The sequence below is a fragment of the Macrotis lagotis genome, chromosome 3 (genome assembly GCF_037893015.1).
Source record: "Macrotis lagotis isolate mMagLag1 chromosome 3, bilby.v1.9.chrom.fasta, whole genome shotgun sequence".
Classification (NCBI taxonomy): domain Eukaryota; kingdom Metazoa; phylum Chordata; class Mammalia; order Peramelemorphia; family Peramelidae; genus Macrotis; species Macrotis lagotis.
In genome coordinates, this window is record NC_133660.1 from 241,024,946 (window position 1) to 241,144,755 (window position 119,810).

Sequence of the window (119,810 nt, forward strand, 5' to 3'; positions counted from 1 at the left end):
CAATAAGTTGTACTAGCATTTAAATATATATAATGCCAGGAAGTTAAACTGAACAGATAACACAATGCTAATGAAGTTGTAAAGTTTCCCCATCTCAAAATCTTCATTATTTGCTAATATGTGGAAGTTAGCCTATGCCAATGAAGGGACATCTGATGGTCAAGATGAATGCTGTGTTATAAGATCCTATTCTATTTACAAAGTTCTTTAAGATCAACATTTCTATCAATAATTTAGATGAAAACCGATGGCAGTTCTTATCATATCTGTAGATAACACAAAACTGAGAGGGATAGCTGACTACATTTAGGATATAAAATATCTAGTCAGGTTGGAACTATTTGATGTTAGCCAAATCAGGAAAAGTAAAGAAATTGGGCTATGAGATCAGGAAGACAGCAACTGTTGCCCTGATGATGGTCTTTAGAGAGAAGGCAAATGAACATGTAAAAAAAGGAAAAGGAGATACAATGGAAATACAATGGAGATACAATGGAAAAGGAAATGGAGATACAATTAACTAGAATGTCTTCATCAAAAACAACTTGTTTTTAGTCTACTCTCTTTTCTTGACAAGGTCATTGATCAGGAGTATACTGTAGATATAGCCTGAATAGATTTTAGCTAAGCATTTGATTAAGATTCTCATGCTATTCTTGAGGGAAAAGATGGAGAGATGTGGGCTATACAATAGTATAATTGGAATTTATAACTGTTTCAATGGATAGAACCAAAGAGCAGTAAATCATGATTCCATGTCAGTGTGATTCCAATGGAGTGCAAGCACCCTAGGAATCTGTGTTTGGCTCTAGGTTGTTTAAAATATTATCAATCAATAGGAACATAGATAGCAGGCTTTGCTATATGCAAAGGAGGGAAAGCTATCAAAATGAATGATAGAGTCAGGATACAAAAACATTTTGAAAGGTTAGAACATTGCCCACAATCTAATAAAATGAAAATACAACAGTATAAAGTTCTATACTGCATCAAAAAAAAGAAGTCAACTTTACAAATATAAGATGGGGGAGGTTCTGATTAAATAGTAGTCCAGCAAAAAATGGGGGGGGGGGATTTAGTGGACTGGAAGACAAGCCAAGTCAAGTGAACAAAGATTTATTAAGTACTTGGTACAAGGTAGGGACTGTGATAAGTGCTAGGGATACAAAGAAAGGCAAAAAACAAATAAACAAAAAGCAGACTCTTTACTTAGAGTTAACAGTCTAATGGAGGAAAGAATATGAAAATGACTGTTCAAACAAGATGTATACAAGATAAATTAGACATAACAGAAGGCAAACACTAGAATAAAGGGGAATCAGAAAAGGCTTCTTGGAAAAAAGTGATATTTTATTGGAAACATGAAAGGAAGCCAGGGAAGCAAAGGGGCAGAGATAAAGAGAGAATGAATTCCAGGCATGAGAGACAGCCAATGAAATTACAGAATTGGAAAATGGTGTGTAGCATTCCAGGACTAGAGAGGAGGCTAGTATCATTTGAATCATAGACTACATCCATGAGAACTAAACCATAAAACTGGAATGGTAGGAAGGAGTCAGGCTATGAAAGTTTTTGAAAATCAAATGGAATATTTTATAATTGATCCTGGAGGTAATAGGAAGCCCCTGAGGTTTACTGAATGAAAAGAAGGAACATGGTCAGAGCAGCAAACAATTTGATCAATTGACAACTGAGTGAAAGATGAAGTAAAAGTAGGGCAGGAAGTTGATGGACTATTTAGATAAATTTGAGGCAGGGAGACCAACCAAAATGTAATTGTAAATAGTCTAAGCATAAGATTATAAGGGCCTACCCCAGGGTGTTAGCAGTGTCAGAGGAGAGAAGGGAGTATATACAAGAAATATTACCAAAAAAAAATCTAAAGACCTTGCCAAGAGATTGGATATGGATGGTGCTTTGAGGAAGAGTGAGGAATCAAGTCCAACATCTAGGTTGTGAGCTTGTGTAAATGGGAAGATCGTGATCTGCTGACAGTAATAGGAAAGTAGGGAAGAGGGGAGATCTGAGGGAGATAAGATAATGAGCTCAATTTTAGACATACTGAATTTAAGATGTCTATGGGACCTCCATTTTCAAATGCCCAATAGATAATTGGAGTCATAAAATCAGAACTGAATTTAGAAGAGGAGAAGTAATTCTGAGAATCATCAGCAAATAAAGATGATAACTGAATCCATGTAAGTTGATGAGATAATCAAGTGAAATAGTAATAGAGGAAGAAGAAAGGAGAGCCCAGGACTCTTGGGAGGTATGACTTACTTAGTGTCTGAGACCTAAAAGAAAATTCAGTAAAAACGATTAGACTAAAAGTTCAATAGGAGTAAATAGTAAGATAAGCATAATATCCAGAAATAAGAAAGGTTAGTCTTCTTCTAACTCTGACCTGTTCAAATAACATCTGGAGTTTGGTTCTAGGCACCACATTTTAAAAAGAACATTAATAAGCTGAAAAATATGAAGATAAGGACAACTAGGATAGTGAAAAGCCAGACTACTCTGGTCTTTGTTTAAATGCCACAATTCTTTTTCTGGTTACAGATGGTATTCTCCATCACAGATCTGCTAAAACTGTCCCTGATTCAACAATCAACATATTCAACAATACCTCAAGACTGCAGCAGGAACAACTTTATTATCATTGTCACTTTCCATCATGTTGGGATACAACACTTTTGTTTCCTGATAATAAATATTTTTTTAAAAACTATTTAAATTGAAGTGAGACATTTAACAATAACATTGTGAGTTGATCAACTATGGTGAATTCAGCTCCTCTCAACAATTCAGAGATCAAGGACAACTCTGGGAGACCTGTTATGAATAATGTCATCCACATCAGAGGAAAAAACAAATAAACCACAGAATTTGAATGTAAACTCTATTCACTTTTTTAAAACTTCTCATATTTTTCCTTCCTATTTCATGGTTTTCTTTCTTTCCCTTAGTCCTAATTCCTCTTACATAAAATAACTAATACTTAAATATGTTAAATACAAATGTTAAAGTACAGCTTTTACCAGATTGTTCACCACCAAAGTAAGGATGGAGGGAAGGAATGGTGGTAGAAAAATGTGTAACTTAAGGCTTGCAAATGGAAAAATGTTGAAAAACTACTATAACATGAAATTGGAAAAATACAATAAAATATCAATGAAAATGTGTGAGAATATTTGTTCCCTTGTGTGGCCTGATACCTTATCAACTCAAGCATTTTTTCCTCTGCCACAGAAACTTGGAGATGGTCCTATGATTCAGATAAATTATAAAAATTATAAATTATAAAAATCTAACAATGTAACTCTTTTCTTTTCTTGCTCTATACTGGTACTCAGTGTGTGAGAGGTACTGGGATCAAAGGATTTACCAATGGGGAGAGCCTACTTTCCCCATTTTGCAGAGATGGAACCTGAGATTCAGAGATGGTAAGGGACTTACCCCAAGATCACACAGCTAGTATGTGGAAGAATTGAACTCAGGTTCCCTGATCTCAAATACAGTCTTTTTTACATTCCATCTAACCCCCATCCATACTCTTCAAAGTACTCTAGTATTCAGTATAGGAACCTCTGAGTAAATCCTAAAACACTGAGACCCCTTAGATCTTCATATTCACTAGGATTTATTTTCCGCCTTTCTATCCAAATAAGCTCTTTTCCAATCACTTTACCTTCATGCTTTGTACACTCAAAAGAGTTTCTCACCTCAGATGTACCATAAAGCCCAGCCCCTGCTGCTTCTTAGTGCCCCTGAACACCCTTAGCCCCATATACAACAATCAATTCCTCTTCCTTTCCAGATAGTGTAGGGGTGTGAGCGGGTGGGGGTGGTCTAATTTCCCTTCTCAGGCCTGGAACATTCCTGCATCTTGACAAAACATAACAACAATAACAATGATAGTAGCAATGATAATGCATTTTTAAAACAAGCATTTATCAAGTATCTACTGTGTTCTAAGCACAAATATGACTCATTTGATAGCCCTTTTATAGATTTTTAGGGTTTGCAAAGTGCTCTCCATATTATCTCATTTAATTCTTGCAACTGCTCTGTTTATTATTAGTCTATTTTACTAATTTTACATATTGATGAGACAAAAAGAGATTATTGATTTGCTCTGAGTTACCTAGTTAGTTAAGTGTCCAAGGCATGATTCCATCACAGGGCTTTTCAGTGAAGATTCAGTGTTCTATCCACTTTGCCCTATTTGATCAAAGTTCTAGAATCTCCCTACCCAAACAACATTCAAAAGGTGTAACAGTACACCCATCATTAATACCATTACTGAAGTGCTTTCTAGGGATAATGTTGCCCTTAGCTTGGGTGAATCTTTCAATTTAACATTTCCAGGAACATTGCAAATGGTATATAATAGGATTTACAACAGTAAGCAAATTCTAAATCTGATCTAAATCTGATTTAGCTTGACATTGAATGCTTAATTCGAAGTTTCTTTTCCTTTTTTGATTCAAGTTTTTATGTTAAAGACTCTAGGAAAATGGAAGAGTTTAACTAGTAAACCCAATATAGCATAGTAATCTAATCCAAGCAAGTTATCTTGCTTCACAGTTACTAGGTAATATTATCCTGCAATGTATGGAAAGAAAGTGTCCTCTGCTCTATTCTCATCACTAGAAACAAATTGGTAACAAAGGTAACAGACACAAGGTCTTCAATACTTCAAGGAACTGTGATTTTGTCAATATAGATTGTCTTTTATTTGGGGCTGTCTGCAATGGAGATTACCATCTGTATCCAGAGAAAGAACTGCAGAGTTTTAACAAAGACCAAGGACTATTACCTTTAATTTAGAAAAAAAAAAACCCCGATCTTATTGTCTGATCTTGCTATCTCTTATACTTTATGTTTCTTCCTTAAGGATATTTCTTTCTCATCACACTCAATTCGGATCAATGTATACCATGGAAACAGTGTAAAGACTGACAAATTGCCTTCTGTGGGAGGTGGGGGAAAGGAAGTAAGATTAGGGGAAAAACTGTAAAACTCAAAATAAATAAAATCTTTAATAAAAAAATATAGATTGTCTTTTCACCAATACAGATCACAATTTCTGCCTATACCTCAGGCCTTAAGAGGTGATTTAGATACACACACACACACACACACACACACACACACACACACTTAATCAAAAGCTCACCTTCTAAAGATGAGTCTTATTACACTAGCTGTTTATTTAGCTACTTGACTATGCCTGTTCTCAAATGACCGAAATATAATTCATTACTCTGCTTGTAGACTAAGTCTTTTAGCTTGGTAAGACTTGTCAAGGGGTACAGTGGATAGAACACTGGCCCTGGAGTCAGAAGGACCTAAGTTCAAATCTAGCCTGGGACAGTTAATTACCTAGCTGTGTGATCTTGGGCAAGTCACTTAACCCCACTGTCTTACAAAAAAGACTTGTCGAGAGTTTGGAAAACTCTCAAGAAAAACTGGCAAAACCCTCAAGAACATAGGATTATTTTATACTCTCATGCAAAATGGTAACAACAACAACAATACTTATTAGTGTTTATAAAAGGTGAACAACAGAATAGGAACCCTGGGCAATTCACTGAATCTTTGCCTCAGTTTCCTCATCTTTTAAAATCATCGTGAGACTAAAATGAGACATTTGTAATATATTTTGTATACCTTAAAGGATATATAAATACTAGCTATTAGTGTATTATTATTATTATTATTATTATTATCATGATATGATGAGATACTTAGTGGGAAAAAAAGGGGAAAAATACCAAGTGATGTGGATCTGAACTTAGTGAAAGATTTTGCTTATTCTTATTTTTAGGTTGCTCTGTTTGGGTAACTTGAAATTTAAGTCATAATTAATGATTTAATAAAACTTCTTAGTATTAGAATGCCACTAAATATTATTTCTCTATTCTAGGGAAGTAGAGACTTTATCACAGAACATAAAGTTTCTCTGGTAACTGCAATGAGACATTGAAGACTGATTATTTTCTCAAATTCACATAGTAGATGTTCTGTAAATGTTTCTTGATGATGACAAAGCTGCTTAACTACACTGGAGTTATAAATATATGAGTATTCCTGGGATGATGATTATATATCACGAAAGTCAATGCCTTGGCAAATAGAAAAGTCTATCACTAGGTAACATTTAACTGGCAGTCTCAAATTTTTCCACCAGAGGACACTTGACCCTGGAGAGAGGATATTTCTCTTCTAAGGCTCTGCTTCTCATCTCCCACTACTTACCACTAAGCAGCTTTTCTCCTTTTTCATCTTTTCTGAAATCCAGTCATTTTCTTTCCAATCTAATTTCCTTTGAAGGAATAAGATCTTTTCAAGGAAATCAGTTTTTTAAGAAGTCTAAGTTTGATTTTTATTTTTTTATGTTACAAATTGGACTTAAATTTAAAATAATTGACTTTTTGTTTCTAAAGTTCCAAAAGACTCTCTGGTGACTATTTAAAAATATTACTTGAATGGTAAAAAAGTAGAACAAGAACATATTGACTTTTTGAGAGGATGTGAGGTTAGGAAGTCCCCACAGACAACTATTATAATGATTAAAAGACTAAATCTATAAAAATAGTAACAGCCATGGGCTCTCTCTTCCTACTCCTTTCCATCCTCCACTCAGCTGCCAAATAGATTTTTATAAAGTGCATATTGCTCAGGGAACAAGTGAATCCCTCTCAGCTCTGGCATCAAGTTTAATTAATCTTCTCTTTGGCATTTAAAGCACTTCCAAACCTGGCCTTACTCCTCCTCCTCATGTACTATGGGGACCAGCCAGACTGGCCTCCTTAGTGTTTCTCAAAAATAATGTTTCACTTCATCCATGCCTGGAATGCATTCTCCCCCCCACATCTTTTTCCTCATAGAATTCCAGAGAATTCTCCCTTAGGACTGGGTCTGTTCATTTTTCTCAATACATATGCATTATTTAACTTGAAAAGATGACAAGCCAAGACTAAAGTGGAGGAAGGGTTGATGCATGTTTTTTTGTTCTCAGACAATTATATTTAATGCAACTTCTAAAGTTGAAATGTAACAAAGTATGGATCAATTCTCTGCTACTAATGCTAATTTTGGCCTAGCAATTAACACCAGGAAAACAGAGATTCTCCACCAGTCAACGGCATACTATCTATATGTGGAACCACTGGTTACAGCAAATAAGAGGAACTGTAAATTCTGTGGATAAGTTCACTTACCTTGGCAGTATGCTTTCAGGATGACCACAAAGATGATGAGGTTGATGAATTGCCTGCCAGAGCTAGTTCAATATTTGGGAGACTCCTGGATAATCTAGAGGCATCATGCCAGAAAATTGAACTTCTTCCATTTGAATTGGATTTAGGAAGAATCTGGAGATCACCTGGCAAGATAAAGCACCAGGCACTGAGATCCTTTCTCTAACTTTACTGCCAAATATTAAAACCTTATTACAAAGAGAGTAATTCCTAATTTACCTAAAAGACTATTTTGTGGAAAACTCAGACAAGGCAGGTAGGTACTCACATGGTATTCAGAAGAAGTGATACAAAGGTACTCAAAGTTTCTCTGAACTTTGAAATTACACTGGCAAGGATCATCCAGCATGGTGAGCCCACATCAAAGAAGGAAGCATATTCTGAAGAATTTTGGTAACTCATTCAAAAGAAATTTGAGAGATGGGGGTGGAGCCAAGATGGAGACAAGAGAGGATCCTCTCTTAGGTGCTCTCTCATAAAACTTATAAACTAAGGACTCTAACTAAATTTTCGAGAGACAGAACCCACAGAGGGACCCAGTGAAGCAGTTCTCCTACCAAGGTAACCTGGAAAAGAGCAGAAAGTCTCCGCTCCACGGGGTCAGGGCATGGCCCACCAGAGGGGTGGCCCACCAGAATGAAAGAACTTCAGCAGGGAGCTGGGAGCTGCGGCTCATAGCAGCTGGGGAGTTTCCTTTCCTACCCCCTGGGGAATACTGGCACACCTTGGGGTAAAAGGGGGGGGGAACCTCTGCTAAAGCGAGCATGTGAAGCCCAGCCCTCAGGGCACGTAGCCAAGGCAGTCCAGATCCAGGAAACAGAAGCAGCTGGAGCTGGTAAGTAGGAGCCCCCAGGGCATGAGCCCATTAAACCTAGGGAAGGGAGTGAAGAGAGACTGCTGAGCTCTGCCCCTGGAACAGGACTCTGGGGCTCTGACCACATTCAGATCCTGATTGCAGTAGAGGCCCCTCCATAGAACAGCAGCCCCCCCACCTCAGCTCCGTGGCAGAGGGGGGTGCTTATGGTCATTCACAGACCAAGAGGGAGGACAGAGCCTCACACACTGTGGGAGTGTCCCAAAAGCTCAGGAAGCACCCCCAAAACAGGCTTAGGCTGGGAAAATGAGCAAGCAGAGAAAGAAGAGGAGCACCATTGAGAAATATTTTGCCTGTGAGCCCAAGAAGGATCAAAACAGTCTGAAGATGAGGAAGCACAAGCTCCTGCATCTAAAGACTCCAAGAAAAACAGAAATTGGGCTCAGGCTATGACAGAACTCAAAAAAGACTTTGAAAATCAAATGAGGGAGTTAGAAGAAAAATTGGGAAAAGAAATGAGAGAGATGCAGGAAAAACATGAAAATGAAGTCAGCAGCTTAGTCAAGGAAATCCAAAAAGATGCTAAAGAAAATAGCATGCTAAAAAACAGCTTAGGTCAAATGGATAAAATAGTTCAAAAAGTTATTGAGGAGAAGAATGCATTAAAAAGCAGAATTGGCCAGATGGAAAAAGAGATAAGAAAGCTCTCTGAGGAAAACGATTCTTCAGACAAAGAATAGAACTCAGGGAGACTGCTGAATTTACAAGAAATCAGGACTCAATGATTTAAAACCAAAAGAATGAAAAATTAGAAGAAAATGTGAGCTATCTCATTGAAAAAACAACTGATATGAAAACAGATTTAAGAAAGATAATTTAAAAATTATTGGAATACCTGAAAGTCATGCTCAGGAAAAGAGCTTTGACATCATTTTCAAAGAACTACTACAGGAAAATTTCCCTGATATCCTAGAAGCAGAAGCTTCTCCGATCCCCCAGAGAAAGAGATCCCCAAAAAAAACCAACCCCAGGGAATATTATAGCCAAGTTCTAGAACTCCTAAGTCAAAGAAAAAATATTGCAAACAGCCAGAAGGACACAATTCAAATACCGTGGAGCTGCAATCAGGATCTCACAGGACTTAGCAGCAACTACATTAAAAGGCTTAGAATATAATATACCAGAAGGCAAAAGAGTTTAGAATGCAACCAAGAATCAACTACCCAGCAAGGCTGAATGTCCTCTTCCAGGGAAAAAGATGGACTTTCAATGAACCAGAGGAATTTCAAATGTTCCTGTTGGAATGGCCAAAGCTGAATAGAAGGTTTTATCTTCACATACAGGACTCAGGTGAAGCATAGAGATTGGAGAAGGGGAAAATATGAGGGACTTAATGATGATGAACTGCATGTATTCCTATATAGAAAAATGACAGATAATATTTATATGAACCCTCTCAATCAATAGAGCAGGTAGAAGGAGATTTTATATATGAAGCACAAGAGAAAGCTGAATTTGAAGATAAAATATGGTGTAAAAATGGAGTTAATAGAAAAAAGGGGAAACGTAATGGGAGAAAGAAAAAGGAGAGGGGGAATAGGTCAAGATATTTCATATAATAAGATTTTTCTTTATTACAATGAGCTATTGCAATGATATGGAAGGGGAGAGGCAAGGGGGAATGAGGGAACCTTTGCTCTCATCAGAGGTGGCTAGGAGAGGAAACAGCATATATACTCAATGGGGTATAGACATCTGGAGTAAGAAGGAGAGAGGGCAGGGGACAGGGGGAAGGGGTGGGGATGTGAATGATGGAGGAGAGGATGGACCATGAGGGGAGAGTGGTCAGATATAACACATTTTCTTTTTAGCTTCTTGCAAGAGGCTGGGATTGGATGGCCTGTCCGGGACCATAGAGCCAGGTGGATGCTGGGCCTAAGGGGTGGTATGGAGGCTCGGGGCCTCTTGGCCCCAGGGCCAGGGATCTTTCTGCTGCACCACTCAGCTACCCTATAGCAGTCAGTGAAAGGAGCGCGAAAATATAGTACATGATAGTGGAGAAATACAAAAGGAGGGAGGTGGCTAGGTGGTGTAGTGGATAAAGCACTGGCCTTGGAGTCAGGAGTACCTGTGTTCAAATCCAGTCTCAAGACACTTAATAATTACCTAGCTGTGTGGCCTTGGGCAAGCCACTTAACCCCATTTACCTTGCAAAAAACCTAAAAAAAAAAAAGAAATATGATAGGAGAGAGATGTGATCAGCAATGGCAACAGTGGAAAAATATGGAAGTAACTTTTGTGTTGTACTCATCATAAAGAATGTGATCTACCCACAACAGAGTTGGTGGTGTTGGAACACAGACTGAAGCACATTTTTTATTATTATTATTTTTTGGGGGGTACAGGGCAAATGGGGCTGGGTGGCCTGCCTGAGGCCACATAGCGGGGTGATCGTTGGGTGTCTGAGGCCAGATTTGGCCCTGGGTGCTCCTGGCTCAAGGGCCAGTGCTCTGTCTGCCACCTAGCCTCTCCTACTATTATTTTTACTATTTTTAGGTATTTTTTTTTTTTTGGTTTTTGCAGGGCAGTGGGGTTGGGGTGGCTTGCATGTCACACAGCTGGGTGATTGTTGGGTGTACAGGGCCGGATATGGGCTCGGGTGCTCCTGGCTCCAGGGCTGGTTACAATTATTACTATTATTTTTTTTAATTTAAATTTAAAATTTTTTCTCTCCCCTTTATTGCTCAAGTGAGTCTATATTTTTGGGGGGAGGGGGTTTACTTTTAAACAAGAATATTTTATTAATGTATAAAAAATTATATGTACAAAATGAGAATAAATATTAAATTATAAAAAAGATTAAAAAAAGAAATGTGAGAGATGTGGAGAGTTAGTGATATTTCCCTCTCAGATGATCATAGGAATGATTTGGGCCTGACCTGAGGAAGGGTCTTCCAACTTTATATTGATCAGCCACAGCTAGACACAATAGAAATTGACTGTGGACATCATAATGCCATTTTGATCCTCTCTGAGTTCAAAGGATAAACAATAACATTTGTATTTGTATTCTAACCTATTTCTTGGCCAATAGTAGACTTGTTCATGATTTGGGGTGAGAAGAGCTAAATTTGAAGTTAGAAGACTGAGTTTAAGTATTACCTCTGTAGTTTACCACTCATGGGACAAAAACCCTTTCTTTTTTGGTATTTTCAGGGCAAAGGGCAAAGTGACTAGCCCTAGGTCACACAGCTAAGTGTCTGAGGGTGGATTTGAACTCTGGTCTTTCTGACTCCAGATCCTGTGCTCTATTCACTGCACCACCTACCTGTCCCCACTCTCTCCCTTTCTTGAGGTTCTAGTTTGCTAATTTGATAAAAGATAATGGCTCAGAACACCTCTAAGAGTCTCCTAGCTTTAATTCCCATCAAGAGCCAAGATCCTTCCCAACTCAGACCATTACCTCTTAAAGGTAACCTCAGAAACCATTCAGTAATTCTAATCAAAAGAGGACATATCTGAAAGCCTCGGATGGGCATTGTTAGATACCACAGAGGAGACAGAGAGAGGTCACTCAATCAACTCATTAACTCTGGAATGATGATTGGACACCTTACTCCCCACAAATGGGGAAATAATCCCTCAGTAGTACAGAATTAAGGATGAAAGTACTAGACAGAAGGAGAGGTACAAAGATTAAGAGGTGTATATGCCCCGGAGTCAGGAGGACCTGAGTTCAAATTCGGTCTCAGACAGTTAATAATGACCTCGCTGTGTGGCCTTGGGCAGCCACTTAATCCCATTGCCTTGCAAAAAAAAAAAAACACCTAAAAAAAAAAGAGATGTATGTGGTCAGAAGAGGGATGATTGGGGCAGCTGGGTGGTTCAGTGAATAGAGCCCGGACCTTGCAGTCAATAGAACCCGACTTCAAATGCAGCTTCAGACATTTAATAATTACCTAGCTGCCTCACTTAACCCTATTGTCTCGCAAAAAATGAAAAACAAAAACCAAAAAAGCAAAAAGAGGCAGGATTTCTCCAGTCTGGTGGATTGTTGTTTAGGGTTTGATATTCAGAGTCTAATTTTTTTTTGTTTTTTAGTTTTTGCAAGGCGATGGGGTTAAGTGGCTTGCCCAAGGCCACGCAGCGAGGTCATTATTAAGTGTCTGAGGTCGAATTTGAACTCAGGTCCTCCTGACTCCAGGGCCGGTGCTGTCCACTGCGCCACCTGGCCTCCCCCCCAGGGTATAATTTCTTTGGTAAAGGATCCGGCCTGACGGTGTGGAATGGCCCTGAGCCCGATTTCCTCTGTGGGGGAGCTCCCGGTGCGGACAGTCGCTCCCTTTGAGCCCTTCGGCGTAGCCAGGCCGGGATTTGGCCACTGGCCTTGGGGCTCCCCGGGGGCGGGGGCCGCCTTTTTCTCTCTCTTTCGCCCTTCTTGGTATCAGCGGGGAACAGGACTAGAATCCGCAGGCTCTGGGGCGGTCGCGCCGCTGACCCCGAGGCCCGGCCGCCGGGCCCCCCACTCTGGACAGCAGCGCGCGGCTCCGGCCTCTCTGCCGCTCGCGCCCGCTGCGGCCGGGCCTGCCCCGAGGCCGCGCGCTGATTGGCTGGCCTGGGCCGGCCGGGCCTGGGAAAGGGAAGGCGGGCCCGGCCCCGGCGCGGGCGGCCCCTTCTCCTCCGGGCCCAGACGCCCGGAGCCCCGGGCCCGCTCCCCCGCCGCCCCGGGCCGGCCCTCGCGGGGCTGGGCGCGCTCAAGTCTCGCGAGAGCGCCGGCCGCCATCTTTCCATTGATCGCAGTCGTCCGGGGGCGGGGCTGGACGGCGGCGGCGGGGAGGGTGACGACGACGACGAGGACGGGGACGGCGGGGCGGCCGGGCTGGGTGTCTGCGCGCTGCCGGCCGGGGCTCGGGCCGAGGCCTCCGCGAGCGGCCGGGGGCAGGGCGGCGGGAGAATGCTCGGCCGCGCCGCTGCCTGCTGAGGCCCAGAACCGCCGCCCCTCGCGTCGCGTCGCCCGCGGGCCGAGCCGGAGCCATGGTCCCGGGCGAGGAGAACCAGCTCGTCCCGAAGGAGGTGAGCGGGAGCCGGGGCCTAGGCCGGGGGCCCCGCGTGGGGCTCGGGCCGCGGCCCGGGGCGGCCTGTGGGCTGGCGGGGGCGCCCGGAGAGGAGGCGGATGAGCCCGGGAGCGGGGCCGGGGCCGCTCGCCGGGGGAGACCGAGGGGGCCGGGCCCAGCCTGCGGGGGCCGGGCCGGGGCCGGCTGTGTAAGTGTCCTGGGAGACGAGCCCCGGGACCAGAGCGCGGCCCCGGGGCCCCGGGGCTCCGTGCCGCCGCCTCGCCCCGGCCTGGGCAAGCCTGGAGGCTCGGGCTGTCGTTGTGGGTGTGCGGGGAGCCGCGGGGACAGCCACAGGTACCGGGAGGAGCGGGGGGCTGCGTGTGTGTGGCGCGGAGTGCTGAGCCTAGGGAGCTCCCGCATGGCCGTGGGCAGTGCAGGACAGTGGAGCAGAGTTCTGAGCTCGTCCAGCTCTCTGTAGCTAGAGGCGGCTACACCGGGGTGTAGCAAATAGAGATCTCTGTTAATGAAAATCTATATGGCTACAGGTAGTTGCATGAATATACAGTATACACTTCTGTGTGTAGAAAGAGTTCTGTGTAGCTATAAGGTAACCTCATAAGTGGATAATGTAGACATCTGTATATCCGGATCTCTGTCTAGCTCTGGGCACCTACCTAAGTTTCCTGCATATAGAGATCCCTGTGTGTAGCTATAGGTATAGCTACACAAAGTAGAGATCTGTGTATATATTCAGATCTCTGTATAGTTACCGGTATCTGCATAAGTATGTAGTGTATAGATCTATATATGGAGATATCTTTAGCTATCAGTGCCTACGGAAGTATGTAGTATATAGATCTTGTGCTTATAGAAATCTCTTAACTATAGGTGCCTACAGATGTGTAGAACTATGTACATAGAGACAGCTATAGGTGCCTCCATAAGTATAGATATCTATACATACCCATGTATAGATATTTATAAATATTTACATATGAACACGTGTGTGTTTATATACATACAAGCGTGTATATACATAAATATATTTGTTGAATGAATCAAGAAAATTCTTTAAGCATTTACTCTGCAAAACTTCATAGAGTGCTAGAGAATACAGATAGACAAGGAAGCTAGTCCTTGCTCTCTAGGAAGTCACATTCATGTGGAAGCTGTAAATTAATTTTTTTTTAAGATAAATCTGCAGACACACACTGCTGGAATTTTTTGTTGTAATGGTGACTTAAATGATGTATTGGCTTTGTTGTACAATTTCTCTGAGTTTTTTTGAAAACATTAAAACTCCCCAAACTTCAACTCATTATATAGTCAAATGGCTGTGCTAAACTCTACCTATACAAGAGAAAAATTGCCAGTCTTTGCCTAGTGATGTTAGAGTTAGAGATAATTAGATTTTTAGTGATTGGTAATACCTATTTTCCTTAACATCCCACCACCCCCGTTGTGTTTTTTTTTCTTTTGCTTTTTGCCAGTCTGAGAGAATAGGAGTGTGCTCTGCAAAGGGAAAGCTCTTTAAGCAAAATACAGATTAAGTGGATTTGATAATCTGGTTTGGGTTAGTTTGATTTACATTTGCCCTTACACCTGTTATATAAATGGAGAGTGCTGCTTGAATCTTTGGGAATTTTTTTAAAAGGTTTTCTGACAGACAGTGCCTTTGATCCCTTTCCCCTTAGATCTTCTCTGCAGAATGCCCTAGTTTCTACCTTTGTAGTGACCACTCATTACATGTACACAGTTCTCACCAACTTGCCAGACTTTCTCTTCTGGCATTCACTACCAGATGAAACATAAAAGTTGCTACAGTGGTTACTTCTACTTCCTTATCTTCTCAAATCTCTCTGTAACTTCTATATCCTAGTCTTTTCTGGAATTAACTCCAGACTCGATGGCCAAGGCCACAAATCACCTCTAGCAATTGACACATCCCTAGACTTATGCTTATTACTTATTGTCCTTGAGTTCTCTTGGGGCTATTGATACTTATCCTTTCCCATACCCCACCCACAACTCTAGCCTACTAAAATTTTTGTGTTGCTTTCCTATCCTGGTTTTTTATTTATCTCTCCTTCAGTGCCTGGCCTGTGCTCCCTTAAATCTCACTACATTTGTGCTTTCAACTGTCATTTCTATAAAGGACTTCAAATTAAGGTTGCTAGGTAGCAGAGTGGTTTCTTCAATTTCTTTTTCTGAAATGGAATTAAGTATTTTACTTACTCTTCTGTTAATCAGGGCAGTTTGTATTTTTGTAAACATTCATCCATTTCACTCAGGTTATCAAATTTATTGGCATATAATTATGCAAAATATTTCCAAATTACCTCTTTAATTTTCTCCTCATTGGAGGTGTTAGGGAACAGAGTGGACAGACTACTGAGTCTTGAGTCAGGAAAATCTGAGTTCAATTCAGCCTCAGACACTTCCTAGCTGTGTGACCTTAGGCAAGTCAGTTATCTTCTTTCTGCCTCAGTTTTCTCATCCATAAAATGGGGATAATAATAACAGTGCCTTTTGCTCAGGGTTGTTTTGAGACTCACATAAGATAATAATCATAAACTGCTTAGTATAGTGCCTGTCACAAAATAAGGTCTATATGAATGTTAGCTGATATTATTTATTGCTATCATCATCATCATCATCATCATGATCTTTATTACTACTACTACTACTACTACTACTACTGGCCTATGGTTTCACTCTACTACTGGAACTACTACTTAATACTGACTATACCACTAATCCTGTACTTCTCCATTTACAGTCCCATGTTTTCCCATACAGCAGTGTCTGAAGTTGAACTTGTTTTGCACTCAAAAATGGAAGCTTCTCTTACCTTCAGGATTTCTTTTTAGTGTAACTACCATGCTTTCAGTTAGTCATTCAGCCTCCAAATCTTTTATTCATCTTCTCCCCAAATACCTGTGGTCAGTCACTAAATACAGTCTTCACAGTATTGATCTCATCCTCTTCACTATCACCACTGAAGTTCAGGCCCTTGTTTCCTAACTTTTCTCCTTCCCTTTAGTCTCCCTTTTATTCCTTTGCTAGGTTAATCTGCATAAAATAACAATTCCCTTGTTCAGGATTTCTTTTCCATTAGCTAGAGCAAACCTGCAAAAATGCAGTCAAGATCCTCCATACTCTGGTTTAGGTCCCAACCTATATATCATTTTATCTCCCCTTCCCAAAACCTTGTTGCAACCAAACTGGTTTCCTCATTATCTTTCCATCATACTTGTGCTGTTCAACATCTAGGTTTTGTTTCTTGTTTCCAACCCCCACTCCCACCCCCAGCCTTCTCTCTCTCTAACCATATTCTTTGAAAGTTCAGTTTAAATTCCCTTGTCTCCATTAAATTCAGACAGTCCCCCCTTTAGAACTCTTAAAACAATGTTTTTACAGTTAATTAGTTGATTAATCATATACTACTTTGTAAAATCTCTTGTTTTCTTGAGGTATTTGAATTTTGCGCTATTAAACTTTTCATGTGTTTGTCTTCTTGAACAATAATAGAGAGACAATAATCTTGTCTTCTGTAAATCTCATAGACCCAAACCAGGTCTCTGCACTTTGCAACACTGTTGATTCTTTTCCTTATATTACTCTTAAATTTGAGTAATTGTGCCTCCCACTCTTTTGAGAGACTGACTGGAACAATGTAAGTACTATGAAGATTGTGTCTGATACATTAGTTTTGCTGAGCTGCTTTTTATCTCGTGTTTCAAGGATGGCTGACTAATTGGGTATTGTTGGAAGGGATGTATTCACAGTTGAAGGTGATGATAAACACAGAAATTATCAATTACAATTAAATCAAGTTAAATATTCCCCCCCCCCATTCGTTGTGTCTGATGCCTTATTTAATGATGTTTTTGCAAGAAATGCATGTGATGGTTAAAGTTTTTTTGAATGCCCCCTCTGTTTGGACAACATGCCAATATGCCCCATCAGGATTTAACATAAATAAACAATTCATATCTTCAAGGGTCTGAGAATACAGACTGTATCCGAGGTGACCCAAAAGACTAAGTGCAGTATTAAACCCTTGAACCTTCAAGCTTCACTAAACCTTTTGTGACACCTGTGTAATTTTGAAGATACTTAGTACTGAATCAGGAAATGCTGAAGTAATGAAAAATTAAAAGTAATAACAAAATAAAAGGGATAAGAAAATCTTCCTGGAACTCATTTGGACTCATCTTTCCTTATTTGCATTTAAAAAAACCCATTGCTTCCATCAAAAGCTAATAATCCACCGAGAATTTCCTTAAAAGAACAAGCCAATTTTATTTTTGCTTGTTCATCTCCAACACTATTTTAAGGAAATTATCATTCCTGGCAAGGGACAAATGTAAAAATTGTACTTCTACATAAGGGCTTGTGAATACTACTTTTATGCTATTACTCAAGTTTGTTGGAGGGTTGTTTTTTGTGCTTCGTTAGTCCTTACACAAAATAATGGGTTTCTGATTTTTTACTGAGAGGATTTGTTCTGTCATTTCAGTCTTGTCTGACTCTTTGTACCCCATTTGGGGATTTTCTTGGCAAAGATAGTGGAGTGGTTTGCCATTTTCTTCAGTTCATTTTTACAGATGAAGAAACTGAGACAAGTTAAGTAACATACCCAGGGTCTCACAACTAATCTTTGAGGTTGAACTTGAACATCTGGTCTTCTGATTTAGCTACTACCCAGAGAGAAGAATATTATAGGACCTTGACCCTTTTTGATTAAGGAAGTGGCAACATTATGCTTATTTTTAGAATATGGTAATTATTTCCTGGAGAGGCAATTTGAGGTTAGGAAATGAATGTAGAATTTAGAGTTAAAAAGACTTGAATGCTAATCCTGATACTAGTTAAGTCTCTTACACTCTCTAAGCTTTAATTTCTTTATTTGTAAAATGAGAATGATATATTACCCACCTCACAGGGTTGTTTGTGAGGAAGCCTTTTGTTAGCTTTAAAGTTCTACACACATGTGAATCGCATATACAAATATGAGAAATATGTTCATGCTTTTAAAATTTTACCCATTTGTTTCTTTCCGCTTATTTTGCTTTGGTTTTGTGTTAGTATGAGGTTCTTAGCATTATTTTGCAAAAATAATATAGTAATTTCAAAATAAACTGTCTTGTTCTTACTTTTTTCATATGTCTAAGTCTTGTAAATTTTTTGAGTACAGCAATTAGTTCTATATGTGATCTCCCTAGTGTGATTGCAAAAGAGGGGTTTAGTGAATATTTGTCTTAGAATTCAACTTGACTGTCTATAATTAGCAAGTTTTAAGTTAATGGCTAAGAAGATACATTCTATAATAATTAGTTGAATTTTAGGACTATATTATTTCTGTCTTCTAATTTTTCAATGTTTTTTAATGAGGAATCTAAATGAGGAACACAACGTGTGTGTGTGTGTGTGTGTGTGTGTGTGTGTGTGTATACACTTTCCGACTTATTTTGTCTTTGTGACCTATTAAACCAATTTATAATTTCCTAGTTCCCAGGTACATTGTGAAAGTTACTCGTGTATATGTAGATACACCCCAGGTATTTATTTTTTTCATAACATTGTGTTTAAAAAGTATAAAATCTACTTTATTGTACTCCAGCCTAATATACAACCAGTGGTCTTTGCCTTGGCTACTTAGCACAGTTCAGTCTGCTGGTCAGACTTTCTGGGGGAATAAGTGCTTTTTTACTTTTCTACTTCCCCTTGTGCTGCTGTTTCACTATTCATTGATTAACATTTCTCCTGTCATACTAGTAGACTGATCCTATTGTTACCTTGTTTTTACTAAGGTTGCATTTTCACAGAACATATGAACAATGTTAGTTGGGTATGTCTGTGTTGAGAGAAATGTTATATGATTTTTAAAAGACAGATTTTAATATTGATTGTTTTTCCATTTATTATTATAATTGTATTTGGTTTGTTTTTAAAATCTTCATTTCTTAAGGAATATACCTAAACCACAATTACATTTGACAAATACAGTATAGATTTTGCTTTTATTTTCACTTTAACAATCCTTGTCTTAAATCAAATAGAAATTTTCTATATGACTAATACCATTACACTGACCTAAGCATTATTAATTAAAATAAAAGCAGAAAATTTGAAATTGGAAAAGTCAAACTAAAATTGACATTTTAAGCTTATTGCTACTTCTCAACCATCTCCAATCTCTTTCACTTGTATTCCAGACTCCATTTCCTGCCTGGAACTTAAATTTCTGCCCCTAGAACCCTGAATCATAGTTCATTAACATGCCATCAACCTCTTTCACTTTCCAACTCAATCTAGCCCTGAAGACCACAATCACTTTAACACTACCCTTCCTGGGAAAGGTGTGTCAATCACTTAGTTAATGACTCCAGTCACCTTTATGTTTGGTTTCTCTCTGCTGGTTACTAATCCCCATATTGTCTTCCCTTAGAATATAAACTCTTTCAGGGCAAGGACTGTCTTGCTTGCATTTGTGTCCCTATTATTCAGTCTTGTGTTTGACTTTTTGTGATCCCATGGACCTTATTGTTCATGAGGTTTTCTTGGCAAAGATATTGGAGTGTTTTACATTTCCTTCTCCATTTCATTTTACAAATGAGAGTGAAGTGACTTGTTCAGGGTCACAGCTAAGTATCTGAGACTGGATTAAGATGTGTCTTCCCAGGCCCAGCACTCTTATTCTATTTTGAACTACCTAAACTAGTCCTAGAATTTGTTTAAAGAGGCAAAGGAGGGGCAGCTGGGTGGTGCAATGGATGGAGCACCTGCCCTGGAGTCAGGAGGACCTGAGTTCAAATTTGACCTCAGACACTATGTCAGACACACTAGCTATGTGACTTTGGGCAAGTCACTTAACACCATTACCTTAAATAAATAAAAAAAAATTATTTAAAAAAAGGCAAAGGAGATCATCCTTTTAAGCCACAGGGTTAAATAGGTATTTATACTTAATACTGCTTTTTGTTGTAAATATTGGTCCTTCAGTCTTTGATATTTGTTTAGTAAAATATACAGTATTATATCAAAATAAATGTTGTGGGGGCGGCTAGGTGGCGAAATGGATAGAGCACTGGTCTTGGGAGTCAGGAGTATACCTGAGTTCAAATCCAACCTCAGACACTTGATAATTACCTAGCCGTGTGGCCTTGGGCACGCAACTCCATTGCCTTGAAAAATCTAAAGAGAGAGAGAGAGAGAAAGAGAGAGAGAGAGAGAAATATTGTGACTTTTAGTCAAAAGCAGTGGAGTCAGGACATATAAATGACATACCAGAAAGAGGGTTTGAAATTTTAGAAGTTTGGTTATCATTATTAAGTAAAGTTCTATCAATTTTTAATCTGAAGTTGATTGTGGATTTGTATTTTGCTCATTAAATACCTTTCTTGACCCAAATGACATTTTTATTCTTTTATGTAATTTCTCAAATTAGCTTTGAGAAACCATGCCATTAATTTCTGAATATTCTCATGCTCTCAAGCTCTCTGGGTAAAAGTCATTAGCTTTTGAGCATAAGTAAGTAACATTTCATTTTTACTCCTTCCCTTCTCCAGATTGTAATTCTTCAAGTTCAGCTTTATAATCTACTTTCTCAGCTTCAGAGCTTTTTACCAAGACTGCCCAGGGATTGTTTAGTGCTTTTGTCTTTGTTTTTCTTTTTCTAGCCAGAACTATTACTCATGTCTTTTAGTCTGATTATAGGCATGTAGTCATGTAGTATGCCAACCCCTATGATAGGAATTTCTGTCAGTTTGACAGCTTCCTCTTATCCATCATTTGAATAGCTCCGGAAAGCACCTTTCCTTTTAAGCCTTTCTCAATGAATTCAAAAGCAAAATAATCATTTGTGTACTTTTACTCCTCACTTCTTTATTTTCTGAACTTAGGTTATACAGCATTAACTTCAGAAGCCACTGTTTAAAAACTGGAGCTGTACATTTAAGTTATATATTTTTCTGTTTATGAAATTGTATGTAAAGAGGCACTTAGTTGGTCCTAGGGCACAGATATATTGTTGAGTTTCTTTTTTATTTGTTGAATGTCTACTCTTATCAGATACTATGATACATAGTTTTTAAATATTTTATATTTTTTGGGGGGTAATAACTCTTTGCTGATGAAAGGAAGTAAGTGAAATATTTCCAGATGCTAATAAGGACCTTTTTAGGAAAAGAAATGGAAACCATTATTTTAATTTTATCCTTTTTTATTTGTTTTATGAAAATGTTTATGATGCTTATAAGGTTTTTAAAACATGCTCTTTATAACAACTTTGCTGTGAAATAATGCAAACATTCTCACTTTTCTTATGATGAAAAGTGATTTGTCTGCAATCATGTAACTAAAGCCCACCTGAAAATTCAATAGAAAAAGAACAGGATTTGGAATCAGAAGTACTAAGCTCTGACTCTTATCAATAGTGTCACTTTAGACAAGTCATCTCCCTTGAGTCCTTTTGTAGGCTTTACATATAAGATGGTGAAATGATTTTCTTTGTTTCATAATCATGACTTTAAATTTATTTTTATTAAAGATATTATTTGAGTTTTACAATTTTCCCCCCAATCTTGCTTCCCTCCCCCCACTCCTAATAACATGACTTTAAAGGGCCATAGTGAACTTCTTACTATATTTGTCCTAACATAGATGACCCCAAATAAAGGTTGTGTTTTAGAGAAAACAAAATTTCTTTGCATTCAGAAAGCTAGGTAAAATACTATGTCAAAAGACTTTATTTACATAAATCAATTTTGGTAGGAAAGTGGGAAATATATTCAGACCAATATAGTATATTTAAATGCTACTGTTAAAATTTGTTTAAATAGATTGCATATTTATCTGAAAAAGGTGACATCTTAAGTATACTTCTTTGCAATTAGTTTTTTTAAGTGAGGAAGGTTACTTTTGTGATCACAATCAGTTGAACCCTAGAACCACTTTTTCCCTTTTGAATTATTTTTTTTAGGTTTTTTTTTTGTAAGGCAAATGGGGTTAAGGGGCTTGCCCAAGGCCACAGAGCTAGGTCATTATTAAGTGTCTGAGACCAGATTTGAACCCAGGTACTCCTGACTCCAGGGCCGGTGCTTTATCCACTACACCACCTAGCCGCCCCTTGAATTATTTTTTTTTAAATAACCTTTCTTTGGAAGATGGCCTATAACCTCAAAGAATGTTACCGTTTTTAATCTTTTTCTTTTAAAGAATGGGGAATAATTCTGAAGTTTTAGCTTGTATAAAAGAATTAAGGTACTAAGATTTCATTTATACGTATATATGTCTATATATACACACCTCAGCTGTTCATAGAAAATATTTTTTAGAATAATTTGTTCTGTTCTATATTTTTAACTTATGAAAAGCATGTATAAAATGTAGTTCTTACTCAACATCATTCCTTCTAAGAGAGAAAAAAAGATAGCTCTTTAAATACTTGAATTAATACTTCTTATTTTTTTTTTGCAAGGCATTGGGGTTAAGTGCCTTGCCCATGGTCACATAGCTAAATATTAAATGTCTGAGGTCAAATTTGAACTCAGGTCCTATGGACTCCAGGGACTGTCCTCTATCCACTGCATCATCCAGCTGCCCCTTGAATGTATTTCTTTCTTTTGTTTTTTTGGCAAGGAAAATGGAGTTAAGTGGCTTGCCCAAGTGTCTGAGGCTGAATTTGAACTCAGGTACTTCTGACTCCATGGCTTGTGCTCTATCCACTGCGCCACCTAACTGCCCTTTGGATAGTATTTTTTAAGGAAAACTTCATCTGCAGTCTTCTATCTCATCTTTAATGAAATGTACCAGAGCTGTTGATTGACTTTTAAGGTATCATGAAGTAGCAGAAATATTGTAATTCAGGGAATTTCTGCTTCTAAGACCCAGGCTAGCTTTCGGACAGTACTTAAATATGCTAAGTAGAGAAATTAAACTTTAAATTTTTACCATAAAATAAAATAATATTGGTTATAAAAATAGCATATATATATATATATATATATATAAACATACTTTCCAATTTATCTTTTATTTAAATAAAATAAATAATGGGCCAAGTAAATGTAACTTCAGTTAACAACACAGTTTAGTAGAACATCTGAGAACATGTAAACAAACCTTTCACTTGCTGAGTCATTACTTGTCAGCTAGGGCCTCCTCATAAGAAACCCTAACTGTAATCAGAAAGATAACCAAGTAACAAAGGCCAGTTACATTGTTTTAGATCCTAAAGATAGTCCAGAGACTTTTATGGTTAATTCAGTTTCCTGTTTACTAGGCTCAGTTTCAAGCTAGAGGTGGGAAGAATATAAAGATCACAGGTATAAACTGTTGAAAGTTTGTATCATATAAGTCATCTGTAAGGATGATATTCTTTTGTTTCATTTGATACTTAAAATCTGTATTTTTAGTAGGGGTAGAGTAAGGAAAAGGGATATTTTGCCATTTAAAGACTTTCTTAAACTTTTCATTATTTTTCTCTTATTTTCATTTATTTCAGGTATAGGAAGATGTCACCCAATATTCCATAGAAAAAACTATTCAGCAAGACTTTCTAGGAAGTAATTAGTTTCATGAGAATTGTTGTTTCTTGTACCTTGTTTTTGAAGAGAATGAGACAGGCTGGTGATGCCATCACGTGCAAGTGAATTGGATGGGGGGGGTATGTGGTGGTGGGGGAGGGTAGGACAACTGTGCAAAGTTATTTTCCACTCCTGGAGCCATCTCAGTCCAATGGCAGATATGGTTTTGGACAACTGGAGATGACCCTGGATATAGTGGGATACCTTTAAAAAGAGCTAAAGTCTTTCCCAGGTCACAGTTTTGTTGCCAGAGAAACTGGGGTGGGGAGACTCAGCTGTGGCACATTTTAGGCTGAAGAACTCACAACTGATTCAGGGAGGTAAGAAAGGCTTAAATTTTAATTTACTGGTTGCACAAAAAGTTCAAGCAAGATAGTGACTTTCAATAAAAGAGGGGTGGGAGAATTTGAAGAACCATGTTCTAAGGCCAACTTCCTAGCAAGACAAGTTGCAATTGTTGTAGGAGGATTTGCTAGTTTCTGGTGAAGAACTCACCACTCAGACCCCGGAGTTCAGTTGTAAAAGAAAACATAGATTTATTAAAAAGTCATTTCAACTCTAAAGAGAGAAAGAGAGATAGCTAAGAGTTTGAAGTAAGGGGTGGTAAGAGGGAGAATGTGAAACATTCTAGTTCCTCCTTAAAATATCCCCCTCTAGATCCATGGGAGGGCTGGTGTTTTAGGAGTGGTCCCTGTCTTGTTCTGGAGATATCCCCCTGTTTATTCTCTTGCTTTAATCAAGTATCTTAACTTGACCCATTGGTGAACTTATGGCCAGAGTCAAAGTGAAAGTCAAGTGAAGAAAAAGCTTACAAAATTTGATCCAATTACAATATTTCTTTATGCCCATAATTCCCTGCAACATATTTCCCTCCCCCCTGCAATTATGGGGATCCTGATTCATCTGGGGAATTAGCAGGAAGGTCAGCTGAAATTTCCCCATAGTGGGCTATCCTTCAAAGGCAGAGTTGAAGTTCAACTATGGAGTGAGCTGAAAGTTTAAGGAACCACTTTTGGAGATGTGGGTGGGGTTGGGTAGCTCTGAGGGCAGAATTGAGATAATTAAGGATATGTAGATGAGGGTTGGTAACACTAAGAGCTAATCCCTTCAGGCTAAGGTAGAGATCCATTGTCTTATTGGTTGGCTTGTCCTTTGCCCGGGAGGTACTTACTAAAAGTTCTTTGACCTCTCTGCTTGGATTATGGAGATACATGGTCTGTACTGGGGGTATAGATTAATCATTATAAAACATTTCTCTGTCCAATATTTTCCATACTTCAGTTTGACTTGAAACCATGTTCTTTCAGTGATTAAGGCTAGGTAAAGAGAAAGATGCACAGAATCCAAGGATGACCACTTTTATTTAGTCCCTCCCCAAAAAATTAATCTGGGAAGGCAAGACCTTCAAGGTTTCTCAGTGATTAAGGCAGGTAGGAAAAAATGAAGCAAATACCCTCCTGCACAATGTTGTTGATGTTTGTCCTTAATCCTCAACAAAGATCCTGACATTAGGGAGGTGATTTCATGACAATCACATGAATTGGATGGGGGGAACTGTGTTATGTCACCAGCCTCACTTTCTCCTCCTGGAGTCATCTGGGTCCAGTGACCAGATGAATCTAGAGAACTGGAGATGACCCTTGATAAGAGATAGTAAAGGTTGAGTGACTTGCCCAAAGTCACATAGCTAGTTTCTGACACACAGCTAGTATCAAGTTTCTGAGGTCAAATTTGAACTCAAGTCCTCCTTATACCAGAGCTTGTGTTGTATCCACTGCACTTGTAGCTCTACCACATAGTCTGTGTAACTGCCTTATGCCTCTTTTGCAACAACTACCACTAATACTATTGCTGATTATTAAAGGTTTAGAGATTAAAGACAGAAAATTTAAGGCTACCAAAAAGGTGAAGGAATTGACATGCTCTCTGGGAATTTAAAACTGTTCTGGACTTTATTATGGTGCAATATACAAATATATAACTCCTAGACAAGCAGTAATCATTTTAAGAATAGACTAGGAGAAGTTTGAGTGGTTGTGAGAGAGAGAAAAGGGCAGGTAGCCATGAGGCTTGACTTAGTCTGGCCCATGGTGCTCCACATGGCCTAAGAAAGAACTTGAGAAAAAACCCATCCCAACCAGAGTTGAAGGATAAAAAGAGAACCGAAGGCTCTGAGCTTTCTGATAAATACTTTTCTTTGGTAGGTTGGGCATGGGGTGGCCCTTGGGGAGTGCTCTTAATCTTGGGTCAATGGCAATCTTCCAATGGCAAGCTATGTACTGGTACTTCACCCCCAAGTTCAACATGTCATTTCCTGTCACACCAGCTTCTACAGCTAAGGTTAGGTGAAGAGGAGAATGGGGGACAAGGTACAAAACAACAGGGTCAAGGGGCTGCAGTATACAATCAACAATCAAGGTCAGTTTACATCTCAGGGGCAAACAGCCTTCCACAATTAACAAGATTTTTTTTGGCAAGGCAATGGGGTTAAGTGGCTTGCCCAAGGCCACACAGCTAGGTAATTATTGTCTGAGGGTAGATTTGAACTCAGATCCTCCTGACTCTAGGGCTGGTGCTCTATCCACTTCGCCACCCAGACACCCCAATTAACAAGATTTTAGCATCAGTAAAGCTACATTCATAATTCTCGACACCAGTATCACTATCACTAAATCATTCTGGGAAGGGAAAGTCCTCAGGATTTCTGACCAAAACAAGTTTGCTATTTACACCTGTTATTAATGTCTCATTATAAATATATTTTAAATAATCAGTAATATAGTTTTAAACTTCCAAAAGTTTTAAGTTTGATAAAAGTTATAGGGTACTCAGATTCCAAAACTCTAAGGTAATATAGTTATTGTTATTGTCATTATTATTGTTATTATCATCACCATCATCATCATTATTAGGCTTATCATTAAAACAAATTAGAGAATTTAATAAAGCCACTGCATAAATGCCTTTTAGAAACTTTTTCTTCATCTGTGTTTTCTTCTTCCCAAAAGAAATCAGCAAATATTCCTGATAACATATATATTATTATTTTATGTCTTTTTCTCCATAATAACATATAGATTCCCAAATTTGCTTCATATTCAATAAATCCCAATTGTTACAGAACTTCCAAATACCACTTTCCTTAACCTTAAAGGTTTTTCAATAAAGCTTATCAAGTTCCAAGATTTATTCAATCCATTCTTTTTTTAAAATTTTTTTTTGTTTTTGTGGGGTTTTTTTGCTAGGCAATGGGGTGTTAAGTGTCTTGCCCAAGGTCACATAGCTAGGTAAATATTAAGTATCTAAGGCTGAATTTGAATTCAGGTCCTCCTGACTCCAGGGCCAGTGCTTACCTAGTTGCCTCTCAACCCGTTTTCTTATGGTACTAGAAATAAACCTACATTTTCACTTTAACTTACATAGACATAATCTAGATAAATCTATAACAATTTAGGTTGTCTAATTACTCTCATTCCGTACAAAGATTTTGTCTGCATTTAACAATAATTGCCCTTTTAAAACCCTTAGAGTGATTCCCCCAAAATCCAGTTCAGAAATAGGTTAACTTGAAAAATAGAATGAGGATCAGAAATACAGTACTTTAGGCCATGTGGTCAGAGCAGAGCAATCCATTAAACATGATTTCCTTTTTAAAAAATTTTTTTCTTTTTCTGTCATGCACCCCACCCGTGATTGCTTTCCCTCTTAAGGCTAAGCACTTGAAATTTTCTATCCCTTCCCCCCTCCCTCAAGGGTGCTGGGGTGGGCACTCCTCCAGCTGAACTCAGTTCAGAGTTAACAAGATTAAGTCTTAATAAGATGGCAGACAGAATCAAACCACCTTGTGTTGCACCCCTCCTCCCCCAACCCAGGGAAAAGGCATGGGGCATTCCCCAGTAAACCCTAAGAATAAGAATTTTTGCCATCCATACCTCCTCAGTCTCCCAACTCTATAGCTTTTTCTCTTTAAGAGCCCCCCCCCCCCATCCTCCCATCTCCAGCTCCACATACCAGCACCACTAAAGATGGCAGAAATTCCTCCTTTCCCCTCACCTTCCAAAACTCCTCTGCTCAACTCCTAGTCCCCTTCTCAGTTTAAAACTTTAAGTTGAGTCCTCAGACCCAGAAAAACCCCAAGGCTAGGATTAACTCAGACAACTTGGAACACAGTTATTGACAAACAAGACAATTTATGCCTGTACACATTCCCTCTCCCTCCCCCTCCCCCTCTCCTTCCCCCTCCCTCCAGACTCAATGAATTTCCTTCTGGCTTCCAGTCACAAGGCTCCCTGGCCTCCCAAGTCTGCCAGCAACTTCCCCCATCCCATGGTGGGCTTTAAGTTTGGGGGAAATTCTTGGAGGGGAGTCCTGACTTCCCCTCCCCATTTCAGGTACCCTATTCCTCTAATCCTCTGGCTTTTCTTTCAAGATAGCTCTCCTGCCTTGGAGGATTTCTCAGCCAGTCTGGGCAGTTCTGACCACCCCTCAGTTCACCACTCCAAAGATTGTTCCTTTTCCACATTTCTTACCCCCAGACATTTTAATCCCTCAGGCTCTGAGTTTGGGCAGGTCTTCCTGCCCAGAATCTCGTGAGATATTTCTCCAGTAAAGAGCTCCAAGAAATGAGCTTGAAGTCAAGCCTTTTGCGAGCCTTTTTCCCTTGCATTCTTCGGGGAGAATATCAAAATGATTTACACTATAATATCCCAACCAAACACCCAAATTGTTATCAATGATTCATCATTATAAATACTTAGTCCAGAGTGATTAAAATGGCTTTTATTGATACATCTTTGCAAATATGACCACTTCTCTTAAGGAAAAGGGGCCCCTGCCCCCCCCCCCCCCAACATGGCAATGATGAGTCTTATATGCAGTTTGGAAAGCTTGTTCCTCCTGCCTCATGCCAAACATTGACCAGGGTCATAATTGCTACATTCACCTCCTTAGGTTTTCCCCTCACCTGTTCATTATACTAGTGAGCACAGGGAAGTGAACAGTAACCTCCTTAAATGGAAAGGAGGACACAGACTCTAGATTAACTGGGAGCTAGATGGGACAGACCTGATCTAATCTCAAATTTTGATCAGGTGGGGACCAATTAACATAGCTGCCCGTAGGCACCAATACCGGCAGACCCCCCAGTCTTTGTAATCTAAACTCACAAGCTCCTTTCACATTCTTGTGGAAACCAAACACCCTCACATTCCTCACACATTCATTCTAAGCCAGTCAGGGTCCCAACGTGACCAAGTAGATTTAGCCTGAACCTGTTGGCCACTCAAGTAGAATCAGAATGATTCGAGGTCTTTAAATCCTAAGAAATCTTAGCAGGCTTTTGGGCAGAACACTAACTTGAAGGGAAGGAAGAAAGGAGAGGAGAGGTGTGTAGCCTTCCTACCACACCCTCCCCCCCATTACTCACCAAAGTTATAAATGGACAATTAATTAAGTCATATCAAAGTAGAATTTCTTGACTCTAAAACAGGGCTTGGTTATAAGATAAGGATATCATTTCAAAACATTGTTAGTTGAATTGGCCTTAACTCTTCCTTTTCATTTGTGATGGCTCTGCAGTTAGATCATTGACCCCTGAAGGTGAAATCTCATTTATTTTTATGTCATCCAAATTATGTAGAGTAGTCCTGGGCAGCTACATGGCACAGTGCATAGAGCACTGGCTTTGGAGTCAGAAGTATAGGAGTTCAAATCCAGCCTCAGACACTTGACACATACTAGCTATGTGAGCTTCAGCAAGTCACTTTAACCCTGACTGCTTGCATCTAGGGTCTTCTCCAGTGGTCCTGATTCATATCTGGCCACTGGACTCAGATGGCTCTGGAGGAGAAAATGCGGCAGATGACACAACCCCCTCAAATCCAATTCATGTGCTTGTCATGGCATCTTCTCCTCTGATGTCTTGTTCTTGACCTTGAGAATAAAGGAAAAACACCATCAGAGTAGTACTATAGATTCCAAATATATTTTTAAAAAAGCCCATTTCTCTTACTCCAGTAAGCATATTTATATGTTACCCAGTTGAATGCTTTTATAATTTCATGAAAATCTTCAAAATTTAAACTATGTCCAGGTTTTTATTAATTAAGCATTTTTTGGTGTGATATTTTATTTTTCCCAATTTTATGTAAAAACAATTTTTAACGTTTGTTTTTAAAACCTTGAGTTCCAAATTCTCTCTCCCCAACCCCACCCCTTCATTGAGAAAGTTATTTGTACCATCATGCAAAATATATTTCCATATTAGTCCTGTTGTACAAGAAAAAGACAAAAATAGTTTTTAAAAGTATACTTGTAGCTATAATTGACACACATTAATTCTTTCTCTGGAGGGTGGATAAGCATTTTTCATCTTAAGCCCTTCAGAGTTATTTTGGATCATTGTATTGCTGGGAATAGCTAATTCATTCATAGTTGATTGATCCTGGTGTTACTCAGTTCACTTTGCATCAGTTCAAGTAGGTCTTTCCAAGTTTTTCTGAGAGCATCATTTCTTAGAGCATCCATCACAATCACATACCACAATTTATTTAGCCTTTCCTCAACTGATGGGCATCACCTCAGTTTCCAATTTGCCACCAGAAGAGAGCTGCTATAAATATTTTTGTATGTATAGGTTTTTTTCCTTTTCCTTGTTTTTTTAAGTCCTTCTTAGTATACAGATCTAGAAGTGATTTTGCTGGGTCAGAGGGTATTACAGCTCTTTGGTTTTATAGCCCTTTGGGCAAAGTTGCAAATGGCTCTTTAGAATGGTTGAATTATTTCACATCTTGGGGTTAAAAAAGGGCCTCAGATCATCTCATCTCAAGCATATATCTGAAGCATGAATCGCCTATAACACCCCTGAAAAGTAGTCATCCATCTGTTATTTGAAGACCTTCAGTGATGATGGCCATGACTATTGCAAAGGCACATCACTGCTTTTTGGAACAGCTCTGATAATTAGAAACTTTCTGCATGTTACTGTTTTTTTCAGATTAAATACCACTCATTCTTTGAACAGATCTTGAATCCTGTTTTTGAGAACTGAAAAAATTACTAATGTGTGACATAAAACAGGGCACTTTTTTTCAGTGATGCTATAGAAACATTATGGTAATTCTTATGCCCTCTCACCAAATCTTTCTTTACTACTTTCAGATCAATCAGTCATTCTAATCTGACTTCTGTAACTTTCAAGAACTTATCATATTCTACTGAGCAAGGTTCATATTCTTTAGCCTGGCATTCTTGATTCTGAACATCACTTAGTCACTCTAGTTAGGATTAGCATTAGGAGGTTCTTCACAGATGAAGGCCAGCTCCCTCATTTTATGGGTTTAAGAAGCTGAATCCTAGAAAGTGATGAAGCCTAGTTAATGACAAATCAGGACCAAAGCACATGTTTTGACTATCAAGTCAGTGTTTTTCCCACTGTACCACACTGCATTATCTACCACTACACTATTTGAACTTTTTGCTTAAGCCAGATTTGACAGCTGGTTATCCAAATTCTTTAATTTTTAAAAATTTGGGGTAATGAGCATTTTACATAAATGGTAATATAATACAGATTGAACATGTGATTGTCAGTATAGAAAACACTATGACACAATAAAATTTTTTTTTAGATTTTTTTTTTTTGCAAGGCAATGGGTTTAAGTGGCTTGCCCAAGGCCACACAGCAAAGTAATTATTAAGTGTCTGAGGCTGGATTTGAATCCAGGTACTCCTGACTCCAGGGTCAATGCTCTATCCACTTCGCCACCTAGCTGCCCCAACACAATGAAATTTTAATAGAATGTTTAATGACATACATATATTATTAGAGTACAGATTATTAGATGTATTTATTAAGCCCTTCACAAAAACTAAAATAATTTTGCTGGAGCAAGCTTAGAAAAGGGTAGATAGGTAAATCAGTTATTATTTAGCTTGCCCCTTATTCATACTACCTTGGAAGGTAGTACTCTTTTCAAGTTATAGTACTTAAAATGGATGAACCCTGCCAGTAAGATTGTGGTCATCCCTTTTCAGTAACCTGGAAGTCTAGGACACATTAGAAGGTTGAGGTGTGAAAGTTAGTGGTTCCCTCTTCTCCAAGAGGGTATGGTGTAGTTATTTTTTGACTCCTGATAACTTGTATTGGAAAGGGAGGGCTAGACACACTGAAAGGATCCAAAGCAGCCACATTTTTATTACCATATAAGGATTCTGTGGAAGAGGAGTATAATGATATTAATTTTGGAACAGGATAGATAGAGCAGACTTCAGTGGAGTACCTTGGGAGATTTAGAACATTCAGAGAATATTTTTTGGGGGGGAAGGTATAGGAAGTACCTTTTCCATTTGGAGGAGCCTCATTAGTTATTAAACTTTTTCTCCCACAAATATAACTGTTTACTTTGTTTATGAGAGGATGAGTTAGCAGAAACTTTGGAAAACAGATTGTACTGATGGCAAGGTCTTGGTGGTTGTGTCTCATAAGAGTGAACCCCCAAACTTCCAAGCATATACATTGTTCCCCAGTTGGTTTTGTTGAACTAATACTCATTCTCTGAAGTCAGCTCAGTTGTCATTGCCTCCTTCAACAAACTATAATTCCCAAAATATTTTTTGTTTTTGCACTGTGAGTGTTTTTAATTGGGGCTTCACAAACCATAGATTCTAGGAAGTTTATGACCTTGAATGGGGGGGGGGGTTATTTATTTATTTATTTTGTTTTTTAGGTTTTTGCAAGGCAATGGGGTTAAGTGGGTTTTGCCCAAGGCCACACAGCTAGGTAATTATTAAGTGTCTGAGGTCGGATTTGAACTCAGGTACTCCTGACTCCAGGGCCCGTACTCTATCCACTGTGCCACCCAGCCGCCCCCAAATTATTTATTTTTTTTATAACTTCTTACTGAAATTTGACCATTACTAATGAAGGCAGCAAATATTCGGAGAAGGGGTCCCTAGTTTTAATCAGACTGCTGAAGTGCAGCTCAACCTTGGGGAACAGGTTTTTTCCTGTGACTTGTACTGTCTGTAATACTTATTCAAAGGGAACTACAGTAATATAATTGCTGTTTATTTTTTGGTATTTTTATAACCTGTATTTAGGCTTTTGCTGCTCTTATTATTTTTTAAACTTATCTGTATTCTTGGATTTTACCATTCCACATTTCAAATGTTGCTAGAAGACATAAATTAAGATGCTCTATTTTGGTGTAATTTACCAAATCCTAATTTGTATTATAGTTATTTGTTCATGTAGTTTGCTTTTATCAAATTCTCTCTTCTCTCCTACCTCCCTACAGATCCATTTTTAAAAATATTTGAAAATAAGAGTCCCCTTGAAATTTTGAGATAATAGAGACCATTTTCCACCAGTAATCTCTTCTACCCTTTTTTGCTCAGAAACTTAAAATCTATCCTCTTCTTTCTTCTCTAGTTCAGGTGTTGATATCATCTATCCCTCCATTCTCTAATCTTATTCATATAAGATCAATCTTCCCCAATATATTTATTGTCCATGTGATCAAACCCTTTATTTCTCTAATTTTTAATTTCCTCATTTCTACTATTTTCCCCCTGGTGTCTACACTCATCCCCTCCATTCTGAAAAAAAGTCCTTACTTAGAATATTCACACCCTCAAAGTATCATCTTATACCTCTTCTTATCAGTTATTTTTTTATCAAAAAAAAAACCTATCAACACCTAGTGCCTCACTTTTATTCCTCAAACCTTTTCAGTCTGTCTTATGACCTAATTACTCAACTGAAACTGCCCTCTCCATAGTTATCCATGCTTTCTTAGTTGCCAAATTCGGTGTCCTTTTCTGAATCCTCATCTTCTCAACAATTTTGTAGCATTTGATACTTGACCACCTTCTTTATGACACTACCTCTGTTTTCAGAGCATTAATTGTCTTTTTTCTTAGTCTTCTTGTTCTTTAACTTTCTCATTCTCCTTTGCTGATTCATCTTCTGTCATATTCCCTAAGGGAGGGTGGACCTCAAGCTTTGTTTTGGGCCTAAGGTCACTCAACTAATAAGTCCCTGAGTTCAAACTTGACTTATCTCCCAACACTAGGGTTGGTACTCTATTGCCACCCACCTAGCTTATCTTCTCTCTTTTTCTGCACTCTTAAGGACCACATCAGCTCCCATGGATTTAATTATCTCTATACAGATGACTTCCAGATCTGTATTTTCCATTACTTGTTTCTCTTCTGAGTGCTGTTTGTACATCTCCGACTACCTTTTGGACAAACTGGTTGTTAGCTCTCAAAATCAACATATCCAAAACAGAACTCAAATTTTATTCTACCAACTAATTCCTACTTCCATTCTCTGTTTTTGTCAAGGATACTACCATCCTTCTGCTCACCCAGGTTTACAGCTTATCAGGAATACTCTTTGATTTCTCAGTCCTCCCCTCATCCCACAATTCAATCAGTTGCCAAGTTGTGCAGTTTCTACCTTTCTCTTGCCTCTCTATTTGTATGCCATCACTTTAGTTCAAGTCCTATCCCTTCTCTCCTGGAGTACTACAATAGCTTCCTGATTGCTTTCTCTGTCTTAGCTTTAGATTTTCTACTTTCGTATTCATCTTCACTTCAACAGTGTTGCTGAGAATTAGAGGGTTTGATCACAGGGACAATAAATATATTGGAGAAGATGAAAGGGGGATAGAACTGATCTTATACATAAAAGATACGTTGGTATTGAGGACTTCTTCATTGGAGAATGAATAAAAGATAGAATGATACTGATGTCAATCCCCTGACCTTGTCTCTCTGACTCAATAAATCCCACTAACTCCCAGTTGACTCTGAACAACTCCAAACTCCTCAGTCTAGCTTTGAAAGCCCTTAACAACTGGATCCTGACCTGTCTTTCTAACCTTTTTTTATTCTGGTCTTGGTGCTGTTCCTCATGAGACACTTTTCCCATCTCTTTATCTCCATGATCAGAATATCCTTTAGGGTGACCCTCCTTACTCCTAGATTACTTTTTTTTAAGGTTTTTGCAAGGCAAATGGGGTTAAGTGGCTTGCCCAAGGCCACACAGCTAGATAATTATTAAGTGTCTGAGGCTGGATTTGAACCCAGGTTCAAATCTTTATCCACTACACCACCTAGCCGCCCCTTCTAGATTACTTTCAAGGCTACTCAGGTACCACTTCCTACAGGAGATCATAATGCTTTTTTCCTTTCCCCCCTCCCTCCTATTAACCTTGTGTTAATTGTGTATTTTTTGTTTATTTACACATTATCTCAATAGAATGTGAGTTCCTTGAGGTCTAGGGCACTGGTTTTTATTTATTTTGATCTTTGTATCCCTGACTCTTAGCAAAGTGTCTTCTTGTCAAGTAATAGTCGATTGTATTTAGTAGATTTTTATGAAAAATTTTTTGTGTATTAGATGCTGAGAATGTAAAGATGAACAATGATGAGAACTCTTTCATTAGTAAAATTGTGATTGAATAGAGGTAATTGAACAGATTTGTTTTTCTTATTTGTATACTGGAAAGTTCAAGCTTATAGGCTTGGTCATGGGAGTAATAGAAAAAGTTTACCTAATTGAAATGAGAGTGGGAAATGTCAGTCAAATTCATGGTAGGGATCAAGCACCATACTGAGTGAATGCTGGTGTTGTCTGAGAAATTGATGTCCCCATCATCAAGGTGTTAGAATTATTGACAAGTTGAGTTTGAGGTGGGTCTAAGATGATCACATGACAGATGCATGTAGAAATTAAAAACCAAAGCCACTGGCTCAGAGCATTCCAGTATCTGCAGTTTATTCTTTTATGCTCTTATTCTTGTGTTTAGATTTTTGCTGCTTTTAATCTTTTTTAAAAACTTCACTTATATTGAATTTTGCAGTATTATTTTTAAAAGACCAAAACTTGGTTGTGGAGTTAAGACAGATTTATAGAGAGAAACTGGGGGGGGGGGGGGGGGGCAGGGGGCTCTGCATTAGCAAGACAAACTGATAAATTAAAACTTAAAGTAAATCTTAGACAAATGTTATAAATCTGATGGAGATCATATGCTTGCTTTTTTTCCTCCCTGACCCTCATTATTTTCCATCCTCTTCGGGGTCAGTGGGAACCTTTTTCTTTCTAGAGGCAGGTCAGTGGTAGCTGGGTGGTAGAATACTTAATCTAAAGTCAAGAACCTGAATTCAAATCCACTTTCAAATACTAGCTGAGTGATCCTGGATAAGTCACTTAACTTCTCTCTGCCTCAGTTAAATGAAGATAAATAATAGCACCTCACAGGATTGTAGTAAGGATCAAATGAGATAATATTTTTAAAGTGCTTAGAACATTACCTTGCTTGTCTTCCCCTTTCTAGTTGACCTTTCACTCTTCAGTTGTATTCCTGTGTCTGTGTTTTTTTCCTGAATTCCATTTCAGTGGAATTGATAGTAGTAGCTAGTGCAGCTCAACCTTGGGGAACAGGTTTTTTCCTGTGACTTGTACTGTCTGTAATACTTATTCAAAGGGAACTACAGTAATATAATTGCTGTTTATTTTTTGGTATTTTTATAACCTGTATTTAGGCTTTTGCTGCTCTTATTATTTTTTAAACTTATCTGTATTCTTGGATTTTACCATTCCACATTTCAAATGTTGCTAGTTTGTGCAGTTAAAAACTCATTCATCTAATAACAGATTTATCTTCATTCAGAAATGGGAGACTGGATAGCCCATGTCTTTGCTGACAATATATTTGGCAGATCCAGTCATAAATAAGATAAATTGTAGAAGCCATGGCCAAGGAATTGTTGGTCCTACTAAATCTTTGCCCAAGGTCACAGGAGGGACTAGTAAGTCTTATGTAGTAAAGTGGTAGTTGGAATGGTGAGAATACAAGAACATTTTTTTAGGGCAGCTAGGGGACACAGTGGAGAGAACCCTGGACCTGGGCTCAAGGAGATCTGATTTCAGATTTGTCCTCAGAGACAAGCCAAGGCACGGAGCCTGACTCATTTTCCTCATTTGTAAGATGAGGAAAATAGCACCTATCTCAGACTTGCTGTGAGCATAAAATGAGATAACATCTGTAGAGTACTTAGGACACTTAGGGACACATAGGACTACATAATAGGTGCTATAGAGTATGGTATATATGTTGTTATATAGTAATATTATAATATATCACATATTATAATATGTTAAATAGTATACATCATACTATCATGTTGTATAATGCTATATAGTATATATTACATTATAGTAATAATATGTTATATATAGTTTATATTTTATTACTATGTTTTATGTGTAGTGTTATAGGACATATTACACTATAATAGTACTGTTTTATATATAGTGTTATGTGATTATACATTACATTATATTTTAATATTACTATGTTATATCTATTGATCCTCTCCCCAGGGCAGCTAGGTGGTGCAATGGATAAAGCACTGACTTTGGAGTCTGGAGGAAGTTCCAATCCAGCCTCAGACCTTGATTAAAACTGTGTTACCTAATTCTGATTGTCTCACATCCAGCACTATCTCTAGTCATCCTGATTCATATCTGCTTCCTGGACCCAGATGGCTCTCTAGGAGAAAGTGACTTATCACAGCCTCCCCACTCAAATCCAGTTCTTGTGCTTGTAATGGCATCACTACCCTGATATTATGATCTTCTTTGAAAGTGAAGGACATAGGGGTGGCTAGGTGGCGTAGTGGATAAAGCATCGGCCCTGGAGTCAGGAGTACCTGGGTTCAAATCCGGTCTCAGACACTTAATAATTACCTAGCTGTGTGGCCTTGGGCAAGCCACTTAACCCCATTTGCCTTGCAAAAAAAGGTGAAGGATAAACATTATTGTTATAATCCTCTTCCAATGTTCATGTGGACTCTTTGAACCTAACCTGGAGTAGAGCCTTTCAAACTCCTGTTGATCTGAGCAACTGAAGTTGGACACATTGTACACTGACTCCAACATAGTGATGTCATTTTGGTTCTTTTCGAGAAAGGAGGACAACAACCAACCATATATATTATTATAATATTTTATGTTGAATATAATATTGCTATAATCAATCATTGACTTGTGTGTTTTGAGAACAAATTATTCAAGACTTCTTTCTGTTTGCTAATCTTTTAGGTTAGACTCCAAAAGCTTTGACTTTTTCTTTCTTCCCCCCTCAGACTAAATATGAAGTATTCTCTCTGCTCACTTTCTTATCCATTACTTTTTTCCCTTGCTATATCTCCTCTTCTTAAGTACAGATCCTGCTCTCAAATAGCTATCACCTAATTTCAATTAAGAGTAGCTATCACCTAATTTCAATTAAGAGATATAACCAACCAGATTTTCCTTAAACTAAAATTAATTATAGTAAAAAAAGAATGATTTTTCTAAAGGTGGAATTTTAGACAGTGAAGAAGATATTTTTTGGGAAGTTGAGCCTCCCTGAAGTCCCTTAAAATTAGTTGATTTTAAAATAAGTATCTTTGTGTTTCTCTGTCCTCCCCCTGGTTACTACTTGTTAACCTTTTATCTAGCTGAGGTCTTTCTTCCCTGTTTCCTAACTTTTCTGAACATCACTAATCAACCATGATGTACCTTTTAGTCAGTGAAATTACCAATCACAGCATTCTTTCTTCATGAAACTTGATGACACCCTGACTTTTAAAAAGAAACCTATTATTGATATGTTTGACTTCTGGGTTCATTCCCTTGACAATTACTTGAAAAGTTACATTTTTATGATTGCTGAACAGCTGAGGTGATACTATGTTATTTAAAATAATTTTTAAGTCTCTCCCCACTATAATCAATTCTCCATTCAGCCTCAGATTGCTCTAAATAGCTCTAGTCTGACCATGTCACTCCTTCTCTCCTGTGACTGTTATCTCTAAGATCAAATATAAAATCCTCTGGGTTGTCGGACAGCTAGTTGATACAATGGTACCAACCATTGGTACTTTGGAGTCAGGTGAACCTGAGTTTAAATCTAGCTTCAGACACTCGACACAGTAGCTGTTTGCTTGGGCAAGTCACTTAAATCTGATTGCCCCACATCCAAGGTCATCTCTAGTTGTCCTGATCCATATCTAGCCACTGGACCCGGATGACTGAAGGAGAAAGTGAGGCTGGTGACTTAGTACAGTACCCCTTCTCAAATCCATTTCACTTTCATGTCATGGCATCACCTCCCTGATGTCATGGTCCTCTTTGAGAATGTAAGGCAATCACCAACAACTCCCTTCCCTGATGGAGTACTCTGATCTGGGTAACACCTTTTCCTCATGAAAGACCCTACATCTCTGAACTCTTGGGTATTATAATTGATTAAACCTGCTGGCTCCCTTCCAAGTCCCATGTAAAGAAAGTCCCACCTTCTACAAGAAGCTTTTCTTGATCTTTCTTAATGCTAGAGCCTTTCTTATGTTGATTTTCTCCAATTAATCCTCTTTATAGCTTGTTTGCAATTTGTCCACCTCCATTAGATTGTGAGCTCCTTTTAATTTTCTTTATATACTTGGCATTTTGACCAGTGCCTGGCACATTAAAAAATACTGTGTAACTCATTCATTCCTTTGGAAAGACAGTTCACTTTTCTATGCTTAAAAGATATCAGCATTCCTATATTGATGAAATTAAAGTCTCTATATTCAGCTTAAGTGCAAGTTCTGTTTCTTAACTGCTTAAGACGACCTCTTGAATGTACCAGTCGTCTTATGTTCAGTAGGTCCAAATATGAGCTTACTTTCATCCTCAAACAAGACTTCTTTCTGTTTGCTAATCTTTTAGGTTAGACTCCAAAAGCTTTGACTTTTTCTTTCTTCCCCCCTCATACATTGTCTTCTTCCTTTTTGACAAATCAGTCAGCAAAATTTATTGTTGTGGTTAGTTTTTTTTCCCTAAAATATTACGTAAATTCTCTTTCTCCCCTCAGAAAACCACAATGATTTCCTATTGGTGGAGGCATCTATTCCAAACTTGTGTTTATGGGCTTCCAAAATCTACTTCTAATTCTTCTTGTACCATTCTATTTCTCTTTCTTCCCAATATAAATTTCATTCTATTGAGTTTGATCTCACTGTCCAATAAACATAAGCTGCTCACTCCTAACTCTGGGCCTCTGTTCATATTCTCTTTTTACTTGCTGGTCTTATGCCAAAGGAACGTCCCTACTCTAGTCATACTTTCTCATCCCTTTCTATTTCCACATTACATCCCTACTTTCCTAAGTTCAACTTGAAAGAGGACCACAGTATCCAGTCCCTTATCTTGTTAGCTGATCTTCAGAGTCTTCCTAAGAAAATTCAAATGGAGGCAGTTTGTTTTTCTGGCATATAGAGCTGGTCTACTGACTAGGTTTCACAGCATTCAATTATAAAGTCAACACAATGATTCAGTAAACCTTCAGGTTGGTAGGCAGTCTAATACCTCTTTTTCACACTTTCTTTTGGAATCTTGTAAAGGCTGAGCTAGCTCTGACCCTATGGGCATCAGTCTCATCCTCTATATGGATATCCCTGGAAGTATACTGCAGAATAAGTGAACTTATCCATAGTTTTCACAATTTCTCTTTTATTTATAATTAATGCTGCTCTGTATGGATGTGGTGCTGGTTGGGGGGGAGAACCTCTGTTTTTTGGTATTATCTTGCCAAAATAGCACAAGTGGCAGAGAATGGATGCATTCTTTTTTGCATCTCAAACTCAGATCCATTGACTCCAAATTCAGTGTTTTCAAGTTGGAATAAATAATCTAAGCGGTTCAGTGGTTCAGTTTTCTGGCCCAGAGCTGGTAGGCTATCCAGATTTCATAGGCATACAATGATGTACAATTCTGTACTTACATTGTATTCAGATGTGGCTGATCAGTTCAGCATGAACTTGAAAGACTGTCATGGATTGGGCACAAGTAATCTATTTGACTATCTAGGATGAAGCTATCTCTGGATTTACATAAGTCATATTTCCTTTGTGCCAGTATGACTCTGCTTTGCTCAGAGCACACACCTTCTTTGATTTGGGCACGCTATCCTGAGCCAGTATCTTCCAAGTCTCATTGATAGTAAAATTCTTCTGAGAGACCTTGGGCATGTCATTGTCCCTTTTCTTCTGATCTCTTTGTGAGCACTTGCTTTGTGCTAGTTCTCTAGCTACAAGGCTAGCTAGCCCTTTGGAATTGTGTCTCTGAAGTAAGATTTGGATGCTAAAGATCCCTGGTGCATTTCAGTTCCTCAGCACTAATAAAGCCACTTGGATCAGAGATAAGGACATGAACATTCCAGAATCTTCTCAAGAAACTATCTTCAACCAATGTGGAGGTAATTGATTGTATACCTCAAGTTGAGGCAGTCTCTTTAGCAGAACTGCCAACTGAAGAAAAGGTGCTGAATACTGTTAGGCTCCTCTCCTGTGACAAACCCCCTGGCATTGAAGCCCATCCCAGCAGAGATCTACAAGGCACCAGACCCTCTTCTCATACAGAAACTGATCGAAATCTTCCAGGTTATATGGCAAGAGGAGGTTATCCCCCAGGAGACTAAAGATGCCTCCATTGTTCATCTCTATAAAAGGAAAAAGAGATAGGTTATCTTGTGACAAGCTGTTTGAGAGAGTATCTGTCTATCTCAATGCTGACAAGATTCTGGTCTGAGTTCTCCTTAAGTGGCTGATCCTTCACTTGGAAAATGGTCATCTACCAAAGAGCCAGTTGATGTGGTGTTTTTGCTGCTCCAGAAGACTTGCCAGGAACAGAATAGAAATCTGTGCAGTGTTCATCAACATGACCAAGGTCTTTGAAACTGTCAGTTCTGAGGACTTGTGGAAGATCATGGTGAAATTTGGTTACTCAGAGTTTACCAGTATTACAAGCCACTTTCCTGATGAAAAAGGACAACACTCATGATTTTCCAGTCACTTATGGAGTGAAGCAGGGATGTGTGCTTGTTCATATGCTGAAAGTCATATAACCTCTCTGGGCTTTGGTTTCCTCATCTTTAAAATAAGGAAGTTGGACAAGATTATTCTTGTTCCCTTTTACTTCCGTCATAATGTCTTCTGATCCCATCCTAGGCAGAAATATTCTTTTATATACCCCTGACATGTAAATTCATAATAGATCAATTGTGTTTTACAAAGTTCTGATTTTTAAAAAAATAATTCCTCGGGGCGGCTGGGTGGCGCAGTGAATAGAGCACTGGCCTCGGAATCAGGAGTACCTGGGTTCAAATCTGACCTCAAACACTTAATTACCTAGCTGTGTGGCCTTGGGCAAGCCACTTAACCCCATTGCCTTGAAAAAAAAATCTAAAAAAAAAAATAATTCCTGCCTTTTAATTGCAACATATCAGGTGATGAATAACTTCATTGAGACATAAAAATCTTCTGAGAATATTTTGGTAGGTGTCTGAGGTGTTTTAGGATGAATTGCTAGCTCTGTAAAATTGCAAATCTTCAGGTAACTGTATAGGCTTCTGAGATTAAATTGTTGATCACCAACTACATTTTTTTCACTCTGTTTTGAAAGACAGGGCAATTTTATACAAAGCTGAGTATTGCAGACTTCTCACTAAAATGACATCTAAATATGTTGTCTATTGTTTCAATAAAAACTTCATTAAAAAAAAATTGGACAGCCCTATGTAAGATATGGGTACTTTTAAAATATATAAATCAAACTTTTTACTGGTTTACATCTTTTGCTTTCCTACTAATTATAGCTTTACTTGTCTGAAAACCTTTAAACATTTAAAACATTTAAATGTTTTGACTTGGTTGATGAAACTGAACCACAAAGTCAAACTTATTTTCATCTAAGTGACAGATTTTAGTGTTCCTTATATCGAATGCATTGCATAATGCTCACTTGAATATAATCTTCCTTTAATCATTGATTTTTAAAGAATTATCTTCCTTAATGTAAAGACTGACAAATTGCTTTCGGTGGGGGTGGGGGTGGGGAAGGGAAGTAAGATTGAGGGAAAAATTGTAAAACTCAAAATAAATAAAATCTTTAATAAAAAAAAAAAAGAATTATCTTCCTTGACCTCATTGGATGTCACCATTGGACATTGTTAACCATTCCCTTCTTGATTCAGTTGATACCTTATTTATCTTCTGTACTTATCTTCTCCTTTTTTGTATTCATCTTTCTTCCAACCCTTTTAAGTATAAATGACCCCTGAATCTTTCTTGCTTAGTGGTTTCATCCATTTCCCATTATTATACATTTTAAGTGACCTCTGAGGTCATCTAGTACAGTCTGTAACATAATCAGAATTCTTTAATACACTGGACAAGGTTTTTTTTAACCATCTTTTACCAGAGCTCCTCTTTTATGCTTTCAGCTGTTTGCTGAATGTCTCCATCTTAATATTCTACACGTATCCTATCCAACATAATCCGAACTCCTCATTTTCCCTTCCAAACTTGCTCTAGCTTCACATTTTTCTATTTTTATCATTGCTATCACCATTCCCCCATAATCTGTATCTTTTGTTAATATAAACTAAGATTGTAATTTGTTTGGTTGTTATTATTTTTAAGTAGCCCATAGCTATGTGCTATGAAAGATGTATAAAGGATGCCTTTAGTTGTTGCTTTCATTGAGCACCAACTGAAAACAATCCTGGATTTCTTTTTAAGTTGAACTTATAAGACTGTAAGTAAATGTGTTTTATAGTACAGCGTACTAAAAGGAGTTCACCTGGGTTTCAGAAAATCTGGGTTAAAATTCGAGTCCTAACAAGTTGTACTGTATATATACTATACATGTATAAGATGTGCCTTAATTTGGGGGCCCGAAATTTGAAAAAAAATGTATTACATAATGTTATTGACCTCAAGTTTTATTCATCATGAATTTCAAGGACCTTCTGCTCATGGCTTTCAGGCATATTTTGGGAATCTGGTGCATGGATGAATGCTTAGTCCATTCCAGTTCATGAACCTGAAGCACCAGTTGTGTCCTTTGAAATCAGTTACTTTTTTTTTCATCAGCAGTTTTTCTGGCCTCCTGCTGAACCATCTTTGTGGACACAGGAATTCCAATGGCCCTTTGCTCTTCAAACCCCTCTCTAAATCAGACTATTTGGCTGACCTGCCTCTCATGGCCTTCTTCTGCTGGGGTGTTTTCATTAAGGTTTCTTCTTCCTGTAGCCAGTCTCTGATTGTTTTCCTCAGTTGGAGGAGGAGCAAACTTAAGCATGATTTCTATTCAGTTTTGCAAACTAGATCACTTCAAACTTGAATTCAGCTTTCTATAAAAATCAAAATTTTCTGAGGCATTTCTGGGCAGAATGTGGTAAAAACAACCAAATATACTGGTAACAACTGCAAAACAATGAGTGCAAAGATAACAAGTGCAAAAAAAGTGGGAAATGCACATAAAAAATCCACCACTGTATAAGACACTTCCAGTTTTTAGACCCCAAATTTTTGAAAAAGGTACATCTTATAATGGGAAAATATGGTAATTGGTTTGGACATATTCTCTTCTCTGTCTGGTTTTCCTTTGTCAAATAGGGATAATAATATTTATACCATCTATGATGAGTTGTTCTTGAGATAATAATTGTAATTATACATGTAAATAGTTATTAATAACTAATTTATTATAAAATGGATTTAGTCAAACATGAGATGTTTGAGAGGCATTGTGGCTTGGTAGGTGGAGGGGAGTGAGGAAGACCTGGGTTCCATTGTCACTTCTGTCCCATACTGACTCATTATCACTCTGAGCTAGTCCCTTAACATCTCAGTGCCCTTGACAACTTTTAAGACTAGGTTGTGGAAAGTTAGATAAATCTCCTCACACTGGGTTCCCTATTCTGTTCAAATCATAGATTCAGATCAAAAAATTGAGAGAAAAGAGTTTTATTTGCAGAAAACACAGTATTCCATTAATTTGTATATATCACTTAAAATTGGAGTATGAAGTTGGATTTTTTTAAAATTAATTTGGGGCAGCTAGGCAACTAGGTGGCACAGTGGATAGAGCACTGGTCCTGGAGTCAGGAGTACCTAAGTTCAAATCCAGCCTCAGACACTTAATAATTACCTAGCTGTGTGGCCTTGGGCAAGTCACTTAACCCCCTTGCCTTGCCAAAAAAAAAAATTAATTTGATGCTTGAGGACATAACTAAGCAATTACAAGAGTTAAAACTTTTATTAGTATCTGTAGCATCACAGATGTTTGGGAGTATTCCTCTAAGAGGAAGCTTGTTAGAGTTTGAATTTGCTCTTGTCTCAAAAGCTTAAGAAGATGACTTTATTAAGGAATCAATTCCTTTGAACACACACTAATGAAATAGTACAGATAATATAATACCTACTTGAGAAAAGTAAAATTGGATAATTTGACTGTTTTAACATAGCTATAGCTAGTGCTATATTTACCATCAATAATTTGGATTTATTCAGTTTGAGATATCCTAAGCAGCAAGTGGGGGGGGGAATAAGAGGATTGAAAGGGTGAAATTAATATATAATAACTCCTGTTGTAGAGTCTACCACACTGCTCATGAGCTCTAAGAAAGCTATTTAGTTAAGCTTTTAACTTGATGGGAATTTGGGAGCAAAATTGCTAGCCAAATTCAAATTATGTTGGGATGAAAGCCACTTAATTTTATGTTAAGAAAACCTACTATGTGAAAATTTAAATAAATGAACAAAATTAGAAAGTTATTATTTCTTTTACAAAAGATTTCATAATTATTTTAAAATGTGAATTAAACTGAAATAGATTTTAGAGACCATCTAGTTTCAGCTCTTCATGTCGTTAAAATGAGTTTCAACCAATGCTTTTTAAAGTTTTTTCTAGTTCTAATATACTCAAAAATAAGATTTGATTTTAAAATTTTGGTTTTATACATAATTTCTTAGAAATATTCCCATTTGTATTTCAGTATTCCTCTATAAGGGCTTTTTCTATAGTTTATCTAGTTGCAGCTTTGTTATTAGAAATAATATAGAAAATATTTAGTTTATTACTTACTTTTTTCTGATATATATAATCTCTTAATTTAGGAACTTTTTTCATTGCTCTTCCATTTAAAGAAATGGTTTATAATTTATTTTGTTCTTATATGTCTTAGGATGTGTTTTGGAGATGCAGACAAAGTATCTTTGATGAAATGAAGAAGAAATTTTCCCAGGTAGACAGCTGAAGTAAAGGTTTTAATGTGATAAAAGAACAAATAACAGCATGATTGTAATTGTATTTGATAACATGGCATGTTATTTTTTTTAAATTTATGCATGTATTTCTATTCTATTCCCACCCAAACTTAATGGGGGAAAAAAGTTTTTAATATGTTGCAAACTTTGATCTCTTCCAAACCTTTTAAAACAATAGAATAGAAAGCATTTGATTTGCGCACCTTGGTATCTATAGTTCTAGATGTCTATATTTTTAAAAAAAATTTGTTAGCACGAATACTCTGAGCTCTAATTTGAGACTTAAAGACTTTTGTTGAACTAAGTTGGTAGCTATATATTCTCAGCAGTTGTCCCATTTTCCAAATCTTAAGCTTTTCTGTAATCTGGAATCCCACTGTACATGTTTTTAATTGCCCTCGTCTACATTTTCTCCTCTCATTATTCCTACTCGGACCCTCCTCATTCATAGCCATTTCATTCCTCACCCATTGTGTGGTAGGGTCTTATTTAAATCATTGAATTATAGAAATTTCTGAATTAAGGAAGCTTAAGGATGATTGATTATTCAATATAAATTACAATGAAAAAGTAAATCTACTTTTAAAAGAAAAAATCCATTCTGAATTAATATCAAAATGTTTAGTAATTTCTAACAAACAAATATAAAATATCTTCCAGAAAGATATTAGTTGTGTGCATGTTTTTTTTTTTGGCTTTTTTTCAAAAGATTATAACCGCAATCTCACCCTTCCTTAAAAACAGTAACTGGAAAGAAAAAGACTTTATATTTTAACTCATTGGATCTATTTAATAGATAATAAAAGTCTTGAAACATTCATGTATAATATGGGTTGTATGTTAAGCTTCATGCTAGAAAATTCTAAAACTAAAAGAATTTCAAGTATTTATTTGATAGATTGCTTTTATGTACATTAGTGCCAAATTGAGCATTTGAAAGTCTGGCATCTTCCTGGCTGTATTTCAATTTTAGTTTTATGTATCTATGAAGTATTTCTGAGCTACTGGTGATTATTGTGGTCATTTTTCCTCTAATTGTTACCTACTGAGAAAGATGACCTAAAATGTGACCAGTCTAATATATTTTCAAAGAAAATGTGAGAAATTATTTAAACTTTAATTGCATATCTATTTCTTTTCTCTTAATTTTGACAGCATACCACTCACTGTACAACAGCCTTTGTTGAAGTATGAAGGCAAAAATTTCACAAAAAAATTTGAGATTGTTTAAAGTATAAAAATGTAGAATCTTAGAATGTGAAGGGACCTCAGAAATAATCTCACAACTATCTATGATATCCTCAGTCATTGGTAATTCAGTATGTACTTAAAGAGCCTTCTCCTTCAAACAGACAGTTTTATTTTTGAACAACTCTAAATTGTCGTGATGATTATCCTAATAGTGAGAGAAAAATTTCTGTCTTTGGTCCCTTTTCCTCCTCTGGAGGCAAGCAAAACAGATTTATAACCTCTTTGTCTACATATCCTTAAAATAGTTGAAGATTGCTATTATTTTCTAATGCAAATTTTCTCTTCTCTGGTCTCAGATCTTTCTCAAACCTAATACATTCCAGCATACCAGATCCTTTTTAAAATGTGGCACCCGGTACTGGAAACAGTGCTCCATGTATTCGACTTAGCTAAACTATAGCAGAACTAGTACCTCCCTTCCTTGGCATACCTGTCCTCAGCATAAGATCCCATGAGTACTTTTGGCAATGAGTACTGCTGACTCATTGAGCTTGCGTTCCACTTAGATTCCAAAGCACTTTGCACTGTACTATTACTGCCCAGACAAATCCCCTTCATTCTGTACTTGAGGCTTTTTTAACTCATGTAAAGGTTTTTACATTTATCCTATTTACTGTTACAAGTATTCTCTTTGGTAGCTAGTCTGTCACCCAATGTCTTCATTACCTTGTCCAGCTTGATGACATTTGCATATTGATACATATACCATGCATCAGAGTTACTTTAAGTAATCAATAATCTTTAGCTTTTATCAGCAAACTAAGTACAAGCTTATCTTGTCATCCATTCCATGAATCTTTGTTTTTTAACTATGAGAGTACTATGCAACTTTGTTAAAGGCAATTGGAACTTAGATAATCTATACTCAGTGACTTGACCATGAATTTTTAGTTATGTAGTCCTTTCAAAAATGGAAATTAAATTATCCAACATTTTAATTTTTTTTTTAAATTTATTCATAAAGATTTTAGTGATTATTATTCTTCTAGAAATCATTTTTTCAGTCATTTCTAGATTTTAACCAGGGATTGACATCAAGTTCATTGTTTTATAGTTTGAAGCTTCTTTCCTTTATGAAATATGAGACAGTAGTTAGTTGTCTTAAGCCTCATAGCATTTTTCTAGCTCACCATGATTCCTCAAAGATTGATTCAGTAATCTCACATGCAATTTCTTTCACTACCCTGAGCCAGGTTACTTGAGTTCATTGAAGTTGAAGCTAAGTGCTTTCTTAGTCTATATTTATCTTGGATTTCATTTCTCACTACCTATGTTTGTTCTGTCCTTTCTAGTCTGAAGATAATTTATTAGAGAAAATATGCAAAATATTGAAGTTGAATTATATTTTGTCATTATCTTCCCATTCACACCAGACTAACAGTTCTGTCCTTTCTTTGATATTCCTCTTGCCTTCAATCTAGCTAAAAAAGATTCTTTTAAATTTTCACTACTTTTTACATAATCATTCTGAATTTATTTAGCTTTCCTGACACATTATAGGATTTTGTTATTTGTCCTCAGTTTTTCCTGCTTCCATATGCACCCTTTTAAAAGCCTTTACATAACCTTTCCCTCAGTGACATCTGAATTGTTTAAAAACCTTAATCTTTTCTTTCTTTTTGAAATTAATTACTACCATTTTGCCTGCAATTTAATATTACATTGACTACCTTTTTTTCAGGCCATAGGATTCTACACATTGTCTTTTTTTTTTTTGAGCTATTTGAAATCTAAGTCCCTAAATCTAGAGTACATATGACATTGTTCCTGGAATTCCTTATCTGTCCTTATCTATGAACTCTAATGTGGCATATATATTCCATTGCCTCTGAAGATTTTCATCATTTTTGCTTCACCAACTAGTTTATTACTTATTGGTCAGAAGCAGGTTATGAATACCAAAACCCTTGCTGCCCTCTACAGTATTTGACTTAGCAACTACATTTGGACATTTTTCATTTCATATACTATTTTTTAGGTACATAGATTTTCCCCAGGTTTCTTTAGATGTATTTTTTCTCAAAATTCATCATCTGCTTTCTTTCAAAGACAAACCCAACAAACATTTTGAATATTCAGGAAAATTTAGCTTTATCTCTATAGTGTAGGGAAGAAGATGAAGGTCATTGAAAACCCACAGAATACAACTCTCTTCTCACTTTACCTGAAATGTGACATTTCAGCTATAATTTCTATTAAATTTTTTAGTCTTATTGAGAAAGGTTACCCTTCCAGCTCCTATTCTCATTCCTTGCCTGTCAAATCATTTAGATTGAATTATGTGCATGTGCTCCATTGGTTTATAATCTGAAATCTGAAAGAAATGTAAAAGTCATCCTATTTGTTTAAATGTTTCATGCATGACCATATTGAGGTGTCCCTGAAACACTGCATGTATCATCTTTTTCTGATTGCAGACGTTTTTTTTTATTCTCAAGACAACACTGCTAGGCTCTTGGGAATCCGAAGTTAAAAAAAAAGAAACTGTTTTTCCTTAAGGAGTTTATGGAGGAAACAACTATAGACCTCACTAGGTAAATGTAAGGTTAACAAAACAAAAGGGTGAAGATCATTAACAGTTGAAGGGAACAAGGAAAGACGTTGTGTTTTGTTTTCTTATCATTTTGTCTGGATAGATTAGAAGCTTTCAAGCTGACTACCCCTTTCCCTTCCTTTCCTAATTGTACATTTGTAATATGAATAAATAACAAAAAGTTTTTTTTTTAAATTCAACACTTTTTTGCAGCTATAGTCTTAATCACTCAACAGCGTTTTTTTAATTTAAAAATAGTGTACTGGGGCGGTTAGGTGGCGCAGTGGGTAGAGCACCGGCCTTGGAGTCAGGAGGACCTGAGTTCAAATGTGGCCTCAGACACTTAATAATTACCTAGCTGTGTGGCCTTGGGCGAGCCACTTAACCCCATTGCCTTGCAAAAACCTAAAAAAATAAAAATAAAAATAAATAAAAGTAGTGTACTATTTGTCTAATGTTGAAGCACTACAGGAGAACCAGAATAAGTAGAAAAGACACTGCCAGTTATTTATATATTGGCAGGGAAACGACATGCAAATGGAAAACTTTAATAGTCATTGTTTCTGAGTACCAATAAAGTTCAGAGTAGGTGAAAGATTTGTTTCTTTAAGGTGCTTTACTTTCCCAAAAAAGTTTGGGTGAAAGCTGTGGGTAAATGGAAGTTCAAATTATAACTCCAAAAGTTTATTTTTTTTTTCTTAACCTCACTAATAATCTGAACATTTGTTACACTTTATCTTGGTACTTTTTAAAAGTTAATGTACAAGTAAGTAGTCCCCAGCTTAGTAGGATGAATTTTTTTCCTTCTCAGTCTTTAAACTATTTGGAACTCTTAAGTCCATTTTCCTATAGAAGCACTTCCTTTGAAAATGCTTTAAATACTTAGATTTCCAGGACTACCCACTAAGTCAATAATTTTTAAACCTGTAATGAAAGCAAAATGGTGTTATGGAAACACTACTGAATTATGAATTATCTGAATTCTGCTCTTCTGATAGTTGTTTGATCATGGACAAAGCCATTTAAACTAATAGACTTCCAGTTACTCAGCTGCAAAAAGAAAAAAAGGGGGTTGGGGGGAGACTAATACTTCTCCTACTTACTTGTCACAGAATTGAGCTTCTTTGCATTTTTACTTTATTATGCCATAGAGATTTTGCATATTATCAAATATGCCAGATCCTCAACTTGTAAGTTTTACTTTATTCTGTACCTTCTTCATGGATTTTCATTCTTAAGAATTTGTTCATATATTGTGTCTACTCAGACTTAAAAAGGTGAGTATATCCTTGTAATCATTCTGAAATATGCCCATATCTTTTTTTAAGCAAACATTTGTACCATTTGTAATAGTTTTTATTTAAAGTGTAACCATTTTTAATACTAGTAGTAATAATAATAGTACTTGAATAGTTTGGGCCCAAAAGGGGTGATTAATGTATTTCCTTAGTTTCTATAAAATTATTATTTAGTAAATTTACATGGGTTTATACTTCTTCCCTTTAAAAAACAAATAATTATTTTGATTCTTTCAATTTCAGATAGAAAATGCTGCTGAAGAACCTAGAGTTTTATGTATAATACAAGATACTACTAATTCAAAGACAGTCAATGAACGAATCACTTTAAATTTACCAGCTTCTACTCCATTGAGGAAACTATTTGAAGATGTGGCCAGCAAAGTGGGTTATATAAATGGAACCTTTGATTTGGTGTGGGGAAATGGAATCAGTGCTACTGACATGGTAATACCCTCTAACTCAAATGATTTCAGGTTGCTAAAATTATTATGACTATATTTTAACATTCAAACTTGTAAATTAAAATGTTTTCATAATTGGAGTGTTTTTATACCTAATTTGATTCTAGATTTTACAAAAGGTTTCCATATCTCTGAGTTAACAAAAAACTGAAGCTCAAGTTCAATATACTTTATGAAATATAAATCAGCTTTAAAACTAACTCAGACAGAATAGTCTCATCATCAAAATGAATGATAGAATAAAATTTGATAGAATGATAGAATAAAATTTCCTCATACCTACTGTGTTTTCCTCCTGTCCTTCTCATGAACTCTTCCCTTGACTATTTCTTATTTACTCTTATTTACTGTTCCCATTCTAGATACTCTCCCTCTTCCCTCCCCCACTGTCCACCCTCCTACTGTTATTTCCATAAGGTTCTCTGTAGGACCTCTTCTGCCATGCCTGTCATATCAGTTCTCAGTGCTGGGCCAATTTCTTCTTCTGTTCTCAGGCAGTAGAAAATTACAGGAGCAAATCATTAAACTACACATTCATGCTTTCGAATTTCATTTGGTCTCTCAGCAATTCCTTTACACATTATTGTTGACTAGCTCTCAGATAACCCAGAGCAGCTGGACTAACCCTTTACCCCATTGAAAGCCCCAGTTAGCCTACCTCTTAGTTGGCTAAAGCTGGGAACTGACTAGTGTCAGCTCCCTCAGTTTCTGTCCTTTCTACCTCCTACCTTCTACTGCAATTAATAATTACAATGGCTCACCTATCTCATTTTACAAAGCACTTTTCCAACGACAGCCTGTGAAGTGGGTACTATAAATACTGTTACCCTTACTTCAAAGATAAGCTAGCTCAAACTCAGCAAGGTTAAGCTATTTGTCATACAGCTAAGTGAGAGATAGAGATGGGACTCTAACCTTAGTCTTCAGGCTCCTGGTCCAATGTTCATTCTATTAAACTATGCTGTCTCTGCACATCAGGATTTATCACCTCCTTTTCTTAGAAATCTTAGCTCTCTTTAAAGGATAGCTTAGGTGCTAAACACATATTTCCGACCAGTGAGTAAACCCAAGAGTCTGGGATCTCTGGTTTCCCCTTTTACCCTTGTGTGTATCCTCCCCAACATTAACCCCTCCCAAATTCATTCCAGGAAGCTCCCTTGGGAGAAGATACCTGGTAACCCCTTCTTTGGCACCAAAGTCCTTGGCACCAGCAAATGGCTCACAATCAGAAACTGTTAACGATTTACTCAAAGGGCATGCTATTAAAGAAGATGCATAGTTCTCTAAGGGTCATGAGACCTTCCAATCTTATTTATAGTTACAGTCCTCCATTTGTGTGGTCTCTATTTTCCTGTCATGCTTGAAGTACATAATCTGTTATGAATATTTAAAGAGAATCCACAGTTAGCATTGATTAAGTTTACAGTTCTGATATAGCTACATGAGCTCTCAGCAATTCAGGTAGCCTAAGGTTGGTGAGGGGGGAGGTTTTGAGTTTGGAACATTTTAGAGCAACTGAGTTCAAAAGTAGATAGAACCAAAAATGAGCATACTGAGAATATAGGGATTGAGAGAATCAACTTGGAAGAGTACCAAAAGCAAAGCGAGAAGGATAGAAATGAACAAGACTATCACAGGGAGAGGATTAAAATGAGAGGTCCTCTGAGAATAGTCTAGAAGAGGCCAGGGGAGTCAGGCCTTTCAAGGTAACTTCTGAGGGAACAATATTGACTTGAGAATGAAGGGGTGAACCTGGGACTCAGTAAACAATCATGCTTTTCTAGTACCCCAGGGATATAAGGGAGTTCAATTTGAACTCAGATGTAAAAGTTGGCTAGCTTGAAAGGAATTACCACCTTTCTATAAGATCTCTTCTAGTGACCATGGTAGTTGAGAGTATAAAGAGTGTAGGGAAGAGAAGGAAAGGAAAGCTCTCATTTATTTGGTGCTCAAGAGTCTTTTACGGGGCAGCTAGGTGGCTCAGTGGATAGAGTGGCTCCTGAGTCAGGAGAACCTGAGTTCATATCCAGCCTCAGACATTTAATAATTACTTAGTTGTGTGACCTTGGGCAAGTGATTTACCCCATTGCCTTAAATAAAAAATAAAATTAAAAAAAAAGTCTTTTATATACATTATCTCATTTGATCTTTATCATAATCTTCTGAGGTAGATAATACAGTTATTATGTAATCACAAAGTATGAAAGTTGAGTGAGATTTTCAAGTCTTAATCCTTTCATTTTAAATGAGAGAACTGAGTTGCTTAGATGACATGTCTTTGCCCTGGACACAGAACTACTAAATGATATTCAGGATTCTAATAATACTGTGGTGCTTTACACTAAGAAGTATTTGGAATAGTTTTTGAGCCCAGATTTGTCTTGACTCCAAGTCCAGCACCAAACTGTATCTTGAATCCAGATCATCTGGTTCTATATACCCAGACATTGTTTACTGTTGTTGCCAGGTTAATTGATGATGAATCTCAGGTGTATGACTTTTGGAAAACTGCCCACCTAATCTTTATGTATCTTCAGAAATTTATTCCCATCCATCCTCCCAAAAAGCAGGAATTAAAGAAAGCTAAGTGCTGCTTATTTTAAACCATATTAACACATTTCATGATCTATAGTTTAATATTTATATGGCAATTTAATTTCTCACTTAGAAATTAATTTCTTACATAGAAAATAATGTATTCAGATTTTATAAATTTTTTTGTGCTCTCAGTTGTACAAAATTAGGTTTTGTTCCTTTTCAAGGAGTTCAGATAAATACTCACTTGTATATGTTTTGGAAAGCAGAAGAATAATTACAGATTTTCTTTCCTTGGACAAGAAAATTTTTAGCATTTTTCTCACTATTTTTTTAAAGTTAGAAGAACTTTAGAAATTAGAATCAGAAATTAGAAATCATCTAATCCAATTTCTTTCTTTTGCTTAAGATAGTTGCTGACCCCTGAAGTCAAGGGTACCTAATCATCTCTCTGTGTGGGTGCATGGATAATTAATGTCAAGCCTGAATTGAAAGACTCTTACTGATTGAGTTTCAAAAAAGCCTTTCAGATCTAGTCAATTTATATGGTAGTCATAATGATTTTTTGCTATACTTGAAATTTTTTTTTGATAATTTTGGATTTTTATTTTATGTTCTTTAAGGCTCCTTTGGATCACACCAGTGAAAAATCTCTTCTTGATACTAACTTTGAAGCTGGGAAGAAGAACTTTCTCCATCTGACAGATAAAGATGGTGAACAGCCTCAGATAGTATCGGTAAGGCTACGGTTTACTGTAACCTACATGTCTCACTCCCTTATTGCTTAGATATCCAGCTAAGTTCCCAGAAATCCATTAAGTGATTTGTATAAATATTTGGATGCTTCTCTCTGTTTTGATTTTGGCTTGTTATAGGTTGTTTTGGGTAAGTTGAAGGTAAGATTAACAATCCCTTAAAAAAACAGCCTTTTGAACTAATATCTTCTTTTGGCCACATTTTTTTTTGCCTCAGAAATTGCATCATAAATATGATTTGAATGAATTATAATTATATATAATTATAGCTGATATATAATTGAGAAGTGTTACAATTGAGAATTTCTTTTCCTGTCCAAATAAATTTTCCTAGTAGAAGCAACATGGTATGTTATAGAGAATGCTAAATTTTGAACCAGAGGAACTGGAATTGAATGCTGGCTCTCCTAGTCTTCCACCTTTGTGACCTTGTGCCAGTTACTGAGCCTGTTTCCTCAACTATAAAATTAGACCATTGGATTGTATGATCACTAAAGTGCCTACTTTTAAATATTTGATCCTGGGATCCTAAAAAAAAAATCATACCTATGACCAACAATGTATCATAAAAGCATGAACTTACAACCCTTTATATTTCAATATTTAAGAGATATGTAATGTTCATGTTAGCACTTCTCTATTTTTTTTTAATTTTAAGGGTTTTTTTGCAAGGCAGATGGGGTTAAGTGGCTTGCCCAAGGCCACATAGCTAGGTAATTATTAAGTGTCTGAGGCCAGATTTGAACCCAGGTACTCCTGATTTCAGGGCCCATGCTCTATCCACTGTGCCACCTAACCACCCCTAGTGCTTCTCTTAATGTAGTTCAAATTTCCTCTTTAGCTTTGTTGGTAATCTTCATTGATTTTTTTTTTTTTTGGTCAAAATAACTGCAACCAAGTTGACAGTGAACCTTTCTAGACTTAACTCCGAGTCCATCGCTTGATTTATATTTGATACCATTGTATCTTGGTAGGATCTGTTCAGTGGGTCTAGCCTTCAAGAAGTCAGGATCACTTATATCTACTGTGTGATCTCAGTGCTCCTGAGACTATGAAATGAATATCAAAGTATTTTCATATTCATTATGTACTATAATAATATAATATAACTTGGGAAATAGAATTTAAATGTATCATAGATTTGACCTACATTTAATATTTAAATATTTACCTACTTTAAAATATAAAATGCTTGTATTTTATGTAGCTACTTTTATAGATTTAAGTGATTTTTTAAAAAAATTGCCTCAATTAAATTTATTCATTAAATGTTTATTATTTGGACTTTTAGGAGGACACCAGTGCAGCAGATGACACTGTGCCAGATAGGTTTATAGGCCCTCTCCCGAGAGAAGGTTCTGTAGGCTCTACCAGTGATTATGTCAGTCAAAGTTACTCATATTCTTCTATCCTAAATAAATCAGAAACAGGTAAGATGTTCATATTAACTCCTTTTTATCAGATAATAAGTTTAGAGCTTGAAGTGAACTTAGATATTATCTAATTTAATATATTCCTTTTAGAGATGAAGAAATTGAAATCCAAAGACTTTTCATCTTGTCCATGATAGATTTTGTTTAGTAATAATAAAATGCAACTCTTCTAAAAATTACATTCCAGAATATTTGACAGAAAAAACTTGTACCAACTTTATGCTGAATATAAGTTAATGTAATACAGTATGAAATTCAAATAATGATTTGTCTACAGAGACTTGCATTAAAATAGTACATCAAGCCAGTGACTAGAAAAAAATATTCTTTGGAAATTCCTGTGGCCTTCTTTATTAGAAAGAAATTTTCACATTAACTAATTGTTACCTTGAAATATAGTCCAAATTGGTAATGAAATTTGGTATAGGAGGGAAAGAGGATGAAGGTGAATAGAATACAAATATCTGAGGACAGAGCAGACATTGATGAATGATGTTATAGTTGAGAAAAGGGAAGAGGAATAAATGTGGTACACTCAGTAGGTACTCACACTGTGCTTGGAGCATTTGAGAAGGCAAGAACTTGGGAGAACAAGCAAACATTGAGTTCTGAGTCTGAGCTCTATTTGCAGCATACAACTTGGAAAGATTCCTTTGGCCAAAAAAGTTGTTCCCTTGGGACTATAATTCCTAGTCCATTGCTTTTTCTACTACATTATTCTGTCCTCCCACTCCTTCTTCCCCTCCCTGAAATTATCTGGATTCAAAAATATTGACCACTTTTTAAAAGAAGACATTCCTGTTGTAATTTATCTTACTCGTGTTTGGTTGGAAAGGAATTTCTTTGACTGCCACTAATATTGGAATGCATTTGGAAGAATTGCTATTTTCTATTTTGAAGATTATAGGACCTTTACTGAACTTAAACTTTTGCAATTTAATCCAATCATAGTCAAGTGAATAATTTCACTTTAAAAAAATTCCTTTCTCTTTTGTATTTGATTTTTTTCCTACATATTTTTCTGCCTAGTCTGTTAATGTTATTTGGGTTCTTTTATTCAGGAATTGACTAATTTGTGAATCTAACTTTAAGCAAAATATACCTTTGTGAAGACATCGAAATTTAAAAATAATTTGTAGTGACAGTTACTGTTTTGTTGTGTTTTTTTTTACTGTTTTACCTTTACTCTGATTAATAATTGATGTGAAGAATTTTCTAGACTTCTGAGTTATTTTTCATACATATCCTGTTGATGCATTTTATGAAACAATTCTTAAAATCTAATGACATTTGGGGGCGGCTAGGTGGCACAGTGGATAGAGCACCGGCCCTGGAGTCAGGAGGACCTGAGTTCAAATCCGGCCTCAGACACTTAATAATTACCTAGCTGTGTAGCCTTGGGCAAGCCACTTAACCCCATTGCCTTGCAAAAAAAAAACTAATGAGATTTGATATCAATGATCACTTGAAACAGAATTATTCTTTGAAAGAATTCTCTTTTTCCTCATTAAAACAAAATCCACAATGAAACATTCTACATAGTGATCTGTCATTTAAGATAAAGAAACAGATCAGCTCATATATTGAAGTTTCCTCAATATGGGGCTGTTAGGATTTTTTTTCAGTTTTTTTTATTTTTTATTTTATTTTTTAGGTTTTTGCAAGGCAATGGGGTTAAGTGGCTTGCCCAAGGCCACACAGCTAGGTAATTATTAAGTGTCTGAGGCCGGATTTGAACTCAGGTACTGGTGACTCCAGGGCTGGTGCTCTAACCACGGTACCACATAGCCAACCCCCGGAGTTTAGGATTCTTAAATAATTTGATAAGAAAGAACTCTAATAACTTTTGTTGAATCTAACTTCTCTCTCTCTCTCTCTCTCTCTCTCTCTCTCATGTATTTCATCTGGGGCATTCCTCTGTTCGTCTCTTTAAGATACTTCCTTTTCCCCTTTATCCCATCCCATCCTAGTATTCTGGGTTAAAGTTTTTTGTTTCTGACTTGTGATTTTAAAGTAAAAACATCAGACCATATACATCCAAATGGCTATTATTTTTACAACGTTGTCACCTTAGTAGACTTTTTACTCATATCAGTGATTCCAATTTTACTCACTGTTTTTTTTGAAACTCTTCTTATAAACTCTATTTTTATAAAATTCATTAAAACCAGAAGGAACTTTAGGGACTGTCTCTTTCAAACTATCTAATTTGTAGTTGAAGAAACTGAAGCTCAGAGAAATTATGTAACTTTTGCTTAATTGACTCAGTAATATATATTTAGAAAAGACAGGATTGTGCTTGCTGACAAACCGTTACAAATGAATTTTTTTTACTCTTTATAGTATCTTTAAAATTTGAATTTTTAGAGAGTTGTTTTCAGAATTGTAAAGCAGTTCAAACTTCATTATTATTGAAACCTTTTTTATATCCCTTTAAGATATATAAAAATATATATCATTTTATATGCTCTTAACTTATAACATGAAGCCATCTTACATACTTCGGGGGAGTTTTCCATCAGGGATGAGATTTTTATAGGCGCTATGGTAAAATTGCTACCTGAATAAGATCCATTGTAATTGTTATAGTTACAAATTAAGTAATATTAATGCCTTTGTTTTATTTTTGTTCTAATAGTTACTGTTTACAAATATTAAATGTGTTGTCCTCCTTACTGATTTTCCTTTTTTTAAATGTTGAATTATGTTATATGCTTGTTTTATTTTTAAAGGATATGTGGGATTAGTAAATCAAGCAATGACTTGCTATTTGAACAGCCTTTTGCAAACACTTTTCATGACTCCTGAATTCAGGAATGCATTGTATAAGTAAGTACTTAACATAATTTTAAAAAGTAATTGCTATAAAACTGGCAACTAAATTGAATTTACTTCCCTGCTTTTTAAATAACTCATACCTCTATATTGCTTTAAGGCTTATGTAAAATGCTTTCTTCTGAGCAACTCTGAAAAAATAGGTGTGTAGATAATGCTGTTTACATTTTGGTGAATGTGGAAAAAGTAGAACCTTAATGGGTTAAGTAGATTATGTGTTCATGATAATAAAAATAAGTAGCCTGGGATTTGAGCCTAAGTATTTTTCAACTTAACGCATGCTCCCTTTCATTTATCACTAAAAATTGGATTTTTCTCAGATTTGCTTTACTAGATGCTGTGTAAGAGATCAAGTCTAAAAGATTAGAGAGAAGTAACTGAATGGGGAAATCTCAAAAGTTAGTTTTCTTTTTATGGAACAAATTTAGAAATGTTTACATTTAACTAAAGTGTAATTTAAATCTATATGAACACAGTATTAATCAATTTCTAACAATACGTTACTACATAATAAGTTAAATGTGAAAACTACATTTTGAGAGAATCTGAGTTTATTAAATAATTTCTCCTTCCCTGTGTCATCTTCAAATGACTTCTAATTGAACATAGTTTGAAAAGTCAAGTTTTCAATTTTAACTGGTATATGGTGTCCTCTATAGAACTCTTACTCTGACAGAAGTTTCACATCATAGTTTGGAAATAACTAAGTTCTTAAAGGTGATAACCAGTGAAGCTCTGTGTATATGTCTGAGTACCAGTCTAAAGTACCTTATCATCAAAGAGTTACTTTCTTGATGATGAGTTTTTTTTTGCAGCATCTGCATCTTATCTGCATCTGATCTGTCTCAGGAGAGGGAGTATACATAGAGTGAAAGTATATTGTAATATCTTTACACAGGAGATAGCAGTTTTCAGTAATAGGTTACATGAATTTAATTATATTATTAACTGGCTTTACTTGTATTTATTTTTTTAAGGCAATGGGATTAAGTGACTAGCCCAAGGTCATACAGCTAAGTAAGTATTAGGTATTTGAGACCTGATTTGATTTCAGGTCCTCCTGACTCTGGGGCTGGTGCCCTAGCCACTGTGCCACCTAGCTGCCCTATTAACCGACTTTAGCTTAAAATACAAGACAGTTGAGTGACTCACTGGCTAGAATACTAGACCTGGGGTCAGGAAGACCTGAGTTCAAACATAGTCTCAGACATTTATTTTGTGACCTTGAGCAAGTCATTTAACTTCTCTTTGCCTCTATTTCCTCAACTTTAAAATTAATATCACATAGGATTGGTAGAATGATCAAATGAGATATTGTAAAAGTGCTTAGGATAGTAACTTTAAGTAGTGAGCTCTATATAAAAACTTATTCCCTCTTTTTCTTCCTTTTTATCCCTTATTTGACTAATTCTACTAGAAGGACATCAGGGCAGTTACCTAGTCAATTACAAAGTAATTACTAGGAGGCTAGTAGTTGAGTCTTTCTGAATTATTGTGTTTGCTAGCTAATTTAGGTGGTGGGGTTTTTTTCTTCTGAAAATTTCAAGCCTAGTGATCTTTGTCTCTCAGACATTGACACTAAGACACTTACTTTTTGTAGAAACCCAGCTATGACTAATTTAAAGCAATATCCTTTTGTAATGTAAATATTTGTATTCCAATTTATCACTTCTAAGTTCATATTCTGTATTTTTTCCCCCATAAAACCAGGCATAATTAACTCCACTTCTCATAAGAAATATCTCTAGAAAAACTATTCACAATTATTAGGAATTTCCCCAAGCTTTGCCTATCCTTTAAAATGTCTTCACTAGATTATCATTTTCTCAAACTGCCATTCTTGATATTCCTCCTTTTCTAAGCTCCTAGAAAAAGATATATGTACTTAAAGATTTCCTTTTCCTGTCCCTCTTCTGCCCTTTGCTATCTCTGTTTCAACTTCATCATTTGACTGAAGTTGCTGACTTCATTTGCCATTTCATGTATTTCTTAATAGCCAAATTTGTTGATTTTTTTTTCAAGACCTTATCCTTCCTAGTCCATCTGCTGCATTTGGCACTTTTGAAATTCCCTTCTTGGATACTATCTCTTTTATGGATCTTTATGATGCTTCTTTCTCCTAAGTTACCTTGTCTATTCTTTCTTAGTCTCCTGATTCATAATCTTATTCTTATCCCTAACTATAGGCAATCTTTAAGATTCTGTTTATGTACTCCTAATCTTTCCTCTCTTTACACTTGATATCCTATCAACTTCCTTGACTTTAATTATCTTTATGTCAGTGTCTTAATTATATAAATCTGACTCCATTCTAATCCCTGATCTTCAGTCCTATATTACTAACTGACTCTTGGTCATTTCCATTTGGATGGTGCTGAGACTCCAGCAAAAAATGCAAAACAGAATGGATTATTTTCCCCCATTTCTGTTGAAAGCAATCAACATCCTTCTAATTTCCCAGGTTCATAGGCTCTGTTTTCTTTGACTCCTCATGCTCTTTCATCCCCCTATATCTAGTCACAAAATCCTGCCATTTCTATGTCCCTCAGATCTCTGACATCTGACTCTTTCTTTCTGTTTATAAAGTCACCATCTTAGTACAGCCTCTCATCTCCTCTTGTTTTTATTATTGTCATTGGTCTCCTTCCCTCATCTCCACCTGAATCCATCATCTACAGAGCTGCCAAAGTGATTTTTTTCCTGACTCTTGGACCAACTACAAATTGTTTATCTTTTAAAGCCCTTTATAACCCTCCCCCCATTTTATCTCCAACCTTATTGGACATTACAGGCTCTCTTGCACATTCTGATTCTGCTAAAATGATCCTCTCTCTAGTCTTCAGAGCAACATTTTCTTCATCTCATCTTGGTGCCTTCTTCTTGGACTTACTCTGTTTCTAGAACAAATGCAATACCTCCTCCCTTCCACTTTATAAGATAGCATCCAGCCCATGGTCATGCAATCTGGTGCTGCCAACAGCAACCAGTGGCAGGACTTGAAATTCAATAAATGTAGGAATTTGGGTTGAATTAATTAAATATTTGACCAATTAAAGCCTGTGAATGATGTTATATATCCAAATGGCCTTTGGCAGAAAAAAGGTTCCCCAACCCTATTCTGCATTGTTGCTAGTGGTCTTCTTCCCCAACCAACCTTAACTCTTTTATATTCTCTTTATACTTATTCTTTTTATCCATATCTATATTCTTACTCTCTGTTAGTGTATAAGCTACCTGAGAGTGTATACTATTTCAATCTTTATACTTTTTTGCTTGTACCCTAACATAGTGCTTTGTGCCCTAACCAAAGTTGGCACTTATAAGCGAAATTAATTAATAGGGATAGACTGGACTTTTGATTTCATTGGTATTAGAAACTCTGGGATCAAAGAAATGCCTTCTATCATTTCAGTTTGAGTCCTTTTCTGCAGCTTACAGTAGAGAGTTGATTATAACAATGTAAATGAAATCATCATAGACAAAAGACTTTGTTTAAAAACTTGGACTATGCCAGTGCCATACTGTCAGAGTTAAAGGCCAACTAATTTGGGGAGAAATTAATTTGAAAGATAGTTCAGGAGGTTCTATTATCTAAATAGAATTTATCAATTTTTTAAAAATAAGAATATCCAGGAATGGAAATTTAAATGTACATTTTTCTCTTTTGGCTAGTAAGATGTTTTAAAAGAAGATAGTTTGCATTCATATCTTCCATTTATTATACATTTATTATGTACCCTATTATGAATATTCACACTAGTTATTGTGGTAGAGATGAAAAAAGAATAAAACAATATATCTGTAGTCATGTAGCTTAGTTGTAACTGTAAGATAAAAGTAATCCAAACTAACTTGCTGGCTTTCACAGTTCATTTAACAGCAGTAGTGATGATAAGAATAGCTAGCATTTGTATATATATCACTGTAAGGTTTGTAACACTTCATAAATATCGTTATCTCTTTTGATCCTCAGAACAGCCAAGGAAGGTGTTTGCTATTATCCCCATTTGTACAGATAAGGAAACTGAGGCAGAGGTTAAGTGACTTACCCAGCTACTGAGTGACTTCTGAAGACAGATTTGAACTTGAGTATTCCTGACTTCAGGTTCAGTGCTTTATCCACTGAAAGTGTTTGGAAAACCAGAGAAGAGAGGTCATCCCTAACAAAGGAAATTATAAAGTTGAAGAAGTAAAATGAGCATAATGTTTTTGAGGGGTGGGGGATGGAGTTTGGATATCACCTTGGCTAAAGCCCAGTTTTTTTATTTCCGGTAGTATTGAAGCCCAATCCTTCATTTAGTCACTCATGTTCAAAACCACAGGCTTATCTATGACTTCCCCTTCTCCCTTGCCTTTCTTAGCAATTCAGTTTCTAAATTCTGTTCTTTTTCTGAATTATCTCTTTAACTCTCCCTTTTCTCTGTATTCTTTTGGATACTATCCAAGGACAGTCAGTCCCTCATTATCAAGCTGTCAGCTTCATGCAGGTCATCCTTAATTTTCTGCATTCTGTGCTGTATTTCATACTGTTGCCAGGATAATGTTGTTCTTAGGGATAGATTTGTACTCAAAAGTTCTTGTTTTCTTTTGCCTTTACTCCAAAATTTACTCTGTTCTTTACTCAGAAATTCTTGTTCTTTGTTTCCTAGTAATTTGTATCTCTCTGCCTTGCATTTAGGGTCCTCCATAACTCAATCCCACCCTGTCTCTCCAAACTAATCTCATATTACTATATGATCCAAATAACAGACAAACTAACAACTGTTCCTTGAAGACATATGAGCTCTCATTTGATCCTCATAGCTATGAGACCTCAACCATCATACTAAAGAGGTTGGAGCAGAAAGTGATAGAAGGAACTTCAGATGTTCAAGCAAAATAAATTTAAATATATTATGATTTGTAGTTTTCTAAGAAACATGTCACTTGAAGGTATCTGTTATTATTTGAATTTGACACCATTATCCCTTTTACATGACCAACCTTCTTTCTCTTTGGCCTCTTGAATTTTTTCCAATCTTTTGAATCTTGGCCCAAATACTGCTTCCTTCATGAAGCCTTTCCTGATCCTCCTGGTCAACTGTGATTGTGGGGATCACCGTATTTATTATATGACTTTCGAAAACAGCTTTTTTTGTTAGCATTTTTACCATCTAATATCCTGTAAACTTCCTGAAGGCAGGGACTGTGTAGTCATGATTTCATCTATCTTGATACCTATCACATTGCTTTTAGTAAACACTTAAATATTTATTTGTGTGTGGGTTTTATAGAGTAGCAGAAGATTGAGGGTTGGCATAGAATACAATTTCCTTTGGGGCAATGGGGATCTATTAAAGATTAATTTTTTTTCTCACAAACAGTTAAGTGACATGACAAGGAAAAATCTGTAGTAATATAAGCTTTTGTTTTAAGGAGGAGAGAGCATGGAAAGGGTTAGGCTAGTTAGGAAGCTATTATAATATTTCAGATATGAGGTGATGAAAGCTTCCGCTGAAGTGGTGGTCTTGTAAATTAAAAGGAAAGGATGCATTAATCATTTTGAAAAAACAGCAATAGTACTTAACCATGGTGTTCCAACAAAGCTGTAGAATATTGATTAAAAGATAAGAAGGTAAAGACGTTAGCTTAGTGGGAGGGATAAAAACTCAAATTCTTTTTCTCTAAAAGACTAAAGTATATTTAGATACATTAAAATGAGTACTTAGAGTATGAATATTTAGAATATGTTCAAATTGCTATCTTTTTTCAAAGGGGGGTGGGCTTTTGAGTATGTACTATAAGATGGTTGCTTCATAGAAGTCATAGGTCAGATATTTTAAAGGATGAAAGAATGGGCAGAATAACAGATGATGCCAAAGTTTCTGGCCTAGAGAGCTCAAATAATATTGGTGCTTTTTAATGAAATAGTGGGGGAAAATTCATTTTGAGGTATATTGAATCTTCACAGCACTAGGGATTGCAAATGGAGATCTTCCTTACATTAGGAATTTTGGGATCTGGCATTCAAATTTTATTGAGAACTTATGAGTATGTGAGAACATAAAATTCTCAAACTAATTTTTAAGTTTTATTGATATTAGTACTTTGTGCTTGTTGAATAGTTTTAAAATATTCATATTATTCAACTATCTCATTGTTATAGGTGGGAATTTGAGGAATCTGAAGAAGATCCTGTGACAAGCATTCCATACCAGCTTCAGAGACTTTTTGTTTTATTACAAACCAGCAAGAAGAGAGCAATTGAAACAACTGATGTTACAAGGAGCTTTGGATGGGATAGTAGTGAGGGTAATTGTACTTCATTGTTATAAATTATAGTCAGTATTATTTGTTTGTTTTTTTGTTGTTTGGTTTGGTTTTTTTGGTGGAGCAATGGGATTAAGTAACTTAACCAAGGTCACTCAACTAATAAGTATCAAGTGACTCAGGCCAAATTTGAACTCGGTTTTTCCTGACTCCTGTGTTGGTTCTCTATCTGCTACACCATCTAGCTGCCTCTACAGTCTGTATTATAGAAAAAGATAATAGATGCTTGACTTAGCCTTACTAATAGCACTTGGAAATATACAATGCTTTATATTCAAATTTTGACTAATTATATTTGTCTTAGTCTTTCACTGGAGTCTTTCTGTAGTACGGGGTGGGGAAACCTTTTTTTAACATCATTCATGGGCCATACAAAATTATCAACTTAAAAATTAGCCTGCTATTTTTAGTCGGATATTTGGTTTTAATACCCTAAAAGCTACTAGATTTATTGAATTTCAAATGCTGCCTGTGGTTGCTGTAACAGAACCAGACCAAATGATTTTGTGGGCCAGATGTTCCCCATCCCTGCTCTAGTGCCTCACTATGACATGGTGGTGACCCAGAGTTCTTAAAGAATATGCCAGCCGATCCTAGCAAATCCTGTTAAGGCTAGAAAGGCTTTAACATGGACTCTGGTAGTCTGGGAGCTATTAGATTGGAGATTGGAGAAGCACCTTAGCAGAAGGCCCTTAATCATGGAGACAGTCTTGATATGGTAATCTGCATGAGTGAAGTGAATACTCACATGGGGGAATCACAAATCCGCTTGAAATGTGTTTTAGTTTTCTGTGCTCTGTCAGTTCAGAAATGTACCACCCTACCCCCATCCCCCAGTGTCATCTACCCAAGCATTTGTTATACTTGTTTAGTCATGGCTTCTATTTGTAAAATATATCAATTTATATGTAAACTTATAATGCTTTTTTTAATAAACTTAAGTTTCTTTTTTTGACAGCTTGGCAACAACATGATGTCCAAGAACTCTGTAGAGTCATGTTTGATGCATTGGAGCAGAAGTGGAAGCAGACAGAGCAGGTAACTGCCTTCTTAAATTCAAGAATGCTGGTTACATCACTTAATTTTTATCATTTAAAAACATCAGTTGGAGCTTTCATTTATTCATTGATTTGTAAGTTTGCTATTTTGAATATTTCATAACAATCCTGTAGTCTGTAATATTCAGCAGGCTCTGGTCCATCCACGAGCATTATAAAGTCCCTGCTGTGTGCCTGATGCTTGGGCACCAAGGTCTTTAGGGAGAGGGTGCTGGGGGGTGGGGTGGAGTAAACCCTCCTTCCCTTTCCAGATCCCCTTTCATGCTGAGGCCCTTCCTCCTCTTGAGTCCAAATGTCTACCCTATGTGACTATGAGCAAGGGCTGTCTTGTCCCTTCCTTGTGTCCTCCAGTGCTTAGTATTTTGCTGCTCCCTACAGATTGATTACCTGATTGATGACAGATAGAAGATGGAACTTAGGTTGTGTGTCAAAGAAAAAAAGAGTCACTTTAACAAGTGAGTGAGTGCCTTCCAGGCCCAGCTTCAATCAGGATTGAGTTCTGATCTGGAATTTTAGAGTTCTAGAGTGGAAGAGGTGCAACCTTAGTTGTTATTTAGTCTAAAAGCCTTTATTTTACATTCGGTATGTAGAAAGAGTGGATTTGGCACATTTGAGGGGAGACATTATGTCACAGTGTAAGGAGCTCTGACACTTATCTGTTTGACTCAGGGCAAATCATTTAATCTCTAAGCCTCAGGTTTGTTTTTTTTTTTTTCTGTAAAATCGGGCCAGTAATATTTTATTTCTTACTTCACAGGGTTGTAAGGAAAGCACTTTATTTTTTTTTTTAACATTCCATAAGGTATTAATTTTTCTATTTTATCTATTTTTACAAAGTCAGAAATTTATTTTTTTTAAAACATTTTTCCATTTCTTTATTTTTCCAGCTATATGCAGTGGTGGTTTTCATCAATCTTTTTGTTTTTATTACATTTTTCTCCTTCCCTCCTCCCTGAGAGAAAGTAATGTCATATAGACTTTATAGCTATACCTATCCTGAACATAGATCCATATTAATCATATTGTGTAAGAAGAATCATATCCAAATGGAAAGAGGGGGAAAAAAAGAAAAAACAACACAATTCATCAGACAACTTTTTAAAAAACTTGAAGTTAGTAAGTTTTGTTCTGCACTTAAATTCCATCGATCCTTCTCTGGATAAGGTATTCTCCATCACAAGTCTTTGATTATTTTATGAAGAAATGAACAAGTCTGTCATGGTTGATCATCACCCCATGTTGCTGTTAGTGTGTATAATGTTCTTCTGATGCTCACTTCACTTCTGCATCAGTTTGGACAAGTATTTCCAGGTTTTTCTGTTTTTACTTGCTTTGTACCACACATAAACTTGTTTTGTAGTCAGCAGCATCTTAGTATGCATTATGATTAGAATGAAGAAGATAAATATAAATAAATGCCAGGGCACTTCATGGGAATACCAAAAAAACCCAAACTAATATATGAACTGTCGGATAGGAGTTTTAAGTAGATTTCATTTACCTATGAACACCTATGTATATGTGATGTGTGTGTATAAAATACATTTATTAATAATAGACAGTGTACAGTTATATGCCAAATAATTGCTAGAAGTTTTAGAGAAGAGGAATATCAGTCAGTGTTTGGTTGGGCCAAACCTCATAAAAGACATAGTCCAAACTTGATCCTAATTTAATAAGAGGAGAAAAGGCACACCAGTCTGGGGACAGAACATAAATCTGGGACAAGTATGGGAAATGAAACAATGACCATAGGTTTCTATTCTGGATTTAATATTGCATACTTAAGGAGCAGGACAATAGGCTTGGCTGAAATAGAAAATTTCATAGAATCTCAGAGTAAGAAGGGAATTTAAGACATAATCTAATCCAACAAATAAAACAGGATTTTCCTCTGTAGCATTGCTGAGAACTGGTCATCTAACCTCTTGCAGACCTCCAGCCTGGCATTCCTGTTACTTCTCAAGAGGGAATCCACATGTTCCTTAGGCAGCTCATTCTACTTTTAAGTTTTGCCTAACATCGAACCAAAATCTACCCTGTCTCTCTTGTAGTTTTACCCTCCAGAAGCAAGCAGAACAAATTTAATTCAAATTGTTAATTGTTCGCAAAGCCTGGTTATAAGGGATCTTAGATATCAGCAAGAGCAGGCAGTGTAGGTCCTTCTTGTCAAGAAGTAGATGCTAACTGAATATATTTACATGGGGAGGACCCCTGAGACTTTAGATACTATTGGATGGGCTATGGGAGAGTATTTACTTAGCATTCCTAACAAGGCACTAAGAGTCCTTGGACATATTTGTACCTTTCTCTTAAAGTAAATGAGTTTATAGCTTGCACTTACATAGTACATTAAAGTTGGAAAACTGCTTTCCTTACAACTACCCAAATAAAATATGATAAGCTCACCTCAGGTACCATTTGATACATAAATGGATAAAACCTTCTCTTGTCCTCCCAGTTTTTTAGTGTATGTTCATTGTCTTGTATTTGTTTATCTGCGTACATGCTGAAGAAATTTGCTTGAGAAATTAAGGGAAAAGTTAATTGGTATATCTCAAATTTCCTTAACACTTCCTTCCTTTCCTAGTACCATCATTTCAATTAAGAATCACAGGCCATTCCTATTGGGAGAGGAAACCAGCGCAGGGGAAACTAGAAAGAGCTTCCCCAAAGGATTCTTCAAATCCTTTCCCCAAAGTTGTTCTGAGATTCGGTGTAGAGTGAATTTGGTCAAAAGGCATAAAGACACACCTGTGGACAAATAACTCTTGAGGAAAATGATTTTCTTTTTTAAATGAGTACTTGAAGGAAATTTTTATAGAGTATTTCAGTGGTTTTTTAAAACTAGAAAATTCTATAATTCTGTTCTTTATAATTGCCTTACATGTATATTGGTTTATCATGGAATATTTTAATATTTTAATCTTTGCTTGTACCTTGAAGTAAGTGGTATGGTTTTTATAAAATAAGTTTGGAGGGGGAGAGGTAGATAGTATCAAGTATTTAAAAATGAAAACACTTCAGTTTTTAGCATTGTTATGACTCCATTCTCTGTTGGTATAATCATGGCATGCCTTTTAATTGTGATGGAAAATAATTTGTATATGTACTATTCAAATATTGTAGATACAAATCTTATTTAAATTAATTTTAATAAGTTTTTATATAAACACACACACACATATATATATAAAACTTGGTAAACTGATTTAACAGTGAACTTATTTCATATTGACACTGAAACACTATGCATTTCATACTGATAATAAATATAGATAAGTTTAGCTGTATACCATAGGATTTTGGATAAATGATAAAGTTTTGAAGCTTTCCAGGACTTTACTTTTTAATAACAAAATTGAGTTTTTCTTGGCAGCACTTTATAGAATTTGTCAATGTTCCTCTGATAGCAGGTGTTGTTATAATTAATTTTCAGTGAACATTTTTAAAGATAAAAATATTCTTCTTTTAGGCTGATCTTATAAATGAACTGTATCAAGGGAAGCTGAAGGACTACGTGAGGTGTCTGGAATGTGGTTATGAGGGCTGGAGAATCGACACATATCTTGACATTCCATTGGTCATCCGACCGTATGGTTCCAGCCAGGCATTTGCTAGTGTGGTGTGTACCTTTCAGCTGACTGCTTGTGTATCCATACACAGAATGCATAGTAGCACAGTGGTATAATTTATGTTAAGGTAAGTATCATCCTAGATACTCCCTCTTGGGTTGTTAGTCATTCTGCAGTTAAGCTAGCAAGATCTAAAAGATTTTTGACCCTTCAGTGAGTCCTAATAGTGCATGTTTATAAAGGAAGAGAAATGCCAATGTACTGCCTCATGGCTAATAGTTTGGTTGTTTCTGATAGGAGATAAGATATAACTTAGTAGAAGGTCTTTTTTGATGAGTCCTTTCTATGCTGAAAGGTAGTTTGCAGGAGGAGGTGGGGAATGGGACTTAAGACAATTGAAAATTGTACATTTTTTGCTTGTAGAGACTGACTAAATTTTTAGAAAATATATTCTTTCTTTTTAAAACTTAATTTAAACAAAAACCACAGGTTATGCATGTACATAAATGGAAAATTAATCATATAACTTAACTTGACTTTCTTAAAGGAAAAGTTCTCATTAACTTGATAATCAGGTGTTAATTTTCTAATTTGGGAATTCTAGATCTAATTCCTCTATCTGTCCCTAGTAGCTAGCTACTTCATTTTTCCTAACCACTGGTTTTTACTACCTTCAAAATTAAAGGAATAGAAGTGATGGAATAAGAGTTAAGTTGGGGAAGGGGGGCTGGGAATAGGTGGACAGGAATTAAGAAGATAAGAACTACTGAAAGAAGATTTGAGTATTTTACTTCTTCCTGTTGTTCCACATTTGTACTGATAGTAACTGTTTCGAAGCCCACTGAGAAAATTAGCCCTGGCAAATATTTTGTGTCAAAAGCATTATCTATATTTGTTATTAGACAGCTTACCATTGGAATTCAGCTCTGTAAATAAGTTTCTGTTGTTCCAGGTTACAAGAGCAACTTTAATTTGGGGATTATCCTGAAATGTATATGCTTATTAAAGAATATATTTTTTAAAAATTTAGTAAATTTACCTTAAAACAGTTCTAGTAAAATTATACTCAGTTAGAAAAGAAAGCTAAACATATGGTTTATCCTTAGTTCAGTTTTACTTTAGATTTATTATTATAGGATTTACCCTTTCACTTAAATTGACTAGCAACAGATTTGAAATAATTTGTCTTAAAAAAGGTGTGATTTGAAAGCACAAATCTGAATTTCCAAGTAAAATATATGCAAAAAAGCAAACCGTAATTGCTGAAATAAGACTAATATCTTAAGGACTTCTATGACATTATTATTCACTGACTACATTTCTACTTAGGACAACTAGGTGACGCAGTGGCCTTGGAGTCAGGAGGATGGGAGTTTGAATCGAACTTCAGATACTTGCCAAGTACTAGCTGTGTGACCTTGAACAAGTCACTTAACCCTGGTTGCCTCAAATTCAGGGCCAGCTCCAGTCCTCCTGATTCAGATCTGGCCACTAGACTCAGATGACTCTAGAGGAGAAAGTGAGGCTGATGTCCAACACAGCACCTCTTCATTCAAATCCAATTCGTGTGCTTGTCATGGCATCACCTCCCTGATGCTGTGGTCCTCTTCGAAAATGAAGGGCAAATAGTTTTATAAGTATCTGGTTCTCTGGTTGCTGAGGGGCACAGAAAAGTCAAATAAATAACCCTAATGGGATTATAAATTTCTTCAATGGGAGAATACAGGCTATAGACCAAAGATGGCAGAAAGAAAATGTATGTGATTTAATTACCAGAATTTGTGATAAAAAAAACAATAGGCATCAGAGTAATCATTTGTGACAGATTACCAGGCTGTGAACCCTCAGATCTTCTGTAAAGGAAGTAGTCTGAGGCTTCTTTGCCCCATGGGTGGTTATGATGTGAGTGTAAGATTGCTATCTTTCACAGATGATGAATCTGGCAGGCTACCAGGCACCCTCCAGTACTATGCCCTGGCCCTTCCCTTAGAATAGGCCATTTTAGGGGCAGCTAGGTGGCACAGTGGATAGAGCACTGGTCTTGGAGTCAGGAGGACCTGAGTTCAAATGTGCCCTCAAACATTTAATAATTACCTAGCTGTGTGGCCTTGGGCAAGCCACTTGATCCCATTGCCTTGTAAAAAAAAAATAGTCCATTTTACCAGTTAAGTAGGGTACAAGGCTGCAGAATTTCCACAGTTAATTCCAGTTTGCTGATTCCTAGCTGTGGATGCCAGGATGTGAATTAGTAGGAAGTTAGGAACTATTATTCTAGAGTAAGTGATTGAGAAAAGACTTTCCCCTAATTTCATTTACAAGTAAAAGGCAATATTTGGGTGTACTACAAACTTTTCTTTGAAACTCTTGCATTAGTTGATATTTGTGTTTCTTTTTGTGGCTAACTTTGACTTTTAGCCATTTCAAAGAGAGGTAAAGTACTAAAAAAAATCTATTACATATTTTTGCTGAAGAACTATATTGTCATTATTTTCCTAGTTATTTTCCTGCCACAGTATGGAAGATAATTCCAAAATGTCCAGAGCAAACAATTAGTTTTCCCACAAAATTTTTATGAAGCATTTTTTCATGTTCACTTTTATTTTAGTTTTATTGGCATTAGATAAGATTTGGTAAAGCCATTTTATTGTTATTTTGGATATTTACACAATTGGACTTTATGTTGAAGATAATTGGACACTAAGTCTTTTGGTTTTACCAAATGCTTCCTACTTATTTGCCTTCTTTGGTAGATAATTCTTTTTGCTCTGTTGACACCAACAGTGGAAAGATTATGGAGGATACTTGCTTTTAGAGAAGGGAAAAAAAATCGCCTGTTTCTAAGTGGAATTCTCAGAAGGTAGTATCCTCCATTGATCCACAGATGATGAGGATGATGATGATGGTGGTGGTGGTGGTTGTGGTGGTGATGGTGGTGTAGTGGTAATGACAGCCGTGATAGGTAGGTTCATTGGGAATTTGAGATCACAGCTATGAAGCAGTATGTAAGCAGGTCTACACACATGCGCTAATAGGGCTTGCGGAAAGGAACCTAAAACTTATTAGACTTTGCTAGTATCTCCTGAGGGAAATTGCAGCAGGCGAAACTACCCAAGATAGGGGTTCTAAGGAGGATACTACCTTCAAAGAACTCTAGTTAGAGGTAAGTGATTTCCCATTGTCTTATGAAGTTTGAAACTAGAATTTAGAGTTTTGAATCAGCATGAGTTGTCATTACATAGTGTCTAAAGTTAGGGTTATATCACTGCTTGCCATTGTGTACTTTTCCAATAATATTATTCCAATATTATATTATTAAGAATACAATTTCTTAAATGTAGATTAGAAAAATTTTTAGAGTATTATAAAACTCTTTAAACATTAAAAATAATTCCTGACTTCAAAATATACTATGCAATTTTACTTAGTTTCCTGACTTCCTTACTAGAATGTGGCATTTGTTTTATTATGTGTAATCTATTTTCCTTATCGTTAATTACTTTATAGAAGAATATAACTTATCGTTTAAATTCATAAATACTTAAATTAACCTGACTTTGAAAGGCAGTTCAGATTTTTTGACATAAATCCAAGGTTTATTTAAACTGCCCTAACACTCCCAAATTCTAACTAATTCAATTCAAACATCTTGTACCTGAATGTAAATTAAATTTTAAAATAGAAGTTGATTTGGCATTCCCCTAATTTATCAGTATAACATGTTCAAGTCTTCATTCTCTTTCAGTTTTATTATAGAATTAGTGAACTCGTTAAAATAGAAAAAAAATTTTCAAAGCAACTATTATTTCAAAATTTTAAATGAAATATTTTTTCTGATGTTCCAGAGATCACATTTATGTAATTTTTTCTTAAAAACATTTCCTAGTTCTAAGTTGCTTTTTCTTTGAAACACTGAGGAGTTTAATGTAGCAGATTTTTCCAAGAATATTTTGATATAGAAATTTATCAGAGCTGCCAAACATTATACTATAGGTACTAAAGTTCATTTCAAATTGCACTTTTTCCTGTTTAAATTGAACCTCTCTTTAACAAAATTATGACTTTCATAATATACACCCATGTTTGATTACAAACAAATATGAAGCTAATTATATTTATTAGGCAGTAGTAATTAAATTGATTGGCATATATAAAATCTGAAAGATTGAATTTTTTATAATTTTTAGATATGAGGGTACTTTGCTTCAAATTAAGAAACAAAATCCAACATGACAGCATTGTCTATCTAATGATTATAATTTAGAAAATGCTTGACATGGGATTGAAATTTAATTTTATAAAGCAAATATGTATGTATAGTATATAAATCAAATTAAATTTAATCTTTCTGGATTCAACAAATTCAGTTCAATAATCATTAAGCATTTGCTGTGTACAGAGTTAATTTGCTAAAATCTTTCATGTTTCATCACTGCTTGGAGGTTACTCTGGTTTTTAAAAGCCAGGCCAATTCATCACAAATGTATTGGTTCTACTGGACTGCAAAGAATTAAGATGAGTTATCTGTTTGCCCAAAAATCAGCCTACCCATGTCAGGAGAAAAAAAACAACAACAGAGCACTTACTCTTGAAGATCATTTGCTGAGCAAAGGGCATTGTGATCTTGTCAATAGATTTGTCAATTCCCATCAATGGAATTATAAATCCTTGAAGTAGTAGTCTCCTTAAGCTCTGATAGACAGTGGGAATTCACCAGTAAAAATAAAATAGCCCTTATTCTCAAGGAAATTATGTATTTTATTAAAATACATAAGTAAATTATTCCACAGTATTATGAAAAGCAAATTATATTAAAAGATTTTTTTCATCCTTAAATTAACTTGTGTTCCTTTATATTTTTGACATTTTTTTCAATGGAGAGGATAAGATAGGAAATTTTATTAGTACCTATGTCCTTAAACTCTGCTATGGAGGGTATAAAAATTGACATAATCCATTCCCTAAATATAGTAGTCCCATGTGTTCATTTGCTTATGATTAAATGGTTGATTAAATAGTGTTGGTTTCAAATCTAGCCCTCCCTTACAGAGAACTTTGCTTAAAGAAAAACTTTGTTCTTCACCAAACTCACTTAGTCTTCTATGTAAAAGCATGCTTTTTACTGCCAGTCACTGAAGGCCATTGAAGAGTAGATGTCTCAGTACAAAGTCATGTGGAAACTGTACCTAGAAGACAAAATCTGTCTTTTGAATATTCTCCTTCTTTACCTCTGCTTTTTCTAATTCCTTGTTCCCTCAAAGCTCACCTGAAATGCTGTATCTTCCGTAATAATTTCCAATTTCCTTCAACTACCAGTACCTCTTTCCTAAAATAAGATATAATTATATGTATACATGTTATTTGTTATAAAATATAAGCTCCTTGAAGACAGAAACTTTTTCTTTTTTCTTCCTCTTCCTAGTAGCTAACTCAGTGCTTTGATACCGAATTGTTAATGAACTTAATCTAAAACTGAAATTTGTCCCAAGACCAGCTGTTAAAAATGATTAATAGTGAATTCTAGTTTTTTAATGGAAAAATTATCTATCTTCCATATAAATTTGTTGCTATTTTTTCTATTAAAAATAAAGTGTTCATTTCAGATATGTAGTATAAGAGAAATATAATAAAATATTTACCCTACACACTGATAAGAGTGTGTATCTAGTACAGTAATACTCAGAGAGGATGAAGCTTTGGACAAATCACTTAGCTATATTTGTGCTTTGTTTTGTTTTTTTCCTATAATATAGGGATAGCCAATGCTCTCTTTTTTATGGATGGGAAAGTATGGAGATTGTAACTTAACATGTCTCCCCTAACCTCTGAGTGAGCTTTGAGAATACTCAGTTCCAAAAACGTTCAAGTATTCTTGGCTCATTCTACAAACTTCATGAGGAAAAAAAAGCCTTGTAGTACAATGCTACCTTTTTTGCCCAAATAGAGAAAAATAATGAAAAATAGTGATATTGTATAGATGTAGAAAACTTTGTCAAAAGCTTAGTACATGATTTTTGTGAATTTTGAAAACAAATAAGTGAAGTTAAATCAGAAGAAAGCAATTATTTAGGCCTTTGGTAAGCAGTGAAATCCTTAATGATAATGGTGAAACATTATTCATAATATTTCATTCAGTATTTGACAGTCCATAGGGACATCACTTTTATTTTAATGCATAAAATATATTCTGGTATGGTCCTTCGTTGACTTGCACATCACACTAAGTCTACATAAATTTACATTACCACTTTTGTCCATCTTTTACATCATTTATTTGTTGGTTGGTTGGATGAATGAATGAATAAAAACATTTATATTTTGTAATATGATTAGCTTCTAAATGGTTTTACTTAATTCCAGAAGTTTCTGGTTTAAACTTAAACTAGTAAAATTTGTTGGAGAATATCTAGTATAGTAAATGTTTTAATTTACAGAAGTTTACATTTTATGGTAGACTAAAATAGCATGAACTATTTATTACCATTCATTTCTCAGTGATGTTTATAGTTTACCATAGCTAAGAAAATACAGAGGCAAATTTTGAAGAATCCAGTGGGCAAAATGTCTTGTATTTCATACAAGTACATTACCTCTGGAGTCTACTTTTAATGTATCAGGCTTGCTGTTGAGCAGGCTTCACATGAAAAAATTTAGAAGAAATGTAGTGTTTTGCATATTCAGATTTTTGTTACTTTTTTTTTAAGGTTTTTGCAAGGCAAACAGGGTTAAGTGGCTTGCCCAAGGCCACACAGCTAGGTAATTATTAAGTGTCTGAGACCGGATTTGACCCCAGGTACTCCTGACTCCAAGGCCGGTGCTTTATCCACTACACCACCTAGCCGCCCCCTTTTTGTTACTTTCAAAAAAAGTAATTTGATACCTTATATAGTTGATAGGTAACTGTCTTTGGTCAATAGTAAACCCTATTGAAAGACTACCATTTTCCCAAAATTCTTATTTGTAAATTATCTGGGAAGTATCTTACTTCTTTAAGTGATAACTATATTGCTTCTTTCTCTAATCTTTTATATAGAATTCGGCATTCTTTTCAATCTTGAAAAATGCTTTAGGAAAAATAATTTTTGAAAGTCTCATGACTATTGGTAGAACTCTTGACTGTGGGGAAAAACAGGGGCTGTAGAAAGCAAAACAAAAAAGTCTGCAAACATGTGTTTTGTTATTTGTTCTTAGTGCTTCCCTGTGTTCTGAGAAAGAAATGGAGGGAGAAGGGATGAATTTGGAGGCCTTTTGAATACCTTCTCATATCCTTGATCTCTTCCCAAAGTGGGATCCATCAAACAACAACATTTAGATAGTAATCTTATAAGCTGTGTGCCAGCCATTTTGCAATTGGTGAGTCTACTCTGCCAGACCACACTCCCTTTTATTCTACTTTAGAGGAACAACTTTTTCCATATCAAAAGAAATTATTTTGAAGATTACATGTTTGTGTTAGTGACCCAATTTTCTTTAAAATGATATCTTATTAATATGCATTTGTCCATTGGTATTTCTGCTTTAATATCCTACAAGGGAACAGATGGCTTCAGATGGACTTTGAGATGAGACTATATAAAAGTATTTATTAAGCTCTTTCTAACTCTGCCAGGCAGAGATTATGAAGCCAAGCTCACTTTTTGTGTTAAATGAACTGTCTTCTAGAAAACTAAAACAATTATTAGTGTTGAAAATTAACTCAAAAGTGGTCTGCTTTTTTCTGAAGTATGCAGTATAAAGAAAATGTGTTACTTTAACTGAGAAGCAGTTTTGTGATGAATTTGAAATAATAGAAGTTCTTATAAGTTTTTAAAATTTTTCACATGCATTGAGAATAGAACAGAACACAACTGATAGTATTTCAGTTTTTTACTAGTATATATGTGGTTATGGATGAAAGGACTGGATTTAGTATTGAAAGTCTGTGATTGGATACTTAATTGTACAGGTAATATACATCATTAAGAGGTATTTAATTATATCACATGTTGAAATACAAATAGCCTTATCCAAGAAGAATGAGGTTGCAGGTGTGTGTGTATGTGTATCTATCTTTCTCTATATACATTCATATAGATAAAAAAGAGATAGTCAAACACTTCCCTTTTTGATTTATTGTGTTATTATTTAACCCTTTTAAAATCAAAGGAATGAGAATTGCAGTTGGTAAATTAGCAAAATACATATTTGTGTGATGAGTTATAGAGAAACTGATTCCAGAAATTACTAAATGTGATGTGCAAAATAACAGGGACATTTTCTTAAAATAGGAAAGCAGAGGAGACCTTGTGGATTTCTGATGCTGAATGAAATATGCTAGCTCAGTATATGACCACTTATCTCTAGTTTGAAAAGTTATCCTTTCTTACCATTTCCTAATACTTTTCTTTGTATCTCTTAGGTTTCTAAGTTTCTGGTCATCCTACTTTTAAAAATCTTTAGTAATTGGGATATCTTTTCAGGCTTTAGTCATTAATATTTCTTTAAAGTAACAACTGTAAAAGAATGTATTTCTTTCACTAGGAAGAAGCATTACATGCATTTATACAGCCAGAGATCCTGGATGGTCCCAATCAGTACTTTTGTGAGCGATGTAAGAAGAAATGTGATGCACGGAAGGTAAACATCACTTGTTCGGTTTGATCATCTTGGTTACTTGAAATAACATTCAATATTCAATAATGGTTTCTTTTTAGGGTCTTCGTTTTTTGCATTTCCCATATCTGCTGACCCTACAATTGAAAAGGTTTGACTTTGATTACACCACCATGCACAGGATTAAATTAAATGACCGGATGACTTTCCCAGAAGAACTAGATATGAGTACATTTATTGATGTTGAAGATGAGGTAAATATATTTTTTTGCAAATTCTATTTTAAATTTGACGTGTCTTTTAAATTTCTCTGTGTTTGTGAATAGCTTAGGCATTAGAGTTTACCATTTATTACCTCAGAACTTAATCTCTTGATGAACAAAATTCTTTGCTTTCCATTAATTTTCTTTAAATGCTAGGGCCTGCAGAGGATATTTAACTTTATGAGAGATTTCTCTGCCCACCCAAAGTTGCAAATAATTTGCTATTTAAATTAGATTAGAATGTTTTTGGAAAAAACATAAACTCTAAAAAGTTTATGATTTACTGGTTAGAGAATAGGACATTAGTGAATGAGATGAATGAATATTTTTTAAGTGGCTATTATGAACGAGCACTCTGGTACCAAATTTAAAAAAAAACAATATCTAGGTTTTGCTATCAAGGAATTTCTATTCCATGTTTGATAACTATTAAATTATCTAAGGTAAAATTAAGAGACTCACAGATATGTAGGGGATAGAGTTGTCAAACAAAGCCTTCATTGTGACCTGCAACACAGCCCAAACCAGATTAAATCTTTATTTTTTTAAAAAATTAAATTTTTTAATGTAAGGCAATGGGGTTATGTGACTTGCCTAAGGTCACACAGCTAGGCAATTATTAAGTGTCTGAGGCCGGATTTGAACTCAGGTCCTCCTTAGTCCAGGGCCATTGTGTTACCTAGCTACCTCCAGATTAACTCTTTATGGATACTTTAGAGACCCCATTTCTAGTTGAAACAATGTATGGGTCCTTCACCTTGTCTTCCCACCCTACTGCCATTTGGGGGGGATTTGTGTGTTTAAGGGACCTTGCTCTGTTTTGTAGTTGTCTCAGTCTTACTTGAGGAGAATTGAGGCTATCTAAAGAATTTCTTCCTAGAATTTAAACTTTTGCTTTATTGAGAGCATGAACACATTATCTGTGTCACCACTTTAAAATGCAGAGTTCTTCTGAATTTAAGTTTCTCCACAGATCTCCTGTTTCTTTTTGTGATACTTCTGGCTTTGTCATTATTAAATAAATTAAAACTCTGAAAATCTAATTCTGTTCCAGCTGAGATGATTATTCTTGTATTAATGGAGACTTTTGGTGGATTATAAATGTTGCTAGGTTGATATGACATTCCCTGTATAAGGACTTGATTTAGGTAAATAAAAGTCCATATATTTGCAAATGCAGAGCAGCGTCTCTGAGTGAATTATTTTTTGAACAAAAAATTAAACTTGATCTTAGCCAAAACTTAAGATAGGCAGATGGTATCACAATTCGACATATTCATTGGACTTTATTTATGGGAATATTCACTGCATCACTGCAGCCTGCAGTCCATCATGACCTTCTTACCCTATGCAGTTCTTCTGTTGACTTTACTTCACATGCCAATTGCCCTTCTCTAGACCATACTACTCATGGAGGTATATACCTTAGCTGCCCTCTGCCTTCTGCACTTCCACTGTGTGGGTTGGACTGCTTTCTTTTCTAATTATATGCTCCTCTTTGTAACATTGCATTGTTAGAATAGATCATCACTTGGAATGTGTCTGTTGCCTTGATGACAGTCTTTCTCTATAAGTTAACTTAAGTATGTTAGAGTGGATTGTGTTCCAAAATTCAAAACCATTAAACATGAAAATGCGCAATATAGGATGACTACTAGAATTACACAATTTCCCAAGTTCAGTCTATCCTAGCTATTTTTCTTTAATTCTGAATCCACTTATAATGCATCTATAGTGCTTATCCCAAATATGTGAACTTACATACTGCCTCAGTTGACTGGTCAACCAAACTGCATGTCCAGTAACATTTTCCATCCATTTGATAATTTTCTATATGAATTGTTAGAATAATTATGTCTTCTTAAGGAGGCATAGTTATGTTTTAGAGCTTGATGAAGCCAACACAGTAATATCTGTAAACAGAATCTTACCAGCTGTAGAGAATCTTTCCATTTGGATGTAGATCAAATAAGTATCCATGACTGGAGAATATTCTTTTAACAAGCTTGACTGTTTTATGCTTGATAGAACAGAATTATCTCTGGGGTTCCATTTGTCAATAAGCACTGTATGATCTTAACATATGTATGAGTAACTCTTTAACGGATTGCCTTTAAGGCTATATTTTGTTGTGCTAAGCCAAATGCTTTTTTTTTTTTAACAACCAACAAAAAAATAGGCAGTGAGATTTTATAAGATGTAAAGTGTTTTATGAAATTTAAAACACTATATAAATGTCATAAATTAGATAGGGTCTGCTGTCAATAGTTTTTAAAAGTCAATCTATTCCCTTTTCATATAGAAAGTAGGTATTGAATTGATTCTTTTGGGGTCTTAGTATGTAATATGATTGTTTCCCCCTCATTCTTTGAGTATCTTCTCTTTTGAGAAGTCCCTTGAGGTTTTCAAGATTTCTTCAAAATGGATTTCTTTCTAGGATTTCAGAGAACTTATTTTTCCTTACTTTCTTTCAGATTGGCCTTAGTGGCTATTTACCCATCCTCTATTAGATTCCTTCCCTTAAAAGATGACTGAATGTAATTTTTCAACGTAGTGGAGAAATTTCAAGCCTACCTTCTATTTTCTGTTAAAAACAAAACATTTTGTCTGGCCTTTTCAGAAATGGTAATAAGGGAAATTGACATGGCTCTGATTTATTGATTCTGATCTCAGTGGCAGAAACATAATGCCAACTAAGGTGATCTGGGGGTCTCTTTATAAAAGCCTCATCCATTTGGTATTGGCATTTGCTGCCTTTTGGTTTGATTTTTTTACAGCAAATAGTGATGCAACATTTGTCTTTTTATTTCCATTTATGGCTTTTTTGAATAGGGCAGAGTTCTTCTAGCTGTTTAGTGTCTTTTAATCTTTTCAGCTAGTCAGTGGCTTGATTGCAGGAAATATATCATCTCATTTATAAATTGAGTCTCTTTCTATATCATAATAAAATATATTTTATAAAATTAGGATTTTAATGACTAAACTTTCTCTGTTTTTTGTAAAGTAGTGGGGTTAAAGTGACTTGCCCAAGGTCACACAGCTAGATAATTATTAAGTGTCTGAGACCAAATTTGAACTCAGGTGCTCCTGACTCCAGGGTCAGTGCTCTATACACTTTGCCACCTAGCTGCCCCACAGGCTTTCTCTTTTTAAAAATTTTGAAACTCCATTTTGTTTAATTTGACATTTTATGAATTGAAATATGAATTGAAATTTTATTCTGTTAATTTTTTTCAATTGATGTAATTGTATTGAATGTATTATCTATCACTTCACATTGCCCATAAATTTTAAGAAGACTTTTATTTGTTATGAAGAAGTCTCCTCAGACTGAGAGTTGTACCGACAGTGGAGCTGAAAATGAAGGCAGTTGTCACAGTGACCAGATGAGCAACGATTTCTCAAATGATGATGGGGTCGATGAAGGAATCTGCCTTGAAAGTAATAGTGGAACTGAAAAGATTACAAAACCTGGTCTTGAAAAGGTACTTTTTTCTCTGTGATATTGAATTGAAAATTCAGTCCCTGAAAGTAATTCCTGGAGGTGCTGGGCATGGTGGTACCTGCTTTTAATCCCTGCCATCAGGGTAGCTGAGCCTTGTGGACGACTTGAGCTCAGCAGGTCTGGTGAACTGCAGTGAGGGCAGAGTTGATCAGATATCTTCTCTATGTCCAGCACCAACATGGGCAACCCCTTGGAGAAGGGGATTACTGAATGAAGGGGTGTCGAGCTGGTCAGAGCCTCTGTGCTTATAAATTGTAGAAGGGTCACTGCATGCCAAGCCTTGTAAGATGGGGAAACTCATTCTCAAAAAAAAAAAGGAAGTCATAAATGGTGCTGTTAGACTATTTTTCAGAGAGTACCACTTTGGTCTCTAAGAACATAAAACTCATTTTTAAAGGGCTTCAGATCAGTGAAATCAGCTCTACCTTAAACTAATATCTTATAAAAATTTATGTGTATGTGATTGTATTGAATTCTTGAAGGGAGAGATCCAGGTAAAATAACTTTGCCAGGAGATAATCACAGTGACCAACTTAAGAGATTGAATAATAATTGATAGCTCTTCCTAGCTCAGTACCATGCTTATCTGTGTAATGCCCTGTCTTGGTTTTGAGGGCAAACAAGTAAGGGAAATCACACCCATAGCAATAACTCACAGTTGTACAAATATATGTGCAAGTTCTGTGCTCAGGACTGGGGACATAGAGGAAAGCACTCAAACTTGTGGCCCTGAATGAATCTTAAGTTTAATATGAGGGATAAAGCATGTACAATTCAAATTAAAGCATGTCTCTTGAGATATCACTTCTTGATTCTTCTCATCACTTAATTGTGAGTGACCTCATCAGCTCCCATAGATTCATTTGTTATCTCTTTGCAGATGACTCCTACATGTATTTGTCTTATATTTAATTTTTTTAGCATTTAGATTCTCTCCTCCGCTCTCTTCTTATACCCAATGAGAAGATAAGTAATATAATCTCAATTATACCTATGAAGTCATGCACATTTCCAATGTTAGAAATAAAATAAACTAAAAAGCAAGAAATACAAGGAGTAGTTAACAGAATGCCTCTTTATCTGGTGTCTCTCTGGTAGCATTTTTCATCACAAGTCTTTTAATTGTTTTGCATCATTGTATAAGTCTTCCTAAACTTATCTGAAACCATCTTATTTGTCATTTCTTTTGACACAATTATATTCTATCACAATTTGTTCAGCCATTGCTCAGTTGATGAGTATCCCCTGAATTTCTAATTCTTTACCACCACAAAAAGAATTGCTGTAGGTGTTTTTTTTATGAATAGGTCCTTCACTCATATCTTTGGTCTCTTTGGGATACAGACCCTATAATGAGTGGTGTGTTGAGTCAGAGGGCATACAGAATTTTAAAACCTCTTTGGGAATAGTTCTCCAGAACAATTGGATCAGTTCACAACTTCAGCGACTGTGCTTTAATATGCTTCCAGTGTTTTATCATTTTCCTACCGATCTGATAGGTGTAGAGTGGTGGATCTAAGAGCTCTTATTTTTTCCTCAACTATTCATATCCTTTGGTCATTTACCAATTGGGGAATGGCTCTTATTCTTATAATATTTGGATCAGTTTTCTGTACATTTGAGAAATGAGAAACTTGCATTAAAATATATTTTCCCAGTTTCTAGTTTTTCCTCTAATTTTAACTTCATTGGTTTTGTTTGTGTGGAAAAACCCTTTAGTTTATTGTAATCAAAATCATTCATTTTATTCCCCATTATCCTCTCTATTATTAAGTGTCTGAGGTCAAGATTTGAACTCAGGTCCTCCTGACTCCAGGGCCCATGCTCCATCCACTGTGCCACCTAGCTATCCCCTATGGCTACTTTCTGCCAAACCGCTGTCCCATTTTTTCAGTAAACTGTCAAATAGTGAGTTCTTACCCCTAAAGCATGTCAAATTCAGTCTTATAGCAGAATTTATTTTTTTCCCAAAGACCTATCTCTTCTACCATGAGGAAACTACCATTCTTCCCATCACCCTGGTTACCCATCTACTTCAGATACATCCCCAGCTTCTCACTCTTCACCCCACGTACTCACTTAATTACAAATATCATTTTTACTTTCATGAAGCAGCTAGGATGCAGTTGGGGGGAACTCTGGCTCTGCAGGTGAGAAGACCTAAGTTTGTATCCAGCCTTAGGCACTTTCTATTTGTGTCAGCCTCTGCTGACCCTCCCGAGGAGTCATGGGGATCAGATGAGCGCTCTGGAGCAGGCCTGGGGCTCTGGGTCTTAAATAGGCATCTGTGGACTTAATGTTAGCACCTTAGTTCTGACCCTTGTTAGCTTTGGCCTAGACTGTCATGATATTCTCCCTACTTGGTCTCCCTGCTTTGGGCACTTTCCTCTTGGGATTTATCATCCACATTGCTCCTCAGAACAGCTCTGTGCCATTCCTCACTCAGCTCATTATACAGGTCTCTGCCAGCTTTTTTGGTGTTTTCTTGAGGCAGCTCAGACCCTCTATCAGTTCTGACTCTCCTCCTTATCCTCACATCTCTTCCATTTTGTGTGTGTGTGTGTGTGTATGTGTGTCTCTCTCCCCACTTTATGTTATTATTGGTGACTATCCCCATGGATCCAGTGAAGGGTTTGGTGGCAGGTGGAGGGGCCTTTTCCCCTTCACCAAGCTCTTACTCCTTCCTGTGACCCTTGACTGCTTCGATGACCTTGGGATGTTCTCCAACCTTCCAGCTCTTGTCCTTCCCTCTGCCTGCCTCCACCCTTTTGACTCCCAAGCCCTGGGGTTTCCCCCAAATAGAGTTGCCAGCTCCTGAAAGGCTGCATGGCCTCCTCTTTACTCCTGTATTGCTAGTGCATAGCATAGGACTTGGCGTAGAGGAAGCACATAAGAAAATTATTCTCTCAATTGATAGTAGCTAAAGTTTACCTGAAATTTGGGGTAAGGGGGTTATACTATGACTACTAGAAACTAGAAACCCTGCTAAGCTCTTTATAAAAAAATCTCAAAAAAAATAATCTCATCTGCTCCTCATAAACTGCATGATGTAGGTGCTAATATTACCTTTATTTTACAGTTGAGGAAATTGAGGTGAAATAGAGGTGAAGTGATTTATCCAGGGTCACACAGCTAATAAGTATCTGATTCCTGGCTCAGTGCTCTATCTACTATGTTCCCTTTCTGCCTCTAAAAACTTCTCAGGTTCTTCTTGAAGATCTTTCTCAGTATGGATGATTCAGATACTCTCCTTCATAGCCTCAGGGTTTCAGCCTGCATGATGTTTAATTCAAACTTTTTCCTTCCTCTTACCTACCTCCTTCCTAGAACACTTCTCTGTCTCTGCCTGTTGAAATCTCTTCTCTTAGGCAGTGTGGAAAAGAATACCTCTTTCATGTAGGCTTCTCATTGTTTCTTCTTCCCCTGGAGTTCTCTAATGTTGTCGGTCTGTAGCCTTTTTTATCATCTTTATTTATATTAGATATTATATATTTATATTATGACATCTTTGAGGACAATTACCATCACCTTCATCTCCCTATCTGCCTAAAGAGGAGTCTTGTACATGAGAGGAGCTTAATAAATATTTGTTGAATGAAATTTGCATTACATTCATGTTAGATGCTCCTATAGCTATGAGTAGTGCTTGTTTATCTTTATTTTCCAGATTTTCCATTATTTATTATTCCATTTATTATTTCCCATTAAAACCATTTGAACAAAATGTAATCCTAAAGTGTAATGTCAGTGATGAATATCTCACTATTCAGTTCAACAACTTTTTATTTAGCACCTGTTTTTGCAGTGCTTAAACTATATTAGGTATATTTATGTCCATGTTTTTCTCCCAGGGTCATAAGAGAACTGCTTTTTAAGGGAAATAAATACTTAAATTTTTTTAATTGTCTTTTGTTTTTATACATTAATTTCTGCAAATATCCCTCACACTAAAATGTCAGCTCTGCAGAGAAGGATGGGGGGTATAGTTTCCTCATTTTTTTTTTTTTTGGTACTAAGCTTGGTCATATTTTTATTCATTTTCCACTATTAGTAGTCATTTTGGAGTATGCAAAAAAAATTAGAAGAGAAGCAGATGATATACCTCTTGCATCTGTGGGTAGGAGATGATTTTTTAATCAAACAAGAGGAAGCAGTTAAAGAGGATAAAATAGATAGCTGTTACCTAAAACTGAAACCTCTGCATGGACACCTTTAATGCACCCAAGATAAAGAAGTACTGAAATGGGTAAAAAAAATCTTTGTTTCAGATTTCTCGGGTATAAATTTTGGTTTCTTATTGAAATTGAAACATAAATCTATATTCATATATATCACATATGTATGACTAACAGTCATTTCCCAATAGATAAGTAGTCAAAGAATATGAACAAATAGTTCCCAGAAAACTGCATAGTATTTACAAGCCACATAGAAGAGTGCTTCAAATCACTAATAAGAGAAATACAAATCAAAATAGACCTGACATTTCTTTTAAAAAATGACAGTACTGGGGTGGCTAGATAACACAGTGGATAGAGCACTGGCCCTGGAGTCAGGAGTACCTGAGTTCAAATCCAGCCTCAGACAATAATGGCCTAGCTGTGTGACCTTGGGCAAGTCACTTAACCCCATTGCTTTGCAAAAACAAAATAAGTACTGAGTTTTGGAGGGGTTATGAAAGGAGAGTCACACTGATATATTGTTAATAGAACTGTGAAATGGTACTACCATTTCTTAAAGCAGTTTGGAATTACACCAATAAAGTGACTAAAATATTCAGACTCTAAATCATAGACTTCATAACAATGTTTACATTCCAGGGAAGCCATCAATAAAAAGAAAGTCTTCAGATACACCAAAATTTTTACAGCAGCACTTTTTGTTAGAGGAAAAATAATATATGAAGCAAAAAGAGATGCTTATCAGTTGAGGAATGACTTTGAAAATTATGGTAAATGAGGGGTGGCTAGGTGGCGCAGTGGATAAAGCACCGGCCTTGGAGTCAGGAGTACCTGGGTTCAAATCCAGTCTCAGACATTTAATAATTACCTAGCTGTGTGGCCTTGGGCAAGCCACTTAACTCCATTTGCCTTGTAAAAAAAAACAAACCTAAAAAAAAAGAAAATTATGGTAAATGAATGTAATGGAATATTACTGTGATATAAGAAATGATGTATGTGGTGAATACAGAGAAGCATGGAAAGATCCATATGAGCTAATTCACAGTAAAGTTAGCTGAACCAAGAAAACTATGTACATGTTAACTACATTACAAAACTATACACATTAACTGCAACATGTAAATGGAAAGAGGAACACAGCAAAAAAGCAAAAGTGAATGTAATAATATTACAAAGATCAAACAATTTTAATGAAGAGAGATTTGAGAGGGCACCCCATATCTGTGCCTTCTATCCTTTGTGGAGGTGCCAGATCTACAGTTGTGCACATTTTGAACTTTTTCAATCAACTGGGCTGATGTTTTTTGAGATGGCTTTCTGAGCATAACTATGAGGATATAGGAATCAGATGATGTCAATGAAAACTTATTTTTTTAAAAAAGTAGTCTTGGTGTATATTGTTTCCCTTATTGTTTATTTCAGTTTGTCTTTGTTTTTCTGTCTTCCTTTTGCCCTATAGTTTTCAATGTCTTCTTAGTTTAAGTTATTGTAGTGTTCTTTTTGTATTTGTGTGGGTTTCAAAATCCACTTAAAAAATATAGACACCTCTGAGCAAAAAGGAAAGTTTATTTTGGCTTTTCTCAATAAAAGGGCATACTTCAAGTCTCACAATGATAGTGAAGATCAAGGAACTGCCCCAAGATGACAGTCAAGCAAGATTAAATGGCCTAGCGCAATTCCCCCCCCCCCAACCCCCTCTCTTCCAACCTGATTAGTTAAGGTTTTCAGAGTTACAATCTTTACTTGAAAAATCTACTCAGCAACAAAGAGAAGAAAAAAAGATTTTCATAAATTATTACCTTACCATCCAGATGGCAAGGGTATCAGAAGAAGATTTCTAATGACCTTATGTTATAAATGAATTAATGTCTGGGTATGCAGGGTCTTCTAAGGAACTCTCTTTAGAGAAGCCAGGCTACTGTTCTCAAAGTCTATTATCAAATAGGTGGCTAACTAAGACTGCATGGTCTCTTCTCTGGAAGTATTCCACTATTTCCCTCCCTAACAGAATCAATGCAAGGTCTTTCTGGAAATAGTCCACTATGCAGAATTTATAATCTGGGGTACTTTTAACTTAACATTTCTCTTGTGATTCTTATGAATCAACTTTTCACTAAGCTACTCAAGAGTTTTTCTTTTGAGTGTTCTTTGTTCATGTCCTCTGACCACTTATTTTTAGGGAATTGTTCTTGGTAGTATAAATTTATTCCTCATATATCTTGAATATTAGACTTTAGTTTCAGATTCTTGCAATTTCCCTTCTTATCCTAATTCTGTTGATTTTATTTTACACACTTTATAGTTCCTGTCATTGAAGTTTCCCTATTTTGTATTTTGCTTTGTTTGAAAAGAATTCCCCTAACCATAACTGAAAAGTACCTAATCTCATTCTCTTTAAATATTTTTGAGAAAAGTCCATAATAATGATCTTAGTAGTATTAGAAGACCCAGATAACAATTAACTTTGCTTCTGAATGAATACAGGGTAATTCTGGGTAAATTATTGTGATGAGAATCTCAAATACAATCACCCTAACACCCAAATCTAGGTGTTCAGAAAATGATAGGGTTTTTCTCCTTATTCTAGAAGAAATAATAGAATTTTGTGTTAATAATGTTGAATTGTTTCAGTCATGGCCAACTCATAATTTCCCCAGGGTCACATTAGTGTCTGAAATCATATTTGAACTCAGGTCTTGTTGATTCCTAACCTGGTACACTCTCCACTGCATCACCCAGCTGCCCTGAATTATGTTAGTAAAGAAGAATATTTATTGGTCAGTGATATACATTACATTCTTTTTGTTTGTTTTTGCTTAGTATGTACCACACATAAACCTGTTTTATACCCAGAATATGGGTACTAATAAATAATTAATAATAATACTAATAATAAATAATTAATGTGCTTTATGATTCGAATGGAAGAAATAGGTACTAAACTAAGTTATTCTCTGTGAAAGGAACTGGAGATTTTGTTCCTAATTGTCTAGCAGTTGGCAAATTGTTACTATTTTCTTCACTTTTGTTCTTTCATCTTGCATAGACTTAAAACTTCTATTGGTCTTAGTATATGTATTAAAGAAGGTAGAATAAAGGTAAATGAGATTTTTGTTTTTCCCATTCTGTTTTTACTTTTCCTTTTAGAATTCTCTGGTATATGAACTCTTTTCTGTTATGGTTCATTCTGGAAGTGCAGCTGGTGGTCATTATTACGCATGCATAAAATCATTCAGTGATGAGCAATGGTACAGCTTCAATGATCAGCATGTTAGTCGGGTAAGCAAGAACTTAAAAGATTTTACCCTTGAAAGGAGAACCTGAAATTATGTCGGTTCATCAGCAAGCTGCTGGAAGGTTGGGGAGAGAGATGGAAGACTGAGGGAAACTAGTACATTTTCTTAATATGCTTTCTTTTCTGCTTTAGTCTCACTCATTTGATAATTGCTAAAATTATATTATTTTACGCTTTACTTAGCCTTTCACAATTGTTCCCTGATCTTCCAGTGCTAAAATTCATTTTTAGGCATTGAGTACTGATGTAAATTGGATTTATTGACTGTTTAAGCGTCACCTAAAGATTTTACATAGTCTTCAATTCATTCTAATAGATGTGAATGGTTATTGTAAATTGTGCAGATGTTTCTCTCTTTTTTCCATTTTCTTTTTTCTCTGATGTCCTCACCTTTAAAAATTGTTTAGTAGTTCCATTTATTTCATGATAATGTAGAAAATCAAATTTAAAACTTTACAGAATAAAGTACTGATATAACATTTCAGATAACACAAGAGGACATTAAGAAGACTCACGGTGGATCTTCAGGAAGTCGAGGATATTATTCTAGTGCCTTTGCCAGGTTAGTAACTTTCTAATTCTTGAAAAATGGTATTCAGATCAACAGCTAGATGTGGAGTTTTTTTAACCTCACTTTTGAGGTACCATTAAAGTACTTTAACTAGCTCTTTAATTACAGTAAGTCACTTTGGGAAAAAAAGCTTATTTTTTTTATCAGAATGATTTATCAAGAGAAACAGTAGAATTATTTCCTCCATGTAAACAAGCAGAAGAAAGTTTAACTCATTTCTAGGGTAGTTTTTTGTGAAACTATCTGAAAAAAAGCCAAATGACTCTTAATCATATGAAATGGGGAAGATTTTTTTCATAATAAAATGAAGTTTAGCCCCAGTTGACTTTTTCTTTGTCTTCCTACTAGCTCCACAAATGCATATATGCTTATATATAGATTGAAGGATCCTTCGCGAAATGCAAGTAAGTGTGTTCAGTTTGATTTTGTGAATTTATTAATATTTATTAATATTAATTATTTTCTTACCTATTACATGAAACACTAGATAAAGAGTTTGAAAGTTTAAATTAGTGTGCTTAATGTATGTAGAATAATTCAGAGATCAGAAGCTCTAGGTACTTATCCTTACGTTAATATTTCTTGTACTAGAATTTGAAATAGAATTTTTTTTAAGGACACATATAGAAAAGTTCATACTAAAATGGTGACTAAATTTGGAAGATAAATTTTTGAGTCATTTTTATTTTTTCTTGCAAAAGAATCCTTATTCACTATTAAATAAATTGTTAAGTTCCAATATTTTTCTTCAATATGTCTCGGAGAACTGTCTTATAGATGATGCCACTTTATAATAAAGACCTTTTAGTAACAAAACTCCCTTAAGTGAGAACTAAAATGAACTCATCCCCAATTGATTTCTTCCCTGTAGAAGTACCATTACAGTAACATATTTCTATTTAAGGGAATTTTAAATAGGCTCACCTAAAATTAAATTTTACAGAAGGCATCTAAAAAACAGTTATTAGTTCTTTCTATTTTAATATTCAAATGATAACTGTCAAAAACTACCTCAAGTATTTTTATAAGAAGTGTTTGGGGAAATGAGGAAATATTTGGAGTTTCTTCCCTCATCTATCTTTGAACTAATTTTAGTACTTTCCTACAATGAAGTGAATCAGATATAAAATATTGCAGAATGCTTTTATATTTATTCTCCTTTAGGGGCGGCTAGGTGGCGCAGTGGATAGAACACTGGCCCTGGAGTCAGGAGGACCTGAGACAAATCTGGCCTCAGACACTTAATAATTGCCTAGCTGTGTGGCCTTGGACAAGCCACTTTACCCCCATTGCCTTGTAAAAGCCTAAAAAAAAAAAACCCCTATATTCTCCTTTGATCTCCCTAAAATACATAAAAATAGGCAATGCAAGTCATATTGATGTTATTCATTCATATCCTGGTTCTGCTACTTTTGACCAATTTGACTTAGAGCAAGTCATTTGCCCCTTCTGGAGCCTCAGTTTCCTCATCTGTAAAATGAAGAGGTTAAATTTGATGATTTCTGACATTTCTTCCAACTCATATTCTAGGACTTCTAAGATTTCCATTTTGTAGATAAAGAAACTGAGCTCCAGAAATATTAAGTTTTTTGCCCTTAAGACACACACATTAGTACTAAAGTGGTAGAGTTGGGATGAGCCTCTTCACTTTAATGCCCAATACTCTCTTCACTAGTTAAGCTGTCCTGCATTACATTGTTTCTTTTCCCATTTCAACCCCCAAAGTGGAACAATGCTCCAGAAACAGTTTCATTTGGTGGTTTGTGTGAACTTGAATAGACTAGGCAAAGCATAAATTATAATTGTCTTTTTATGGTCTCTCTCAGCCATCATTTTTTGGTTAATTGATTGGTTTATAATTCTTTTAGTTTTACTATTTTATTTTAATTGAAAGGTCCTCAGAAATTAATGCCTCCTCCATTTTTTTAGCAAATACTTTATATGAAGTACTACATAGTGATGGAAATACAACGATAATTAAATCACATGCCCTGCACTCATGCACTTTAAAATTATTTCAGTAAATAAGATATAAAAATGTGATAGAGCCATACAATATAATAAAGAGAATGTGGATCTTTTTTTTTTTGCTTGAAGAGAAATTTTGATATTATTGAGGAGGGACAGAAATGGAGGCTTCAAAAATTATAACTTCTTTGCCCATGAAGTAATTAATTTTTTCTTTTTAAATTTTTGTCCACCTTACTACTATAGTCTTGTAAAAGTAAACATAATTGTTCCCCTCTACCCCCCACATGCAAAGAGAAACCTTAAGAAAAGTAAGAGGGGGGGAAAGTGTGCTTCAGTCTGTATTCAGATACCATTAACTCTGTCTTTGGGATGGATTGCATTCTTTATCATAAGTCTATCAGGGAAATTGCTTGAGTATTTTTTTCCACAGTTGCTATTGCTAGCTCTGTTTCCCTCCAATCCTATTTCCCCTTACCCCTATTTATTCTAATCTGTCTCTCCTCAAAAGTGTTTTGTATCTGACTACCCTCTCCCACGATCTTCCCTCTCTGCTAGCGTCTCCACCCCACCACCACCCTCCTTCTCCATTTTCCCACCCCTTACCTCTCCTGTTCCTCTAGGGTAATACAGATTTCTATATCCAATTGAATGTGTATGCTATTTCCTCTCTGAGCCCCTTCAGAGGAAAGTAAAGGTTCACTAACTCCCCCTTCCCTTCTTCCCTTCCATTCCTTTGCAAAAGCTTTTTCTTGCCTCTTTTATGCAAAATATCTTAGCCCATTCTATCTCTCCTTTCCCTTTCTCCTAGTACATTCCTTCCTCATCCATTAATTGCATCTTCATAATATATCTTCCTATTCAATTCCCACCTGTGCCTTGTTTATGTATGTGTGTGTTTGTATGTATAGTGTGTGTGTGTGTGTGTGTGTGTGTGTGTGTATGTGTGTGTGTTCTTCTGACTTCCCTAATAAATGAGATTCATGTGAGTTGGAAGTATCATCTTCCCATGCAGGAATACAAGCAGTTTAACATCATTAAATCCCTCATAATTAGCCCTTTCTGTCCACCCTCTCCAAGCTTCACCTGAGTCCTCTACATGAATATCAGACTCCCTAGCTTTTGAGAGGTTTTGCAACTGTTTTCAGGGACACCCCTCCAGGGACCTCAGTTCCTTCTAGGTTTTATGAGAGACTCTATTGCTCTCCTGGCCTGTGCACTGGTCTAAGGTTTACCATAAGCACTCTCCTCTGTCCCAGAACTGTGAGGAGGGTCCCTGTTCCACTGTGTCAGTATGAGGGTCCAAACTGCGACCTGGATCTGAGTATGAGTAAAGCAACAGAGTCCTGCCTAGGGGATAGCAAAGAAACCTCTGCAGTCTCCCCTAACTCCCTTATAGTCCGTGGACTGAGCATTCTGGAAACATCTGCTGGGTGACTCCCAGGGGCTAGGGACCTGCACTGGACTGGACTCCATGCTCATTCTGGTCATTTTGGTGCAACAGAATTTTCCCACTGACCTTCCATTTTGTCCTTGGCGATCCCTGGACTGAGGGGTGTGAAATCACTCTGGCTGCCACAGACCCTGGATGGCTGGAGCTGGTTTGTTCCATTACACCTGGCAGGACGCCCCTTTCCTTTCCTCTGGATCTTCCAAATTGTCTTGGGCCAGAAAATTGTTTCACTCAGTCTTTCTGTGGATTTCACCACTCTAGAATTTGGTGAAAGTCATTATTTAAAGGTATTTAGAGTGGTCTGGGGAAGAGCTGCTGGGTGTCCCTGCCTTCACCACACCAACTAAGTTGCCCCATTTTTGAAAAGATAAAATGAAAGATTTTCTTTCCATGGAAGGAAAAGAAGCATTCTTTTATATCTTCCTTGTGCCCTGTCCTGTGGGTTATTTTCTCCAAGGACTGTCAAGAATTGCTCAGATAGTAGCTGGGCTATTTATAGAACAAGGGAGGCAGCATACCTAGAGTTGACTTTGACTAATGATTCCACTAAGTCTTTCTCATTCTAACCTCTAATCCCATTTCTTAAAAAGTACCATTTTCCCCTCTCCTTGCCAAGAGGTATAATAGACTTGATTGGTAATTCTTTTCCTAGCATGGAAAGAGATAGGTGATAAACTCATAAAATTGAAACTCACATTTGAATTTATAGATAAGAATATCTTCTGAGTTGTAATGAAGTCTTAAAAGTTCGTTGGTCAATAATAGCTGTCTTCAAAATATTTATAGTACCAATTTTAAAAGCATGTGTTTTTTTTTTCTTCCATGGAAAGAAAATCTCTCATTTTATCTTTTAACAGAGATGCTACCAACCCACAAAATATTTCAGTTGGCTACCTCTGTTTAGGCAAAGGGACTTGGAGAATATTAGGAAAATGATGTAGAGAAGAAGTGGTCAGCCTTGAGAAGATGAAATTGATTCTGTCTCATTTTCAACTGGTCTGTAATAAGTTTAGAAATCTAGTTCTGCTGCTAATTGCTGTTCTAATCTTGCCTCAAGTATTCTACTGTCCTTGGAGGATGCAGGTGGACTTAGAGCCTGGACTGCTATCTTTACCAAGCTGTCCTTCAAGGATGTCTGGTGTTCTGTACAAAGATGTTAGGCTCACCATCTTTGACCTTGCAGGTGGACTCAAACAATAATCATTTCTTAGTCACAGGAAGGAATGAATGGGTTGTTGCTCACCCCTTATTCCCACCTTGCAACCAATCATTGTTCCCCATGCCTCAGCTCTGTAACCAGTTGTGTTGTCCTCAACCTTATGATGGCACCAACCCTGTAACAAATAATATTGTTTCTCAACCTACCCTGTTTATTCTAATCTTATAAAAAGGAATTCAGTTCTCATCATGGGGTTTTTGGTTAAACGGAAGTAGCCAATGGACTCTTTTTGTTGATTGGTAGAAACCCTGTTAATAAACTGGTATCTTGCACCAAGAAAACTTATCTCAGGCTACCTTTGTTCATTTTCATCCACATTAACCTAAAGGGGACAAGGGAAGCTCAGCACTTTGCTCCAAGGATGGTTATAAGGATAAAATGAAATAATATTGTTTGAAGTGCTTTAGCCTACTGCTTGGTACAGAATAAACAATCTATAAATGATGGTGATAGTGGTGAGCATGATGATGATGAGCTCATGGTATGTTGTAAATCCTTTAGGTTTCTATAACATGGTTTCATGAAAAGCTTCCTGTAACAGTATTTAGGAGAAATGTTACTGAACTAGTACAGTGGACTGGTACAAATAAATATATGTACCTGTTCTTTTGAGAGAATTCTTCAAATTATAGGAAACCAAAATAACCTAGAGTCAAGAAAAATGACATGGGATTTTTGAGTTAGTAAAAGTTTTGGGAAAATTTTATTTCCCCTTCTTTGGATAGGATATAAGTTTCTTGGCCCTGGTATTGAAGACCCAATCCAATGGAGTTTCCCCTCCTACCTTTCCAGGCTTCTTTCATACCATTCCCCCATCACCAACTATATTGCAGCCAAGCTTAGACTGCTAATTATTTCCCAAATCTTATCCTCCATCTTCTATTTCTGTATATTTTCTCCAGACTTGAAATAAATTCTTTTCTTTATGTTCAGAATATTTCTCTTTCAAGGCTTAGCTCAACCTTCCTTAATTCTCCTAGTTCATTGTCTTTCCCTACTTTTCTTTGAACGCTACTAATTCATGTTTATGATATATAGCACCACCCAAAGAAAAAATAACCTTGAGAGAAGGATTCCTTATTTTTATTTTTGCTCTCTGGTATTTGGCACAAACCTTGTATGTAGCAGGTACATGACAAATAATTATTGAATTGAAATAGGATATAAATTGTCTAAACTCTCTCTTCCTAAGGACATTGTGTCCATGTTTCTCATAAATCCTCTCTATAAGTTACTAAGAATAACCAAGGAGGTACAATCAGCAGACCCAGGAAAATATACATGTCTTATTTTATGTTTCTGAGAAATCTTGGTGTTAGGGGAAACTGGATAGTGTTTTTGACAAAATATATTGATTCATTTTTGGATCTGTCCAAAAGGACATATCAGGGTTGCCACTGGTAATGATGACAACTGACCATACTTTGCATGTGCATGGTATGTATGTGTTTCTGTATGTTTGTCTATGTGTGTGTGGGGGGGTGTAAAGGACTTGGGTTGTAAGTTGTAAAGCAATTACTTTATGCACATTGATAGAATTTTACCTACTAAGAATTCTTTATCCTAATGAAACCACCAATCAGATAACTCTCTCTCACTATCTCTGTTTGCAATCTTCTCTTGCCCTGGCACCCTCTGTTCCTGTCTCCTTGGGTTGTTGTGAGCACCCCAGTAGATAATATATAAAGTGTTCTGCAAAACTTTAAAGGGCCATATAAATAAGTGCTAGTTATAATAAATTTCAAGTTCATTCTTCAAAACTTGTCTTGACTAATATATTGTCACAAGAAATGGCTAAGGAACATTTATTGCAGATATGATCATTTTCAGATTTTTGTGTAGAAGACTTGGTGTCTAGGGCAAGAACTGTCCTAGTCTCTACTGTTACTTTACACTGGTGAAAGAAACCAACAGATCTGTCTTCAGGGTAATAAAAGAGCTCAATTTGAATGAAAATGCCTGACTATTATTGTTGTTATTGGTAGAATTTTTGGAAGTGAATGACTACCCAGAGCATATTAAAAGTTTGGTGCAAAAAGAGAAAGAACTGGAAGAGCAAGAAAAGAGGCAACGTGAAATTGAGCGAAATACCTGCAAGGTTAGATTTTTCTCACCATTATCTGAAGTAAAGAACATTCTAGCAGTAGACTAAAATGTGTTTTAACTTTAGTTCTTTGGACAAATTATTGAAGTTCTTTAAGTAATTATGAGATAACAAAATTATGGTTACCAAATGACAAAACCAATATTTTTAAACAAAAACCATTCTTGTCAGTTAATTTAAATAATTTTTCAATTTTGTGTGAAGAAAAGTACTAAATTTTAAAAAAGTTGTGAATTTTGGCTTGGTGAAATGTTGACTAAATTTGTGTTACAGATAAAATTGTTCTGTATGCATCCTGTGAAACAAGTGATGATGGAAAATAAATTGGAAGTTCATAAAGATAAAACCCTAAAAGAAGCAGTACAAATAGCTTATAAGGTATGCTGACTCATTTTATTTACTAGATATACGTTTCAGTAGATAGCAGGTATCTTTTTACCAATCTGACTATTCTAGCATAAAAGAGTGTTTTTGATATGTGAGGATATTCCTCCAGGAAAATGCAAGTCATAACTTTGGTCTTCCTTTGACAATATTCATGTACATTTTCCCCCTGAACCTTCTCCATTGTAAATCTGAAGGTTAGAAAGCTCCATTTTTTTTCTTTTAGTAGCTTAGAAATCCCATTATATCATTAGGCTGTTAATTATGTGACATTTTATTCCATGATTTTCTCTCATTTTTCTTTTCTTTTTTTTGTAGTAAAGCTTCATGCATTATTCCCAAATGTAATCTAACTTGTTCTCTTTCTACTCAGTTTTTGACCCAACAGAAGCACCTGTCCACAGAGAATAGCAAAAGCAGCTCGTTGCAGGAACCTCAGTAATTGTCCTGTTCTGGGCATGAGATTTTCTCAAAGGATGTACCTGACATTGCTCCCTTGGAGCATATTCAGTTCCTCTTTGATAATGTCCATGTGCTCAAACTGAATTAGACTGGTTAGGACTTAATATTAAAAACTAATGCTTTCCTTTTCTAAAGGAAGGCCACTCATACATTTAAAGAATTTTTGTTGTTAACAAGAGAAACCTAAATAATCATTACCTCATATCATAATGTGAGAATTAAACTATAAAACGAGGGAGGCCCCTTCCTCACAGTGGTCTTGTGACCTCGCTGAAGAATTGAAAGGTGTCTTTCTAGGCTCCCTAATCAATCCCTTTAGCAGGTAAGAAATGAGACCCAGAAAGATTGAGTAGCTTACTTACTTGGGTAGTAAGTAGATAACAAAGTTAAGTTTGGCCCTGGGCCCCCAGATGCTTTCCATTTCGCCCCAGTTAAGGTATTGCTGTCTACATTTTACAATGGAGAAACTTAGGCCTAGGGATTTGTTCATGATCATACAACCAGTATGTTTTATGCAGAAAAAACAAACTCAAGTTTGGTAGGACAAATGACATCAGTATTTTGCTGTAGTCCAGAGAAGTGTGGTGTCATGAAAAAGTGTCAGACCCACAGCTCACAACACTTCCAAGTGCTGACTGAACCATGTTAAAATGGAATTGAGAAATATTTTACAAAATAAAACAAAATAGAGATAACTTTACATTTTAAAGCTAAGTCAGCATGTAGCCTGTAGGATCCTTGTGTACAGGAGAGTGACTGCCTGACACCACTGGTATCCTGGAATGAGTTTTGGATTTGGAGGCAGAAGAACTAGATTCCATCATTTAATAGTGAAGTTAAGTCTTTGAACTTCTCTTTGCCTTAGTTTTCTAATATGCAAATGAGAATAATACCTGAACTACCCAGGATACAGGATTACTGTAGGAAAAAACCTTTTATAAATTAAATGAATGTGAACTCTTATAATGAAGCCCTTGTTTTCCATAATAGGCTACCTATGAGGCTCTCTCCCTACTCATTTATAAGTGTAATTATTGCCTTATAACTGAGCAAATGATGGAATGATTCCTGTATTTAAGCTGTGAAGTTTTTCCCCTCATGATCCACAAGTTTATATATGGTAACCAGTTTATGACATAGTTTATGTAGTACCCAGGCTTTTGAGTGCAATTTAATTGTAAATTTGCACTGAAGAGCTTTGAATATTTTATGTTTGGAATACTTTGCTGTATGGATTACAAGCCTGATAATTTAAGGATGACTGCAAAGATAGGTTTAAATTTTAAAAGCATTTTATTTTACCTCTAAACCTGTTGTATTTATGCATCTATATAAGTCACAGGTAATTTCAGACTACAGGTAATAATGATAATAGAATAAAATATACAATTTGTGGGGTAATTTTTCCCATTTCAGATGATGGATTTAGAAGAGGTCATTCCTCTGGATTGCTGTCGTCTTGTTAAGTATGATGAGTTTCATGATTATCTAGAACGATCATATGAAGGAGAAGAGGATACTCCAATGGGACTCCTACTTGGTGGTGTCAAATCAACATACATGTTTGATCTACTCTTGGAAACCAGAAAACCCGATCAGGTTTTTCAGTCTTATAAACCTGGTGGTAAGAAAAAGAATATTATTAAGAAGCTTAGAAGTAATGTAGGGTGATTTCGATTTTTAGGTTGATTGAACTTAATTTGAATAGTTTTACTTGATTTCAAAATTTAGAATGACTTGACAAATTAAGATAGATTTATGAACAAGTATTTAAAAATTCTAAAAGGATCCATCTATAGAGATATATCAAGAATACAAATAAACAGCTCAAGTACAAAAGGAAAAGAATTATCCTTCTTGCTTAACTTGGATAGAATCTTGAAGTCAGAAGGCTGGTTCTGTTACTCATAAGTATAACATTGTTTCTTGAAGGGAAATTTGAAAGTAAAACGGTAAGAACTGAGTTTTCATTCTGTTTTTTAAGTAATACGTGAACTCAGTAGGAAGAAAATCTGGATTTGTAGTCTGCTTCCTGGTTGAAATCTCAGCTCTGTCATTTACCACTTGTGTGGCCTTTAGCAAGCCTCTTGACTTGTCTGGACCTCAGATTCCTCAACTGTAAAGTGAGAGAGTTTGGGCTCTAGGACATCTAATGCAAGTGCTGTGATGCATATTAACCTCATCTTAGTGATAACTTTGTTGAGACTTGGTACTTTATCCAGGGTTAATCAGTTTGTAAACGTGAAATCTGGGAAAACCAGTCTGCTGACTAAAGCCTCTCTTCCCTTCCACTATATCATATAGTGATTATAATTTTTAAAAAAATTCAGTTGCCTTAAGTATTATTCAGGATTTTATATTGTCCTATGTAAGATTTATTGCTCCCCCATGAAAGCAACAAAGATGATTAAAGAATTGGAAAATAGTAGGGCGGCCAGGTGGTGTAGTGGATAGAACACCAGCCCTGGAGTCAGGAGTACCTGAGTTCAAATGCGGCCTCAGACATTTAATAATTACCTAGCTGTGTGGCCTTGGGCAAGCCACTTAACCCCTTAAAAAAAGTTAAATAAAAAAAGAATGGGAAATTAAGACATGAAGATAAGTTAAAACAGGGGGCAGCTAGTGGTGCAGTGGATAGAGCACTGACCCTGGAGTCAGGAGGACCTGAGTTTAAATTTGGCCTCAGACACTACTAATCACTCAACCCCATTGCCTTGCAAAACCAAGGGGGAGAAAAAAAAGATAAGTTACAACTCTAATTAATGCAGGGATTCTTAACCTTTTTGTGACATTACATTTTCCAGAAAGATTAAAATCTATTGATTCTTTATCAGAATGATGTGTGTAGCCTACATCCATAAGTGAAGGAAATGTTAACTTTCAGTTAAAGGTTAATGAGAATAAAGATATAGTGCTGGCAAGGGTTCCACCCAAGTTGATGAACCCCCTCAAATCTCTCCATGAATTTTTAGGGAGAGGGCAAAAGAGGACAGGAAATTGTGGACTCCAGAGGAGGAAGCCCTGTGAATACTTAAGCATTTTAAAGTTCTTGTTTCTTTGGAATAGAAGAGCAAGGTAGAGTTTAAATTTTGGAATAAAGTATTTAGATGGATGGAAGAGCCTTTAAACTAAAAGGAAAGGATCACACAAAAGTTTCTAAGAAAATTAGGGAAGTATGGGGCGGCTAGATGGCGCAGTACTGGCCCTGGAGTCAGGAGTACCTAGGTTCAAATCCGGTCTCAGACACTTAATAATTACCTAGCTGTGTGGCCTTGGGCAAGCCACTTAACCCCATTGCCTTGAAAAATCTAACAAAAAAAAAAGAAATTAGGGAAGTAGTTTTCTCAGGTAATTATAAATAATTTACATTGGATTATTTATTAGCAGCGGTTATGAACTTGAAACCTTAAAAGGCCAGCCCATTATTGTTTCAGTGTTGCCCATATCTAAGATAATTAAATGGTATAGGTTCATATTTTGTAAAGTGTCAAAATTATACTTTGGTACTTCAGAAAATATCAAAGTAGAACATTGGAAATAACATTCCAAGAATGTTCTCATTTAGATAAGTCATTGTTTTTTCTATATTATATATGAAATAGGGTACATGTTGCTTTATTTTCTGACTATCAAAAACCATACTATAACTATCTTATTTAAATCAATTACTTTTAAGTACTTAGCAATTCTGTTCTTATGTTTTTCAAATGTGGCAGAGGTGATGGTGAAAGTCCATGTGGTTGATATAAAAACAGAGTCTGTTGCTCCTCCAGTTAGTGTACGAGCTTATTTAAATCAAACGGTCACTGAATTTAAGCAGCTTATTTCAAAGGTAAGTTTTAACTATCACAGAGTGTATATGGAAGGAAATAATTTCCAAGTCTAATGCAGATTGATGGTTAAGTTTTTACCATACCTAAACCCTCAGTAGCACAATAAGATTTTTGAGAAGGATATCTAAAAGTTGCATTTCTTTCACTACCATTGATAAATGTTTCGTTTCAAAGGAAAACTTGACAAGTGCTAGTAATGTGAATACTTTAAGTGGGTTAAAACATTTGAGACTATTTAATACTATTCATTAATGTTTGCCCAAAAGAATTACTTTTGGTATATTCCAAGTACACCTTATTCAGGAGACTTTTTTTTTTGAGTACCAAATATATGCCTTTGATAAACCATAGAAGATGCAAAGATGAATAAGGTTTGGTTACTACTCTTAAGTAGCTTTTATTGTAGTAGATTAAGTAAGTCAAAGACAGAAGTAGAATATGATCAGTCCCCTAAGAAAGTGCAGAATGCTGTGAAAGTTAACATTTCATTTTTGTTATTTGGGATAAATTGCACTAAAATGTAATAAAATACATTCTCAAATTCTCCTTGTACTTGTTTTCATTGCTATAAGAAACTCATATAGTGAGGAAATTTCCTTTACCAAAATTAACTGTTTGCAACTTTTCACCTTAGAGATTTTGCTAGAGAAGTTAAGTTACTTGCCCAGTGAGTATTTTGCCTATGAATTTTTACTGATCCATACATATTCATTTGTAAAAATTAGGATGTCAGAGATGGTGATTGTTAATCTTTTTTTCTTTTAGTTCAGAAATAGCAAAATACCAGTGCTTTTATTCATTATTAAAAAGTGTGCTGCTTGAATTGTAAAAGATAATATTGTCTTAGATAAACATATTGGAGTTTGGGGGGGGTTGTTTGGTTTTTTTGTGTTTTGGGGGGGTTGATGGAGAAGTCAATGGGGAATAGGTATACATAGCCCTGAGATTTAGTCAGGGGGAAGCTCCTGGTGTGAAAACTGCCTTTACAAATTCAGATCAGCATCTTTGCTGAGATTTGGTCTTAGAAACATTGCCAGGAATATTAATATGTTCCCCCAGTCATTTCTATAGACATGATGGGAAACATATTTGTTGGACAGAATTCACTTCCTTTTCTGTCTTTGACTTGGTCTTTTATTATGAGTTATCAAAATGTTATTGATTGTTTACAGAATAAAGAAAATTGTTTGGTTTTACATCCAAAACTGATAATTAAATGCTTGTCATAAGAAAGTAAAATTTTCAGGTTTGAATAAGATCCTCCTCTAAGCCTTTAAAGTAGTAAAATTAAAGTGACTTAAGTAAAGCATTTTTATTCCCAGACTTTTGCAAGTCTTCCTTTGGGCTCCTAATGAACTGCTTAGTTTAAAAGTGAGATTAATAAGATTATGTTCTTGAGCATCTTTTACGTTCAACTTTTTTAAGTTCAACTACTTTTTATTAACCCATTGGAAAATGATTAGTGTCATTTTTTTTGGCCAGTTCTGATTTGAGGTATAGTTTCTTATAAAATAAAAGTCCTCTTCTATAATTATGATCCTTTTATAGACTATACAGCTGCCTGCTGAAACAATGAGAATAGTTCTGGAACGCTGCTACAATGACTTGCGTCTTCTCAATGTGCCTAGTAAAACACTGAAGGCTGAAGGCTTCTTTAGAAGTAATAAGGTAGGTCTTTAATGACTCCTACATGATTATTGGGGGGGGGGGGTGAACCTTTGATTTCATTGCTATAAGAAACTCATATAGTGAGGAAATTTCCTTTACCAAAATTAACTGTTTGCAACTTTTCACCTTAGAGATTTTGCTAGAGAGGTTAAGTTACTTGCCCAGTGAGTACTCCCCAGCCAAGTCAGATGAGGCACTTGAGCCTGAGCCTTTCTGCTTCTTTGCACTTGCATTTCTGACATTAATCACATTTAATCCAAATAGAAATATAAACTCCTTAACCTGCCTTTCCAGCTTTCTCACCCAGCTTCCCAAGCTTGCTTCCAGTTAGGTCAGTCTCCCCACAGGCCCAGTCATAATATATTTGTATTTCTGTCTCCTTCCTTTTGTGCAATCTGTGTCCTCTATCCTATCTTGATGGAGCCTATTCTTTTTTGCAGGAGAAATCCCACTTTCTTTATGAAATACTTGTTTATTCACATATTGCCACCTCCCTCCTTAGTCCCATAATCAGGGAGCCCCTTGTGGGTGCGGAGGGGAGGGAAGGTCCTCAGGGATCCTTGTTTCTGCCTGAGAGCATCAGATTCTTCAGAATGAAAAACCTTTCATAGGGGAAATCTTCCACAAAGGCTTGAGTTCATTGAATTGTTTTCCCCTCTCCCCATAGGTGATCTTCTTTGGATTTTTTTATGCTTTCTAGTAATTACCATTTGAATACATATTGAAGCCAACTTTCATTGGTTTGCTCTAATTGTATCACATCCTTAAAGAGCTCTTGCTTCACATTTTTCTTCTTGATTATCTTTTGATTCCGTTCATTTTCATTCATGTTACTTCAGTTTTCTCACTCTTAATCATTATCACTGTTCTCTGACTTTCAGTGATCCAGCTGCCCTTCTCAACAGCAAGTGTTGCCTGGCTTTTTAATTGTTTTACTTGTTTGGACCTTTTTTGGAGCAGGGGGAGTGGGGCCAGATCTAGAATTTCATAAGGGTAGGGAATACCATCTACCAATGCAGATCATCTGCCCTACTAAGCCCATGATACCTGGAAAGACTTGAGCAAGTCTTCCTGAGAGTCTCTCTTTAGCAACTATGTTGTGCTACCTTTTAACACCTCATTCTATGCCAAAAAGATCATTTTTTCCTTGCCATGCTGCAACTAGAGTTGCTTCTTTTTTGATCCAGAGAAATATTTTCGAGATAAAACAAGCTGCAGCCTATTATTGGTCATCAGATGAAAAGGAAGGCATCATGGAAAAATAGTCTTTTTGTTTCTTAAATTTTATTTCATTTTTATCTGAACATGAAATAAAGTAATATCTCCTTATATATTGTTGAACAGAAGGAAAGAATTATACATGAAATTGTGAATATTCTATAAAGCTTGCTTATATTTTAAAAGTAGGTAACAAATAGAATATGTAACTTTCCAAGTTGTCTGTGATTTTCTGTTCTTTTCTGGGGAGAAGGAAGGGAGGGAATCCAATGTCTATTCTCTTCCTTTCAGAGTGCCCAGCCTGGAGTCAGGAAAGCCTCAGACACTTATTAACTGTGTGACCCTGGACAAGTCACTTAACTTCTGTCTGCCTCAGTAATAATAGGACCTTCCCCCCCCTGGATTGGTAGGATCATCTGAGATCATATTTGTTTTTTTGTTTATTTTTTTAGGTTTTCTTTAGCAAGGCAGATGGGGTTAAGTGGCTTGCCCAAGGCCACACAGCTAGGTAATTATTAAGTGTCTGAGGATTTGAACTCAGATACTCCTGACTCCAGGGCCGGTGCTCTTTCCACTGCGCCACCTAGCTGCCCCTGTGATCATATTTGTAAAAGTGCTTAACACAATTCTAGGAAATGTAGTAAAAGTTATATAATTGTTATCCATCATTATTGTTCTTGTAGTAGTAGTAGTAGTAGTATCTTTCTCCCTTCCTTTCTCACTAAAAAAAAAAAAATGAAAAAGGATCAAATCTATATGGCAAAGCAAAGAAAAAAAGTAAACCCTACTTTGACTCTGCATCAAGTTCATCACCCATCCTCTATGAGGTCATGAGCAGTAAGCTTCTTCATTGATTGGTCTTTCAGCATCGTGATTGATTATTATATTGATCATATATACTTCAAAGTTATTTTCTCTTTATAAGGATGTTATTATGTAAATTGTTATTCCAATTATGCTTACCACACTGCATCACTTTATATGTCTTCCCAGGCACCTCTGAAACCATCCCTTTTGTCATGATGCAGTAACCTATTACATGTGATAAGCACCACTAGATGGCCCTGAATTACCAGTTTTTTACTACTATAAATATATTTTTACATATGAACCTATTTCTTTTCTTAGAGTCATAGGCCTAGTAATGGTATCTCTGGATTTTTACATCTGTGTTTCGGATGAGATACTTCAAATGTCTTTTCCTTTGCCTTTATCTGAGCATTTTTAGTTTTGCTTTTAAACTTTGGCTTATATTTTTTCTATTTTAGAAATATACAATATTATAGAGCCTTATATTCAAACAACATACAAATAGTTATAGTGTTATTACTGAAATTCCAAATTGGTTTTTTGTTGTAACTTAATTATTTTTAACTAAAACATGAGAGGTCCTTGGTATTGACTGGATCCGGACAGTTTTGGTGTAATCTGAGAAAGCACAGCAGGAAAGCACTAACTTTTGGTTTTTGGTTTTTGACAAGGCAGTGGGGTACATGCTGGAGGTCACACAGCAAGATAATTAAATGCCTGAGGTGATTTGAACTCAGGTCCTCCCGACCCTGGGGTGATGCCTATCCTCTGCACCACCCTAGCTGCCCTTGAAACAGTACATTCTAAGGAATGAGGAAGGCACAGGTTTTTATTATTGTTGAGTTATGTCGAACTCTTCATGATTCCAGTTGGGTTTTTCTTGGCAAAGATATTGCATTGGTCCTCCATTTCCTTCTCCAGCTCATTTTACAGGGCAGGAAACTTAGGTAAACAAGGTTAAGTTACTTGCCCAGGGTCACACAGTTAGTGTCTGAGGCCAGATTTGAACTCGAAAAGATGAGTCTTCTGATTCTAAGCCTAGTGTTTTATCCACTGCAGAGAAATTCCATTGTGAACTTATTATTGTCTTTCAGTGCTTTTATAGATTGTTAGAGGTAGGAGGAGCCATAATAAACATCTAATTTAATCCCTTCATTTTGCATATAAGGAAACTGAAGTCTGGAAATGATCGATGTCTTGCCCACAATATTAAAATGTTTCAATTATTGTATATTAAACTTTTTTTTTAGTTATTGTTTATTTGTTTTGCCAGGCAATGGGATTAAGTGGCTTGCCCAAGGCCACTCATCTAGGTAATTTTTTTTTCTTTTTTTAGTTTTTTTTGGGGGGGGTTTGTTTTTTGTTTTTTGCAAGGCAAATGGGGTTAAGTGGCTTGCCCAAGGCTACACAGCTGGGTAATTATTAAGTGTTTGAGGCTGGATTTGAACTCAGGTACTCCTGACTCCAGGGCCGGTTCTCTTCCCACTGTGCCACCTAGCCACCCTGTATTAAACTCTTATTTAACCATCTTATTATAAGTCCATTATGTATAAGTTTAACCATCTTACTATAAGTCCATTTTTAGCTCCCATGATTAAAACATTAGCCCCCAAACTTTTTAATTTGTATACACTTGTGTCCTTGCCAGGTTTACTATTCTATCTATTTATCATTTCTGTTTGTTTTTATATGTATATAAGCACACTTGCCATCCTTCTTTCTTTTGCCACCATGATTATACCACCATCACTGTTCAGTCTGGTTCAAAATGTGAGAAGATCTATAAAGAAACCCAGAATTTTGTGACATTTCAAAGACTTCTTAATACATCAAAGTGTTCCTTTCTGTGGTTAAGACAGTGGATTAATGAGGTTCAGATTTCAGATTTTGTTTCCATACAAGTTATTAGTTAACTTTTCAGTAAGGAAAGTCTTATTGGCAGAGACTACACCACTAACAATCAGCTATCTATCCCACAGATGTCTGAATGTATATGTTAACTCATTGTCCTCCTGATAGTCTACAAAAGGCAGCATACTCTTATTAAAATGTTCATATTTAATGTGTCTATAAGGTTTAGAATTTGTTTTTTTAAGCAATAGAATGCTAAACATAGTTACTAATGAGAATAATTGCAAAATTCTCAGTCTTTGCAAAAAGCTTATGTACTGACTTAAACATTTGAATTAAATGCCTTACCATCTAAATAATTTCCTTAAAAATTTTTTTCCAATTAATTATGTATCTTGCTAATTTGAATACTTTAACTCTCATGTGATAGGTGAGAACCAAAACTACCATAATGTAACAGAATTTTTTGCCTCAATATTTAGGTATTTGTTGAAAGTTCTGAGTCTTTGGATCGCCAGATGGCCTTTACAGACTCTCATTTGTGGAAACTACTGGATCGACATGCCAATACAATCAGACTATTTGTTTTATTACCTGAACAATCTCCAGGATCTCATTCTAAAAGGACAGTGTACCAGAAAGCTGGGGGAGATTCTGGCCACGTAGATGATGCTTGTGAAAGAGTTAAAGGACCTCTAGGTGGCCTAAAATCTGTAGAGGCTATCTTAGAAGAAAGTACAGAAAAACTTAAAAGCTTGTCTCTGCAACAGCAACAGGATGGAGATAATGGCGACAGTAGCAAGAGTACAGAGACAAGTGATTTTGAAAACATTGAATCACCTCTAAATGAAAGGGACTCTTCAGGATCAGTAGATAACAGAGAACTTGAACAACAGATTCAGACTTCTGATCCAGAAAATTTCCAGTCTGAAGAGCGGTCAGATTCTGATGTGAACAATGACAGGAGTACAAGCTCAGTAGACAGTGATATTCTTAGTTCCAGTCACAGTAGTGACACTTTGTGCAATGCAGACAATGCCCCAGTCCCTTTGGCTAATGGACTCGACTCTCATAGTATCACAAGTAGTAGAAGATCTAAGGCAAATGAAGGAAAAAAAGAGACCTGGGATACAGCTGAAGAAGACTCAGGAACTGACAGTGAATATGATGAAAGTGGCAAGAGTAGGGGAGAGACACAATACATGTATTTCAAAGCAGAATCCTACGCTGCAGATGAAGGTTCTGGGGAAGGACATAAATGTATGTAATTTTTTTAAAGCTTCACAAGTCAGTACCCTTGTTCATCTTACTTATTGCAATTAGGAGTATGCATAAGCAATTTTTAACTAAACTAAGAGTTCTTTATATTTACTTCTAAATTTATTTGTGAAAGATGTAAAATTTATACAATGTATAACCTTGGGGCTTTTGTTATAATTTTCTTGGTAAAATTAAATCGGTGAATTTAATATACAGATTGCATATAGAAATGCAGCACATTTAACCTTTCTGGTAAAGCAAGTTAAACTACTGTTCATTTTAGAAAAGGGAATTATGATAAAATGATGGTTTTGGTTGGGGAAAATAGGAATCGTTTTTAAAATGAAAGAAAGCAAGGAGACTTGAAGTATGTCATATTGAAAAACCCAGGAAAAAAGAATTCTAGATTTTTTAACTTATCCTTTCCTGGAAAAGCAAAGGTAATTCTTTAATGAACAACTGGAAAAGTGAAGTTGAGGAAAACATCTTTTCATTTTACTAAGTAAAAGGTTGAACACTAAGGTAGATTCCATTTGACATAGCTTTTTTTAAAAAATGCATCAGAATTAAAAAAACATAGTTTTGATTACACTGTTTAAGACATTTAAGGAATAGAAAAAAGTATTGAATTAAGAAATCATTTTGTCTGAGTCTTTTTTGAGGAGGGTATTAAGGAGAGTCTTACTCTTATACAGTATGGTCTTGAAGTGGACTAGTCAAAGGCATAAGACCAGGTAATAGAAACTAAGCACTGTTCTAAAGCAAGTATTCTTAACATGTGGTCCATGAATTTGGTTTTTTTTTTTTAGTTTAAGTTTTGTTCATTATAAATGGATGTTTTGGTAATTTTAAATAATTTTACTATATGCATTTAAAAACATTATTTTGAGAGAGATCTATAAGCCTTGCCAAACTACCACAGGGGATTCAGGGATAAAAAAAAAAAACAACTAGATGGGGTGTGTGAAGGACATGATAAAAAAAAAGTTAAGAACTCTTGCTCTAAACTTAAATGACAAACTATGTCTAAACAGTGTTGAAATCTGATGACCTTCAACCAAGAATTTTGAAGAAACTTGATGAGGAAAAACTAGAGCCTTGATCCAGTTAGAGAAATCACACTTCCCTTGTTTGTACCTTGTGGGGATGACTTGTGAGTTATAGCTACATTCATTTTCCTTGAAGTGTACACCCCTTGCACTGACACCCTTTATCTTCCCCAACATGGAATCTTTCACCCACACCCAAAGCAAATCATTTTCTTATCAGGTGAAGGTTGAAACTAATTGTTACAAAAACACGTTTCAATTAGCAAATTGCCAATGTGATATAAGGGGGTTTCCACAGGTTTCCCAAAACTAAGTGAAATGTTTATTCTGGAAAAGTTTAGGAAAGCTTTAATAAAGAATGGCTAAACTGCATGCCCAATTGGTATCACATCAGCATTATTTTAGTCAGGAAAGCCAAGCCTAACAAAATGACTTAAAAATCCTCTAGATGAGGAATTGTAATGTTGATGGGAAGCCATTTCTAATGATTGCTTTCATTTCTACTTAATTTTTTAAAAGATTTTCCATGGTGATTTTTTTTTTTTGTCACAGGGAATTTATTTAGAGACAACAAACATAGTTTAGGAATAAAACACAAATGTCCCTGAAAAAGAAAGCTATAGAAAATAAAGTCTTTCAGTGAGTTTTGTTTGGATCTAGTGTATCTTTTTTTTTATGTTTTTGCAAGGCAGATGGGGTTAAGTGGCTTGCCCAAGGTCACACAGCTAGGTAATTATTAAGTGTCTGAGGCCAATTTGACCTCAGGTCCTCCTGACTCCAGGGCCAGTGCTCTATCTACTGCGCTACCTAGCCACCCCAAGTGTATCAGTTTTAATAATTTCAAAACAGATACCTTAAGATATCTGCAAATTGACAGAAAACATTGAGGTCTGGGTTTTGAAATAAGCTAATGACCTGAAGCTGCAGGAATCTTTCATAAGATTACATGACTGAATGGAAGAGTTGCATAATTTTTTGTCTAGGCAACTATAAAGTGATTTGGTGATAAATCAATAATCCAAATGATATTTGTTTTTAAAAAAATCCTTGATCTTCAGATATGAACTGGGAAATTTATGTTTTATAGAGATCTTTTCCTGAAATCACTTGAGGACAAATAATTGAAACAGATTTGAAACTTTTCTACCTCTGTATTGGAACTGTGTCTTACATTTTTTGACTGTGGCAACCAAAATATTAGGAAAGAGCATTTCATAATCCAGGGATTGGGAGCTAAAGTAGTATAGCAACCTTTTTATCCTGAAGAGTTGAGGACTAAAGTGTCTATAAAACTTGAAACGTATGGATTAACAGATCTTTATTTAAATCCATTGTCGGGGGCTGAGGGAGGGTCCTTGCTCTTAGGAGTTTACAGCCTCTCTCAATCTATGGACCAGTTAGTTACTAGTCTACTCCAGCTAGGTTGGAGAAAGAAGAAGAAAGACAGAAGATAGGACAGCAGTGTATGCATCATCACTACATTCATGGAACTGTATCCATGGTTTAAAAATATCAGCTGTTTGAAAAAGGAAGTATGAATGGAAGTTTACCAGTCCCTGACATGTATTAGGCATTTCATAAACGCTTCTAGAGCTATTAGACTGCATATCTCTTAGCCTTTTCAGTTCATATTTTAGAGGACAATTGTGCTGTCCCTGAAAATGAACCTTTATGACACAGAAACAAAATGCTGTGTTGGAACAACACTGTACAGCACTGTACAACAATTTCTGCTTTCTAGGAAAAATACTATAGTCTTTGCTGACTTTTAGGGATTACTGTTTTTTTTATAATAGGAATTCAGTTTTTGCTTTTTGTGGGAATACTTGAGATAATGCTTTAAATTGGAATAATATACCCAGAAGATGCCCCCACACACACATACACATACGCACACACAATTTGAAAAAAATTAATAGTAAACAGCCTATATACAAGATAACTAAAGCAACACTTATGAGTAGCTTTTCTTGAAATTAAACCATTGATGTTTATATAACCACCTAGATGTATCCTTTGACATCCAATTATATTAGAAAATAGCCATTTAGTACTGTTTAGTACTGTTCCAGAAGTTAATGAACAGGTAATATTTTAAGAATTTTATTTTATTTTTGGTATATATGTCAAATTCATTATTTCCCTGTATTTACAGAAATTACTAAGAAAACTCAGGAAATAGGCTTTCTAATTCTTCATAGAAAGCATTATGCTCTAAAAAGGTTTTCATTTCGTTAGGTTTTATTTTAAAGCAATTTTAAAATAAATTCTTGGATTTTATTTAGTGTTGGGTTCTTTTTCAATTTTCATTTTAAGTACAAGTAATTTTTTTCCCAAGTACATGCAAAGATAGTTTTCAACATTCATTTTGGTAAGATTTTGAGTTGCACATTTTTCTGCCTCCTTACTCTCCCCAATGTACTTTCTTTTAAAGTGAGTAAAGTACCAAATAGCACTTAATATTGATTACTTAAATGAAATCATCTCTTTTCTACTTAAAATGCACACATTTCATTTATAGTTTCATTTATGCTTTTAGACTTTTAAAAATATTATTTTTGCTTAGGGTTGATGGTGCATGTTGATAAAAGAATTACACTGGCTGCCTTCAAACAACATTTGGAACCCTTTGTTGGAGTTCTATCTTCTCACTTCAAAGTTTTTCGAGTCTATGCCAGCAATCAAGAGTTTGAGAGCGTCCGACTGAACGAAACACTTTCATCATTTTCAGATGACAACAAGGTTAATGAAAGTAGTTATTTATTATAAGAGACAGATTTGAGTGATTGATCTGAGAACATCATTTGCTCATTTCCTCATAAAGTGAAGTTGAGTACTTTGAAAATGTAATTTTGTTGATATGGTGGTTGAGCACTAAGGAACTATTTTTCATTTTCTTTGTTATTACCCACCTGACAAATAATTGTTTCTGACTTGTAGATTACAATTAGATTGGGAAGAGCACTTAAGAAGGGAGAATACCGAGTCAAGGTGTACCAACTTTTAGTTAATGAGCAAGAGGTAAGGAACAATTCTTTTAAGCCCTAGTAAGATAGCTCCTTGTCATTTTGGGGCATTGATTACTTCAAACAGTATGGGATTTCATTGACCAGGGGTATTGCCTCCAGTGCAGATAACAGTCTCTCTATGCATTAGGTAGCTTCTGTGCATAAGTTGTGATCAAAATATCTTCTCAAAGTAGGACTTTGATAAAGGATTTTATTATTACTTTTAAATTCTAGATCTTGAGGTCCCCATCTTTTAAAAAGAAGCTCCTTTTGTTATGTTCAAAACCTTTTGATTATTTAAATCAGGGAATCTGTGGAAGAGGGAATTTCACAGTAAGAAGATTCACATGTTTATCTTAATTGAATCTCAGTTCCTAAATAGCGAACAAATATTTTAGCTTGATAGATATTGGGGAATGACACAATCCCTGTTTAAGGGGACTGTCATCTGGTAAAATAAGACAGAGACACAAAAAGTAAATTTAAAGTGTAAGAGAGAAATAAAAGTGTGGTACAACCATAGAAACCTGTCTCAAAGTTGCCATTGTTGCTGATTTTCTCTTGCATAGCTATGGCTCACTAGTTTGTACATTTGGTATCAAATAGAGTTTAAGTATTCTTAGTGTTTTTTCCATTTGTTCTTTAATTTTGTTATTTAAAAGCTTGATCCATATTCCGTATGAGAGGGCACAATTGAATGCCGCAGCTCTGTATTTTAAGGATTGCCAAGCCTCACAGTTCTTCTGTACTTACAGCCCTGTAGGTTTCTGCTTGATGCGGTTTTTGCAAAAGGCATGACTGTCCGACAGTCCAAAGAAGAGCTCCTCCCCCAGCTCAGGGAACAGTGTGGGCTGGAACTCAGCATCGAAAGGTAAAAGTCATCTGCCCACTCCTCAACTGGCATGGTTGAGGGCAGCATGGACACAGAGGAATCGCTTCCACTTGTCTTCCTGGTTGTGGTGTTTTAAAATCAGAATTCCCTGAGCTGTTCAAAATGATAGTGCTTCTATTTTACTGAACAAAGATCAACATTAGACTGTGGTGAGGCTAGTGTCCTCCTCTGTAACAGGAAGATGATGGATCTCTACTGGCCCTTACAGCATTTTACATTAAATTCATGCTAAGCCCTCAAAGGCAAGTGTGAGGGTTTTTCAGATCACCTTTCCTGTAGCCATTTGTCTTTCCTCCTCTATAATGACCATTTCTCCTAGGCATTACATTAGTTTTTTTAAGGTAAAGATTTTGAAGGGAGAGAAGTTTAATATATCTAAACACTTTTATAGGTTTCGCCTAAGGAAAAAAACCTGGAAGAATCCTGGCACGGTCTTTTTGGATTATCATGTCTATGAAGAGGATATTAATATTTCCAGCAACTGGGAGGTTTTCCTTGAAGTTCTTGATGGTATTATCAATGCATTATCAGGAAATTGTCTTCAGAATCATTTAGAAACTCATAAAACCTGAAGTTTTTGATCAGATAATAAATAGGCAACAAGTAATATCGACATAATACTTGCATTATGTTAAGAATGAACATTTTGAGTAAAAAATTTGGATTATCTCTTCTTTAGAAACAATAAGAACTAAAAATTCTAAGTATGTTTGACAGAAGTAATTTTATTTTTCTGACTGGAGCTGTGATCTTAGAGTGGAGTGAGCCTGGTAAGGAGCTTCCCCTGTCTGTGCTGATCAACACTCCTGGCTGGGCAAGTAGTTTCCCTCCAGAACTGCCTGAGGCCCTGCGCAATGTTGTGACCTGCCCCAAGGCAGGATGTGTCAGAGGTCTCTGACTGAGGACAACTCTCCATCACCTTGGATACTCTTCAGTAGGGCAGCTGAGGGGCACAGTGGATAGAACCCTTGCCCCAGAGCCAGGAGGATGGGAGTTTGAATCCAGCTTTAGACATTTAACACTTAAGAGCTGTGTGCCCTAGGGCAAGTCACTTCACCCTGAGTGCCTCGGATCTAGAGCCATCTCCAGATTCCTGATCCATATTTGGTCACTGGACCCAGATGGCTCTGGAGGAGAAAGTGAGACTGGTGACTTAGCACAGAGCACCCCACCCCCTGCCCCCAAATCCAATTCATGTGCTTGTTATCTCATCACCTCCCTGATGTCATGGTCTTCTTCCGAGAATGAAGCACAAAAACAACACTCTTCTTCAGGGATCAAGGTCAGGCACCTTACCCAGACCAGGTTCAGGTCTCATTTAAAAGGGATAACAATATTTGGGCCCATTCCTTTTGAACTTTTAATTAGCACTTCTGTGGAGGGTATAGTATCTATTCCCTTGGTTATCATTTTTTAGTTGGTGGGGTGGGGGTGGGTGGGAGATAACCAAGCAAATTTCGGTAGGATTTATAATAAACTGCTTATGGGGAATCAGAAAAAGGAATCATGACTGTGAGGGGCAGTAGGCAGGGCTGACCCCATAAGAAAGATGGCACTTGAGTAACCCTTGAAGGAAACAGAAAAATTATTAATGGCCGGGGGAGGGTGAATAGAGCTGATAGTATTTGCATCATCCCAGGTGCATTATTACCTTGGTTTCCTTATCTTCCCATCCTCTTCAACTTAGGAATGAATGGGGGGGGGGTGTCAGGAGAAAGAGTGAAATTAGACAACCAACTATAACAACCTGAGGTAAAAACGACATGCTCAGTATCTGTTCCTTACTTTTTTGCCAGCTCAATTTCTGATAATAACTACGAATTCCATTTTTCTTACTTTGCAAAATAAAATGTATTCCTCTTTGCAAGAAGATTAAGTTCTTATTCTTGAATTTCTTAGGGGTGGAGAAGATGAAATCCATGTCACAATTAGCTGTGCTGTCGAGGCGGTGGAGGCCAGCCGAGATGAGACTGGACCCTTTCCAAGAGGTAGTGCTGGAAAGCAGTAGTGTTGATGAGCTGAGAGAGAGGGTGAGTTGCCTTTGGGTTTCATGTACTCTTATGAAGACTTTCTTTATTCCATTTTGGATGGGATTCTTTTGTGTTTTTTCTTTTGTTTTTAGAATGAAACAGTTTCTTGAGTTGGAATATTAAAAGCTTCTAATCATTGTCTCAACTTTAACTCATTGACCTATTTATTTTGTTGATATGGGCAGTTAGTAGTTTGAAAGGCTTTTTAACTGACTGCCACCAAGATATGAGTTAATTGAGTCATCTGACTTATTTTTAATCAGTCACTCAAAATATTTAGTCTTGGGTCAGAAGGCAAAGAACTAGTAAAGCAAAAACAGATAAGTAATTTCTTATGTACACAGCACATGCTTTCTTTGAGTTTTAATCCATTATTTTACATATATTAATATTTAATCCATATATTGCAGAAGCAGGACTTATCTTCAAAATTTGGAAAAATAATTCATCACAAACATCTTTGTGGTTTTTTTGTTTGTTTTGCCAGCTCTGTGAAATCAGTGGGATACCTTTGGAAGATATTGAATTTGCAAAGGTGAGATCAATGATGTATGTAATATGCTTGAGAACTAACATGTCTACTGGCATGGTATACATTCATGGAATATATTCTCTTTCTCAGGGCAGAGGAACATTTCCCTGTGACATATCCGTCTTAGAAATTCACCAGGATTTAGATTGGAATCCTAAAGTTTCTACATTGAATGTGTGGCCCCTTTATATCTGTGATGATGGTGCCGTGATATTTTATAGGTAATGTGGATGGCATTCTTGTTGACTCTAGTAGACAGGCACACCACCTTTTATTATAATTACAATTTTAAAAACCAAGTCTAGTTCAATATGGATAACTTGTCTTTGTTAACTATTTTGCTGGAGGCAGATTTTTAATTAATACCCTTCTAGACTGTTTTTTTGTAGCTAGGCAAGACAGCCTGTGGGCATCAGTGACTGATGCTTTGACTTCTAACAGGAATCATAGCATTTTTTGTTGTTGTTGTTAAGTAAGGTAAGGAGTAATAATAAATACAGAATTGGGTTTGGGGATATACTGGGGAATGGTGGAAAAGGAAATGTTTGATTATTCAGCTTGCTAAAGATTTCACTAGTTGAATTATTGTTTTTTAATTTATCAACATTGTACAAACCAGCACAACTTTTTTCCCCTCATAGAATATTTAAAGAACTAGTTTTAACAGATGTGATCATTTGACTTTAGGGATAAAACTGAAGAATTAATGGAATTGACAGAAGAGCAGAGAAATGAACTGATGAAAAAGGAAAGCAGCCGGCTCCAGAAAACTGGACATCGTGTAACCTACTCTCCTCGTAAAGAAAAAGCACTAAAAATTTATCTGGACGGAGCACCAAATAAAGATTTGACTCAAGACTGATTCTTCTAGTGTAGCATTTTCCCTGGGGGATTTTTTTGTTTTAATTGGAAGGTTTGCTACTACTGTGTAGTGCCATCACGGCAGGACACTCATTAGGGGTAAAGCAATGACACCAGCACTGGTTGGGATGCCGTTGGCCAATCAGAAGTTCAGTGGCCACGAGTCACTGATTGAACTTGGAATCATGTTGTGCACTATAGTCAAATGTACTGTAAAGCTAAAAGGGATGTGCAAATAAAAAAACTAACTAGGAAAGGGGTCGGGGAAATGCGTGAACATTTATGAGGACAACAATGTGCACATAGTAGCTAGTCCAACTAGCCCCAAACAGGATATTCATAGCTTAATAATAAAAGCTGTGCAAAGGCCATGAATGAATGATTTTCTTTGTTTCACTGATACACACATTACCTCATTGACAGTTCGGAAGTAAATGCAACTTGTGTTAACTAACAGAAAACAGCAAAAGTAGGAACTGAAGATATAATGGAATCGTTATCAGAACCAGCTGTAACAGTAAAAAGTGTGGAGGTGTTTTATTTGCTTGCTTGGTTTGGGGGTGGTGGTGTTTTTGTTTTTGTGTTTTGTTTTTTTAAGTATTAGGAACATTATTCTCAAAATAACATCAGACAGTTCACTTTAGAAAGTTCCCAGCAGGTGATGATTCAGTTTACTACATTATTGTAACTGTGACTGATTTTTTGTTAGGTTTCAGATGTAGAAGAGAATTTCACTACTTCATCCAACATTGTAAATAAAATTTATGCTTTCAGTTATCAAAATTGCAGATCAGATACTTACCCTGGCTAATTTTTCCCACATGTTTTTCATTGTGTACATTTTAAAATATTACAGCACATTTAAATTTAATCCTCAATTAGGTTTCACAATGCTGGGTCCTGTAGGATTTTCTTTTTCTTTGTTAATGAGGCTTTTCTATTCAGCTGCCCTTTTTTGTACATTTCATTTTGAAGACTTCAAGTTTGAATCTTCTAGAACCCTTGTAAGTCACACTTTAATTTTTGGAATTGATTTATAATAACATGTAGTTTAACTTTTGGAAACATCTTAAAATCTTACAAAATAATCTTTCTAATAAGATCAGGTCATCATACAGGACAGATACATTCAACATGAATTGCGAAGACTACAAAACCAGCAAGTTTTCGCTTTGCTAAATAAGAAAATCAATGAAAACAATTATATATAATTTTTGGAAATGCCATCTAATTTATAAAAATCAGTAAAAAGTTTTGGTAAACTTTTTTTCATGCCAGATGCTGTTTACAACAATGAACATGCCAATAAAACATTTGTTCATTCTGTTGTGTTACTTTAGTTATTAAACTCTTGTGGATTTAGAATCTGGGTAGATGCTGGATGTAATTTTTCTTAAATACATGCTTTGTGACATAAATATTGTTGTCTCTCTGAAAAAGAAAGAGGTAATGGTTAAATTTACTCAATACAGTATGTATAAGATAGAATAGCAATTAAAATAACCCAAGTAAAAGGAAGTCTTACCTTTTAACTACCCTGTTAATATTTCAAAATTGAACATCTAGGAAATTAATTTTTACAATCTGAATTTGAGAACTCCAGTTTGCATCTCAGATAACCTCAGGCTGTTGTCCAACATGACCTAGAATCGTTGCATGTCAGAGAAAGCAATGAAAGCCCAGAGTCAGAGTCAGTGACTTTAGGGTGTCATCAGATATCAGGACCCCAGCGTGGGAGGGTCAAGATGCTTTGAAATGGAGGAGGCAGCCTCAAGCCTGCTTGCCCATATGGGAAGTGCTGCAGGGCTGGGCTTCATCAGTCTGACACAGCAAGCATCAAGTTGGCCCATACCGAAGCTAGGGTTGTGGTTTCGTCACCAGTGTGGGTCTTTTGCTGTCATGGATTCCATGATCACAGAATTCATCCCAAACTCAATAGTCTTGACAACATAGAACAGTCTGAAAATATATCCATAATCTTTGCTTTCATGAAAAAAATACATCAAGATCATATAAAACTTATCCATTGTGTTCTGAATAGTTCGGGATATTTCTGGAATGTTACAGGCACAGACTTTTGAGATATCAATATCAAATGATCTTCTTGCCCTGCCAAAAACCCAACTTTTTGATCTTAGACAAGTTCCTGCCCTCAAAGAATTCAGTCATGTAGGAGAGAGAACAAGATAAACCATTTATACCTGGTTTTAAAAAAAAATTAAGGGAACTTTAGGAAGGAGAGTCCTTAACTTGGAAATGAGAGAATGTGCCCTTGAAAGATGTAAAAACAATTGGGCTGAAGGATGCTGAGAAGTATGGTGTATTCCAGTGACATCTATTTGTAGATGGAATGTCAAACACAGCTTTGTATGATGGTTAAAATGGTTGGGTGGCTGCTGGTTTTTCAGGACTCCTGTGTGGGCACTAGACATCAACGTGGGCACTGACCCGGTTGGACCTGTGTAGTGCAGAAAATCATTTTGGCAGGTGTGAATTGGAAGAACAATAAGAAAGGGGAGAGGTGTTGACCTTATGATAATGGCCTTGTGGTTAGATAAGGATGGGGACTGGACCTGTGTGATGAGACAACTTCCACCTAGTGCAGGTCAGCACCTCTTCTGCCTTAAAAAATTGCATAGAGCAGCTAGGTCGAATTCATCCCTTAAAAAATCCACAAGTTGACATTGTTGTAAAATTTCCCTTCAGTACTGGCAGCACAGGAGACTGACACCTGTCCAGAGCACTGAGAGCTCAGACTCCCCTAGAGTCGAGCAGCTCTTAATGAGACTAACTAGCCCCTCTACCACATGAAGTGGGAACAAAGATGAGATCTTGGGGAGGTGGGCCTGCAACATTTGGCAACTAAGCAGCATGTAGGAAAAGA

At 36.1% G+C, this 119,810-nt stretch overlaps 1 protein-coding gene across 3 annotated transcripts; it reads left to right on the forward strand.

Annotated features, from left to right (window-relative positions):
* Nucleotides 1-13,003: 13,003 nt before the first annotated feature.
* On the forward strand, nt 13,004-117,231 carry USP47 (ubiquitin specific peptidase 47). 3 transcript variants are annotated; one of them, XM_074230322.1, is made up of 29 exons: nt 13,004-13,152; nt 45,793-45,852; nt 51,200-51,403; nt 54,579-54,692; nt 56,002-56,140; nt 58,876-58,972; nt 65,124-65,269; nt 66,246-66,325; nt 69,821-69,970; nt 78,438-78,533; nt 78,611-78,763; nt 82,090-82,257; nt 89,606-89,737; nt 90,239-90,315; nt 90,673-90,728; nt 96,950-97,062; nt 97,342-97,446; nt 99,331-99,538; nt 101,631-101,746; nt 103,296-103,415; nt 107,777-108,554; nt 112,170-112,345; nt 112,544-112,624; nt 113,367-113,482; nt 113,895-114,013; nt 115,403-115,533; nt 116,021-116,068; nt 116,156-116,286; nt 116,753-117,231. In XM_074230322.1, exons 1-29 carry the CDS (start codon nt 13,114-13,116, stop codon nt 116,925-116,927), a joined length of 4,128 nt encoding a protein of 1,375 aa, XP_074086423.1. In that variant the 5' UTR covers nt 13,004-13,113; the 3' UTR covers nt 116,928-117,231. The 3 variants fall into 3 exon arrangements, with proteins under 3 accessions (XP_074086423.1, XP_074086422.1, XP_074086421.1); XM_074230321.1 differs by lacking the exon at nt 82,090-82,257; XM_074230320.1 differs by lacking the exon at nt 45,793-45,852 and having other exon boundaries at nt 13,023-13,152.
* The last annotated feature ends 2,579 nt before the right edge of the window (nt 117,232-119,810 follow it).

Bases quoted from the DNA above. Each gene is read 5' to 3' on its own strand.
- USP47 (XM_074230322.1), top strand. From the start codon at position 13,114: ATGGTCCCGGGCGAGGAGAACCAGCTCGTCCCGAAGGAG. The intron at 51,404-54,578 runs GTAATACCCTCT...ATGTTCTTTAAG, and splicing joins GAATCAGTGCTACTGACATG to GCTCCTTTGGATCACACCAG. The intron at 113,483-113,894 runs GTAAAAGTCATC...ACACTTTTATAG, and splicing joins CTGGAACTCAGCATCGAAAG to GTTTCGCCTAAGGAAAAAAA.